This window comes from Hordeum vulgare, chromosome 5H (assembly GCF_904849725.1).
Source record: "Hordeum vulgare subsp. vulgare chromosome 5H, MorexV3_pseudomolecules_assembly, whole genome shotgun sequence".
NCBI classification, from domain to species: domain Eukaryota; kingdom Viridiplantae; phylum Streptophyta; class Magnoliopsida; order Poales; family Poaceae; genus Hordeum; species Hordeum vulgare.
The window spans coordinates 575,332,311-575,476,489 of record NC_058522.1 but is presented as its reverse complement, the minus strand read 5'-3'; the positions used below and the strand labels follow the sequence as shown (position 1 = coordinate 575,476,489).

Here is a 144,179-nt window from a genome sequence, read left to right as displayed (position 1 = left end):
GCATGTAATTACCTTGACCGATTTTCCTCATCGTAAAATTTTGTCTAGCTATCAATGAAAAATTTGTGATAATGATGAATGTCATAAGTGTGATCCTCTTGGGTTTACCACTTTACTAGCTTCATTTTACCACTTTACTATCATAGAGAAATTACTGTATATGTGTTTCTTAATGTCGCTATATAAGATCCCTCTGTTGAGAGCATCTCGCTTCAAAACCAATTGTAATGCAAATAGGAGACGAGTTCAATCTTGAGACGAGGACAATTATTGAATTGATTAAGTACATACACATTGTTATTTTCTATGATAGGACATTTAATATGTGTTAGCCATGCAGGAACAAAAATCCTATTTTTCATAGTACATAATTCCTGAATGTGTAATAGGATTTTCCTATGCCTAAACTGAGTTCCAACTACCAACTTGCCAATTTAGGACTCCAAGTTGGATTTTCCCTGTCTAAGAACTGTCACCTACATGCTATAGGTATATGCAATTATTTTTTACTGCATTTTTTCATTTTGGCATAGTAAGTTGTCTCATTTCTTCCATTGCATAGTGAAAAATAAGAAGTTATACCTGCTAGTTTTTTTGAATATTATATCACTACATCATGATGCTTTGCGAGCTGTAGATTTTATGATATCATACGATTTATATTCATGTGATATCTTTTAGCTTATAATTGTTTATTTTGAAGGTGCTATTTTAATATGACCTGACCCCGATCTCCTTTAAGTATCATATCATATCATGCATTCAAGGACTTCCTGTTTTGCGGTTTGTCGCAAATATTGTTACTTGTGTGTTTATGATTTATTTGTTCTGCTTAAGTACACTAGTAGAAAAACTACTTTACGTGATATACATTAGTCCCGGTTTGTAAACGGCCGGTTCCAACGGCTAGGGAGGCGGGCATCATTAGTCCCGGTTCGTGTTGAACCTCTAGTACTGGTTCGTGACACGAACCGGGACTAAAGGGGTGATGGCAGGCTGGTGCGAGTCTAGGGCCCCACTAGCACCTTTAGTCCGGGTTCGTGGCACGAACCAGTACTAGAAGCTCACATTTTAGTCCTGATTTGTGTCATGAACCGGGACTAAAGGTTTTCCTATATAAACCCTTCGTCCACCCCCGAACAAGCTCTCTGTTCTTCCTCTTTCCTCTCCTCTCTGTTCTTCCACAAATCTCGAGCTCATCCTTCAGTTTGCCCAAATTTGTCAAGATTTGAAGGCCCCCCATCCATTCAAGTGATCACAAAGGTTAGCAACTTTGTCCTTTTATCTCTCATTGCTAGATTAGCTCTTGCAATGCTCTATTAGTATAGTGATTTTTGGGTTTTACTTTGGGAGTAATTATATGCGGTAGTTTATTTGATTTATATGCAATCTGAGCTCAAATTAACTCTTAGTTTGCATATGTAGGTGTGGTTTGCTTAGTGCCTTCCCGTCCCCGTCCTAACCACCGTCGATTGCCCGCACCGTCTCCTTGCCGACACCACCTTGGTGAGCCTCTTGTTCTTATTATCTTTTTTATAAAAAAATCATGTGTGTGATTTATATATATATAGATACTTGTATAATTTTCTTACCCGTACGTTGTTTGTTATACATAGTGGCATGGTTTTGATATCCGTCCCCGTCGGCCCTCGTCCGGTTTATGATTCGGATGTGGTATATTCTCTTTTATAATTATTTGTTGAATTTCATGTTTATGACAAATTATGCCCATCAAGTTGACATAGATATTTTTATCTAGGAGGCATGTGAACCGGAAATGCCGACCGACCCTCTTGTCGAGAGGTTAAATTTAGTTGAAAAAGAAAACGAGTATTTGAAAGAAAAATTGAAAAGAATTGAAGAAGAGAAGATGAAACTGGAATTGTATGTTGTCAATGTCGTCGATGATCACAAGATCAAGATGGAGAAAATGCGCTTGAAGATTAGAAATATTACAAAATATGCCATTGATAGTGAAGCTTGATATCATTATGCTGTTGGATTAATTGTTACCTTAGTTGCAATCTTGATCGCATTTGTTGTTGCGTTTAAATGCTTTAGCTAGAGAGTTTGTGTGTTGTTTTATGAGAATAAGTGTGTATGAACTTTATGTATGAACTTGTATTAATTTGGTCTTTTCGGTGTTGTGTAATAAAGATGAGACGGAAATGGATGTACGATGAACGATGCTCTCCCCAGTTCATTAAAGGTGTGCATACTTTTCTGATTGTGGCTGAGGCGAACAAGCGGGCGAATGGCTTTATGTGTTGTTCATGTGTTGTCTATAAGAATGATCAGAATTACTCTAAGTCAAGAACCATTCACGTCCACCTGTTTGAGTCCGGTTTCATGCCCCCACTTTAATGTTTGGACCAAACACGGAGAAAGAGGGGTTATGATGGAAGACAATGAAGAAGAAGAGGACGACGATAGATATCCTGGCCCTATCCAGAATTACTCTAAGTCAAGAACCATTCATGTCCACCTGTTTGAGTCTGGTTTCATGTCCCACTATAATGTTTGAATCAAGCAGGGAGAAAGAGGGGTTATGATGGAAGACAATTAATGAGGAAGAAGCGGAAGACGACAGCTATCCTGGCCATGGGTTCCCTGAATACGATAGTACAAGAATGGGGGAAGAAGCTGAGCTGGCAATGCAGGAAGAAGCTGAAGAGGAGGCATAAAATGAGCCCACTGATGATCTTGGTCGGGCCATTGCCAATGCAAAGAGAAACCACACAAGTGAAAAGGAGTGGCTGAAGTTGTAGCACATGTTAGAGGATCACAAGAAATTGTTGTACCCAAATTGCAAAGCTGACAAGAAAAAGCTGGGCACCACACTGGAATTGCTGCAATGGAAGGCAGAGAATGGTGTATCTGACATGGGATTTGAGAAGTTGCTTATAATGTTAAAGAAGATGCTTCCAAAGGACATCGAATTGCCCGACAGTACGTACGAAGCAAAGAAGGTTGTCTGCTCTCTAGGATTAGAGGTGCAGAAGATACATGCATGCCCTAATGACAGCATCCCCTACCGCGCTGAGTACGAGGATTTGAATGCATGTACGGTATGCGGTGCAATGCGCTATAATATCAGCCGCGCTGATCCTGGTGATGTTGAGGGCGAGCGGCCCAGGAAGAAGATTCTTGCCAAGGTGATGTGGTATGCTCCTATAATACTTCGGTTGAAACGTTTGTTCCAAAACAAAGAGCATGCCGAGTTGATGCGATGGCACAGAGAAAACCGTAAGAAAGACGGGAAGCTGAGAGTACCCGCTGACGGGTCGCAGTGGAGAAAAATCGAGAGGAAGTTGCGAGACTTTGCAGCTGACGCAAGGAATGTATGGTTTGATCTAAGCGTAGATGACTTTAATCCTTTTGGGGAGTAGAGCAGCAATCATAGCACCTGACCTGTGACTCTATGTATGTATAACCTTCCTCCTTGGTTGTGCATGAAGCGGAAGTATATTATGATGCCAGTGCTCATCCAAGGCCCTAAGCAACCCGTCAACGACATTGATATTGTATCTAAGGTCATTAGTTGAAGAACTCTTATAGCCGTGGAATGAAAAAGGTGTACGTGTGTGGGATGAGCACGGACAGGAGAAATTTGACCTACATGCGTTGCTGTTTATGACCATCAATGATTGGGCTGCTCTCAGTAACCTTTCAGGACAGACAAACAAGGGAAATCGCGCATGCACACACTGTTTCGATGATACCGACAATATATATTTGGATAATTGTAAGAAGAATGTGTACCTGGGACATCATCGATTTCTTCCAAGTAGGCATCCCGTAAGAAAGAAAGGCAAGCATTTCAAAGGTGAGACAGATCACCGGAAGAAGCCTCGCCACCGTACTGGTGATGATGTACTCTATATGGTCAAGGATTTAGAAGTAATCTTTGGAAAGGGTCCTGGTGGACAATCTATTTCAAATGACGCTCACGGGCGCGCACCCATGTGAAAGAAGACATCTATATTTTGGGACCTGCCCTATTGGAAAGACCTAGAGGTCCGCTCTGCAATTGACGTGAAGCACATGACAAAGAATCTTTGCGTGAACCTGCTAGGCTTCTTGGGCATGTATGGGAAGACAAAAAATACACCGGAGGCACGGGAGGACTAGCAACATATGCATGGAAAATACGTCATACATTAAGGTCGTGCCAGCTACACTCTTACCAAAGAAGAGAAGGAAATCTTCTTTGAATGCCTCCTTAGTATGAAGGTCCCGTCTGGCTTCTCATTGAATATAAAGGAAATAATAAATATGGCAGAGAAAAAGTTCCAGAACCTAAAGTCTCATGACTGCCACGTGATTATGACGCAACTGCTTCAGTTACATCGAGGGGTCTTCTACCGGAAAACGTTTGATTTGCCATTGTGAAGCTATGTGCATTCCTCAATGCAATCTCTCAGAAGGTAATCGATCCTGAACTCATACCAAGGTTAGAGAATGATTTGGTGCAATGTCTTGTCAGTTTCGAGTTGGTGTTCCCACCATCCTTCTTCAATATCATGACACATGTCCTAGTTTACCTAGCCGAAGAGATTGCCATTTTGGGTCCTGTATTTATAAACAATATGTTCCCCTTTAAGAGGTTCATGAGAGTTTTAAAGAAATATGTTCATAATCGTGCTAGGCCAGAATGAAGCATCTCCAAGGGCCACGAAAATGAGGAGTTCATTGAGTTTTGTGTTGACTTTATTCCTGACCTTAAGCTCACTGTTGTTCCTGAATCGCGACTTGAGGGCAGACTGGATGGTAAAGGCACGCTAGGACCGAAAGCACTAATATGTATGGATGTGCATTCTCTCACTCAATCACACTACACAGTGCTATAAAATTCCTCCTTGGTGGCTCCGTATATCGAGGAACACGAGAATATTCTACGCTCCAAACATCTGGAGCAGTCTGACGACAGGATTACACGTGAACAAATGGGGACTTTCGCCGGTTGGTTGCAGACATGTCTCATGCATGACGACGCTGATGAAGATGAGCTATACTTACTGTCCAAGTACCACCTTTGAATATATTGACTTTCAAAGGGTACGAGATAAATGGAAATACATTTTACGCGATCACCCAAAATAAGAAGAGCACCAACCAAAACAGTGGTGTCCGCTTTGATGCAGCAAACACCAATAGGCCAAAGGACACATATTATGGTTACATAGAGGAGATATGTGAACTTGACTATGGACGACATTTGAAGGTCCCTTTGTTTTGGTGCAAATGGGTCAATTTAACACGTGGCGGGGTAACGGAAGACCCGCAGTATGGAATGACAACAGTGGATCTCAACAATCTTGCGTACAAAGATGAACCATTTTTCCTAGCCAATGATGTGGTGCAAGTTTTCCATGTGAAGGACGTGTCTACCAAAATGAGAAAATGAAAATATAAGGAAGCGAATACATCATACGATGAGCCAAAGCGCCACACAGTTCTTTCAGGAAAAAGAAACATCGTGGGAGTGGAGGACAAGACAGACATGTCAAAAGATTATGAAAAGTTTCATGAAATTGCCCCCTTCACAATGAATATTGACCTGAGCATCCAGTTAAATAATGAAGATTGTCCATGGTTACGGCGCAAAGGGACACACGCGAAGAAAAAGTTTTACACCCAAAATCCCACTTTGGGTTGTGACCGGCTTCACTTTCATCACCTTCTTCTCTAGTGAGTTTCTAGACTTATATATCTGGAAAGTCCCACTTCAGACAAACTGGAGGGAATCTTTGTAATAGTTAGGGTACTTATGTGTGATTAATTTCTCATCAATTTTCAACCCTTTCTCACATTATTTGCTATTTTTCATGCATTTACTGATTTTTTGAGCTAAATGACCCTGAAATTGAAAAGCACTACAAATTACTCTGAAAAGGTTGAAAGTTGGCATGGTATCATCAGTTCACCCACATAGCATATGCAAAAAAGTTGAGAGGGTTACGACAAAAACAGGATACACTTTGTGTACAAAATGGGCAATCTCTTCCGAAGTATCAGGGTTTTGGGCTAAAACTCTTCTGTTACAATGGCATTTCATTTTTTAAAACTTATTTCAATCCAGATTTTTTGTGCATTCAGTATGCACCATTCGAAGCCACGTCATCAGTATTCAACCATTTCTGATTTCATTTGCTATTTTCATGCATTTACTAAAAAAAATTGAGCTAAATGACTCTCAGATTGAAAAGAAATACAAATGAACTCTGAAAAGGTTGAAAGTTGGCATGGTATCATAAATTCACCCACATAGCATGTAGAAAAAAGTTGAGAGGGTTACGGCAAAAACTGGATGCACTTCGTATACAAAATGAACAATCTCTTTCGAAGTACCAGAGATTCGGACGAAAACTCATATGTTTCAAAGGTATTTCATTTTTTTAAATGACCTAAGAATTACCAAATTGAATATAATGATAAAAGACACTAATATTAAACAGAACAAAAAGAATCACTGAAAAATCTATTTTTAAAGTAAAGTTATTCACAAACTAGTGATTTACACAAATTTCAAATAATTCAAACTTAAACTATTCAAATTTGAAAACTACTGGTACTAAAAGAAAGTTTATAAATTTTTTACCTAAAGCAAAAAGATTCACAAAGAAACTCTAAATAAAGCAAAAAACAACTGAGAAACAAAAGTAAATAAATAAAGCAGAAAACAAAAAAAATAAAAATTTAAAAAAGCCAGCATACTCGGCCACAATGGCGTGCATACGACCAGAATGCATGCCCGCAATTCCGAGTAGTCCCACCAGGATAGCGCTGGTGAGGTAGGCCCAGAAGACGTGCATTAGAGAGGAGCTCGATGCAGTGCATGCGCCGGGGCTTATAAACAGGTGCTCGCTCCCCTCAACTAGCGGTGGGACTAAACATCCACCGCGCCCCTCCCCTGGCAACGCACCACCTTTAGTCGCGGTTGGTGGCTTCAACCACGACTAAAGGCCCCCGTTTAGTCCCGGTTGGAGCCATCAACTGCGACTAAAGACCTGCACTGCGACTAAAGACCTGCACTTCCTGCCGCTTCGGTTGGCCAAAAGTGACCTTTAGTCCCGGTTGGTGGCTCCAACTGGGACTAAAGGTATCTGCATATATATACTCACTCACACTTCAAAATTTTCAGTTTCTCTGCTTTCTTCGACCTCTTCGACATCGTCGCGCCGTCGCCGTCTCGCCTCCCCGACGTCGGAGTTCGTCGCCGCCTCTGACGCCGGCCGCCCGCGCCTCCTCGTGCCGATCCCCAATGCCGCCCGCGCCCGCTCCTCCTCGATCCCGGCCTGACGCCGCCCGGGACGACGCCCGCACCCGCTCCTCCGGCCCCGAGCTCCTCGCCGCGTCGCCCACGACATCGTCGCCCCGACTCGCCTCGCCTCGCCGTCGCCCCGCTGTGAGCTCCGCCCTCTCCCTTGCCCCTATGCCGCCATCCATGGCCACCCCTCCCCGAGCCCACACACAGACACACACATATGCATGAACACACACACACACACATTTTCTTAAGTTAGATAAATTATATATATTTTTTGTATGTTTTAGTACATATGTATAGCAATTTTGACATTTTTTCATATTTAGATGATTCAATATGTATAGAAATCAGTATATATATATGTAAACTACAACGTATAGAAAAATACTGATGAATTTTGATATTTGATCCAATGTATAGCAATTAGTATTTGCAAAATTTCCATATTTTAATGTTTTATTCGCAAATTTTGCTATGTATTTGCAATTAATTAGTATATGTATGTATACAATAGAGTCTCTTAGCCCTTTAATAAGAGATTTATCAAAATGCCCCCACTATGGATGTGCACAAGTTGACCAAATTTTTTTTGATCTCATCTACATACCCTAGCTAGCTTCTGTATGTCACGTTGTCTTGTGTCAAAGTATTGAAGAAATCTATGACTTCATCATTAGCCGGAAGTAACAGGGTGTAGAATAAGTTATTCTTGACCTGAGGTAATCTTACAATCGTTTCATAAATAAATTACATTTGAAATGCAAATAATTACGTTTATAATGATTCACTACGTAATGTTTAAAATAAAAAAACAAAAATATAGTTTATAAGACCAGAAAATCTCATTTTATGTATAATTTACACTATGTTTTTGTTTTTGTAATTTTACATGACATAACATATTTTTTATGATGACTATATATTTTTTTACGTTCTCTTTTTACGTATGAAATAAGACAAAATTTGTGGAACATAAATTATGGTGCATTGATATGAAAATAGAGGAAGGATGAAGAATGACTATTCCTCATCCAGGGTGATGAATAGTCCATCCCTATATATATATATGTGTGTGTGTGTGTGTGTGTGATAAACTCGATGATATATATATATGATCGGTTCTACGAGAAATTCTACTTTTATATATGCATAGCGTGTACAATATATAGTAGCATAAAACATGTTTGAAATTTAAAAAAAATAGAAAACATAAATTAAAAGAAAAAATAAATCATGACGAGCCGGCGCGCGCTGGACTAAAGGCCCCCATCCCCCCGGCGCGCGCTCGTGCCACGTGGTGGGCCTTTGGTCCCGGTTCATGACGAGCCGGCACTAAAGGGTGGCCTAGTCCCCACCCTTTAGTGCCGGTTGCAGAACTGACACTAAAGGTTCTTACGAATCGGGATTATTGTCTGATTTTGCACTAGTGATATTTTTTTCTTAGTGAGCAAATGATCTGTTCATGACTTAAATGTTAATGAAAACTGCGTTGTTCTTGGTCCTGCCGATGCAATATCTATGTTGTAGCTGCTATAAATTACCTAATAGCTGTTGTTCTTGGTCCTGCCGATGCAATTTCTATGTTGTAGCTGCTATAAATTACCTAATAGCTGCAACTCCAACGCGTGTGTTTTTTATGATCTCTTACTTTAGATATTGGTTGTCGATATTCGGATCAAACTTCAGACGTACCTGCTGTTTCTTGCATATATGTTCAATGTACCTGTGTGATACAAGTTGTGTGTTGTAAAAATTTTCACATAGAGGTTACTATAGCTTCATATGCCCTCACAAACAGAAAGAGAGTACACACTAGCCCCTCCAAAATTACACTACTTTGTTTCAATCAGATTAAATTTCGCTTTGAGTGCTAACCAATATATCGGTAGTTTATTGAAATTTATTTTAATATTTGTATGTATATTACTATTATTGTATCGAAAAAAGATGGATGGAGCAACGAGCGTCATCAGTGATCTAGTATTTATTGTGATATATCATCATGATAGCATTGCCATGCACATGACACTGTGTGCATGATTTGGGGATGACAGTGTAATCAGGCCGTCCATGCATAGAAACTCAGTGCTAAATGTGCCATCTTGCAACTTGCAAGGGCTGTGCACACCAACTTATCGTGTGCACATCATTTTTGATCTTGATATGATACTTAATTCTTAATTTTTTTTTCTTATTTAATTTCACATTATTTCATTAAAATTGTTTAGTTGACATGCAAAATACTAGCTTTCATTATGGGCAGCCTTATGAAAACAATAAAGGTTAGAAAGATGGAACAAATATTTGATAGAAATCGGCCAGTTAAAACCAGTTGCAGGTTCACAAAAAGAATGACCAATTAGTTCAACTGATGAATAGAATTATCCATCAGTTCACATGTTCTGACATAATTACAGCATATATTCATCAGAATTCAAGGTAGCGGTACAGTTTTGGACACGTCCATTCATCGGACTTTGATCAGTATATTCATCAGAAGGAGTAGAACACGTCAGCCGGTGAAGAGAGTCGACGAGCGGACGGCTGCCGTCCACTTCAGGGCGTGCTCCTCGTCGGCGTCCAGAGGTGGAGGTCAGACAGCTAAGTCGTAGAGGTCACCGTCAGACAGCTAGTCAAGTATCCGATCCGTTACGGGTGAGACCCGCAGCACACCAATTGTTTCCTTCCTCGCCGATCTTTCGAAGACATTTGCGGCTGCTGCGCTAGCTGCTTCGTTGAAGACGACGTCGTTGTATGATGTGTCCACAGGCTCTAGATATTATCGGTTTTCTTTTGTGCATTGCTCTTGAGTAAGTCAGAGGCCGAGACTTTGACAAAGCGGACAACCGGACCTTTCCACATTATGGAAAGTGGTGGCTACAATCTTATGACATCTTCAACATCGACCTGCAAACTTGCTCTCGCATTCCTTCAGGGACTTTGATAAGGGAACCGGTCATTCAACATTGTCCGTATACATTTAAAAAACTTTTTATCAAATCGGGCAAAGTTCATGCAATTCGGATGATGTTTGTAAAAATCGGAGCACATTCATTATATTTTAAACAATTTTCATTTTAAAAAGGGGACATGCCTAAACCTACACTACGGCGGCATCTTGCGTCTAAGCCCTTGTTGGGCCCGTAAGCGCCCACGATAAGACCCCAGAAGTAAAGGAACGGTCACTGACAAAAAAGAGTAGAACATAGGAGACGGTCCGACCCACATGGGACACAACGCGCTGCCGCCTCCTATGCCTACTCATCCTTGGAAGAGTGTGTGCCTAGTAGCCGGAGGATGTGAGGTCCACGATGAAAATGGAGACGCCGACATTCTTGTTGTTCCATCGGACCGCTCGAAAGTTCATCGGCGGCACGTAGGACACGCAGCTCGCGACGTTCTCGTCCGTGATTGCCAACAACGCCGCCTCCCAGACCGCCTATTCGTTGAGAGTGACGGCTTGAGCGTCGACGGCCTCATAGTTCGCATGCTGGTCAGCGATGAACTTTGGGTTCGTCGCGACCATGGCTACCACGACCTCCTCGCTCACGCCCTCGCTGTCGATTTGGCACTCCACCAACAGGTGTTGCTCGAGAAGGAACATGGTGTACCGATGTTCCTCATGCGCCTGTCGGAATGCCAACATAGGAGCCAGCGCGGGCTCCTGCTCTGCCATGGCGACGTAATGCACCTGCGCCTGCTTCATTGTCCACTAGTAGGAGAAAGGCTACCAGTAGCGCTGGTTTTACCCTTACTAGTAGCGCTGAGGCCAGGTTAGCAGTAGCGCCCGATTGAAAACGCTACTGGTATCTACGTTAGCAGTAGCGCTGGAATAAATAAAGCGCTACTGCTAAGCCAGCACTACTGTTAATATTCCAGCGCTACTGCTTGTTGGGGAACGTCGCATGGGAAACAAAAAATTTCCTACGCGCACGAAGACCTATCATGGTGATGTCCATCTACGAGAGGGGATGAGTGATCTACGTACCCTTGTAGATCGTACAGCAGAAGCGTTAGTGAACGTGGTTGATGTAGTGGAACGTCCTCACGTCCCTCGATCCACCCCGCGAACAATCCCGCGATCAGTCCCACGATCTAGTACCGAACGGACGGCACCTCCGCGTTCAGCACACGTACAGCTCGACGATGATCTCGGCCTTCATGATCCAGCAAGAGAGACGGAGAGGTAGAAGAGTTCTCCGGCAGCGTGACGGCGCTCCGGAGGTTGGTGATGACCTTGTCTCAGCAGGGCTTCGCCCGAGCTCCGCAGAACGCGATCTAGAGGAAAAAACGTGGAGGTATGTGGTCGGGCTGGCGTGGAAAAGTCGTCTCAAATCAGCCCTAAAACCTCCATATATATAGGTGGGAGGGAGGGGACCTTGCCTTGGGGCTCAAGGAGCCCCAAGGGGGTCGGCCGAGTCCAAGGGGGGAAGGCTCCCCCCCCCCCAAACCGAGATGGACTTGGTTTGGTGGGTGGGAGTCCTTCCTTCCCTTCCCACCTCCCTTTTTTTTCTTTCTCTTTGATTTTCCTTTGTATGGCGCATAGGGCCCTTTTGGGCTGTCCCACCAGCCCACTAAGGGCTGGTGCGCCACCCTCATGGCCTATGGGCTTCCCCGGGGTGGGTCCCCCCCCCCCCGGTGAACTCCCGGAACCCATTCGTCATTCCCGGTAACTCCGAAAACCTTCCGGTAATCAAATGAGGTCATCTTATATATCAATCTTCGTTTCCGGACCATTCCGGAAACCCTCGTGACGTCCGTGATCTCATCCGGGACTCCGAACAACATTCGGTAACCAACCATATAACTCAAATACGCATAAAACAACGTCGAACCTTAAGTGTGCAGACCCTGCGGGTTCGAGAACTATGTAGACATGACCCGAGAGACTCCTCGGTCAATATCCAATAGCGGGACCTGGATGCCCATATTGGATCCTACATATTCTACGAAGATCTTATCGTTTGAACCTCAGTGCCAAGGATTCATATAATCCCGTACGTCATTCCCTTTATCCTTCGGTATGTTACTTGCCCGAGATTCGATCGTCAGTATCCGCATACCTATTTCAATCTCGTTTACCGGCAAGTCTCTTTACTCGTTCCGTAATACAAGATCCCGCAACTTACACTAAGTTACATTGCTTGCAAGGTTTGTGTGTGATGTTGTATTACCGAGTGGGCCCCGAGATACCTCTCCGTCACACGGAGTGACAAATCCCAGTTTTGATCCATACTAACTCAACTAACACCTTCGGAGATACCTGTAGAGCATCTTTATAGTCACCCAGTTACGTTGCGACGTTTGATACACACAAAGCATTCCTCCGGTGTCAGTGAGTTATATGATCTCATGGTCATAGGAATAAATACTTGACACGCAGAAAACAATAGCAACAAAATGACACGATCAACATGCTACGTCTATTAGTTTGGGTCTAGTCCATCACGTGATTCTCCTAATGACGTGATTCAGTTATCAAGCAACAACACTTTGTTCATAATCAGAAGACACTGACTATCTTTGATCAACTGGCTAGCCAAACTAGAGGCTTGCTAGGGACGGTGTTTTGTCTATGTATCCACACATGTAAATGAGTCTTCATTCAATACAATTATAGCATAGATAATAAACGATTATCTTGATACAGGAATTATAATAATAACTATATTTATTATTGCCTCTAGGGCATAATTCCAACACTGCTAATATTCCTGCTTTTAATATTTAATTCGCATCGTATTTATGTCCCCCTACGTATTTGTGCATGCTTTATACAGTGGTTTCATCATATCATAATAAACATGCATAATTTGCATCACATCATACACATAAAGTGTCATGTCATATAATTCATCATCATCTTACATACTCATCTAACAACTCATCATCATCTTAATCATATACCAAGTTAAAATCTCGTAAAACAGAAAAACATCATAATAGTCATCATATGCATGCATCTTAATCGATCATGTCAAGTTAATATAAACCAGAATAACTTGTCTCTCATAAGACCTAGTCGTCGCTCCTAGGTATAATGTCATAAAACAGAATAATACCTATGTCTCCATGATGAAGCACAGAGATCCAACGGTCTCCAACTTGTGGCTTGTGATCCTTCTTTATTTCTATCCATGCTTCAATTTGCAGCCTTTTTGCTTTTGATTTGCGGTTACTCGAGTATGGAGCATCAAACTCAGCCCTCAGCGGGCTTTTAATTTTCATATGACCTTTTGGGTGCATCAACAGAGGCACTACATCATTTCGCAGTTGTTGTTGAAGAACATAATAATAACCTAGTTAGCAATGTAATCAACACCATTTATGTAATAGTAGAGTGTACATAATTAGGAAACTCTTACCAAGATATTTCGGCGAATGTCATCCGGCCTCAACCTGTGCACTAGTGGCATGTACAATGTATAGTTTTGGCCAATTCCCAAATTATACGGGAAGTTATCCCTAGAAACCAGGACACCAACAAGAAAGTAGAAAAGAACATCCTTCTCCTCCCAAGTTAGATGTGATCCATACGTGTAGTGTGTCGTGTCAATTAATTTCGTAATTCACTCGAAAAAATGAAATAAGCTGTAAATTATAATTTAAAAAATTTAGTATATGGATGAACACCAACTATTTCTAAATATAGAATGCAAATTATTTGACAAATATTGTTGAGGAACTCACATAGAGGTAAAACAGGAAGCATATCGACAACCACTAAATGTCGATGTTGCCTGGTATATTATCTTCAGGACAAAGATCGAAGGTTATTTCTATACCCCCCTGAAATCCATATGTCTTGCAAAGATCTTCCCAATTTGGGCACCCTATTTCTGTGTTAAAAACTGAATTAAATACTTTGATAAAAAATGTGTGACCATGTATAGTCCCCAGGTTAGCGCTCATCGTCTCCATTCTCTCGTGGTCTTCGAAACCGAGCCTTTCCAACACATATCTTCTTGCATGGCAAGGGAGGAACTAGCCGAATTATATAAAATAAAAATTACACGTTGAAGCTAAGAAACAGAAGTCATGCATGCCTAATTACGAAAAAAAACTTGTCATCGTTGCATACCATACAAACTTTGAAGGTCTCGTCAAGCTTTATGCTGAAGAACCTATCGTCTCGCAGGTGAGGCGTGTCACACATACCCCGATAGTTGCCGCAATATTCACACTCTCAATATTAATCGTCAGACATTTCCTGTTTTAATGTGGTAATTTAACTTATAATCCATGAAACATGTTTGTAAATGTGTAAACAACAACTGTGACACTATATCGAAAGAATTGAACATCTATATATAAACAGAAGCATGAATAATAAAAAGGGGCCTATATTTGGTCGGAATGTTGATTCATTACCCTTTCCGACAATTCCCAAGCACTCCATATGTCCTAGTTTCTAGCACTAGTTATGTGAAAATTCAAGGAAATTTTCGGCATGACATTTGCTAAAAAGTGGACATATGGAGCGCCTGAAATTTGCCGGAACGGAAAAGAAATCAACATTCCAGCAAAACATGGGCCAGTCGGACATTCCGGCAAAACTCGAATAATAATGTGCACTACATTTCAAATACAACATTTGCTAGATGTCAGCTAAGAAAAACCATGAGCTTAATTTTTGGTTTCTCACCAAATTGTCATAAGTACCTGCTTTGAAGCAATATTTTGAGAGAACTTCAACTCTTATTAAGCTTCTAGGGTCTAAAAAATAAGATTTATGTTTTAAACTTAAATTATGCAAGAGGTGTTTCTTACAAAGTCTAAGTACTTGAAATCATCAACCTTTAAGTGAACAACACCAACAATTTTAGATGATCAAGGATCATCTCACAAGGGCTATTTTCCCCAAGTTTAGATGACCAATGATCAACATGGCATAGCATGAACTAAATTCATTTATGTGGTCACAAACAACGAAGAAGTTGTCTTATCATTTTCATTCTATATAAACTAATAAACATACTACTCCATGTGTCCCTTGTAGAATAAACATGAGACTGTCGAGAAAGCATGCATTGAACTTTCTAATTATAACTACCAACCATTAAGAGTAGATTAAAACTGTTAAGGTGGAAATAGTACTATATATTTCCATGAACTTTTACTAAAATATACATAGATGCGTACAAATCTAACAATGTATCTTTTATAATGACCTTTTGCAGGGTTGTGATGCCTCCATTCTGCTGGACCCAACCACCAGGAAACAACAAACTGAGAAAACAACAATCCCTCTACGTGGGTACGAGGCCGTGAACAAGATCAAGGCCACTGTGGGGGCTTACCGGAGCAGGAGGGGGGCGACGGCGACGGCGAGGGAGGCGGCGGCGAGGGGGTGGTGGCGGCGACGAGGGGAGGGGGCGGTGGTGACGACGAGGGATGCGGCGGCGACGACAACGGCGACGGCGAGGGAGGCGAGGGAGGCGGTGACGACTTGAGATCGAGGAGAGGGGGTGGGGGAGTGAGGGAGTTAGGAAATTTCGAGACCACGGTGGGGTGTTAACTGAACATAGCAGTAGCGCTGGTTCCGGAGTAGCGCTACTGCTATTGGGCCCTTTTTAGCAGTAGCGCTGGATGCGACGCAACGCTACTGCTATAGATCTTAGCATTAGCGCTGGATTAGGACCGACGCTCCTACTATAGCTAATGCGGGTGACCTTGTTGGGCCCTGTTTATCAGTAACGCTGGAAATAGGGCCAACGCTACTGCTAAGAACATTAGCAATAGCGCGTAGTATTTCCAGCACTACTGCTAAGTAGCAGCAGCGCGTGCTATTTTTCAGCGCTGCTAATAGGCTCCTACCTATAAGGTTTTTCTTACTAGTGGTCACGCAAGCATGCACTGGCGCGGGGTCCGGTGCCGAGTCGTCACAGGAGCCCGTCACCATCATGGGGTCATCGTCGGATACCTCGGAGGAGCTGGCCAGCATGCCGGCCTCGATGCACTTGGCACGACGGCTCTACCAAGCGGTCGTGCTTCATCTCTGTCGACAGGCTCTCCCACGGTCATGGCGGATGTGGTGCAAAGGAGCAGGATGTGGAGCAACGGGTTTTGACCGGAGTTAGCTGGGTGTGGTCATCTTTAGATAGAGGATTCTGGTGTGGCCATGTGTCCGGATGTGTGAAAGTGTGCCATCGAAGTTGGTTTCTAAGACGGCGAGCCTACTCAATGAAGGTATATGGATAGACGGACATTAAACGGTTGGGATAGATATCCGTCCCATCATTTCTAGTAGTGCATCACCGGGATTGAACTCCTTGTTGGTACCAAGTAGGTAAAGTACGTATATTAGAACAGAGGAGCATTGTTCATGGAACGACATAAAACTTGGACATATATATGGAGCTCAACTCATAGACAGGTATAACCAGTTACGACCATCAGATCATTAATTTGGAAGCAGATCAAAGAAAAAACAACAGAGATATCATTCGAAACAGTGAGAACGAAGAGTATGGCTTTATTGAAACGAAGAGTGTGGCTTTATTTATAAAGCAGTGAGCAAGCCTGTTTCGAGAGATCATTCAGAACAGTAGCAATGGAGAGTGCGCATGGAACAATCATGGAGCATCACCGTTGGGATCTCCTCCATGCCAAGTTTCATGTCTTCAGACTATGTTTACATTTCCTGGAAACAATAAGCTCAATGCCCGGGGGAGTCTTGGCATTCTGATGCTTGGGATGCCTTTTATTTTCTGAGATAAGGTCCAAAAATAAACTCATTAACAAAAATATATTTTTTTTCATCCGAAGCATGTGGCCCTTTTCAAAAAAAATTCCGAACCATGTGGTGGTGATGGTACAACGACACCTCCAAAGAGAGATCCGACGCCAAGAACTGTTGGTGTCTACACTCGCCGGCTCACGCTCTTCTGCACGCTCGCCCTGTCCCCGCACGAACCAGCAAGCAAAAGAGGAAGAAGGGGGGGGGGGGGTAGACGGGGTAGACGCTAGGGTTTTCCGGCGCACGAACGCCTCCCTCTGTATTCCCTCGAGCACGAACTCGACGTCCCACGCCATTACAACGATGCCCTATGCGGCTTTATATCCGAGCCAGCGCACTGGGCACGCACCCACGCCTCCACTCGCTCGCCCAGGACACGCTCTCGCGCGCACAGTCCACGCACGAAGTCCCGGATCAGCCCGCGATCACCGCGCCCGCTCGCCAACAGCTTCCTCCTACAATCACGCCTATGGTGCGCGCGTGCCCGGTCACCCCCGTGCAACACACACGCCTACATACGCACACCTACACCGTGAACCCGATGCACCCGACGTGCCCGACGCGCGCCCACACACGAGCCCGACGCGCCAGGTTCATCGACACGGTTTATTGGGGGGGTAGACGGGGTAGACGCTAGGGTTTTCCGGCGCACGAACGCCTCCCTCTGTATTCCCTCGAGCACGAACTCGATGTCCCACGCCATTACAACGATGCCCTCTGTGGCTTTATACCCGAGCCAGCGCACTGGGCACGCACCCCCACCTCCACTCGCTCGCGCTGGATCCGTCCGTCTCGCTCGCCCAGTCCACGCACGAATTCCCGGATCAGCCCGCGATCACCGCGCCCGCTCGTCAACAGCTTCCTCCTACAATCACGCCTACGGTGCGCGCGTGCCTGGTCACCCCCGTGCAACACACACGTCTACACACGCACACCTACATTGTGAACCCGATGCACCCGACATGCCCGACGCGCGCCCACACACGAGCCCGACGCGCCAGGTTCATCGACACGGTTTATTGCCTAACAAGAACATCGCTGCCGACCGAAGTCAACACAGGGCTTTCACCCGTAGCGTCACCCCGCACCACTCCTTGATGAGCCACTTCGCTGCTGAAACTGAACCACCGCCGCACGAAGGAAACCACAGTGCGCCGGGAGGAGCCAGATCCGCACGAAGATGCAAGCAGAGGAGGCCCCTGGCCCGCCCGAAATTGTAATTAAGGACCGAAACCATCTCACCGATGAGAGACAGTGAAGTTATCAACAACTGATCCGAGTGAACTTGTTCCATGTTAGTGTACATTGCTAGTACAAACGCACCTTGTATAGACACTAAACAGTGGTGGGGATCCAAATTAAGGGGAGGCCGGTGCACTAACTAGTAGCACTACTAAAGTACCCTAAATTTCACTACAAAATCACTAGAACGGGTACTGATTCTAGTTTCGATGGACCACTCCCGTCCGCTTATAATAAACAAACAAACCCTAAATAAATTTTGGAAGAGAAAGGAGAAACGAGACAGGTTACGGTTGGGGTCAGGGTGCAGACCTGGAGCTGAGAGCGGCGTCTTCCGGCCGCCAGGGTTCGGCGCCCTGCTGCGGCTGCAGCGCTCTTCCGCGGCGACGGTGGCGGCGGCGACGTCTTCCGGCCATGGGGACAGTGGCTACGTCTTCTGGCAATGGGGACGGCGCACCACTACAAGTTAGAAAACGTTTAAAATCGGAATAATTAACGATAACCCCCTTTGTTGGTCGATCCTGCTCACAAGCCCCGTCCCCTGCCTCACCTTTTTCACCGGTGAATCGAAGCAGCAGCTGAGTGCAGAGTTGTTTTCTGGGAGACGCCGGTGTCGAGCTCTTTTTTTGAAGGAGATGTTCCAATTCCGACGAAGATGAGGCAAACTCATCGGCGCTGGAAGGCCAGCTGGAGTCGATGCAGAGGGGATGCTGTTAGAAGGGCCTGTCGCCGATGTTCCAGCGCCAGGGCCTTGGGTGAGGGTCACTGCCCATGTAAGCACGAATCAGATCAACTCACTCTCTCTCTCTCGATCAAGATCACACGAACAAGATCACAGGGGCTCGAGGGTTTTGGTGATGCGAACAACTTGCATCCTTTTCTCTGTATATCTTCTGCTCTTATTCTGTTACAAACGCACACACACGCAGAGCCAACGGCCCGAGCTATTCGCCCGCTGCAACCACCACGACCGCGCCATCCCACGATCTAGTTCATGCGGGCGTTAGACCTTGTCTACGGAAGAAAAACTAGCTACCCTAACTACCTTATCTACTCAGCTAACTAGCTGTTATTCGCTGCTTAAGTGGAGAAAAAAAACGAACACCTAACTGACAGACTCACGAAACAACGAGCACATGAGGTTTAAGCCCACAATCACTTCCTAAACCTTGTGTGCTTCGTTGAACTCCACCATCCCGATCTTTGCTCGCTGCTCGTGAAGTTTATCTCGCCCTAATGCCTTGGTTAGCACATCAGCAAGTTGCTCCTCGGATCGAACGAACTCGATCTGAATCTTTCCATTCTCCACGCACTCCCGAATGAAGTGATATCTGATTTCTATATGTTTGCTTCGATCATGGAAAACAGGGTTCTTACTCAATGATATGGCTTACTTGTTGTCGACGTTGAGCACGGCTGCCTTTTGTTCTTCATCTTTGATCTCTCCCAACAGCCGAGCCAACCAGATTCCCTGACACGCGGCATGTTGGAACTCAGCCCTCAGGATCGATTACATTAAATCACGACAAACACGTGCACATAAAATCTTGTAGCCAAGGGCCTTTGTCGTGCCCTAATTTTCCCTCTTTATTGCTTCCTTCTATCTCAACTCAATTTTTCTCACGTTGAGACTAAATTCCTTGGCCTGACTCTTACGTGTATATATATACGCACACCTAGCCAGGTCCAAAAACTACTCGGACACAGCCCTATAACCAGACCCAACTTGCACTTTGCTAATCTAGCTACGAGTACACGGACACGTGAAACTCAAGCCTAGTCTGCCTCTTAGGGAAATCCTAATCAAACTATTGTATGCACGTGGCATACAAGCCAGGAAACCTACCTAAATAGACTAACACAAGTACTGCCCTAATTTGCTAACTAGGACTAGACACAAACTCACGATTGTACCTAATATTCTCTCCCTAATCTTGACTTGCCATCTTCTTCGTGTTCCGGCTTGTCTTGACTCGTTGTTGACTCGTAACTTGTTGACACATCGACTAAACCGTCATATCCGTACATTGAGTATGACCCGTCTGAAAATATACAGAACCTCATTGCTCTACAATGTTGTGCCATCGTCATTGCTTGGCCGTTGCCTTGCACTCGGTCCACACCATACTCCCTGTACTTGCTTGTAGTAGATCCACTCTCCACTGCTTGCACATCTCCTCGCTTTACGATGGCATCGCCTACCACCGTCCGCCTTCGACATGACATTGAACCAACGCTGGCCGCAACCAGGACGCTCCACGAGGACATGGACATGACTCACGGAACACCGTGCACACCATTTCAACTTCAACGAATCATCACCCAGACGAGCACTTGGACATGACGACACCCGAACATGCGACTCGCACGACTCCTTGACTCGTCCAACTCCCCTGGACGGCGATCTTGATGGGCTCAAGCGCCGCACCTCGGCACCACCTCTCCCATCAATGATCTCCTTCCACCACCTTACCCGACGACAGCCCGCCGTCTCCCTCCATATCGCTCCGCCGAACGACGATCTCCTGAACCTCCTCATCCTCCATCGCTCAACGAACGACTATTGTCCTCTCCTCCTTGTTGGTGCACCATTCAACGACTATATAGCTCGCCCCGAGGCGCTTGTCGGGTCGCCTCCCCGGGGCAAGCGCAGCTTCTCCTCGACCTTGCTCTGATACCAATTGTTGGAACTCAGCCCTCAGGATCGATTACATTAAATCACGACAAACACGCGCACACAAAATCTTGTAGCCAAGGGCCCTTGTCGTGCCCTAATTTTCCCTCTTTATTGCTGCTGAGTTCCAACACGGCAGTGGTGGCCGCCATGTACTCTGATTTACACGAAGAGAGAGCCACCGCTCTCTACTTCTGTGACTGCCAACTTACCAGGTTGCTTCCCAGAAAGAACGCAGCTCCGGTGGTGCTTCTGCGACTGTCTACGTCGCCTTCAAGGTCGCTGTCGCTGTAGCCGGTCAGTGGAGCTCCATGGTCACCACGAGCGTAGCGCACTCCCCAGTGCATAGTCCCGGCCACATAGCGCAGGATGTGCTTCACCGCCGTCATGTGTTCTGTCATCGGATCATGCATGAACCTTGATACATACCCGACGGAGAATGCTAGGTCTGGCCTGGTGTGGACGAGGTAGCGAAGCATGCCCATGATGCTTCGGTATTCTGTGGCATCTACTGGCTTCACCGTGCTCACCTTGCTGAGCTTGAACCGCAGCTCCATGGGCATGTGACAGGGGTTACATCCTGTCATATCAGCCTTGTCGAGGATCTTGGCAGCGTACGCAGCTTGGCCGAGGTCGATGCCTCCGCCGTGCTGCCTCACCTCGATCCCAAGGTAGTAGTGGAGCCGCCCCAGGTCGCTCATGTCGAAGAGTGACTGCATCTCCTTCTTGAATCCCGCGATCTCTTCTTCGTCGGTTCCCGTGATGATCAAGTCGTCGACGTAGACGCCGACAACTAGACGGGAGCTCGCCGCGCCTCTGGCATACACGGCGTGCTTCGAGGGGCACCTGGCGAACCCTAGCGAGGCCAGACTTGCATCTAGCTTGGCCTTCCACGCGCGAGGGGCTTGTTTCAGCCCATACAGAGCCTTCTTGAGCTTGAGCACTTTGGCGTCCTCGCCGGCTGTAGTGAAGCCTGGTGGCTGAGCCACGTAGACCTCTTCCTCCAGATCGCCGTTGAGGAAAGCCGACTTCACATCCATGTGGTGCACGGTCTAGCCGGCTCGTGCAGCCAGAGCGAGCAGGAGGCGGAGAGACTCGAGCCTTGCCACCGGCGCGAAGACCTCATCATAGTCCACCCCGTGTTTCTGCACATATCCCTTCGCCACTAGCATCGCCTTGTATTTTACCACATCTCCATTGGCGTCCTTCTTGACCTTAAAGACCCACTTGAGACCGATCGAGCGATGGCCAGCAGGTGGATCGACGAGGTCCCAGGTGTGGTTCGCTTCGATGGATTTCATCTCTTCCATCATTGCATGTCGCCAGCACGCCTCAGCTTGTGCTTCCTGGAAGGAGCCAAGTTCTTCCCCAAGTGCCAGATGCAGTTCGTCTACAAGCTCGTCATCATCGATGTCGGCATCAGCGCCGCTGGGCTCCTCTAGTCCAGCCAGCAGCCCGCTCCGTGCTGCTTTCTCCGGTGTACTCATGTAGCGAGGGTTGGGGAGGAAGATGTCGTCTCTGCCTCGTGTCGTCATCGGATGCGATGGCACAAGGTTGGCCCTGGTGCGCGCAGGTGGTGCTCGTTCCTCTGCTGCGCCCGCAGCATTCCCACCTGCGGTGTCAGAGTTTGCAGCAGGTGCATCACCACCGTCTTCCTCTGAACCTGCTGATGCTGTCCCTGCCTCAGTAGAGGGTGTCGCAGCGGCGGCTGATAGCGTGGCTTCCGGCAGTGTAGACGAGGGCTATTAGTGAAAGTTGAGGTGGTCTCGATGACGAAACCGGTGTCGGTTGCTGCGGCGCCCTTCTTCTCCCACTCCCATGCTCGTGTCTCGTCGAACACGACGTCACGAGAGACATGGACGCGCTTGCCCACGGGGTCGTAGAGCCGATAGGCTTTGCTCCCGGGTTCGTATCCGAGCAGCACCGTGGCCTTGCTCCTATCTTCAAGCTTCGACAGGTGTCCCCGTGTGTCCTTGGCGTGCGCCACGCAACCGAACACGTGCAAGAAGTCGACTGAGGGCTTCCTACCGTGCCAGGCTTCGAACGGAGTCTTCCCCGCAACGCTCCTGGAGTATGCTCCGTTGAGCACGAAGACGGCCGTGGTCACGGCCTCGCCCCAGAACTGTGGTGGCACTCCCATCCCCTTGAGCATGCACCGGGCCATCCCAACGACGGTCTGATTTCGCCTCTCCACCACGCCGTTATGCTGCGGCGTATATGGTGCAGTGAGGTGCCGCTGGACGCCAAGTTCGGCTAGATGCGAGCTGAATTCTGCCGAGTTGAACTCCCCGCCACGATCGGAGCGAAAAGTTTTGAGTTTCCGCCCCGTCTCGCGCTCCGCGTGCGCCTGGAAGCCCTAGATCGCCTCGGCTGCTTCGTCCTTGCTGCGAAGTAGGTATAGCCACATGAACCTGTTGTGGTCGTCGACGAGCAGTAGGAAGTAGCGCTTGTCGCCCGGCGTGGGTGGCAAGATGGGGCCACAAAGATCACCGTGCACCAGCTCAAGGGGCTCGGCAGCACGGTACTTAGCCTGTTGTGGGAAGGGCGCTCTCCGCTGCTTGCCCACCATACAGGCGTCGCATACCTGCTCGATGTGGTGGATCAGGGGCATCCCCTTTAACATGCCCTAACGTGTCAGCCTCTCGAGGCCGTCGAAGTGCTGGTGCCCGAAGCGAGCGTGCCAGCGCCATGCCTCCTCGTCGGCGTGCGCGGCGAGGCAGGAAGGGGTGGCGAGCAGTAGTCGCGCGACGTAGAGCCGGTTGCGGGAGCGAGGTACTCTGGCCAGGAGGCGGTTCTGGCGATCGCGCACCGTCATGACGCCGGCCTTGACGTGCTCCTTAGCCGAGGAATCCAGTACACGTTGGTGAGTGCACGGTGCTCCTCCCCAGTCGTGGAGAAGTGGACGGTTCCTCACCCATGGATCGGCACGAGCGAGCCGTCCCCGAACTTGACTGAGCCGCGAATGCCCTTGTCTAGTTCGGAGAACGCCGCCTCATCCCCGGTCATGTGGTTCGACGCGCCCGTATCAAGGTACCAGGCTGCATCCACATCCTCGGGGGAGCGACGCAGTTCAGCCGGGGCGCGCGACTCATTGAGGAGGATGATCTCATGTCCCGTCGCGGTGGATGATTCAGTGGTTGCTGCCGCCAGGGAGACCTGCTCGATCATCAGCAGGCCAAGGTCGTCGTCCTCCCCCGCTTGGCCCTGGGCAAGGAGGGTCTGGTCCTCCTCGCGCTTCTTCTTGCGGCAATCACGGACCCAGTGGCTAGAGATGCCGCAATAGTGACACTTGTCACGATCTGCATCAGCACCGTTAGCGCCGCCAGACTCCGTGCCGGCGGGAGACTTGCCTCTTCCGCCGTGGCCACCGCCACGGCCGCGCCCACGGCCACGCCCTTGCCCACGCCCTGGTGAGCCTGACGAGTTGCCGCCGTTGGCGGCCAAGCCCTTTTCACGCGCGCGCCACTCCTCCATGGTCAGCAGGAGGTGGGCACCGCCTTCACCATCGCCGTCCCGATCAAAGCGATCCTCCGCCACCTTGAGACGGCCGGTGAGCTCCTCCACCGTTAGGGTGTCGAGGTCGACCAGGGTCTCGATGGAGAGTGCGACCTGGGCGTACCTGCGAGGCACAACGCGAAGGAACTTGCGCACGACGCGCCCATCTCCGACAGGATCACCATGTATCGAGAGATTGTTGACGAGCCCAGTAAGTCGCATGGCGAAGTCATCGACGTTCTCACCGGGCTTGAAGCGGATGTCCTCGAATTCCCGGCGGAGGCTCTGCGCCCTGGCCTCACGCACAGCGGCCGAGCCCATCCGCATGGTCTTGATGACGTCCCACGCTTCCCTCGTCGTCTCCTTCATGGAGAGGACGGCGAGCATCTCTGGCGGCACCGCTCGGAGGACGGCTTCCAGCGCCATGCGGTCGTCGTGGAACTCGGTTGTTCCCATGGTGACGGCGTCCCATAGCCCGCGAGTCTGTAGGATGGCTCGCATGAGGAGCGACCAGTCGCCGTAGTTGCTCCGAGTCAGGTTGGGAACACCGTCGGCACGGCCACCTCGCGCATCTGCACTACCGGCGCGGCGATCTCACGCCCGCGCCCGGTGCGTCTGTTCCTTCCAATGGGCGAGCGCGTCAGGGTGCGCCCGCGCCTCTCGGCGACGGCGTCCTGGACCCGTCGGCGGCGGCGACCCTCGTGCCCTCCTCGCTTCCTGTCATGATCCCGAGGTTGACGAGGCTCTGATGCCAATTGTAAGCATGAATCAGATCAACTCACTCTCTCTCTCGATCAAGATCACACGAACAAGATCACAGGGACTCGAGGGTTTTGGCGATGCGAACAACTTGCATCCTTTTCTCTGTATATCTTCTGCTCTTATTCTGTTACAAACACACACACACGCAGAGCCATCCATGGCCCGAGCTATTCGCCCGCTGCAACCACCACGACCGCGCCATCCCACGATCCAGTTCATGCGTGCGTTAGACCTTGTCTACGGGAGAAAAACTAGCTACCCTAACTACCTTATCTACTCAGCTCACTAGCTGTTATTCGCTGCTTAAGTGGAGAGAAAAAAACGAACACCTAACTGACAGACTGATGAAACAACGAGCACATGAGGTTTAAGCCCACAGCCCATGTGCTTCCGTGACAAGCTAGGAGATGACGGCCGCTACAAGGCCGCCCATGGACGCTGTTGCAAGGGGGCACCGACGCTGCAATAGGGTCGCGTGAAGATGCTTCAAGGGACCGGAGGTCGCGCAGCAGCACTGCAATGGAGCGCTTGCCAGCAGATCCCGGAGCTTTGATACAAAGCTCAACGTCGTCCCGGAGCTGCGATCCGACCTCGGTTCTGCAATAGACCTTCGACGGTGGCCCCTAGTGTGCAGTAATGAAGTGCTTATGGGAGTCCCGGAGCTGTCATGAAACCTCGATGCTGCACAAGAGCTTCGTCGCCGGCTTTCGATGCAACGCTCGTCGACGGGCCGTGAGCTATGATGTTGCACCCGATGTTGCAATGGAGCTTTGCCGCCGGCTCACGGTGATGCAGCACAGCTCTTGACGGTGGTGGCCGTGATGCTTGCAGCGACGACGCTTCCGGTACTGCTGGCCACGATGTGCAGACCGCTAACGGTGCTGCGGCCGAGGAGATCGAAGCGGGCGCCCTGCTGCAATGCGGAGAAATACATATGGCATACGTTAACCAAATCCAATGTCTTACAAGTGTTGGATCTAACGTCTCAAGATCAGTCGGATGATTTATAGCAACACCCTGTCTCTTGAACATGGCCGTCTTCTACATCTCTCCACAACACCAGCTCCCCACCGTTCTTCAAAGCAGCAATTCCCAACCGTCCTCCACAACATCAGCTCCACTCACTTCTTCTCTTTTCGAGTTGCAAGCACAGCCGCATTGCGACCCCACAATCGTCGTCGACCAGGGACGCTGCACTCCGAATCTTGACATGGCGGCGGAGCTGCAGCGCAGCAAGCGGCGGCACGTGACCCATGGATATGACCAGCGCCTGGGAGTTGCTGCCATGCAACATGCGTGGCGCTCCGTCTCACACACCCCGCCGGGCAGGAAGCTGCAATGCATGACGTGGTGCTGCCCGCCGGCAGGTGAAGTCTCGATGCAGTGGGCGTACTGCTGCACATCGGGGCAGCAGGGCTCTAGTGCAATAAAGGGCTCGACACCGGCCATTCGCATCACAGCGTTGCTGCATGATGAAGTCCATGTACGCGCATCGCCGTGGTGAAGTGATCTACCCCGTGAATGCAACACATAGTTTGCTACAAGCAGGGCAGCTTACGCAGCTCACCGCCAATGCTACAGAAATTGTCGTTGTTGCTGTACAAATCACCTCGCCGCGGCCGTCGTCACAACAAATCCGACGATGTTGTATGGTTGTAATGGAGCGGTCATCGGAGCTGCAACGGAGCTCTCGCCGGACGCTCCCTACCCGCATTGCAATAAAGATCTCATCGGTGCTGCAATAGAGCATGATATGAAAAATAAAAAAACTGCCACAGTACCATGATATGATCTCTAGATATTGTGGTCAAATTTAAGATGGTTTCACAAAAATTATGACGCCCAATGCTTGGAAGTCGAAAATCTCCGAGAAAGAATCGTCGTTCTGAAAATAAACGGGTCAAGTTTGAAGGTGAAGTATCTGTCAGACCCTAAACCGCTCGAGCTTGCTCTCTCTCTCTCTCTCACTCTGGTTAGAGGTAGACGAAGGAGGTTTTGTGCCGCGTGCAAGTACAGCTTTTCTGTTTCATTTCACCACTATAAGCAACGAATACAAAGCTAACTGAAAACGAGAGAATCGGGGAAGGAGCAGGTCGTGTGCGTTGCCATCCCAACGCCCCCCGCGCTTCGCCCGTGGTGCACCCATGACCCTCTTGTTCGTGCCATCCCACGATCAGGTCAAGGCCGCAGCTATAGGAAAGATCTAGCCTAGTCTACGCCCGAGTCGCAGCTCAGGTTATTTGAAATCAAACGCGTAAGATACGATGGCGCTTTCCTCTGTGACGAAACTGACGGAGAGGGGGAGCGCCTGGTGGTAGTCTGAAGAAACTGAAAGAAGAACCATTTGCAACTGTTAGCTGACAATCTCCCCCTTAATCAGTTGCTGATGTTGATCATCCCCGGTTTCTCCCGTAGCTCTTGAAACTTCATGCGAGGCAGTGCCTTGGTCATGATGTCGGCCAGCTGCTTGCTTGTGTGAATGTGATCGACGGCAATCCTCCCGTCCTGCACGCATTCCCTGATGAAGTGGAAACGTGTCTCGATGTGCTTCGTCCTGTCATGGAAGACAGGGTTCTTGTAGAGCTGGATTGCCGACTTGTTGTCGATGAGAAGTAGGGTTGCACCTCCTGGATCACCGAGCAGGTCTTCAAGCATTCTCCGCAACCAAACGCCTGTGCATGCTGCTGCAGTCGCCGCCATGTACTCGGCTTCACAGGATGAAAGAGCGACCACCTTCTGCTTCTGGGACTGCCAGCTAATCGCGCTCCCCCCGAAGGTGAACACCATACCTGATGTGCTCTTCCTATCATCGACATCCCCGGCGAAGTTAGCATCACTGAAACCGATCAGCAGCGGCTCCACTTCACCTTTCTTGTATCTGCAACCGAAGCTCAGTGTGCCTGATATGTATCGCAGCACCTGCTTCACCGCCGCCCAGTGCTCTGTCATGGGAGCCTCCATGAACCTGCTGATAAAACCTACTGCATAGGAAATATCTGGACGTGTGTGTACCAGGTAGCGGAGGCTTCCCACAATGCTGCGGTAGAGCTTCTTGTCCACCGGAGGGTTCGTGTTCTCCTTGCTCAGCTTCAGGCGAGGCTCCATGGGGATGTGTACTGGGTGACATCCTCCCATCCCAGCTTTCTCCACGATCTTGGCTGCATAGCTCGCTTGCTTGAGCGTGATCGAGTCCGTTCCCTGATGCACCTCGATGCCGAGATAATAGCTCAGCAATCCAAGGTCACTCATGGAGAACACGGACATCATCTGCTGTTTGAACTGAGCGATGGCCTGTAGACTTGATCCAGTGACAATAAGGTCATCGACGTAGACCCCTAGCAGCAGTCGCTCCCCGCCGTCATAATGCATGTAGACTGTGTGCTCGGATGCGCTTCTTTGGAAGCCGAGTGCCACCAGTGTCTCGTCTAGCTTGATATTCCAGGCCCGCGGCGCTTGACAGAGCCCGTACAGCGCCTTGGAGAGACGGAACACCTTTTCTTCTTCGTCGGCGTGTTCAAAACCTGGTGGCTGTGTGACGTATACCTCCTCCTGCAACTCTCCGTTGAGGAAATCTCATTTGACGTCGAGGTGGTGCACCTCCCACCCAGCCTGCGCGGCTATGGCTAGCAGTAGCCGCACGGACTCGAGTCGTGCCACCGGAGCAAAAACTTCCTCATAGTCCACCCCTGCATGCTGTGCATATCCCTTTGCGACGAGCCTCGCTTTGTGTTTTATGATCTCGCCCGCAGAGTTCTTCTTGAGCTTGAACACCCACTTCACCCCGATCGCCTTCTTGCCCGGCGGGAGCGTGGTGAGCGTCCATGTGTTGTTGTCGTCGATGGACTGTAGTTCATCTACCATGGCTGCCCTCCAGGCAGCGTGTGGCTCCGCTTCTTCAAAACAGTTGGGCTCCTCCCCCGCCACCAGCAGCAGCTCCCCAGGATCCAGAGTCACCGGCTCCGATTCATTGTGAACAACATCGACCATGCGGTACCGGCGTGGGGCCTCCTGGGAGCCCAGTGCCGTGTTCGGCGTGGTGCCAGACGGAGGGGATACGTACCCCTCCTTCACGCCTTTGCCTTTGTACACCCCTGGTTGCGGAGTGTGTGCGTGCTCCGGCGCCTCTCCACGCTCTTCGGGTGCAGGCGATGTGTCAGCGAGGGGAGTGACTGGGCACCGTCCCGGTTCTCCTCCAGTCCTGGGTTGCTCTGCCTGCCATGTAAGGGTTTGGGCGGACGTGAACTCGATTGTGAACGTCCCCTCCCCCGCAGTCTCCATCTCCCAGTCCCAGTGCGCCGTCTCGTCGAAGACAGCGTCCCTCGTGATGTGCACTCGCTTGCTCACTGGGTCGAAGACGCGCCACGCCTTGGTCTGTCCATGCTCATACCCGATGAACACGGTGCGCTGGCTGCGGTCATCCAGCTTCTTGAGGCCGGGCCGCGTGACCTTGGCGTGGGCTATGCACCCGAAGGTGCGGAAATAGCTCACCGCCGGCTTCTGACCATGCCAGGCTTCGTAGGGAGTCATGCCGCGCACGGACTTTGTTGGTCCGCAGTTCAATAGATGAACCGCGGTGGTCACTGCCTCTCCCCAGAACTCGTTCGGCATCCCTTTTGCCTTCAGAAGACACCGAGCTGTCCCGACCACCGTTTGGTTCCGGCGCTCTACCACACCGTTCTGCTGCGGCGAGTACGGGGCAGTGAGCTGCCGGCGTATGCCGCGATCAGCCAAGTACTCTCCAAACTCTGTTGAGGTGAACTCCCCGCCCCTGTCGGTGTGCAGTGCGGGCAGCTTGCTGGAGCTCTCCAGATCTACTCCGGCCTGCCAGCGCTTGATCGTAGTCGGTGCTTCGTCCTTTCTGCTCAGAAGCACAATCCACATGTAGCAAGACTTGTCATCAACAAGCAGCAGGAAATACCTTTTCCCTCCATGTGTGGGCGGTGAGATTGGTCCGCAGAGATCACCGTGGACAAGGTCCAGGCGATCACCGGCCCGATAGGCTGCTTCTTGTGGGAAGGAGGCGTGCCGCTGCTTCCCAACCAGGCAGCTGTCACACACCTGGTCGACGTGCTCGATCAGAGGCATGCCGCGAACCAGGTCGTCCTGGGATAGCTTCCGAAGTGTGTCAAAGTTCAGATGTCCGTAGCGGGCGTGCCACCGCCACGCATCCTCGCCAGCGGACGCTGACAGGCACACAGGACGTGTGATGTCCAGCTGGACGGTGTAGAGACGATTCCTCGTCCTGCCCACCTTGACGATGACGTTCTCCTGCCGGTCTCGCACCACCATCATGCCGCTCCGGACCAGTGCGGTGCATCCCGCCTCGTCGAGCTGTCCGACAGAGATAATCGAGGTGCGCAGCCGAGGTATATAGTATACCTTCGAGAGCACGCGGTGACGCCCTCCGTGGGCCACGAAGACCACCGTTCCGTGACCCTTGATCTCGACCACCGACCCGTCACCGAAATGCACCGTGCCGGCGACGTGGCGATCTAGCTCGGAGAAGACGGTAGCGTCTCCTGTCATGTGATTCAAAGCACCGGTGTCCAGGTGCCAAGTGGGTTCCTTGGCGTCCCCTGCCGCCCTGAGGTTCACCTCGGCGCTCTCCTCGTGGAGATGCACGAGCTGATCCCAGACGTGTCGCGGTTGGGCTCATCCGTGAGAGGAGTCACCTGTGCCATCAGTAGCGCAGGGTCTTCGTCTTCTGCAGCCGCGAGATGAGCCTCCCCCGTGCCTTCGTCCTTGATCTTCTTGCGGCACTCGCGAACCCAGTGGCCGCTAATGCCGCAATAGCGACAGTTTCCGGAGCGCCTAGGCCCGCCCTTTCCGCCGCCAGGATGAGCGGCGTTCTTGCCGCGGTCGCCTTGCCCCTTCCCTTGAGGTTTCTTCCCGGCGCTGGCCCCCCCGCTAGGGGACCCGCCTTGATCTCCTCGCTTGGCACGCGCGTTCTATTCCTCCATTGTGAGGAGGAGCTTGCTGTCACCTTCTTCCTCGGCGTCCAGCTCGAAGCGCTCCTCGGCCGCCTTGAAACGACCGATAACCTCTTCGATTGACGTGGTGTCCAAGTCGACAAGGTTGTCGATGGACAGCGCGAGCTGCGAGTACTGCTTGGGCACGATCCACAGCCACTTCTGGATGACGCGCTTGCCGCTGATCGCATCTCCAAGTTCCCCGAGGCGCGCGCACAACCCTGTGAGGCACATGGCTAGCTCGTCGATGGACTCACCGGACTTGTGACGCACCTGCTCGAACTCCCCCCGGAGGTTTTGGGCTTTGGCGTCCCGAACCCGCGCGGATCCTGCGCGCATGGCTCGGATCGCCTCCCACAACTACTGGGAAGTTTTGTGTTACCGGAGCATGGGCAGCATCTCAGCGGGGACTAATCGGAGGATGAACTCCATCGCCCCCTTGTCATTGCGGTACCCGTACTCCTCGTCGAGGTCCTCGGCGCCCTCGATCGCGCGCCACATACCTCTTGCCTGCATCCCAACCTCCATGAGAAGGCTCCACTCGGCGCACTTCGTGCATGTCAATGGTGGCACGTTGGCGTGACCCGACACGACCGGAGCGAATTGCCTCACCACCGCCAGCTCGCGCCCTTGGCCGACCGCGTATCGTGGCAAGCTCTTGCTTCCGTCGTCGTCGGCGCCCTCCGCCTTCTTCTTGCCACCATCACCCGCCATCACAGGTCGCCGGATCCTGTCAACGCGGCTCTGATGCCACTTGTCAGACCCTAAACCGCTCAAGCTTGCTCTCTCTCTCTCACTCTGGTTAGAGGTAGACGAAGGAAGTTTTGTGCCGCGTGCAAGTACAGCTTTTCTGTTTCATTTCACCACTATAAGCAACGAATACAAAGCTAACTGAAAACGAGAGAATCGGGAAAGGAGCAGGTCGTGTGCGTTGCCATCCCAACGCCCCCCGCGCTTCGCCCGTGGTGCGCCCATGACCCTCTTGTTCGTGCCATCCCACGATCAGGTCAAGGCCGCAGCTATAGGAAAGATCTAGCCTAGTCTACGCCCGAGTCGCAGCTCAGGTTATTTGAAAACAAACTCGTAAGATACGATGGTGCTTTCCTCTCTGACGAAACTGACGAAGCCGAGGGGGAGCGCCTGGTGGTAGTCTGATGAAACTGAAAGAAGAACCATCTGCAACTGTTAGCTGACAGTATCATCTGCTTCATCCTTGCAATTTGATTTATTTTTTCAGCACTCAGCATACACCATCACATACTACATTTCGTAATTTGGCAATTTTGGGGTTTGTTTTGCTAGTTTTAATTTGTTAAATTTGGCACTTTGAATGGAGTGTGCACTCAGCATACATATGGCATTGGTTTCATGTCAACTCTGTTCATTCTCTGGGCGAAAGCCTTAGATGCAGCTACTGGATCGAACCGCGGCGGCGTCCTTGACGTCGTTTTACCACCTTGGTGGCGCTTGTCTTAGGAGATACTGGTCCATGCTGCTTGCCGGGGTTTGGGATGGTGTTTGGCTGGTTTGAGGTGGGTGATCGGTGGTGGTGGAGACTGTCTGGGCTCGACGGTGGTGTGTGTGTCTCTGCTTGGCGGTGCCCTGCGGCTACACTGTTTGACAGACAGGTGTCATGGCATTGTCTCGACCTTGCATAACTGTTCGAATGCACCCCCGTCCCAGGTGCTGCCGCGGCGTCATGCAGTCTTGGTTTGTGAGGTGTCGATGTATTGCGTGAACGATGCAGTGCTACAGTTTGGTTTGCTAGGCGATGTCGATTATGCTGGTGGCACACAGGTGCCATGGCGTCGTCTCGGCCTCACGTAGTCTTCGATTGTGCCTCGCGACGCAGGTGGTCTCGCGGCATTCTGTAGTCTCAGATGCATGGAGTCTTTCGATTGCGTCGACGGTGCAGTGTCGTGGTTTGGTCTGGCTGGCCAATGTTGTTAGTTTTCTCGCTATGGTGTTCTTTGTCGTGCTTTCCTTCCTTATAGACAAAATGAATATAATTCACATAGTTGAGGGGCTTTCCCCTCCTCCCCGCTAAAAATTCAAAAAATAAACAATGTTGTGGATGAGTATTACGGTTTTTGATAACTTTTTGTTCGGTCGTGGCCATGCTTTTGCCTTGAACTATGCTCACTTGATTAAGTCATGAACTGAAACTTACACTAGTGGAAAACGGGCCTTTGGCCTGGACCTTTTAGTCCCGGCCTGCCTCTGGGCCGGGACTAAAGGCCCGGCCACGTCGACCCAATTCCCAATGCCTCCCTCGAGGCTTTAGTCCCGGCCCGTAAGGAGCCTTTAGTCCCGGTTCGTGTCCCAAACCGGGACTAAAGGGCTACGCGGTGGGCAGCCCGCATGTGCGCCACCTTTAGTCCCGGTTTGTGTCTCAAACCGGGACTAAAGTCCTCTGCCTATATATAGCACAGCCCCCCTCTCCCCTCTTCCTTGCATTTTTCTTGGATGGAGGATTGTGGGTGGGTGCTTGCACTAGAGGTGTTTGTTGAAATGTGTTAGAGCGATGCCGCTTCAGTTCACCGAACACAACTATGATATGAGATGCCTGAGCCACGCTTAAACCTCTTCCTCTTTATTTCTACTTATTCTAAAAGGTTAGCAACTATATTTCCTCCTTTAGACCGTGCGGTACTAATTTTTAGGATCGTGATTGTATTTGATATACTGTCGTATAACATAGATGAGCCATCCATGGATGTACGGTGATCGACGCACAGCCGCTTATAGAGAAGGCGTGCATTCTTTTCGAGATGCAGCCGATGCGAACAAGCATGGTGGTGGCTATATGTTTTGTCCATGTGTTGAATGTCGGAATGAGAAGGATTACACTTCCTCAAGAGTCATTCAAAGCCACCTGCTTCGGTCTGGTTTTATGTCGGGCTATAATGTTTGGACCAAGCACGGAGAAAGAGGGGTTATGATGGAAGACGACGATGAAGAAGAAGAGAACGATGATGACAACTACCGATCTATGTTCCCGGAGTATGCTGATACCGCAACGGAAGACAATGAAGAAGAAGATCAGGATGAAGAACGGGAACCAGATGAGCCCGCTGATGATCTTGGCCGGGTCATTTCTGATGCACGGCGAGGTTGCGACACAGAAAAGGAGAGGTTGCAGTTCGAGCAGATGTTACAGGACCACAACAAATTGTTGTACCCAACTTGTGAAGATGGCCAGAAGAAGCTGGGTAGCACACTGGAATTGCTGAAGTGGAAGGCAGAGACCGGTGTGACTGACTCGTCATTTGAAAAGTTGCTGGTACTGATGAAGAAGATGCTTCCAAGAAAGAACGAATTGCCCGCCAGCACGTACGAAGCAAAGAAGCTTGTCTGCCCTCTAGGATTAGACGTGCAGAAGATACATGCATGCCCTAATGACTGCATCCTCTACCGCGGTGAGAAGTACGAGAATATGGATAAATGCCCGGTATGCACTGCATTGCGGTATAAGATCAGAAAAGATGACACTGATGATATTGAGGGCGAGCCACCCAGGAAGAGGGTTCCTGCCAAGGTGATGTGGTATGCTCCTATAATACCACGGTTGAAACGTCTGTTCAGAAATAAAGATCATGCGAAGTTGTTGCGATGGCACATGGAAGATCGTATGAAAAACGATAAGTTGAGGCACACCGCTGATGATCGGCAGTGGAGAAAAATCGAGAGAGAGTTCCCGAGATTTGCAGCTGACGCAAGGAACTTATGGTTAGGTATGAGTACAGATGGCATGAATCCTTTTGGGGAGCAGAGTTGGAGTCACAGCACCTGGCCCGTTACTTTATGTATCTACAACCTTCCTCCTTGGTTGTGCATGAATCGGAAGTTCATTATGATGCCAGTGCTTATCCAAGGTCCAAAGCAACCCGACAACGATATTGATGTGTACCTAAGGCCATTAGTTGATGAACTTTTACAGCTGTGGGCCAAACCAGGTGTACGTGTGTAGGACGAGCACAAACAAGAGGAATTTGACCTTCGAGCGTTGCTTTTCGTAACCATCAATGATTGGCCTGCTCTTAGTAACATTTCAGGACAGTCAAACAAGGGATACAATGCATGCACACACTGTTTGGATCTGACAGAAAGTATATATCTGGACAAATGTAGGAAGAATGTGTATCCGTACAATTGTCGTTTTCTTCCGCCCAAGCATCCCTTAAAGAAAAAAGGCAAGCATTTCAATGGCAAGGCAGAACCCCGGGGGAAGCCTGCCATCCGTACTGGTGCTGAAGTATTTGATATGGTCAAAGATTTAAAAGTAATCTTTGGAAAGGGTCCTGGCAGCCAACCTGTTCCTAACGGCCGTGATAAGCACGTACCCATGTGGAAGAAGAAATCTATATTTTGGGAGCTACCCTACTGGGAAGTCCATGAGGTCCGCTCGGCAATCGACGTGATGCACCTGACGAAGAATCTCTGTGTGAATATTCTAGGCTTCCTTGGCTTGTATGGGAAGTCAAAAGATACACCGGAAGCACGGGAGGACCAGGAACGTCATAAAGGAAGAGATGGCATGCATCCAGGACAGTTTCAAGGGCGTGCCAGCTACGCTCTTACTAAGGAAGAGAAGGAAATCTTCTTTGAAGTCCTTTTCAGTATCAAGGTCCCGACTGGCTTCTCGTCGAATATAAAGGGAATCGTAAATATTCAAGACAAAAAATTCCAAAACCTAAAGTCTCATGACTGCCACGTGCTTATGACGCAATTGCTTCCGGTTGCATTGAGGGGAATTCTACCGGAAAATGTTCGCCTGGCAATTGTGAAGGTATGTGCATTCCTCGATGTAATTTCTCAGAAGGTAATCGATCGAGAAAGTCTATCAGGGTTACAGATTGATGTGGTCCAATGTCTGGTCAGCTTTGAGTTGTTGTTCCCGGCATCGTTCTTCAATATAATGACACACCTCCTAGTGCACCTAGTCGAAGAGATTAGAATTCTCGGTCCTGTGTTTCTACACAATATGTTCCCCTTCGAGAGGTTCATGGGAGTCTTAAAGAAATATGTTCGTAATTGTGCTAGGGCAGAAGGAAGCATGTCCAAGGGCTATGGAACAAAGGAGGTCATTGAGTTTTGTGTGGACTTTCTTCCTGACCTTAAGCCGATTGGTGTTCCTGAATCTCGGTATGAGGGTAGGCTGACAGGAAAAGGCACACTAGGAAGGAAAGCAAAAGTATGTACGGACGGGCATTCTTTCTCTCAAGCAAACTACACAGTTCTACACAATTCCACCATGGTGGCTCCGTATATCGTGAGACACAAGAATATTCTACACTCCGAAAACCCGGGGAAGGCTGACTCTTGGATTAAAGGGGAACATGAGAAGACTTTCGGCAGTCGGTTGCAGACACATCTCATGAATGACGACACCGTTGGAGATGAGCTGTACTGTTTGGCCAGGCCACCATCTTCGACTATATGTACATTCCAAGGGTACGAGATGAATGGGAATACATTTTACACGGTTGCCCAAGATAAAAAGAGCACCAACCAAAATAGTGGTGTCCGCTTTGATGCAACAGACGAGAATGGGCACTGTTTGGAAACATATTACGGGTACATAGAGGAGATATGGGAACTTGACTATGGACCTACTTTTAAGATCCCTTTGTTTCGGTGCAAATGGGTGAAGCTGACAGGAGGCGGGGTAGTTGTAGACCAAAAGTACGGCATGACAATAGTGGATCTCAACAATCTTGCGTACATGGACGAACCATTTGTCCTAGCCAATGATGTCGCTCAGGTTTTCTATGTGAAGGACATGTCTACAAAAACGAGAAAAAGAAATCAGCAAAAGAAGATATCGTCCGATGAGCCAAAACGCCACATAGTTCTTTGAGGGAAAAGAAACATCGTGGGAGTAGATGACAAAACAGACATGTCAGAAGATTATAATAAGTTTCATGAAATTCCGCCCTTCAAAGTGAAAACTGATCCAAGCATCCTACTGAATGATGAAGATTCTCCATGGCTACGACCCAGAAGAAAACAGAAATAATAGATAGGAATATTGGTGCAATAATGTAATAATGTATTAAACCTTTTATGTAATGCATGTATGGAATGTACTAAATTTCTAACACTTTTCATTTTCATAGTATCCATGTAAGAGATGAGTTCTCGTTCGAAACCCTGATACTTCGAGAGAGATTGTCCGTTTTGTACACGAAGTGCATCCAGTTTTTGTCGTAGCCCTCTCAACTTTTTAACACATGCTATGTGGGTGAAATGATGATAGCATGCCAACTTTCAACATTTTCAGAGTTCATTTGTAGTGCTTTTCAATTTCAGGGTCAACTAGCTCAAAAAAATAAGTAAATGCACGAAATATACCAAATTAAGTCAGAAATTGTTGAAATTTTGTGATGTGCCTTTGAATGGTGCATTTTGAACACACAAAAAGTATGGAGTTCAAATAAGTTTAAAAAAATGAAATCCTTTTGTAAGAGATGAGTTCTCGTTCGAAACCCTGATACTTCGAGAGAGATTGTCCGTTTTGTACACGAAGTGCATCCAGTTTTTGTCGTAGCCCTCTTAACTTTTTAACACATGCTATGTGGGTGAAATGATGATAGCATGCCAACTTTCAACATTTTCAGAGTTTATTTGTAGTGTTTTTCAATTTCAGGGTCAACTAGCTCAAAAAACCATTGCAGAACATATGACCAAATTAATACAAGTTCATCATCACATTAAAGCCAAAGAACAGTAGTGATCAAATGTTATTATTGCAAAAAATAAATACATAAAGTTCTCTCATAAAACAACATACAACTATGTAAAACATTTAAATGCAACAACAAACGCGATCAAAATCGCAACTAAGGTAACAATTGACCCAACAGCATAATGATACCAAGCCTCTTTATCAATGGCATATTTTCTAATATTCCTAATCTTCAAGCGCATTTCATCCATCTTCAAGCGCATTGCATCCATCTTCAACCGCATTGCATCGATCTTCAGCTTGCGATCATCGATGACATCGGCGACATGCAACTCGAGTTCCATATTCTTATCCTCAATTATTTTCATTTTTTTCTTCAAGTATTTGTTTTCTTTTTCAACCAAATTTAACTTCTCGACAAGAATTTTTATGTGGGTTGGAATTTCCGGTTCACATACCTCCTAGATTAAAAAAATATATGTCACATTGGTCGTCATAATTGTCATAAACACTAAATAAAACAAATAGTTATAAAAGATAATATATACCACATCCGAATCATAGACAGGACGAGGGCCGACGGAGGCGGATACCAAAACCATCGCACTATATAATAAAAATAAATAATAAAGTGAGTAATTTATACAAGTATGTATCTAAATCATACAAGTAAGATTTTTTTTCTTTTAAAAAGAAGATAAGAACAAGAGGCTCACCACGGTAGTGCTCGCGACGAGATCGGCACGGGGTGATCGACAATGGTGAGGACGGGCACGGGACGACACCCTACGCATGTGCAGACTCTAAGAAGTTAATTTGAGCATTTGAAATGAGCTATACTAGTAGTGACAAATGAAATGATGAAGTAGTTAACATTTTAAAACACTTGTGCAGTTGGTGCACGATCAAACCTAGACAAATATTTAGGAAAATGGAGCTTGGAGGTCGAGCTTGGAGAGGAGAAAGCTTAAGTAGAGTGGCTCGGGCATTTCATCGAACACGTCATGTGCATGAACTAGAGTGGCAAGAGCATGGCATGGTCACACTTCAACAACCAAAAAACGGGGGATATGGTGGGCAGGGGCGAGGGTTTATATAGGCAACACTTTAGTCCCGGTTCTTGCCACGCCCCGGGACTAAAGGCCACTGCTTCCCGCCTTCTGGTCTGCCAAAAAGGGCCTTTAGTCCCGGGTCGTGGCTCCACCCGGGACTAAAGGGGTGTCTTTAGTCCCGGTTCGAGCCACGCCCCGGGACTAAAGGCCCCTGCTTCCCGCCTTTTGGTCTGCCGAAAAAGGGCCTTTAGTCCCAGGTCGTGGCTACACCCGGGACTAAAGGGGTCTTTAGTCCCGGATCGAGCCCCGAACCGGGACTAAAGATCCACCTGTATAAGCGGGAGTTAGAAAATTTCGAACCCAAATCGTCCATTTCTCTTCTTCTTCCTCTCGTTCTCCTGCCCGGTGCGGCACAACGACGAACTCGACGACGCCGTCAGGCTGTCCGCCGTCCTGCTCGCCGCCGCCTGCCGTCCTCCTCGCCGTCGTCGTCGTCCTGCTCGCCGCCGCCGTCCTCCTCGTCGCGCGCCACCCTCCTCACCGCACGCCGTCGACACCTCCGGCCGGTAAGCCCCACTCCCCCTCCTCCCCAACACTCCGACCAGCACAAGCAAAGAAGTAAAAGGAGAAGAAAAGAAGAAAAAGGAGAAGAAAGGAAGAAAAAGGAGAAGAAAAGAATAAAAAGGAGAAGAAAGGAAGAAAAAGGAGAAGAAAGGAAGAAAAAGGAGAACAAAATAAGAAAAAGGAGAAGAAAGGAAGAAAAAGGAGAAGAAAGGAAGAAAAGGGAAGGAGAAGAAAAGAAGAAAAAGGAGAAGAAAAGAAGAAAACGGGAAGAAAGGAAGAAAAAGGAGAAGAAAGGAAGAAAAAGGAGAAGGAGAAGAAAAGAAGAAAAAGGAGAAGAAAGGAAGAAAAAGGAGAAGAAAAGAAGAAAAGGATTTTTTTGTCATTTAATTCCTATTGTTATTAGGTTTGTGCTAGATTATTAGGGTTAGTAATATGTAGATTTAGGAAAAAGGAAAATAAGAAGAGGAGGAGAAGAAAAGAAGAAAAAGAAGAATAAGAAGAGGAGGAGAGGAGAAGAAGAGAAAAAATAGAAGAAGAGGAGAGGAGAAGTAGTAGAAGAAGAGGAGAAGTAGAAGTAGAAGAAGAGGAGAAATAGAAGAAGAGGAAAAATTAGTTTAGGGTTACAAGAAGAAGAAATATTTTTTTGTCATTTAATTTTGCTATTGTATAGTGTATATGCTTAAGTGTTAATAGTGTTTCTTAGATTATTGCTTAATTTTGCTATTGAATATGCTTAAGTGTTAATAGTTTAATTTTGCTATTGTATATGCTTAAGTGTTAATAGTTTATTTTTAGCAAGAAAATTAATAGAACTAGTTTGCTTTTGCTATTGTATATGCTTAAGTGTTTGGGACTGGGCTCCGCCCGGCTGGTATTTTAGAGATTAGGTTCTCCTATATAAAACGATACTTCGACAGGCCAAACAGTCGATCCCACCCCTCAAGGTGTTAACCGAGAATGTTCCCCCTCCGGTGCAGGGGCTAGCTTTTGAAAGAGCAAAGGAGTTGGCGGCTGCATGTGGTGTCTCGGTTGAAGATTTGCTCGCTTCCCAAGACGACAGGATACCCAAGGCTGTGGTAGCCCCTAGGCCACAGTTTGTCATGGGTGAGCCTTTGGTCAGCAAAGATGATCTCCCAACAAATATGCGTTACTTGCATCAATGATACTTAAGTGAATCAAAGAATGGGAGAACGATGATCGTGTTGAGTGTCCCACAGGAGTACTACGGCCGCCCCGAACAAATCCATATCGACTTTGATGAACTCTTCCAGATGTACAATGACGACGCCCTCGACAAATCTCTTATGAGTTGCTATTGTTTGTAAGTTTTTCAATTCGTTGTCTACATATAACTTGTTTAGTTATTTCAATTCATTGTCTATATATAACTTGTACTCTATTATGCAGAATGAAGATTCTGGATTGTAAAAGTAAGAGCATCCTAAATATTGGGTTTATTGACCCAGATAAAATACATATAGCGACGCTAACTAATTATCCCAAGGAGACGGAGGAAAACCTTTTAAGGTTTCTAACAGATCAAAATTTCTGTGACCACATACTGTTTCCATACAACTTCAGGTGAGGGTCTTTACTCTGTTGTGTCCATTCACTTATAAGTGTAATTGATAAGTTACTGACACACACACATATATATATATACATGTGCAGCTTCAATTGGATTCTGTTGGACATTCAAATTGATAAGGGAAGAGTTGATGCCTTCGACCCATTATCAAGACACTTGAAACAGTTCCAAAGCCTGCAGGACATGCTCCAAGGGTAATTTCAATCATTCTTGCGCTCTATCGGTCTCTTTCGATGATTTTCTGATATATCAATTAATGAAAAACTTAGCACATCATTATCCTTGTCGGGCAGGGTTTGGAAGCGGTTCAAGTGCGTGACTCCCGGTATCGAGCATGAGAAGCTGACCTTTAGACCGGCTCAGGTAAGTAGTAGTATGATATACTTCTTTTTTCAATACATTTATGATGTTAGATTATTATTTTGATTATATATATTCTATTCTCGTAAAGTGCGACCAGCAGCCACGGGGAACGCATCTATGCGGATACTATGTTTGCGAGACCATTCGCACGTTTACCTCTGAGCACAAGGATCACAGATTCGACGTAAGCAATGAACATTCACACCTCTATTTTTACCCGTCATTCTTTGTTATCATGATTGATATTCATATTCATCTCTTCTTCTTATATAGCACACGGCCATGACGACAAAGGTCCTATCAGAGCAACGCGCGATTGCTGTTGTAGAGGAGCTTGCGACCTTTCTGAGGACGGAAGCTATAGATGACAAAGGACGATTTAGTGTAGCTAGGGGCCATTACTGATGTTCGTCCATGTAATCGAATAGACGGGCTCTAGTCCCGATAATTCAGATCTTCATATAATTGTATATATATGCTCGCTTGTAAGATAAGTTAACCTTTTATATATATATATATATATATATATATATATATATATATATAATTATATGAAAACTAATTCCCGAACACCAAACGAGGCATCACGTTAATCTCCCGAACACCTAAACCCTAAAACCCTAAAACCCAAAAATAATTTCATTAAAAAAAACCCCAAAAATAAGCAAAATCTGAAACTCTTTAGTCCTGGCCCGTGTAACGAACCGGGACTAAAAGTCCTGCCCCTGGGGCGCTACGAGGCGCCCACGTGGAGCACCTTTAGACCCGGCTTGTAACAGGGCCGGGACTAAAGGTTAGGCCTTTAGTCCCGCCCCTTTAGTCCCGGTTGGTGAACCGGGACTAAAGCCCCTGCTAAAGGCCCCGTCCCCACTAGTGTCAGTGTCAGATTTGATTTTTTTTTAGAAAAGGAGGATGACCCCCGGCCTCTGCATCTGGGAGATGCATGCGGCCATTTTATTGATTATTCTCGAGGACCTTACAAAGCAGTACAAAATATGCTTGAATCCGCCATCTAGGCAACATCTGCCGTTACTCCTATCCATATGATGAAGGGGTGCAAGCTGGACCAAATACCCAAACCTCTCACCTAAGCCTAACATCTAAAGCCGGAGACCCTGACCGAGCCACATACCGGGTCCGGGGCACAAACCGGTCCGACGCACTCACATGTCTCGTCGCCGCCATCTTCCGCTAGTCCATCTTCAGATCAAATGGAGGTACCAGCCTTGGCAGGTGCCTCCGCCATCGACGCCATCATGACGCCAAACGACGACCTCCACCTACGCGAGTCCATCTCCAAGCAACGGATGGAGATCCATGCTAGGATAGGGTCGCACCACCGCCGTCGCCCACCACCCACAAGCGCCACCCAGCCCCAAGGTTCCCAAAGCGGCGCCTTCAAGAAGGGAACGGCGCCGTGAGCGTCGCCGCCGCCCAACAAAGTTAAGGCTTTCGCCCAGGAGACCTAGGGGAAGGGGAAGTGAGGGGATCAGTCCATACCGATGCCTCCAAGGAGGGGAACGACGCCCTCAGGCGTCGCCGTCGACGCGGCCGGCCATGGCCGACCAGGGATTTCGCCCGAACTAGATCCCCACCACCAGCAGCACCTCCTGTACAAAACCGACAATCCAAGGAAGCGCGGCCCGACCAGGCTGGCCCGCACGCCGAACAGGGAAGGAGGGGAGGCGCTAGATCACGCGCACCGGCCACCGCAAAAGCCGCCGCCTGACGCCAGCGACCACTGGATCCCGCCGCCCGCGCGGCCGAGACGCCGGATCCACCTCCCGCACGGCTGCTAGCCTGCCGTGCCTCGCCAATGGAGCCGCCGCTCCAGATTCGGGACTCCGCATGCAGAGGCAGGGCAGCCTAGGCTCCACTGCCACCATCCTTGGCGCCCCGGGCTTGCCCGGTGGCTGCCTCAGGCGGCGGCAAGGAAGGGATGGGGAGGGGGAGGCGGCTAGGGTTGGGAGGGAGGGAGGGAGGGAGGGAGACGTGTCAGATTGGATTTGGTGGATACTTTTAGTGACTCATTATTGAGATGGAATAAAAATTTAAAAAAACATCACAGTTTTGCACGTGAACAGGGGTGGGTTATCGTCCTTTTGTATGTTATATGGAAATGTATATTCGTCACCTGATGTGACTTGATTTAGTGCGCGCTTGTGTTGGATCCAAAGTTGAATCAGCAAAGAGTGCCTTTCTTTTCATCAGCATATGGGTTCTTGTTCATTTGGTCTTTCTCATGGAGTCATGGCCATGGTGCGGATAAGAAAATTGCAGATAAGAAAATCATGAAATGAAAATTTTCTAGAAGAAAGAGGGCATACTATTGCGTTTTTACGTCGACAAAGTAATCGCTTATTGCTATTCATTTCGAGCATGCTCTATAAGACTATAACACACCCCCTCTGTCATGATTTGATGATATAAAACTGTACATAGCGTTGGCTGGCACACTGAAGATAGTATAGCTACACTAATGTAGAAAAAAACACAAGTCATTGCCAAGAGGCAAATTAATTCTTTAGTCACCCATTTCCAAAAGGCAATAGGTTTTACACGGACCTGTATCACAAGATCCCTTTTAGAGCTAACAACAGGTGTTATATGGGTCATAGAACATGCTCCCCCAGATTACTCCATCTTCACTAAAGAAATATTGTATCTTTAAACTTTCTTCTTTACGGTACTTTAAGCACCATTGTTGTATTCCTTAATCTGCTTTCGGAACTATAAAAGATCCGAAAATACAACTGTTTCTTTACTTTAGGGGTATCATAATGACGATATTATAATGACTGTCGTACTCCCCTTGACAATCACATTCTTCATTAATGGATCACTTTAGATGCATAATGTGCATCACATCATCTAAAGTACAAAGGAGTAATGTGCATCACATCATCTAAAGTACAGATGAGTCATGAAATACACTACAATGTATTTCATGTCTCTATCTCCCCCTCGAAATGTGGCAAGAACTTTTCTGCCACAATTTCGAAACCCATTCATAGTTCTTGTGAAATGAGGAAACTTCGATTATCTAGCTCATTCATCTTATCACTTCATATAAAATAAAGTTATAAGTTAACTAGTATGGGAGTACTTTTTTCCTCATTTCATTTCAGAAACTCAACAGAGTTCTTTATAGTTGTCACTTTTGCAAGTCATACTTGCATATCATTCTTGTCTTTAGGTTCGTCTGTTACTTTTATCCTTTCTGGATTTAGTAATTGCATAATGACCGTTACACATAAGGTGTACGGTCGATACTAGGAAAGCTTGATAGCTACTCCATACTTTTCTCCCATAGTGGGACATTAACCGCATATGAGTCATCATAACTTTTCTCCAGTCATCCAGGATAAGGCCTTTGCCAAAATTTCTCCCGCCATACATGGATTGTTGACATAATACAATGTCAACTTTACCCGGTTGAGCAGGCATTCTTCCCAGACTTTTCCCGCCATGCGGGCAATTCCTTGTAAGGGACATAAATGCCATAATTGGCTCTTTTGACTGCATCAAATCCAGAAATAAATCTGAATTATCTTTGACACACATGTTTGATCCGACGTTGGTCAAATTAAACATGCGTGTTGCTTGTTTCATTTCAATCATGTTGATTGAAAAAGGAGACTTCATCATAGAGAGTACATGAAAGACATTCGTCAACCAAGACTCTCAATGATTTATCTCTCTTCTTTTTCTTGAATTAATATCCAAGAGTTCTTTTCTTGTGAAGCCATTCTTTAGGGAGAATTTATTCCCTCAAGTTATGACCTTTCTTTTCCATCTTTCGGGTCACTAGTACCCAAAACATTCGCTTTCATGAGTGAAAGCTTGAATAACTTTTAATCTGAGAAAACTTAGCCAATAAACAACGGTAATTAGCATAAAAATAACCCTACGTTGGTCTGATTAAAATCATGCACATTAAACCTTTTAAAACTTTATGGAATATTCTAAATCACCGTAGTGGCAGAATTAGAATAAAACATCATCCTTCTACATTAATTCCATATCACCGTTGGGTGGAAATGGAAATAATGCATAAAACTCATAAACAATGTGATGATAATATTCTTATTGAACAACTTTGCTAAGAAATAATCATCATCATTAACCATATTGCAGCAGAAATGGAAATATGCATTTCTCTATCTGTGCTCCGAAAATTGATCACTTTGATACAAAATTTATAAGAGATTTAAGCTTTAAACATAAAATGACTCATACAATTATAGTATTGTTATCATCAACGTTGGTCAGAAAATAACAATACCATATTTCACTTTAAAACAAACATCATTCTATTGACATAGCGGAAACTGTTTGAATCTTATTTCACCCACAAGGGAAAAACTTTGCTAATAACAGTTCTTCCAATTAAATTTTCCCGTTGGTTCCAATTTAATTGGAGGATTAAACATTTACTTTGCAGCGGAAAAACGTGAATATAAAAATTCATACACCTTTACAGAAAAATATTCTGTTAAAATTAATAAATTCATGAACTTTATATATAATCACTTTTATAAAATTCATGAACTTTTCTTTTTCTGAAAATCTTCTTTTATTCTCAGAATCATTTATTTTTTTTTCAGAAAAATCATGTTACTATTACAGAAAAATACTCTGTCATAATTAAAAATTCATGAACTTTATAATCCTTTTACTTTTCTTTACAGAAAAATAATATAACAATTCTGTAAATATTCACAGAAACTTTGAACATTTTTAATTGCTATTTTTCTAAACATATTTCCATAGAAAAAATGTCTAGAAAACACTTTCAAATCTGTCTAAATAGACAGAAAACTTGGAAATCATTTATTAAAAAAATTGGCCGGCTGGGCCGGCCCGTGGCCTCGGCCCGCCACCAGCCACCCTGCCGGGCAGGAACCAAAGCCTCCCTGCAGCGCCCTAGTCTGGCTGCGGCCTCGAGTGGGCCGGCCTGGCGCAGCGACCTGCGGCCCGAAGGCCTGCCGTGGCCTAGGGTTCCAGATCCGGGCGAATCTCGGCCGTACGTCGGATCCGACGGTGCGCCGCCGCCCTCGGGGCAACAAAAAGCCCAACCGGCTGGCCGAAACCCTAAGCCGATTCATTCTCCCCCCTCGCGCCGCTCGAACCTGTTCTCTCGAGAGCTGCTCGTCGGGGTTGGCCGATGGGGGGCCGGGCCCTTCCCTCGCGCGGTGGCTCTAAGGCCCCGCCGAGGTGGCCTCTCGTCGCCTGCCCTGCCGCGCCTCTTGTACGGGCTGACGGCGGCCTTCCCTCGCGCGGTGGCTCTAAGGCCCCGCCGAGCTGGCCTCTCGTCGCCTGCCCCTGCCGCGCCTCGCGCATGCCCCTGCCGCGCCTCTTGTACGGGCTGACAGCGGCCGCCGGCGGTGGGTTATCCATGCCGCGCGCGTGCGTCCCTGTAGGTGGCCGCGCAGGGTGCTGCTTGCGGGAGGCCGAGCCCCCTTCCTTTCGAGCTCTCGGGCATTAGATCCTGTGGGCACCGCGGCCACCTCCTTCGCCGGTGGTGCGTTTCCCTTCGTGGAAGCGCACCGCCGTCGAATGGCGTGCCCGTGGTGCCGTTTCTTTTCGTTTTTATTTTCCTTTGTCACAGAGAAAGAAGCATGGCGCCGTGGCCTCCCCTTTCGCCGATGGCGCGTTCCCTTGCGGGGAGCAGGTCGCCGTCGAGTGGGTTGGCCGTGGTGCCTAGTTGTCATTGGATCCGCAGGGCGAACCTTAATTTGTTCTTCTTTGCATGTTCCTCTCCCCCTTTTTTCTTGCCTTTTGCGGATCGGGTCCGTATACTTTTCTTGGTTTTCTTTTGGATCTAGATCCATACTTTGCCTCTGAGGAGGTAGGTTCTTCTTCCCCACACCTCGGCTTGCCGATGCGTGTGGGGATCGAGAGGAACAGGCGCGGCCTTGCGGCGGCGATTATTTGCCGAAGATGACTCCGGTGAAAGTTTTCTCTTCTTTGAACTTTGCCCTTCTCGGGTTCATTTCGGGGATGGGGAAATCTTTTCTTGTACATGTTTCAACCGAAACTCATCTAAAGCCTCGTGGCTCATGATACCATTGATAGATCCCGTGGATCGATAAAGCTAGATGTGTTCGGTGTGAGTAGTGGTTCATTACCTTGTAGCTGTTGGAATTATGCCCTAGAGGCAATAATAAATGTATAGTTATTATTATAATTCTTGTATCAAGATAATAGTTTATTATCCATGCTATAATTGTATTGAATGAAGACTCATTTACATGTGTGGATACATAGACAAAACACCGTCCCTAGCATGCCTCTAGTTGGCTAGCCAGTTGATCGATGATAGTCAGTGTCTTCTGATTATGAACAAGGTGTTGTTGCTTGATGACTGGATCACGTCATTGGGAGAATCACGTGATGGACTAGACCCAAACTAATAGACGTAGCATGTTGATCGTGTCATTTTGATGCTACTGTTTTCTGCATGTCAAGTATTTATTCCTATGACCATGAGATCGTATAACTCACTGACACCGGAGGAATGCTTTGTGTGTATCAAACGTCGCGACGTAACTGGGTGACTATAAAGATGCTCTACAGGTATCTCCGAAGGTGTTAGTTGAGTTAGTATGGATCAAGACTGGGATTTGTCACTCCGTGTGACGGAGAGGTATCTCGGGGCCCACTCGGTAATACAACATCACACACAAGCCTTGCAAGCAATGTAACTTAGTGTAAGTTGCGGGATCTTGTATTACGGAACGAGTAAAGAGACTTGCCGGTAAACGAGATTGAAATAGGTATGCGGATACTGACGATCGAATCTCGGGCAAGTAACATACCGAAGGACAAAGGGAATGACATACGGGATTATACGAATCCTTGGCACTGAGGTTCAAACGATAAGATCTTCGTAGAATATGTAGGATCCAATATGGGCATCCAGGTCCCGCTATTGGATATTGACCGAGGAGTCTCTCGGGTCATGTCTACATAGTTCTCGAACCCGCAGGATCTGCACACTTAAGGTTCGACATTGTTTTATGTGTATTTGAGTTATATGGTTGGTTACCGAATGTTGTTCGCAGTCCCGGATGAGATCACGGACGTCACGAGGGTTTCCGGAATGGTCCGGCAACGAAGATTGATATATAGGATGACCTCATTTGATTACCGGAAGGTTTTCGGAGTTACCGGGAATGTACCGGGAATGACGAATGGGTTCCGGGAGTTCACCGGGGGGGGCAACCCACCCCGGGGAAGCCCATAGGCTTTGGGGAGACACACCAGCCCTTAGTGGGCTGGTGGGACAGCCCAAAGGGGGCCTATGCGCCAAGAAAAGGAAATCAAAGGAAAAGAAAAAAAAGAGGGAAGAAGTGGGAAGGGAGGGGGACTCCTCCCACCAAACCAAGTCCAACTCGGTTTGGGGGGGGAGTCCTCCCCCCCTTGGCTCGGCCGACCCCTTGAGGGTCCCTTGGACCCCAAGGCAAGGTCCCCCTCCCTCCTCCTATATATATGGAGCTTTTAGGGCAGATTTGAGACGACTTTCTCACGGCTGCCCGACCACATACCTCCATAGTTTTTCCTCTAGATCGCGTTTCTGCGGAGCTCGGGCGGAGCCCTGCTGAGACAAGATCATCACCAACCTCCGGAGCGCCGTCACGCTGCCGGAGAACTCTTCTACCTCTCCGTCTCTCTTGCTGGATCAAGAAGGCCGAGATCATCGTCGAGCTGTACGTGTGCTGAACGCGGAGGTGCCGTCCGTTCGGTACTAGATCGTGGGACTGATCGCGGGATTGTTCGCGGGGCGGATCGAGGGACGTGAGGACGTTCCACTACATCAACCGCGTTCTCTAACGCTTCTGCTGTACGATCTACGAGGGTACGTAGATCACTCATCCCCTCTCGTAGATGGACATCACCATGATAGGTCTTCGTGCGCGTAGGAAATTTTTTGTTTCCCATGCGACGTTCCCCAACAGTGGCATCATGAGCTAGGTTCATGCGTAGATGTCTTCTCGAGTAGAACACAAAAGGTTTTGTGGGCGGTGATGTGCGTTTTGCTGCCCTCCTTAATCTTTTCTTGATTCCGCGGTATTGTTGGATTGAAGCGGCTTGGACCGACATTACTCGTACGCTTACGAGAGACAGGTTTCATCGTTACGAGTAACCCCCTTTGCTCAAAGATGACTGGAAAGTGACGGTTTCTCCAACTTTAGTTGAATCGGATTTGACCGAGGAGGTCCTTGGATGAGGTTAAATAGCAACTCATATATCTCCGTTGTGGTGTTTGCGTAAGTAAGATCCGATCCTACTAGATACCCTAGGTCACCACGTAAAACATGCAACAACAAAATTAGAGGACGTCTAACTTGTTTTTGCAGGGTATGATTGTGATATGATATGGCCAATGATGTGATGTGATATATTGGATGTATGAGATGATCATGTTGTAATAGAAATATCGACTCGCACGTCGATGGTACGGCAACCGGCAGGAGCCATAGGGTTGTCTTTATACTAACGTTTGTGCTTGCAGATGCGTTTACTATTTTCCTAGGATGTAGCTTTAGTAGTAATAGCATAAGTAGCACGACAACCCCGATGGCAACACGTTGATGGATGATCATGGTGTGGCGCCGGTGACAAGAAGATCGTGCCGGTGCTTTGGTGATGGAGATCAAGAAGCACGTGATGATGGCAATATCATGTCACTTATGAATTGCATGTGATGTTAATCCTTTTTGCACCTTATTTTGCTTAGAACGACGGTAGCATTATGAGGTGATCTCTCACTAAAATTTCAAGACGAAATTGTGTTCTCCCCGACTGTGCACCGTTGCTACAGTTCGTCGTTTCGAGACACCACGTGATGATCGGGTGTGATAGACTCAACGTTCACATACAACGGGTGCAAAACAGTTGCGCACGCGGAACACTCGGGTTAAGCTTGACGAGCCTAGCATGTGCAGACATGGCCTCGGAACACATGAGACCGAAAGGTCGATCATGAATCATATAGTTGATATGATTAGCATAGGGATGCTTACCACTGAAACTATACTCAACTCACGTGATGATCGGACTTGGGATAGTGTAAGTGGATCATGAACCACTCAAATGACTAGAGAGATGTACTTTTTGAGTGGGAGTTTAGCATATAATTTGATTAAGTTGAACTCTAATTATCTTGAACATAGTCTAAGTCCACTTTGAATATATTTGTGTTGTAGATCATGGCTCACGCAAGTGTCATCCTGAATTTTAATACGTTCCTAGAGAAAGCTAAGTTGAAAGATGATGGAAGCAACTTTGTAGACTGGGCTCGTAATCTTAAGCTAATCTTACAAGCTGGGAAGAAGGATTATGTCCTTAATGCTGCGCTAGGAGATGAACCACCCGCTACGGCTGATCAGGATGTTAAGAACGCTTGGTTAGCACGTAAGGAGGACTACTCAATAGTTCAATGTGCAGTCTTGTATGGCTTGGAACCGGGACTTCAACGTCGCTTTGAGCGTCATGGAGCATTTGAGATGTTCCAGGAGTTGGAGTTTATCTTTCAGAAGAACGCCCGGATCGAGAGGTATGAGACCTCCGATAAATTCTATGCTTCCAAGATGGAGGAAAACTCGGCTGTTAGTGAACATGTGCTCAAAATGTCTGGGTACTCAAACCGTCTAGCTGAACTGGGGATTGAACTCCCGCAAGAAGCTATCACTGACAGAATCCTTCAATCACTGCCGCCAAGCTATAAAGGCTTTGTGTTGAACTACAACATGCAAGGGATGAACAAGTCTCTCGGCGAGTTGTTTGCGATGCTGAAAGTCGCAGAGTCTGAACTCCGTAAAGAGCATCAAGTGTTGATGGTGAGCAAGACCACTAGTTTCAAGAGAAACGACAAAGGCAAGAAGGGCAATTCGAAGAAGAGCGGCAAGCCTGTTGCCAATCCGCCGAAGAAACCCAAAGCTGGACCTAAGCCTGAAACAGAGTGCTTCTATTGCAAGGGTATGGGTCACTCAAAGCGCAATTGCCCCAAGTATCTGGCAGATAAGAAGGCGGGTAAAGAAAAATCAGGTATATTTGATATACATGTTATTGATGTGTACTTAACCGGCTCTCGTAGTAGTGCCTGGGTATTTGATACCGGTTCTGTTGCTCACATTTGCAACTCGAAGCAGGAACTGCGGAATAGACGAAGGCTGGCGAAAGACGAAGTGACGATGCGCGTAGGAAACGGTTCCAAGGTTGATGCAATCGCCGTCGGCACAGTGTCACTTCAGCTACCATCGGGATTAGTGATGAACTTAAATCATTGTTATTTAGTGCCTGCGTTGAGCATGAACATTATATCTGGATCTTGTTTATTGCGAGACGGTTACTCTTTTAAGTCTGAGAATAATGGTTGTTCTATTTCTATGAGTAACATCTTTTATGGTCATGCACCGAATGTGAGAGGATTGTTCATATTGAATCTTGATAGCGATACGCATATACATAACATTGAGACCAAAAGAGTTAGAGTTAACAATGATAGCGCCATATTTTTATGGCACTGCCGTTTAGGTCATATTGGTGTAAAGCGCATGAAGAAACTCCATGCTGATGGACTTTTGGAGTCACTTGACTTTGATTCACTTGACACGTGCGAACCATGCCTCATGGGCAAGATGACTAAGACTCCGTTCTCCGGAACAATGAAGCGTGCAAGTGACTTGTTGGAAATCATACATACCGATGTGTGTGGCCCAATGAGCGTGGAGGCACGCGGCGGATATCGTTATTTCCTCACCTTCACTGACGATTTAAGTAGATATGGTTATGTCTACTTGATGAAGCACAAGTCTGAAACATTTGAAAAGTTCAAGCAATTTCAGAGTGAAGTGGAAAATCATCGTAACAAGAAGATCAAGTTCCTACGGTCTGATCGTGGGGGTGAATATCTGAGTTTCGAGTTTGGTACTCACTTAAGACAATGTGGAATTGTTTCGCAGTTAACACCGCCTGGAACACCACAGCATAATGGTGTGTCCGAACGTCGTAATCGTACTTTGTTAGAGATGGTGCGATCTATGATGTCTCTTACTGATTTGCCGTTATCATTTTGGGGTTATGCATTAGAAACAGCTGCATTCACTTTAAATAGGGCACCATCGAAATCCGTTGAGACGACACCATACGAACTGTGGTATGGCAAAAGGCCAAAGTTGTCGTTTCTTAAAGTTTGGGGATGTGATGCTTATGTCAAAAAGCTTCAGCCTGAAAAGCTGGAACCCAAAGCGGAAAAGTGTGTCTTCATAGGTTACCCAAAAGAGACAGTTGGGTACACCTTCTATCTCAAATCCGAGGGCAAAGTGTTTGTTGCTAAAAACGGAACTTTTCTCGAGAAGGAGTTTCTCTCGAGAGAATTGAGTGGGAGGAAGATAGAACTTGACGAGGTTGTCGAACCTCTCATCCCTCTGGATGGTGGCGCAGGGCAAGGGGAAACCTCTGTCGTTGCGACGCCGGTTGAGGAGGAAGTTAATGATGATGATCATGAAACTCCAGTTCAAGTTTCTGTTGAACCACGCAGGTCGACGAGATCACGCGCTGCTCCAGAGTGGTACGGTAATCCCGTCTTATCAATCATGTTGTTAGACAACAATGAACCTGCAAATTATGAAGAAGCAATGGTGGGCCCAGATTCCAACAAATGTCTAGAAGCCATGAAATCCGAGATAGGATCCATGTATGAGAACAAAGTGTGGACTTTGGAGATACTACCTGAGGGCCGCAAGGCTATTCAGAACAAATGGATCTTTAAGAAGAAGACGGGCGCTGACGGTAATGTGACCGTTTATAAAGCTCGACTTGTGGCAAAGGGTTTTTCACAAGTTCCAGGAGTTGACTACGATGAGACCTTCTCACCCGTAGCGATGCTTAAGTCCGTCAGAATCATGTTAGCAATAGCTGCATTTTTCGATTATAAAATCTGGCAGATGGATGTCAAAACGGCGTTCCTTAACAGTTTCCTTAAGGAAGAGTTGTATATGATGCAACCCGAAGGTTTTGTCGATCCTAAAAATGCTGACAAGGTGTGCAAGCTCCAGCGATCCATTTATGGACTGGTGCAAGCATCTCGGAGTTGGAACAAATGCTTTGATGAAGTGATCAAAGCATTTGGGTTTATAAAAGTGGTTGGAGAATCTTGTATTTACAAGAAAGTGAGTGGGAGCTCTGTGGAGTTTCTAATATTATATGTGGATGACATATTACTGATTGGAAACAACGTAGAGCTTTTGGAGAGCATAAAAGGTTACTTGAATAAAAGTTTCTCTATGAAGGACCTAGGAGAAGCTGCTTACATTCTAGGCATTAAGATCTATAGGAATAGATCAAAGCGCCTGATAGGACTTTCACAAAGCACATACCTTGATAAAGTTTTGAAGAGGTTCAAAATGGAACAGTCCAAGAAAGGGTTCTTGCCAGTGTTACAAGGTACGAGATTGAGTAAGACTCAGTGCCCAGCAACTGATGAAGATAGAGAGCATATGCGCTCCGTCCCCTATGCTTCAGCCATAGGCTCTATCATGTATGCAATGCTGTGCACTAGACCGGATGTTAGCCTGGCCATAAGTATGGCAGGTAGGTTCGAGAGTAATCCAGGAGTGGATCACTGGACAGCGGTCAAGAATATCCTGAAGTACCTGAAAAGGACTAAGGAGATGTTTCTCGTGTATGGAGGTGACGAAGAGCTCGCCGTAAAAGGTTACGTCGATGCAAGCTTTGACACAGATCCGGACGACTCTAAGTCGCAAACCGGATACGTATTTATTCTTAATGGGGGTGTAGTAAGCTGGTGCAGTTCCAAGCAAAGCGTCGTAGCAGATTCTACATGTGAAGCGGAGTACATGGCTGCCTCGGAGGCGGCTAAGGAGGGTGTCTGGATGAAGCAGTTCATGACGGATCTTGGAGTGGTGCCAAGTGCACTGGATCCAATAACCTTGTTCTGGGACAACACTGGTGCCATTGCCTTAGCAAAGGAACCAAGGTTTCACAAGAAGACCAGACACATCAAACGACGCTTCAACCTCATCCGCGACTACGTCGAGGAGGAGGACGTAGATATATGCAAAGTGCACACGGATCTAAATGTAGCAGACCCGCTGACTAAACCTCTTCCACGGCCAAAACATGATCGACACCAGAACTGTATGGGTGTTAGATTTATTACAATGTAATTCACATGGTGATGTGAGGGCTAGATTATTGACTCTAGTGCAAGTGGGAGACTGTTGGAATTATGTCCTAGAGGCAATAATAAATGTATAGTTATTATTATAATTCCTGTATCAAGATAATAGTTTATTATCCATGCTATAATTGTATTGAATGAAGACTCATTTACATGTGTGGATACATAGACAAAACACCGTCCCTAGCATGCCTCTAGTTGGCTAGCCAGTTGATCGATGATAGTCAGTGTCTTCTGATTATGAACAAGGTGTTGTTGCTTGATGACTGGATCACGTCATTGGGAGAATCACGTGATGGACTAGACCCAAACTAATAGACGTAGCATGTTGATCGTGTCATTTTGTTGCTACTGTTTTCTGCATGTCAAGTATTTATTCCTATGACCATGAGATCGTATAACTCACTGACACCGGAGGAATGCTTTGTGTGTATCAAACATCGCAACGTAACTGGGTGACTATAAAGATGCTCTACAGGTATCTCCGAAGGTGTTAGTTGAGTTAGTATGGATCAAGACTGGGATTTTTCACTCCGTGTGACGGAGAGGAATCTCGGGGCCCACTCGGTAATACAACATCACACACAAGCCTTGCAAGCAATGTAACTTAGTGTAAGTTGCGGGATCTTGTATTACGGAACGAGTAAAGAGACTTGCCGGTAAACGAGATTGAAATAGGTATGCGGATACTGACGATCGAATCTCGGGCAAGTAACATACCGAAGGACAAAGGGAATGACATACGGGATTATACGAATCCTTGGCACTGAGGTTCAAACGATAAGATCTTCGTAGAATATGTAGGATCCAATATGGGCATCCAGGTCCCATTATTGGATATTGACCGAGGAGTCTCTCAGGTCATGTCTACATAGTTCTCGAACCCGCAGGGTCTGCACACTTAAGGTTCGACGTTGTTTTATGTGTATTTGAGTTATATGGTTGGTTACCGAATGTTGTTCGGAGTCCCGGATGAGATCACGGACGTCACGAGGGTTTCCGGAATGGTCCGGAAACGAAGATTGATATATAGGATGACCTCATTTGATTACCGGAAGGTTTTCGGAGTTATCGGAAATGTACCGGGAATGACGAATGGGTTCCGGGAGTTCACCGGGGGGGTGCAACCCACCCCGGGGAAGCCCATAGGCTTTGGGGAGACACACCAGCCCTTAGTGGGCTGGTGGGACAGCCCAAAGGGGGCCTATGCGCCAAGAAAAGGAAATCAAAGGAAAAGAAAAAAAAAAAGGGAAGAAGTGGGAAGGGAGGGGGACTCCTCCCACCAAACCAAGTCCAACTCGGTTTGGGGGGGGAGTCCTCCCCCCCTTGGCTTGGCCGACCCCTTGAGGGTCCCTTGGACCCCAAGGCAAGGTCCCCCTCCCTCCTCCTATATATATGGAGCTTTTAGGGCAGATTTGAGACGACTTTCTCACGGCTGCCCGACCACATACCTCCATAGTTTTTCCTCTAGATCGCGTTTCTGCGGAGCTCGGGCGGAGCCCTGCTGAGACAAGATCATCACCAACCTCCGAAGCGTCGTCACGCTGCCGGAGAACTCTTCTACCTCTCCGTCTCTCTTGCTGGATCAAGAAGGCCGAGATCATCGTCGAGCTGTACGTGTGCTGAACGCGGAGGTGCCGTCCGTTCGGTACTAGATCGTGGGACTGATCGCGGGATTGTTCGCGGGGCGGATCGAGGGACGTGAGGACGTTCCACTACATCAACCGCGTTCTCTAACGCTTCTGCTGTACGATCTACAAGGGTACGTAGATCACTCATCCCCTCTCGTAGATGGACATCACCATGATAGGTCTTCGTGCGCGTAGGAAAATTTTTGTTTCCCATGCGACGTTCCCCAACAGTAGCGTGCTCGATGAGCTCCATCTGGCTACCGTCGTGAGGTGGTGACGACGGTGGGGAAGGAGAGAGAGATGATGTAGCGGCGGTGATGGACTTCCCATCGCTTCAGTGCTACCCTCTGGATCGGATTAGGGTTAGGAGTGGGAACTAGTGGCGGCGGCAAACCTCGTAACCCGTGCCATGGTCCCCACCTCCTCTATATATAGCACTGCGCGACAGGGGCCCACTAGCCTTACTTGGACTGGACGCCTCCGATCAGGACGTGAGTCAAGGTCCGGCCCATTGGGGAAGAGATCAATCTAACAATAACTCGTAAGTGGTTCTGGACTAGCTTATTCTAATTGAAGTTTGGCTTGTCACAGTTGACACTCATGTTTGCCTTATTGTTCAGTTAAAGCGTACTTCATTTCTTGTGGTATAGTAACTCCTAAAATATTTATTTATGTTTGAATTATTTATTTTGATCCATTATTCTTGAATTTCTATGTGGCAGAGAAGTTACCGCTGTGGAGAGTCCCTGCCCTGCCTCAGCCTCTACCTCTTTGCCTTTGGCTGGACCTCATGTTTGTGCCGATCTCCTGGACAGCCTGCTTCAGGGAATTCTGCTTCACGAAATTATTGCTCGCTTTAATTCATTCCATGACTTCCTTGCTTTCATTGGCGCATGCCACTCTTGGCGCACTCCGGTGTCTACATTTCCTTCTGTGTATACATTCAGCTTCCCGCCGCTCCACTTGAAACCAGATGGTCCGTATGTTCATCCACATAGTGGCGATATCAAGCCCATCCCTTTATCTAATTGCAAATAGCAGCTCAGTGATCCTAGCAAGAAAAACCTATCCCTTGCGTGTTCAGTGCCTGAAAATTGCCCAAATACAATGCACTATTTGGGCAGCTCATATGGGTATCTTATCTTCTCCTATGAAGAGCATTGCCTTCTTGTGGATGTGTACATTGGTACCAAGGTGAAACCCCCCAAACTCCCACCCAACAACAATCTTGGATACTTTTGTGGCATAGGCATCCTTACGGCTCCATTAATTTTAGCCAGTTCTCGCCTCCTCCTTTTCTCGAGGGCTTCCATGTTTCAATGGCAGGTTGGAACAAACTCCTGGTCCGAGCACCCTCTTGATATTGGTCGTGAACGCGTCTATCAAATTGTGTCCTTGAAAGGTGATATCTTTGTCACATATGCTCTTCTAAGGCTCTACACTATACGCTTGTCACCTCAGTTCAGCATGCGAGAAGTAGCATTTGAAAGGGAGTTCAGCGTTTTCAACACATGGTTGGTGGTCTCTGGTGACATGCTTCTCATGGTTGCTCAAAGTTTAAGCTTTGGTGGATCAGATGCCTTATTTAACTCAACCTTTGCGGTACATCGCCTCACCTTTTCTGGTGAACCTGCAAAGTGGATGAAGATGGAGAAGATGGAAAATCGTGCGTTGTTTGTTAGCCTTGATAGGAGGAACCCCACATTCTGTTGCATGAGCCCGGAAAGATGGGGAGGAAAGAGTAACTGCATCTACTTTGCAAGGCTATCTGCCGATCCTGATGAAACTTGGACCGCGGTCAAGCTTGGTCAGCCAGTGCCAAAAAGAACAGTTCACCCCATGTTCTATAGTGACCTTTGGGTGTTCCCCAGTTTAATTTATGGTTCTGGCCAGTAATCCTGCCACAGAGTTGTGTCTAGTTTTGTGCAAGACCTGACCTTGCGTCTTTCTTTGCAAGCAAATGGTTCGGTAACTGCAACGTTTTCGTGACATCGGGACCAATGTTTTCTGTTAATTGATTGGCACACTGTTGTGGTGAACATCGAGATTTCATTTGTCATCTGCTTGCGACACATGGGTTTCAACCATCTGCTGATAAAAGGGACAATTCATACTGTCAAGCGTAACTTGGGGTACTACTGTGGACAAACTCGTTGTGTATTCAACTTTATCTCCCTTATTATGTACTACCGCCGTGACGGTTTAGAAGACACAGTTAAATTTACGTGCATTTTCATAATAGACAAGGTTTAAGGCGCACTGCATTTACTCATAGCAGCTAATTAGTACTCTGTTGTATTTCTTCTATATGTATGAGTAGTGTGAATGTTAGTTTTTAACCTATCTCACAGTCAATCAATAACTGCCTAGGTTTCAGAGAATTTCCAAGCACGCCTTCTAAACCGTGACGAAGGGAGTATTCATTCTGATGCTTTTAAAAAGTCGCCTTGGATCATTTATATGTTTTTTTTTGCGGGGTTGGATCATTCATTGTTGAACTGAATGAATGGACTCTTTTTTGGTGGGTGTCTTGCCATTTTTAGTTGATAATGTGTTGATGGAGTACGGGAAAGCTGGTCTGTGTAATGTGGAACTCGCTCTGCAAATGGCTTCTTGTTCTTCCCACTTACATGGGCCTTCTTTATTAAATGTGTGCCTTATGTATTGTCCATGTACAACGTGTAGGAATGTACTCCCTCTGTTCATAGACATAAGTTTTTTTTAAAGATTTCACTAGAAGACTACATACAAAGCAAAATGAGTGTATCTATGCTTTAAACTATGTCTATATGCATTCGTATGTAGTCTTCCAGTAAAACCTGTAAAAAGACTTATATTTAAGAATGGAGGAAGTATTTACCATGCAGTGGTATGAAATCATAGAAGCGCAATGTACTGTGATCCAGTTTATTATCTACAGTACATCTTGAGGCTGAATCATAAACCTAGGTAGCAAAACAGTTTTGTTCCACCACTAAAAAATGGAACCAAAAATGTGGATCACTCATTATAATCTTGACAAGATGTGTAGAATCCATATATAACAACCAGTCAAACCATAAATAAAAATAAAACACACTCCATCGTCTTCCCAACCAGTCAAACTATATATTCCATCAGTTCGCAAATATAAGGACTATTAGTTTTTTGAAAAGACAAATTTCTTTAACTTCAAGTTCAAAGCAAAAACATATTGACATCCACAATATTAAATAAAAATAGTATGAAAAATCATTTCATGATGAACCTAATCATACTGATTTGATATTATGAATTTTGATATATTTCTCTATAAATTTGATTTAAATATTTTTAAAGTAATACAACTTATATTTTTGAAACAGAGTAAGTATTTTTTTAAGAAACCAACAACACCAACAAGGCAGCAAAATGCACCCAACCTTTCTACTAAATACATTGTGCTCCCTAATTTTAGACTTCTCTCAGTTGAGGTGTTCAATTTTGGATTTGATTCATGAATTTGACCGTGTCAACGAATTTGATAGAGATTATTTCAAATTTGGTTCAAAGTTTTTATTCAGTTGAGGTGCTCAACTTCTTATATGGTTCACAATTTTGACTAGGTCAATTATTTTGATTGAGGTTTTCAATTTTGAATTGTTTCTTGATTTTGACCGAGTTAATGATTTCTCAGGCCAATCGGTGAAAATCATCCTATAAATACACATGAGTCCTGCATATCCTCTCATCAACCAACAAAGAAGAATTCTCAACAGCACGACACTGTAGCATCAATATTGTACATATGGTAGGTCAATTGTTAGAGAGACCTTTTTTTTGCCTTAAATGGCATAAAACGTGGTTAAAGCCATATTATAGGACAACTAATGGAGATGCTCTAGGAACCTAATAACGCATGGACGTCGGATAGAAGCACATGACAAATCAAACATTTTCGATGACATATTTAAGCGAGGATGTCAGTTTTAGTTGGCAAGCATGGCAACTTCGTCCTTCAGTATATTTTTGATAGAAATTACTGTGTGTGTCAACTAATTTTCCAACCCTGCGGCAATATAATTGGCATTGAAAATGTTCGATTTGCCATGTGATCGTACCTGACATCAGGCAATTATCTTTTTTTTTTGGAGGGGAGGCACTTATCATTTCTGATGTTCTAAGGGCGCCAAATAGGATTCAGGCGATGCGGGCCTTATAGGTAAACCTCTCTTGGTCTGGTGCAGCCACACAAGGAGGTGACAGCCCATTTTCTTTACGGCCCAATGTGCTATCGCAAAGACGAACTTTTAAGAAGGTGGCTATGTGGGCCGTCGATCCATCAAACGGATTCACAGTCGCATAGTGATGTTGGACCTAATTCTCTCAGCTCACCTCTTCTCTCTTGGTTGTTTCACACAACACACACAAGAACACAAGAAATTTGATTCGTGCTGCCTCACACAGCTCACAGCTTTTCTCCTCTCTATATTTTCTCTTCTTTCCAAAGCAAACAAGATAACAACTTATATGACACACGCACACAACGGCCACGATCAGCCATGAGCTAACTAACTGCCCACGTCCTGAGCGTGTGCAGCCGCTCCACTAATTTAGCTACATGCAAACTCCACTTGCTATTTTCACGTACTAACTTACTTGACCGAATCACTCGGTTCAAACATCTATGCAGACCAACGCTTTGCCCAGCTTGCATGCAGCACCGTGCATCACACACGGCATCGTCGTCCGCCTCACGCGGTACTTGGGCAACTCCTCAATACATGCCAACCGAACCACCTAATATGCATTGGCCCTATGTGACTCTAACTCATGCAGAAAATAAACATGCAGATACATAAAACATCAAGATTATATCTAACAAGTGAGTGGTAGTCGTGCGCCCCATGGTCGGAAGCCGCCGCCGCCGCGGAAGAGCGCGGCTGCCGCCGCAGAGTGCCGAGCCGCCGCCGCCGCCTCCGCCGGAGGAGGAGGAGGATGCAGCTCTCAGCTCCAGGTCTACTCCCGACCCTAACCTTGCTCATCTCTCTTTTTATCTTCCACATCTTCGTTTTCGTTAGGTTTTAAGCAGATGCGAGCCTAGAATCGGGAGAGTCAGCAATCTCGCCCTAGTGAATCCATAGTAAAATTTCGAGCATTTTGGCGAATTTGTAGGAACATATTGATGATTTGGCAGGGTGATATTTAGGGTATTTTTGTGAATTAGTGGTGCTATAATTGACTCACTGTCACTAGTCTCCCCTAAATTTGGATCTACACCACTGTCTACAAGGTGTGGCACTCGGTTCGGTTGTTGATGACTCCATTTTCTCTTATGAGGGAAATGGTTTCAGTTTTCCTTAATTTCAATGTAGACGAGTATTACAATTTTGATTTTGGTAACTTTTTGTTTGGTGGTGGTCATGTTGCTGCCATGAATTGTGATCGCTTGTTTCAGTGATTTCCTGTAACTCAATGTCCAATGCGATTTGATGGATCCTTTTATTGTGGCTTATTATTGAAAAGGAATGAACTAAAATTTCTAATCAAAGTTGTCCACGTAAACCTTGGAGGTATGAGGAAATTGGTCACCTGATGTGATTCAGTTTGGTGCGCGCTTGGGCTGGATCCAAAGCAGAATCAGCAAAGAGCGTCTCTCAGTTTATTGCGCGGTTGTGTCTCTTGTTCATTTGGTCTTTCTCATGCAGTCATGGTCATGGTTCTGCCATGAACAATGCTCACTTCAGTTTGACGACCAAGTGAGTTGAGAAAATCATCACATAAAAGTTTTCTAGCATAAGGGGAGGATACTGTTGCGTTTTTACGTCGAGCAAAATCATCACCTATTGCTATTAAAGTTTGAGGATCTCTACAACGCGCACCCTTTGTCATTATTTGCAGATATTAAATTGTACATAGCGCTGGCTGGCACACTGAAGCTATTATAGTTATGCTAACGCAGAAAAAAAAGTCGTAGGTGGTTCTGGAGTAGCTTCTTCTGATTGAAGTTTGGCATGTCCCAGTTGTCACTCTTGTTTTCCTTATTGTTCAGTTAAAGCGTACTGCATTTCTTGTAGTGTATTAACTCCTGAAATATTTATTCAATATAGTGTGTTTCAGATCTTTATATTGATGCATTGTTCTTGAATTTATATGTGCCAGAGAAGTTACCACTGTGGAGAGGCCCTCTAAGAAAACCTGCTCTGCCTCAGCCTCGACCACGTTGGCTTTGTCTGGACCTTATGTTTGTGGAGATCTGCTGGACAGCCTGCTTCCTGAAATTCTGCTTCACGGGATTATTGCTCTGTTTGACTCATTCCATGACTTCCTTGCTTTCATTAGCACCTGCCGCTCTTGGCGCACTGCTGTTTCTACCCTTCCCTTTGTGTATACATTCAGTTTCCCGCCACTTCACTTCAAACCAGATGGTCCTTATGTTCATCCACATAGCGGCCGTATCAAGCCCATCCTTTTATCTAATTGCAAATGGCAGCTCAGTGATCCTAGCAAGAAAAACTCATCCCTTGCGTGTTCAGTGCCTAAAAATAGTCCAAATAAAATTTACTATTTGGGCTGCTCATATGGGTATCTTATCTTCTCCCACAAGGAGCACTGCCTCCTTGTCGATGTGTACACTGGTACCAAGGTGATGCCCCCCAAACTCCCACCTAACAATGATCTTGGGTACTTTTGTGGCATAGGCATCCTTACGGCCCCATTGATTTCACCCAACTCTCGCCTCCTCCTTTTCTCAAGAGAGTCCATGTTTGAGTGGCAGGTTGGAACACACTCCTGGTCAGAGCATACCCTTACTCTTGATTATGAACTCATCTATCAGATTGTCTTCTTCAAAGGTGATATCATTGTCGTAGAAAATCCTCTAAGGCTCCACACTGTACACTTGACACCTCAGTTCAGCATGCAAGAATTAGAAATTAAAAAGGAGTTTGCGCCTATAAACTCATGGTTGGTGGCCTGTGATGACATGCTACTCATGGTTGACCAAACGTACTCTGGTGAATCAGCAATCTTTAGGGTCTTTCGCCTCAACTTTTCTGTCAAGCCAGCTAAGTGGGTTAAGTTGGACAAGTTGGAAAATTATGCCCTGTTTGTCAGCCTCGATAGAAGGAATCCTACATTTTGTTGCATGAGCCCGGAAAGATGGGGAGGAAAGAGTAACTGCATTTATTTTGCGAAGCTATCTAAAGATCCTGGTGAAACTTGGACTGCGGTCGAGCTTGGTCAGCCAGTGCCAAACAATGTAGTTAACTTCATTTTCTATGCTATTTCCACCCCTCCTGACTGTGGTCTACTAAGTAGCCTCTGGGTGTTCCCCAGTTTAGTTTATGGTTCTGGCTAGTACATCTTTCTAGTCTTGCACAAGACCTGCCTCTGGCGTTCTATCTTATTTCGCAACTAGTTCTGTAGCTGTAATGGTTTTCTGACTTTGGGACCAATATTTTGTGTCCAAGTACAATTAATCATCTGTATGGGCATGCTGCTGTTACTACTGGTTGTATTCTGGTGAACATCGGCATTGCATTTGTTATCCGGTTGTACCTGTAGATGCAGCAGTAGAATGGTCACATGTGTTTCAACCATGTGTTGTTAAATGAGACGTGTATTGTCAAATGTAACCTGGGTACCATTGTGGACAAACTTGTCGTGTATTCAGCTGTACCTGCCTTAAAAATGTCATCTTGGATAATCCATATGCCTTCTATTGTTTGTGGGATTGGATCATTCATTGTTGAACTGAATGAATGTTGTAGACCATGGTGGTTTACTTGCTATTTTTTTGTTGATAATGTGCTCACGGAGCAGGAGAAACCTTGTCTGTTTACTCTGCAAAATGACGTCTTGTACTCTCCTCATCTTGGGGTTTCTATCGTAAGCGCATACTCCCTCTGTTCCTAAATACAAGTATTTTTAGAATTTTCACTACGGACTACATACGAAGCAAAATAAATGAATTTACAATCTAAGGTATGTCTATATACATCCGTATGTAGTTCGTAGTGGAATATCTAAAAAGACTTATATTTAGGAACAGAGGAAGTACTATGCAGTGGTAATCAGATCATAGAAATGCACTGTCCTCTCCTCTTGGCAGGATGGTCGGCAGCTTAAATTCAGCAGCTAAATTAACGTGTCTTCTGACTGAATTTTAAACCTATACTAGATAGGGGCAGCAAAAACAGTTTTGTCCATCAACTTCAAACCTGGATATGTGTACTTGCGCGTTACAACTCACAAACGCACATTGAATTCAGGATACGGAAGGCTAATTTTCAGGAACATAAACTACATCGACACTGTTTCTGTGATAGCTGTGCAAAACCAATGTTACATACAACCAACTAAGCCACAAGGTGCCGCGCGATCAAACATCACGTCACAGTTTACGTCATCTATATCGAAACAAACAAACAAACAGGCAGAAATATGTTAAGCAGTGCAAATATAGAAGAGTCAAGTACGTTTATTTGTAATTCTCAAAACAAAAGAAAGAAAAGGTACATAACAGCTCCTGAATTCATGCAACTGTTTGACTAACACAGAAGTACACTTATTTGTACTTCTCAAAACAAAAGAAAGAGAAGGTACATAACAGCTCCTGAATTCATGCAACTGTTTGACTAACATAGAAAACGTTACAGAGGGCTCATCATCCCCAAGGGAAAAGGGTCATTCACGGAAAATCACCCGTGGTGAGGATTTTCCATCTGAGATTCGCGTCGCCACCATTGCTTGCTCATCCTCACTCTTTGGAAAGGAAGGGTATGTTGAACACCACGACTTGGCATCAAGGGCATCACAGTATTTGCATTGCTCGGCTCCTTTGAGAAGTATCGTCTGCAAGTTGGGAGCTCGGTCCAGCAAGGCTCTTATAAACACAAACTGTTGTTCCAGCGACCTAAAGCCGACAATCTGGAGCTCTTTCAGTAGCAAGTTCTTGGAGCAATGGAAGTCCATCTCCCACTGAGGATTTTTTCTTTCAGCAAATACCGACCTTTTCTCCCCAACGTTCGCAAATGCGCTGCATTCATGGTCCCATACCTATATTTGCATGAACAATATGTTACGGATGTAGCTGGATTACAGTATTAAAAAATAAACTTCTCTTATTATGTATGAGCAACGACATGCAATTTTTGCTGCGTGTTTGAGGAAAGAAGAAGGAAGGCAACGCGATTTAGGGGTAAAAGAAAGGGAACCCTCACTTCAATTTTTTACAAAGATGGAAGGTATAGATGTGTTCATAAATTGTGAAAGCGAGAAAAGCTTACAAAACATTCAAATGTAAGGGAAACAACAAAGCTGGAATGGTAGACTGAAACATCATTACCTCAATATGTAATATTTCCATGGATGGGGCTGCCTCAAGGAAGGCTGTTGTCCATATAATGTCAAATTCAACAAAGATACCACGCAAAGTCAGCTTCCTTAGCATGTTGAATGCGGTGCAGAGTTGCTTCATTTCAGGTTGGATCCAAAGCTGATCACAAAAGTAAAAGAAAATAAGAACAAAGTAGTTCAGAAGCATCTATACAAAACAGTTTAAAAGCATAGAGATGGATGTTATCAAATTATCTACAGCTATGTGTCATGTGTGTTCTCCATCATGCAAAATACACATCCATGGCATAACTAGATAGCTCTGACCATATAGAAAATACAAATGTGTGACTGTATTAGCGAATACAAAGAAATGAACTGGTACTTACATTTTCTCCTTGGAAATCCAATGTCAAAGTATGTATGCTTGTGGTTCCATGTAGAAGCTCACTTAATTTAAATACTGTACTATAAAATGTCAAAGCAGATGAGAGTTTTAGTTCCCCAAGACACGGGACATCACCAAACGACAAGGAGATATATTCAGACACCCAAGTATTCCAATAGAGCTTCTCCAGTTCTGGAAGGCAGACCAACTCAATTCTCTCGAAGCAACATGTGTCGATTTCCAGAACACTGAGTTTTGAGTTTGGTGCATCTATCTTCCACAGAGAGCGGTGGCCAGCATCACAATAATGGAGCCTTAGATGCTTCAGTTGTGTGCAGCAGTCAAACAGGAGATGGTGCACATCCAACTCGATAAAACAAACACCATGCAGAGAAAGTCTCGTGAGGCAACGGAACACACTGGGGTAGGCATTGAAGAAACCATGCATGTCTTTGGCGAGCTGTAGCATGTGCAGCTCAGAAGAGTCACCAGGTTTCAGATCATCAAGAAGGCAAAGGTCCAAATCTTTCAGCAAACCACTGTCAATCACATCACCTAATAGTGGGCCAATGTCGCTCAAGAAAGTGCTGATCAAGTAGAGGTTAAGCTGCAGTGTTGTGATGGTGGTTTCTCTCCGAGGTTTAGCAAACAAGCACTTGGCTGCTTTGGTCAGAGCAACCATAGCTTGCTGAATGTCATTTGCCACAACCGAGTCTTGGAGTGGAACAGGTAGGAAATGCCTGACATCAATGCTCAGCTCAGGCAGCAGCCAGGGCAGCTGCCTCCACCGAGTTGACAGCGAACTTGTCCTTACAGCGGTGCTTATGTCGACATTCCTCAAGATAGACAGTAAAACGTCATCCATGAGCACGCTCAACCTATCTTCCTCCTCTGGCTGCTGCATATACAGAGATACGAGATCTAGTTACTCTGTTATCGGTTAGCAAAATTCAGAGGCTTGAAACATTTATAGCGTAAAAACAAACAGTAGTACCAAGCGATATAGTGACCCGAATGACGAATATGTAATGAACCAGGAGACACAAGCTAGCACAAAGTGATCCCAAAGCACACAAAAACAATGGATTTCCACCACATTTGATTTGACTGAGCACCCCAAAAATCTCACTGCTCCGAGTTAGTGTCATTCCCCTTCCAATACACCAGTACTCGATGCTGTCCTAGCTGGGGCTGGGGGGTCGAGGAGAATGCGGCGGATAATGCGACGCCGGCAAAAACAAGTATACTGCACCCAAATCCCTCAAGAATATGTTCTACCAATAAGGGTTGATCCCTGCTTTCTGTGATTTACCCTGATGACCAATGAAGAACTACACTGTTCACATTACAAATCGGTTGTTTTCTAATCGCCGTCCACCGGATCTCCGCATCAACCAAGAGTATAGAGAAGAAGAAGAAGAAGAAGAAGAAGAACGGCGACAGTACCATGTCGATTCTCACCGTCGGTTTCTTGGCCACGGGGGGCTCCATCCCCGCGGCTCCACACGGAGTCGGGGATCAATCTCGGCGCTGTAGGCGGCTCGCAGCACGGCGGTGCGGCGCCGGCCTGCCTCACAGCCCTCGACTTGGAGGTAGGCGGCGGCTTCCGGCGGCGCTCGATGCGGAGGTCTCGGGTAGAAAAATCTCGATCTCAACAAATTTCCGGCGAAGCCCCTCCCCGATGTAGGGCCCGTTAGTGACTCCTCCATCCAGGTCCAGCTACTCCGCTGCTACATGGGCTGGCAGCCCAGCCCAGCAGCCCAGAGGTTTAGTCTCGCATATTTTTGACCGAAATAAGCGGAATGGCTCTTCCGCATGCTTGAAACGATACCACATGTGGTTTTTACAAAGCTTATCATTACTTTGCGGGCAATCTGAAGCGTCAGAAGGAAAGCAATTCATGAATCCGTCTTCCAGAGTCCGGAGGCAACCCATGGCTTCATCTTGAGATACCTAGCGGACTTGGATATCAACGCGGGCATGCCACAGGAGCAAGGTAAAAACTACGCAACGGGCACTACAGGTGCCGAAGTGGATCCCTCCGGCGGAAGGCATGGTAAAGATTAATGTCGATGGTGGGACAGCCAAGAACAGATGCAAGGGTGCGGCGGCGGCCGTGTGCCGAGACGCCCAAGAAATTTGCCTTAGCTCTTCAGCTTGCATCATTGATAACGATGATGATCTTGGAACACTTGAAGCAATGGTCTGTTTGGAGGCACTATCCCTTGCAGCTGATCTCAATCTTCATGGGTGCACTATCACATGTGATGTAAAAACGGTTGTCAATCAAATTAAGGAAGCAAAGGAATCTACAGCCATATTTTGCAAGAGATCGATATCCGCCCTCAGGAGTAAGGGGAGGTCCGAATCATTCATGAAGGTAGAATTTCAAATATGGAGACTCACAATTTTGTAAAAAGCATCTTATCTTTAGCTTATGGTTCTTATAGTTGGCTGTTTCAGCCAAATGACATTACAGTGTACCTTATATTACCATGCAATAAAAGAGACCACACTAGTAGAAAACAGGGCTATCGTTCGGCCCTGACCAGCCCATTAGTCCCTGTTTTTCAAGAACCGGGACCAATGGGGGGTATTAGACCCGGTTCGTGAGCTCAAGGGGCCGGCCGGGGCCTCGTGGGCATTGGTCCCGGCTCGTGTGGAACCATTTGTCCCGGTTCGAGCCACGAACCGGGACCAATGGTCCTCGCCGCTGGTCCACAACCATTGGTCCCGGTTCGTGGCATGAACCGGGACAGAAGGGGCGGCTTTAGTCCCGGTTCATGCCACGAATCGGGACAAATAACTTGCCTATATATACCCACCGCCGCGGCAGAGCACTCCACAGTGCTCTGCTTTTTCAATCCGGCGAGGAGAGGGCATTTCGGTGCTCTAGTTCACCTCCTATGCACATGAGGCGTTCGATGAAATGCCCGAGCCACACTAGCTAAGCTTTCTCCTCTCGAAGCTCGACCTAGGAGCTCCATTTTTTTCGAGATTTGTCTAGATTTAGGGGTCCGTCACGCCCCGTCCCCGTTTTCACCGCCGTTGATCGCCCGCGCCGATCTCGTCGCGGGCACCACCGTGGTAAGCCTCTTGTTCTTATCTTCTTTATGATACTTGTGTGATTTTCTTAATTTAGATAGATATTTGTCTGATTTTCTTAATTTAGACACACATAATTATATGTAATGCACGCAGATGAACCGGCAATGGATGTATGGTGACAGACACACCTCCGAGTACATTAAGGGCGTGCATATTTTTCTCGAAGTGGCTGAGGCAAACAAGCAGAATGGTTTTATGTGTTGTCCATGCAGTAAATGTGGGAATATGAAGTCTTACTCTGACCGGAAAATCCTTCACACCCACCTGCTTTACAAGGATTTCATGCCACACTATAATGTTTGAACGAGGCACGGAGAAATGGGGGTTATGACGGAAGACGACGAAGAAGAAGACGATGACAACTATGTGCCCTCTGAATACGGTGATGCTGCAACGGGGGGAGCTGCTGAAGATCAAGAGGAACCAGACGATGTGCCCGATGATGCTGCAACGGGGGAAGCTGCTGAAGATCAAGAGAAACCAGACGATGTGCCCGATGATGATCTCCATCGGGTCATTGTCGATGCAAGGACGCAATGCGAAAGTCAAAAGGAGAAGCTGAAGTTCGATCGCATGTTAGAGGATCACAAAAAAAGTTGTACCCCAATTGTGAAGATGGCAACACAAAGCTGGGTACCGTACTGGAATTGTTGCAGTGGAAGGCAGAGAATGATGTGCCTGACAAAGGATTTGAGAAGCTACTGAAAATATTGAAGAAGAAGCTTCCAAAGGATAATGAACTGCCCGACAGTACGTACGCAACAAAGAAGGTTATATGCCCTCTAGGATTGGAGGTGCAGAAGATACATGCATGCCCTAATGACTGCATCCTCTACCGCAGTGCGTACGAGGATTTGAACGCATGCCCGGTATGCGGTGCATTGCGGTATAAGATCAGACGAGATGACCCTGGTGATGTTGACGGCGAGCCCCGCAGGAAGAGAGTTCCTGCGAAGGTGATGTGGTATGCTCCTATAATACCACGGTTGAAACGACTGTTCAAAAACAAAGAGCATGCCAAGTTGATGCGATGGCACAGTGAGGACCGTAAGAAAGACGAGAAGTTGAGAGCACCCGCTGACGGGTCCCAGTGGAGAAAAATCGAGAGAAGTTTGCACGTGACCCAAGGAACGTATGGTTTAGTTTAAGCGCGGATGGCATTAATCCTTTCAGGGAGCAAAGCAGCAATCACATCACCTGGCCCGTGACTCTATGTATGTATAACCTTCCTCCTTGGATGTCCATGAAGCAGAAGTTCATTATGATGCCAGTTCTCATCCAAGGCCCTAAGCAACCCGACAACGACATTGATGTGTACATAAGGCCATTAGTTCAAGAACTTTTACAACTGTGGAATGGAAATGGTGTACGTGCGTGGGATGAGCACAAACAGGAGGAATTTAACCTGCACGTGTTGCTGTTTGTAACCATCAACGATTGGCCCGCTCTCAGTAACCTTTCAGGACAGACAAACAAGGGATACCACGCATGCACGCACTGTTTAGCTGACACCGAAAGTATATACCTGGGAAGCTGTAGGAAGAATGTGCACCTGGGCCATCGTCGATTTCTTCCGACCAACCATCAATGTCGAAAGAAAGGCAAGCATTTCAAAGGCGAGGCAGATCACCGGAAGAAGCCCGCCATGCGTACCGGTGATCGCGTACTTGCTATGGTCAATGATTTACACGTAATATTTGGAAAGGGTCCCGATGGACTAGTTGTTCCGAGTGACGCTGGGGGACAGGCACCCATGTGGAAGAAGAAATCTATATTTTGGGACCTACCTACTGGAAAGACCTAGAGGTCCGCTCTTCGATAGACGTGATGCACGTGATGAAGAACCTTTGCGTCAACCTGCTAGGCTTCTTGGGCGTGTATGGGAAGACAAAAGATAGAGCTGAGGCACGGGAGGACCTGCAACGTTTGCACGAAAAAATGGCAATGCCTCCAAAGAGTATGAAGGTCGTGCCAGCTACGCTCTTACCTAAGAAGAGAAGGAAATCTTCTTTGAATGCCTGCTTAGTATGAAGGTCCCGACTGGCTTCTCGTCGAATATAAAGGGAATAATAAATATGGCAGAGAAAAAGTTTCAAAACCTAAAGTCTCATGACTGCCACGTGATTATGACGCAACTGCTTCCGGTTGCATTGAGGGGGCTTCTACCAGAAAACGTCCGATTAGCCATTGTGAAGCTATGTGCATTCCTCAATGCAATCTCTCAGAAGGTGATCGATCCAGAAATCATACCAAGGCTAAGGAGTGATGTGGTGCAATGTCTTGTCAGTTTCGAGCTGGTGTTCCCATCATCCTTCTTCAATATCATGACACACGTCCTAGTTCATCTAGTTGACGAGATTGTCATTCTGGGCCCCGTATTTCTACACAATATGTACCCCTTTGAGAGGTTCATGGGAGTCCTAAAGAAATATGTCCGTAACCGCGCTAGGCCAGAAGGAAGCATCTCCATGGGCCATCAAACAGAGGATGTCATTGGGTTTTGTGTTGACTTCATTTCTGACCTTAAGAATATAGGTCTCCCTAAATCGCGTATGAGGGGAGACTGACTGGAAAAGGCACGCTTGGAGGGGAGACAATAATATGCAGGGACGGATATTCTTGGTCTGAAGCACACTGCACAGTTCTACAGAACTCTACCTTGGTGACCCCTTATGTCGATGAACACAAGAACAGTCTGCGCTCCAAACACCCGGAGCAGTGCGACGACTGGATTACATGCGAACACATCAGGACTTTCAGCAGTTGGTTGGAAACACGTCTCAGAGGTGAAAACACTGTTTGTGATGAGTTGTACTCATTGTCCAGGGGACCATCTTCGACTGTTACGATTTGGAAAGGATACGAGATAAATGGGAATACATTTTACACGACCACCCAAGATCAAAAGAGCACCAACGAAAATAACGGTGTCCGCTTTGATGCAGCCACCGAGAGGGGAAAGGACACATATTATGGTTACATAGTGGACATATGGGAACTTGACTACGGAGTAGATTTTAAGGTCTCTTTATTTAAGTGCAAATGGGTCAATCTGTCAGGAGGCGGGGTACAGGCAGACCCACAGTACGGAATGACAACACTGGATCTGAACAATCCTGGGTACACTAACGAACCGTTCGTCCTAGCCAATAATGTGGCACAGGTTATCTATGTGAAGGACATGTCTACCAAACCGAGAAAATGAAAAAATAAGGAAGCGAATACATCATACGATGAGCCAAAGCGCCACATAGTTCTTTCAGAAAAAAGGGACATCGTGGGAGTGGAGGGTAAGACAGGCATGTCCGAAGATTATGAAAAGTTTCATGAAATTCCTCCCTTCAAAATCAAGGCTGACCCAAGCATCCTGATAAATGATAAGGATTATCCATGGTTATGGCGCAATAAGGAAAGGACACAAGCGAAGAAAAAATGAAGACTTTCTCCACAACTATTATGATGATACCATGCCAACTTTCAACCTTTTTGTAGTTCATTCGAAATGCATGTTGTAACAGACAAGTTTCCGTATGAATATGCATGTTTTAACACACAAGTTTCCGTATAAAATGCCTTTGTAACAGTCTTAGAACTGGTACTAAAGGAATCAAGTAAAAAACTTTTATAAACCTCTAGTATTATTCAAACTAAAATTATATAGAATTTTGTTACAAACTTTAATAGCAAAAAGAATTATCATAAAAGAAAATAAATAAGTAATTAGAATTTTGTTCGAAACATTAAAAGCAAAAAGAATTATCATAAAAGAAAATAAATAAGTAATTAGAATTTTGTTACAAACTTTAATAGCAAAAAGAATTATCGTAAAAGAAAATAAATAAGTAATTAGAAACCACTCCGAGCCCCTCTTGGCTAGCGAGGTGGGACAAAACATAGCACCGCACCGCGCCAGCACACGCCCTTTGGTCCCGGTTGCTATTTATTTGTTAAAAAATGAACTAAAAAGAATGAATTAGAAAGAATCAAATAAAACATTAATAAAAAGAATGAACTAAAAAAATCAAAAAATATCAACTAAAAAACGTTTTCATAAAATCAAAAAAAATTGCAACAAAATAGATGCGCTTATAGAGAAAATTCAACCAAAACACCCTTCGATTTTTAGGTTGAATTTTCTTTATAAGACACTTCGAATAAGCAGCCGTAGAGGGGCTTATAAACCATTAACAGGGCGCATCGCTTGGCGAGGTGGGACTAAACTTCTTTGGAACTGCCGCGAACACACCTTTCATCCCGGTTGGTGGCACCAACCGGGACTAAATGTGTGCATTGGTCCCGGTTTGTGCCACCAACCGGGACCAAAGGTCTCTGTTTCCCGCCCTTTGGGCTGCTGAAAAGAGGCCTTGGTCCCGGTTGGTGCCACCAAACGGGACCAAAGGTCTCTGTTTCCCGCCCTTTGGGCTGCTGAAAAGAGGCCTTTGGTCCCGGTTGGTGCCATGAACCGGGACCAATGCCTTTGCTATATAAGCCAACACTTTGGAAATTTCAGATTTCACGGTGCCGCGAGCTCATCCACGCCCGACGACGCCGCGAGCTCATCCACGGCGCCGCCAGGGTGCCCCGTCGCCGTCGCCCGTTGCCCTCCGACCCCCGAGCTCGTCGCCGTCGCCCGTCGCCCTCCGCCCCCCGCTGCCGTCGCCCACCGCCGCCCCCGAGCCGTTGCCCGTCACCGTCGCCCTCGCCCTCCGCCCCCCGCCGCCCTCGCCGCCCACGCCGTCGCCCCGGCCGCCCCCGATGTGAGCCGCCGCCGCCACAGCTCTGTTTTTTTTATTTATTGTTTTTAATTTTTGATTTTTTTTGGTGATATTATTGTTGAATATGCATGTTTGTATGTCCATATATATATGCAAAGATCGAATATGTCAAATTTGTAGTCATCCAGATCTTTGTTCGAAACCTTTTTTTTTAATTAAACTAACAATGTTTTTAATTTCTTGTACCATATGTTTGTGTTCTAGTTTGCAAGATGTTATCTAGATAGTATGCATCTGTTAATAACTAAGGAAAATAAATTCTCTAATAGTTGATTAATATCAAGGAAGGAGATATTGACATTTTTCCATAACATGTACAAGTACTTATGTTAGAAATTCCATGGAATAATACCTACTGTTGAAAAAGAAGTGACAATTATAGGATAAAAATAATTATTGTAGGCACGAATGTAGAAGAAACATATAGCATTATGTTGGTAGTCCTACGAATCTGATACTGCTTGTGCATCTCGACCTATTTTGGTAGTCCTGCATATCGGATACTTGTGCAATTCGGATACTTGTGTATTTCGGATACTCTAGGAATATCATTTCCTTTGATATGCTTATCCTATGTTGTCCTGCATGAGCAATGGGATTAGATATGCAATTTTTTCTCACTAGAATAAACATTTCTGCCACTTTGGCAAAATTTATGGTAGTTGAATTAATCTAATGTTGTTACCAACCAAAAGATGGCATATATTAATTCTTGTTCATTAGATTGTTAGTTGTAGTGCAATATGAGACAGATAATTAACAACTAGTATTACCACCATAGTGAATATAACTTTGGTTTTATTTATTTATAGTAAGTGCTTAGTAGTTGAACTAGTTGATTTAATAAAACTACTTTATTTTACTATATATAGAAGTAGTTTATTTTTAGCAAGAAAATTAATAGAACTAGTTTATTTTTTAGTTCATTTTACGATGCCTATCCCGCATCCTCGTTGTCGACTCGACGGAGGACACCTGCTTGATTAGAGGGGCCCTGTCCGGGACTCGGCTCCGCCCGACTAGTATTGCGAGGTGCTACCTTCCGGGAAGCGTAGGTTGGTGAGGAGGCAACCCGTTGTTGACTGATCCTTGTTTGGTGGCGGTCGCGTGGGCCAGTGACGGTGACGAGGCTTCCGGACACCGCGGAGGTGGTGCGTCACCGTGTCAGCGAGCAGGACGAGCACGTCCGTCGCTACATGGTTGCATTGGAGGGCAGGTTCTCCAATACCTGGCAGGTTCTTCAGGGATCTCACTGGAGCTATGACCCCTGTGATGGTTCCTTCTCTTTGGGTGTCCACCGCCCGCGACGATACCCGTCGGGCGCTACGGTTCTAGTTGTATTAGTGATGCTATATGTATGACAAGAGATGATGTAGTTTTGCTTATAATTGAATGCATGCTAACTTGAATACTACTTTATTTTACGTTTTGGTTTTGCTTATTGAATGCTTAAATTGGAAAAGTACTCCTACTTTGAATGCTAAAATTGGAGAGCACTATGCAGAAAAGTCCTACCTAATACTGATGATCATGTTGCTGTAAATGTTGTATGACAATGTTGTAAAGGGTAGTAATTGGTCTCTTCAGCTACTTTTCAGAGATGGAGTTCTTCACAATTATACTTGAGAAATCCTCCAGCAGGCAAGTGCTGCCGGACAATTTTGTGAAGATGTTGGACGGCCATCGGCCACAGAACATGAAGCTGAGGCAGGCCGGCAACGGGCTTGGCAAGCTGTGGGACGTGGAGGTGGTGTTCGACACCGATGGAAGCATGTACCTAGATCGTGGCTGGAAGCAGTTCGTCCGTGCCTACGACCTGCGGCACGGGTACTTCCTTGTCTTGAGGTACGACGGCAACGCCACGTTCGCCGTGAAGGTGTTCGACACGACTATGTGTCGGAGGCGCTACCAGGACGACGACGATGCCAGTATGCTCTGTCTCTTTTTCCTCTCCATTAGGCTATGTCTCACACCCATTTAAAAAAAACTTTTTTGCATTTGGCAAGACAATGGGAGCAGGAACAGCGAGTACAGACAATGTTGTAAAGGATAGTAATTGGTCTCTTCTGCTGCTTTTCAGAGATGGAGTTCTTCACGATTATACTTGAGAAATCCTCCAGCAGGCAGGTGCTGCCGGACAATTTTGTGAAGATGTTGGACGGTCATCGGCCACAGAACATGAAGCTGAGGCAGGCCGGCAACGGGCTTCGCAAGCTGTGGGACGTGGAGGTGGCGTTCGACACCGATGGAAGCATGTACCTAGATCGTGGCTGGAAGCAGTTCGTCCGTGCCTACGACCTGCGGCACGGGTACTTCCTTGTCTTTAGGTACGACGACAACGCCACGTTCGCCGTGAAGGTGTTCGACACGACTATGTGTCGGAGGCGCTACCAGGACGACGACGATGCCAGTACGCTCTGTCTCTTCTTCCTATCCATTAGGTTATGTCTCACACCCATTTAAAAAAACTTTTTTGCATTTGGCAAGGCAATGGGAGCAGGAGCAGCGAGTACTGCGACAGGTTCTATGTCTACGGCAGCAGCAACTCTGGCTATAGCAAAAGTAGCAGCGACTCTGGCTACAGCAAAAGTAGCAGCGACGATGGCCTCGCGATGGTGATCCCACAGCTGGTCAACAGGGCCATGCCAATTCTGGTAGAGGAGTACATCCCACAGCCTGGCCTGGGGCTTCGCCGCTCTAAGCGCATCAGGATGATGAAGGAGAAGGTGAAGAAGCAGGAGTGAAGATCTTAAGAACCTGATGGAGCTTTAATCTTTATAGTGTAAACCTTTTAAGTACGATAGTGTTGAACTGCTACTGCACTTTTAAGTATGATGGTGATGTGCGTGATGAAATTTTGTGCATGCTCATGGATGCTCATTGATGAAAGATAAAATTATTTCTTTTTGTGCTTGCTCGTGGATGCTCCTTGGTTGGTGTATATAACAACCTAAATTAACCCCTAAACCAGCCCCTTTCAAAAAAAAACTCAGCTTCAGCCAGGTGCTGACGCGTGGATGCCTTTTGGTCCCGATTGGTGTCACCAACCGGGACTAAAGGCCCCCCTGCCTGGCCTGGCTGCAACGACCACGTGGAGGCCCATCTGTCCCGGTTGGTGTAAGAACCGGGACTAAAGGCCGAGGGCATTAGTAACGACCTTTTAGTCCCGGTTCCAAAACCGGGATAGAAAGCCCTTACGAACCGGGACAAAAGACCCTTTTTGTACTAGTGCCATGTTTCCCCTAAAAAAAGACCCCGGACATTTTTTTTTCTTTTTAGGGGAACCACTGCAATTTAATTAATTATCACAAAGAATTCCCCTGGAATTTAATTAATTGTCACAAAAAATACCTCCTATACTTTAATTAATTGTTATAAAAAATACATACGAAATCAACTGGAGGGAATTCAAACCACACCCATCCCTCGTCGGCTGACCAACAAGCAGACCACATGGCAACACTTTGGTTTGTGTTTAACTACCAACAAATACTTTATGTAGACAATTCCACGTATCGCTCTACAGATGTTTCTACTAGTTTTACTTTCTATTTTATGTAAGTTTCAATCTTGTTTTTATTTGAGTGAAGTTTTTGTATAGTTTTCAAGATACATAAATTTTCCCATATGAAAAAAATAAAATAAGTATCAATACTCAATTATTGTTTATTTTATATCTTTATTCTGCTTTTGTTGTCGTATACTTCGAAGAGATAAACATGAACTTTTTTCAAAAATTTAAGTGTATTTAAAAAAGTTAACCGCATATTAAAAACATGATGATCATTTTTTGAAATACACGTTCATTTTTCATTTTTGTATTATTTTAGAAAATGCTCACTGTGTTTTAGAAAATGATGAACGTGTATTTAAAACCTATTGTGTAAAATTGTTTTTACATTTTGAAAAAAATGCTAACATGTTAGTACATTCCTAAAATTTATTATTAATACATGTTGTACAATATTTAAAAAACAATATTTTAAATTTCTAATAATTTTATATTTTAAAAAATACAATGAAGACACAAAATAATTGCGCATGCCTGTGGTGCTGAATGAAAATACGTCGAGTAATATAAAACAAGATAGAATAAAGTACAATATTGTCAGTTTTTGTGTTACACCGTGTTTTTTATATACGCTCAACTTTTCAAATCCACATAAATTATAGAAATGTTCATATTTATCCTTTCAAGGTATATAAGAATGAAAACAGAATAAAGATATCAAATAGATAATAATTTCTTATTGATAAGCATTGTTTTTTCATATGAAAAAATTATGTATCATGAAAACTAAACCGAAACTTCACCGAAAAAAGCCGTACTTCAAAGTAAAATAAAATTAAACCAGTATATGGAAAACATGTACGTAGCGATACGTGGAATCGTCCATATAAATTGCCAGCTAGGATTTAAACGAAAATGAAAGCGTGGCCTGGTGGTCCGCTCGTTTGTCAGACAACAAGCAAGTTCCATGCTAACTTCTTGTTTATTTTTTGGCGATAGTTAATTCAAGTTCAGGGGTGTTTTCGTAAAAAATAGCACTTGTCCAGCGCCTGCAGTCGCTGACATGTGGCCCAGCGACACGTTGGCATGTCACACAGGCATTCGATACGGCGGCATATGCCCAGCGGCATCATATTTGAACGTCCGAACAAGTTACAGCATCATTTTTGTTTATTTTTTGAGTTTAGGAACCAAACTACCATGCCGGATAAGTTAGGGCACCTGCAGTGTATTTAGCTCTAAACTAATCTGATCTTTTGCTCCATCTCCATTCATCCAAACATCCCATATCGATGCATATGCATGTAACATTGATACTTGCACAAGAGAATTCTGTAGCTGGCTGAGAATAAACACTTATAATTCACCCCGTGATAAACAGCCCAATCAGCATAAGAACACATCACACATCACAGAGAATACAGGAGATGGAATATTCACCCCATCTGGACATCGACGATGCAAACTTGTTCATAAGAGACCATGCTTGGTTTACATCAGCTGCAAGCACCCGTTGATATTCAGGTCAGCATGTATATAAGATATTTTTAGGGAAATATTATTTAAGCAGGAATATGTTGCTATATATATTTATGAGGTTACATAACACGATTGGCCCCACCAAGTGATTGTGAGCTACACCGAACTCGGACAACAAGGTGAGCTCCGTCACGGAAGATGGACACTCCACTTACAAATCATGCATCTCCTACGACTTTGTTGCTCCCAGATACGACATGGTTGCTCCCAGATACAGTGTTGTTGGTCCCAGATACAGTATTGTGGCTTCCGGATACGGTATGGAAACTCCCAGATACATTATTGTCATTCCCGGATACGGCATTGTTGTTGTCAGTTACGATATGTTTGTCCCCAGATACGACATGGTTGCTACCAGTTACGGTATTGTCGCTCCCGGTTACGATAGTGTTGTTGCTCCCAGCCACATTGTTGTTGTTCCCGGATATGACAGTGTTGTCGTTCCCAGAAACAACATTGGTGCTCCCAGATCTGACAGTGTTGTTGCTCCCAGATATTGTATTTGGTTGTTCGTCGAGCATTCTTCTGTTAGGCTTCACATACAATGGCATGTTAGTAAAAATCATACCTGATGAACGACCAGCGATGGCGAGGCCCTTGAGCCGTATCAAACTCTTGGGTACCTCGCCAACCAATGAATTATCTGAAAGATCCAAGTAGTAAAGGTGGTCAAGCTCGCCAATCCATGACGGGATGGTGCCAACCAGTCTGTTGTTGGCAAGGTTGAGCTCCTCCAACCATGCGAGGCCTGCCAAAGATGCTCCTGGGATGGCTCCCCCAAGGTCGTGCCCAGGGAGCCGCAGGGACGTGACACGGCCGCTAGGACCGTCACAGCCCACACCTTCCCAGCCGCAGCACGAGGCACCGGACCACGCAGCACGGAGGAGGACAGCCCCGCCGCTGAGATTCCCGGCGAAGCCCCGTAGAGCACGGAGATCGTCGGGGTGGCACGACGTTGCACGTGCCACCGGCAAGAGGAACGCCAAGAACAGGAGAAGCAGCCCGCATTTTGCCATGGATTGGCAGCAAGAAAGCCTTTTGGGGTGCAAGTGATTGGCAAGTAAGTGCTCTTGGCAAAAACTGCTTGGGTGGTGCGTGTTATCTTATAGTGTGCCTGTTTGTAACCATGCGTTGCAAGTGGTTCAGTACTATTAGTCCGTGGTTACAAGGTCCAGCACTGCCTCCCTATTCAAACTTGGTTTTTGTTGTCTTCTGTCGACTGAAATGCGTGGGTGGCATGGACTCAAGCTGGCAACCTCTCCTACTCAATTCAAACGTCCTATAGTCCATTATTGCTTGTCGTCAGCTACCATAGTTCCAGTGATCCCGTGCGGCTATAGTTCCGGTGCACAGAGAGAAAGAGAGGGACACACACACACACACAAAAAATCCTAGGAAGATATTATATGCGGATGTCAAAAGAAATAACACCAATCTAGATAGTGTGGATGACATGGTATGGCTCGGAAGACATGCATTGTGACCGGCCTAATTTGGGAAATATGTTGACTTTTCTTAAGCCAAATAATTCTATCCGATTATAGAAAAATCGTGGGTGGGAAAATTCCCATTAATTACCAAATAATAGGTGGTATTTGGCTAGGCGTGAAATAAGGATTTAGAAACATAGTGTTTTCTAGCAATCTATAGTTCATTGTTTTTGGTATAGCTAACCATTCATGCCGAATGGTATGTTTTCTACCAATCGATAAAAACTGCCAAACAACATAAGGCAAATGTCATCGAGGACTTGTTCGTTGCAATATATTTGTAAAGTAATTGTAACATACTCCATTTGATCAGAAATAAGTATCATGGTTTTAGTTTAAATTTTAACTAAAACCACGACACCTATCGTATTATATGCGGATGTCAAAAGAAACAACACCCATCTTGATAGTGTGGATGACATGGTATGGCTCGGAAGACACGCATTGTGACCGGCCTAATTTGGGGAATATGTTCACTTTTCTTAAGCCGAATAATTCTACCCGATTATAGAAAAATAATGGAAAAATTCCGAAGCACCATCATTAATTACCAAATAATTTGTGGTATTTGGCTAGGCATGAAATGTGGATTTAAAAACATAGTGTTTTCTAGCAATCTATTGTTCGTTGTTTTTGGTATAGCTAACTATTCATGCCGAATGGTCTATTTTCTACCAATCGACAGAGACCGCCAAACAACATAAGGCAAATGTCATCGAGGACTTGTTCATTGCATCATAATTTTAGAGTAATTGTAACAAACTCCCTCCGATCAGAAATAAATATCGTGATTTTAGTTTAAATTTTAATTAAATTCACACACTTATTTTAGATCGGAAAGAGTATTATATTTGAAACAGAGAAAGCACAGTGCTAATCATAGAAATGCACTGTACTCTGCTGCAATTAACTCTACAACGTAAGACACCTGAATGCACTGTACTCTCGGGGGATGATCAGTAGACTGCACTTAACGATTGACGTCTTCAATTATAGCGCATCTCTGTCAACTTGGCCATGATGAAAATACTTATGTTGATTTATACATGTCGGCAAGAATGGGAAACTACTTGATGCCACCACAGGGATCACAAGCAAGACAAAATATCGAGCAACATGTTGGCTGGATGATATTTATGTCGTTGCAGCGGCAAGTCTCTCTCTTCTCTCTCACCTCAGGATCACTCTCTCGCTTCTCTGTGATAGATCGAAAGGGAGGAGACGAAGGTTTTTGTGCCGCTTAACTTCCGCAGCGTTTTCTACTCATCTTATTTATACTTCAGTTACAAACACAACCGAAAGTCTCTAGTCTACCGGAGCCACGATTGAGCTTCAGTGTCGCGCCATCCCACGACCGCTTCCTCGTCGCCCCTCATCGCCGCCATGTTCGCAGTGTCCTCGTGCCATCCCACGAGAGCGATCATCGCGGAGTCTAACTAATCTTAGCAAATCTAGCCCATGCTACGAGCACGCGCGGGAACAGACTCCACACGCACGCCTATCTTATTTCTGACGAAACTGAAGATAAAACTGACGAACTGCGACGCCAGGTTCAGAGCAGCAGGATTCCTCCACACTTCACCCCCTAATCCTGATGCCCAGATGTTATTTCCTGCACACCCAGCATCTGCCTCATCTCGACGAACTTGACGCGGCCAAGAGCCTTGGTGAGCAGGTCGGCTCGCTGCCTGCTGGTGTTGATGAAGAAGACGTCGACCTTGACTTCCTCGATGAACTGACGAATGAAATGGAAGCGAGTGTCGATGTGCTTACTCCGATCATGGTACACCGGGTTTTGACTTAGTGCGATTGCTGATTTGTTGTCTACCAGCAGCTTGAACTTCACTGGTTCCATTCCCAACATCTCGGCGAGCAGACGGCTCAGCCAGATGCCTTGACATGCAGCGCCTGCCGCCGCGATATATTCTGCCTCGCAGGATGAGAGCACTACAACTTTCTGCTTCTGCGAGATCCAGGTGATGATGCTGCCGCCGAGGAAGAAGACTATGCCTGTCGTGCTCTTGCGGTCGTCGACGTCTCCGGCGTGGTCGCTGTCACTGTATCCAACGAGGCTGGGTGTCGACGAGCCCGTCCGGTAGCAGCATCCATATCCAAGCGTCCCCTGAACATAGCGTAGGATCTGTTTCACTACGCTCCAGTGCCGTGCGCCCGAGGCCTCCATGAACCGGCTTGCGAATCCCACAGCATGGGCAATGTCGGGTCTTGTATGAACCAAGTATCGGAGACTCCCGATCACGCTCCTGTATAGGGTCGCATCAACAGCCTCTCCGCCGTTGGTCTTCCCGAGCTTCACTCGGTTCTCAATGGGCGTATGACAGGGCCTGCAGGCTTCCATTCCCGCAAGCTCGAGCACCTTCCTCGCATAACCAGCCTGGCAAAGCGTGATCTCGCCGTCGCCCTGCTTCACCTCGATCCCCAGGTAATAGCTTAGGAGACCAAGGTGGCTCATCTGAAAGAGCTCACCCATCTGCACCTTGAACTTGCTGATGTCATCGCTGCTTGTGCCCGTGATCACCAGATCATCGACATAAACCCCGACGAGGAGATAGTTCTCTGAATCACCTCGTCGGTATAGAGCATGCTCAAGCGGACATCGCCTGAACCCTAGCTTGATCAGGGTTTCATCTAGCTTAGCATTCCAGGCGCGGGGGGCCTGACGCAGCCCATACAACGCCTTCCGAAGTTTCAGCACCTTGCTCGAGCTTTCGCCGTCGATGTACCCGGCCGGCTGGTGCACATACACTTCCTCCACTAGATCGCCATTGAGGAAGGCGGACTTCACATCCATGTGATGCACCTTCTAGCCGCTGTGTGCCGCCAGCGCCAGCAACAGGCGCACTGTCTCCATCCGCGCGACCGGGGCGAACACTTCATCGAAGTCCACCCCCTGTCGCTGGGCATACCCCTTCGCCACCAATCTAGCTTTGTGTCTGATGATGGCGCCGGATGCATCCCTCTTCACCTTAAATATCCATTTGAGTCCGATCGCGCGGTGACCGGCAGGGAGCGTCGTGAGCTCCCAGGTGTTGTTGTCGGTGATGGAGCGCATCTCCTCGTCCATGGCCTCCTTCCACGCTTCGTCAGCGAGGGCCTCATCGACGCTTGCTGGTTCCTTTGCTGCCACCATGCACAGCTCGGCTTGTTGTGCTCCTTCTTCATCAAGTTCTTCCAACAGGTTTTCCATGTACATGTATCGACGTGGTCTGGAGCTTGCGTCTCTGGTTTCATCGTGTGTGGGAGGCGTCGCCCACTTGTGCTACGTCTCCACCGTCGGTGTAGCTGGCTCTGGTGGGGCGCCCGCTAGAGTGTGCGGTGGTTCAGTAGCCGGTCCAGAGGTGACTCCGGCATCGACCACCGTCTCTCTAGGCGCGGTGTTGTAGACGATGACGAAGGTGTTCGACAGAGGCACCGTGGCGACCGTCTCGGGCGTAGACTCCCAGTCCCACGGCCTTCCCTCCTCGAAGACTACATCACGCGTCACCTGCACTTTCTTCGCCGCAGGGTCGTAGACGCGATACGCCTTTGCTCCCTCCTCATACCCGATGAGCACCATGGGTGTCGAGCGGTCTGCGAGCTTGTCGACCCCTGGCCCGAGCCGCTTGACATGCGCCACGCACCCGAACATGCGGAAGAGGTGCACGCTTGCCTTCTTTCCATGTTAGGCTTCATACGGTGTGACACCGTTGAGGCTCCTGGCGGGGGATCGGTTGAGATGTAGATGGCGGTCCTCACCGTCTCGCCCCAGAAGGTGTTCGGCACGCGCATCGCCTTGAGGAGACAGCGTGCCATCTCAACAACGGTCTGGTTGCGGCGCTCCACGACTCCGTTCTGCTGTGGCGTGTACGGCGCCTTGGTCTGGTGTCGGATGCCGCTCTCCGCGCAGTACAGCTTGAAGGCGCCAGAGTTGAACTCGCCGCCCCGGTCCGACCAGTACGCGAGCAGCCGACACTCTCCTTGTGCTTCTATCGCAGCCTTCACCTTCTTGAACCTTGCGAACACCTCGTCCTTCGTCCTGAGCATCTCAACCCACATGTATCGGCTATGATCATCAACTACCAGCAAGAAGTACCTGCTTCCACCAGGAGTTGTCAGGGTGATCAGCCCGCACATATCAGTGTGCACGAGCTCCAGGGCGCGCTCCGCGCGATAAGTCGTCGTCGGGGGGAACGGCAGGCGATGTTGCTTTCCCAGTGCACAGCCATCGCAGAATTGGTCCACATGCTCGATTGTGGGAAGGCCGCGCACCATGTTCTTGGCGGCGAGGGCACGCAGTGCACGGAAATGCAGGTGCCCATATCGGGCATGCCAGAGCCACCCCGTTTCATCCGCTTTGGCCAGCAGGCATACACGCGTGGCGATGACGAGGTTGACGATGTAGAGGCGATTCCTCCGTCGAGGTACGCGCGTGATCTGCGCCTTGTGTCGATCGTAGATGTTCAGCACGCCGTTATCGATGACGATGGTGCAGCAGTTCTCGTCCATCTGCCCCAGCGAGATGATGTTGCTCTTGTTGGGGAACGTCGCATGGGAAACAAAAAATTTCCTACGCGCACGAAGACCTATCATGGTGATGTCCATCTACGAGAGGGGATGAATGATCTACGTACCCTTGTAGATCGTACAGCAGAAGCGTTAGAGAACGCGGTTGATATAGTGGAACGTCCTCACGTCCCTCGATCCGCCCCGCGAACAATCCCGCGATCAGTCCCACGATCTAGTACCGAACGGACGGCACCTCCGCGTTCAACACACGTACAACTCGACGATGATCTCGGCCTTCCTGATCCAGCAAGAGAGACGGAGAGGTAGAAGAGTTCTCCGGCAGCGTGACGGCGCTCCGGAGGTTGGTGATGACCTTGTCTCAGCAGGGCTCCGCCCGAGCTCCGCAGAAATGCGATCTAGAGGAAAAACCGTGGAGGTATGTGGTCGGGCTGCCGTGGAAAAGTCGTCTCAAATCAGCCCTAAAACCTCCGTATATATAGGTGGGAGGGAGGGGGCCTTGCCTTGGGGCTCAAGGAGCCCCAAGGGGGTCGGCCGAGTCCAAGGGGGAGGACTCTCCCCCCCCAAACCCAGTTGGACTAGGTTTGGTGGGAGGGAGTCCCCCTTCCTTCCCACCTCCTCCTTTTTTTTCTTTCTCTCTTGATTTTCTTCTTCTTGGCGCATAGGGTGAGAAAGTCTCATCGTAGTCAACTCCTGGAACTTGTGAAAAACCCTTTGCCACAAGTCGAGCTTTATAAACGGTCACATTACCGTCAGCGTCCGTCTTCTTCTTAAAGATCCATTTATTCTGAATAGCCTTGCGGCCCTCAGGTAGTATCTCCAAAGTCCATACTTTGTTGTCATACATGGATCCTATCTCGGATTTCATGGCTTCTAGCCATTTGTTGGAATCTGGGCCCACCATTGCTTCTTCATAACTTGCAGGTTCATTGTTGTCTAACAACATGATTGATAAGACGGGATTTCAGCACCACTCTGGAGCAGCACGTGATCTCGTCGACCTGCGTGGTTCAACAGAAACTTGAACTGGAGTTTCATGATCATCATCATTAACTTCCTCCTCAACCGGCGTCGCAATGACAGAGGTTTCCCCTTGTCCTGCGCCACCATCCAGAGGGATGAGAGGTTCGTCAACCTCGTCAAGTTCTATCTTCCTCCCACTCAATTCTCTCTCGAGAAACTCTTTCTCGAGAAAAGCTCCGTTCTTAGCAACAAACACTTTGCCCTCGGATTTGAGATAGAAGGTGTACCCAACTGTCTCTTTTGGGTAACCTATGAAGAGGCATTTTTCCGCTTTGGGTTCCAGCTTTTCAGGCTGAAGCTTTTTGACATAAGCATCACATCCCCAAACTTTAAGAAACGACAACTTTGGCCTCTTGCCATACCACAGTTCGTATGGTGTCGTCTCAACGGATTTTGATGGTGCCCTATTTAAAGTGAATGCAGCTGTTTCTAATGCATAACCCCAAAATGATAACGGCAAATCAGTAAGAGACATCATAGATCGCACCATCTCTAACAAAGTACGATTACGACGTTCGGACACACCATTACGCTGTGGTGTTCCAGGCGGTGTTAACTGTGAAACAATTCCACATTGTTTTAAGTGAGCACCGAACACGAAACTCAGATATTCACCCCCACGATCAGAACGTAGGAACTTGATCTTCTTGTTACGATGATTTTCCACTTCACTCTGAAATTGCTTGAACTTTTCAAATGTTTCAGACTTGTGCTTCATCAAGTAGACATAACCATATCTAATTAAATCGTCAGTGAAGGTGAGAAAATAACGATATCCGCCGCGTGCCTCCACGCTCATTGGACCACACACATCGGTATGTATGATTTCCAATAAGTCACTTGCACGCTCCATTGTTCCGGAGAACGGAGTCTTAGTCATCTTGCCCATGAGGCATGATTCGCACGTGTCAAGTGAATCAAAGTCAAGTGACTCCAAAAGTCCATCAGCATGGAGTTTCTTCATGCGCTTTACACCAATATGACCCAAGCGACAGTGCCACAAAAATATGGCGCTATCATTGTTTACTCTAACTCTTTTGGTCTCAATGTTATGTATATGCGTATCGCTATCAAGATTCAATATGAACAATCCTCTCACATTCGGTGCATGACCATAAAGAGATGTTACTCATAGAAATAGAACAACCATTATTCTCAGACTTAAAAGAGTAACCGTCTCGCAATAAACAAGATCCAGATATAATGTTCATGCTCAACGCAGGCACTAAATAACAATGATTTAAGTTCATCACTAATCCCGATGGTAGCTGAAGTGACACTGTGCCGACGGCGATTGCATCAACCTTGGAACCATTTCCTACGCGCATCGTCACTTCGTCTTTCGCCAGCCTTCGTCTATTCCGCAGTTCCTGCTTCGAGTTGCAAATATGAGCAACAGAACCGGTATCGAATACCCAGGCACTACTACAAGAGCCGGTTAAGTACACATCAATAAAATGTATATCAAATATACCTGATTTTTCTTTGCCCGCCTTCTTATCTGCCAGATACTTGGGGCAATTGCGCTTCCAGTGACCCATACCCTTGCAATAGAAACACTCCGTTTCAGGCTTAGGTCCAGCTTTGGGTTTCTTCGGCGGATTGGCAACAGGCTTGCCGCTCTTCTTCGAATTGCCCTTCTTGCCTTTGCCGTTTCTCTTCAAACTAGTGGTCTTATTCACCATCAACACTTGATGCTCTTTACGGAGTTCAGACTCTGCGACTTTCAACATCGCAAACAACTCGCCGGGAGACTTGTTCATCCCTTGCATGTTGTAGTTCACCACAAAGCCTTTGTAGCTTGGCGGCAGTGATTGAAGGATTCTGTCAGTGATAGCTTCTTGCGGGAGTTCAATCCCTAGTTCAGCTAGACGGTTTGAGTACCCAGACATTTTGAGCACATGTTCACTGACAGACGAGTTTTCCTCCATCTTGCAAGCATAGAATTTATCGGAGGTCTCATACCTCTCGATCCGGGCGTTCTTCTGAAAGATAAACTCCAACTCCTGGAACATCTCAAATGCTCCATGACGCTCAAAGCGACGTTGAAGTCCCGGTTCTAAGCCATACAAGACTGCACATTGAACTATTGAGTAGTCCTCCTTACGTGCTAACCAAGCGTTCTTAACATCCTGATCAGCCGTAGCGGGTGGTTCATCTCCTAGCGCAGCATTAAGGACATAATCCTTCTTCCCAGCTTGTAAGATTAGCTTAAGATTACGAGCCCAGCATACAAAGTTGCTTCCATCATCTTTCAACTTAGATTTCTCTAGGAACGTATTAAAATTCAGGATGACTGTCGCGTGAGCCATGATCTACAACACAAATATATTCAAAGTGGACTTAGACTATGTTCAAGATAATTAGAGTTCAACTTAATCAAATTATATGCTAAACTCCCACTCAAAAAGTACATCTCTCTAGTCATTTGAGTGGTTCATGATCCACTTACACTATCCCAAGTCCGATCATCACGTGAGTTGGGTATAGTTTCAGTGGTAAGCATCCCTATGCTAATCATATCAACTATATGATTCATGATCGACCTTTCGGTCTCATGTGTTCCGAGGCCATGTCTGCACATGCTAGGCTCGTCAAGCTTAACCCGAGTGTTCCGCGTGCGCAACTGTTTTGCACCCGTTGTATGTGAACGTTGAGTCTTTCACACCCGATCATCACGTGGTGTCTCGAAACGACGAACTGTAGCAACGGTGCACAGTCGGGGAGAACACAATTTCGTCTTGAAATTTTAGTGAGAGATCACCTTATAATGCTACCGTCGTTCTAAGCAAAATAAGGTGCATAAAAGGATTAACATCACATGCAATTCATAAGTGACATGATATGGCCATCATCACGTGCTTCTTGATCTCCATCACCAAAGCACCGGCACGATCTTCTTGTCACCGGCGCCACACCATGATCTTCCATCAACGTGTTGCCATCGAGGTTGTCATGCTACTTATTCTATTACTACTAAAGCTACATCCTAGCAAAATAGTAAACGCATCTGCAAGCACAAACGTTAGTATAAAGACAACCCTATGGCTCCTGCCGGTTGCCGTACCATCGACGTGCAAGTCGATATTTCTATTACAACATGATCATCTCATACATCCAATATATCACATCACATCGTTGGCCATATCACATCACAAGCATACCCTGCAAAAACAAGTTAGACGTCCTCTAATTTTGTTGTTGCATGTTTTACGTGGTGACCAAGGGCATCTAGTAGGATCGCATCTTACTTACGCAAACACCACAACGGAGATATATGAGTTGCTATTTAACCTCATCCAAGGACCTCCTCGGTCAAATCCGATTCAACTAAAGTTGGAGAAACCGTCACTTGCCAGTCATCTTTGAGCAAAGGGGGTTACTCGTAACAATGAAACCAGTCTCTCGTAAGCGTATGAGTAATGTCGGTCCAAGCCGCTTCAATCCAACAATACCGCGGAATCAAGAAAAGACTAAGGAGGGCAGCAAAACGCACATCACCGCCCACAAAAACTTTTGTATTCTACTCGAGAAGACATCTACGCATGAACCTAGCTCTGATACCACTGTTGGAGAACGTCGCATGGGAAACAAAAATTTTCCTACGCGCACGAAGACCTATCATGGTGATGTCCATCTACGAGAGGGGATGAATGATCTACGTACCCTTGTAGATCGTACAGCAGAAGCGTTAGAGAATGCGGTTGATGTAGTGGAACGTCCTCACGTCCCTCGATCCGCCCCGTGAACAATCCCGCGATCAGTCCCACGATCTAGTACCGAACGGACGGCACCTCCACGTTCAGCACACGTACAGCTCGACGATGATCTCGGACTTCTTGATCCAGCAAGAGAGACGGAGAGGTAGAAGAGTTCTCCGGCAGCGTGACGGCGCTCCGGAGGTTGGTGATGACCTTGTCTCAGCAGGGCTCTGCCCGAGCTCCGCAGAAACGCGATCTAGAGGAAAAACCGTGGAGGTATGTGGTCGGGCTACCGTGGAAAAGTCGTCTCAAATCAGCCCTAAAACCTCCGTATATATAGGTGGGAGGGAGGGGGCCTTGCCTTGGGGCTCAAGGAGCCCCAAGGTGGTCGGCTGAGTCCAAGGGGGAGGACTCTCCCCCCCAAACCGAGTTGGACTAGGTTTGGTGGGAGGGAGTCCCCCTTCCTTCCCACCTCCTCCTTTTTTTTCTCTCTTGATTTTCTTCTTCTTGGCACATAGGGCACTTGTGGGCTGTCCCACCAGCCCACTAAGGGCTGGTGTGTCTCCCCCAAGGCCTATGGGCTTCCCCGGGGTGGGTTGCCCCCCCGGTGAACTCCCGGAACCCATTCGTCATTCCCGGTACATTTCCGGTAACTCCGAAAACCTTCCGGTAATCAAATGAGGTCATCCTATATATCAATCTTCGTTTCCGGACCATCCCGGAAACCCTCGTGACGTCCGTGATCTCATCTGGGACTCCGAACAACATTCGGTAACCAACCATATAACTCATATACGCATAAAACAACGTCGAACCTTAAGTGTGCAGACCCTGCGGGTTCGAGAACTATATAGACATGACCCAAGAGACTCCTCGGTCAATATCCAATAGCGGGACCTGGATGCCCATATTGGATCCTACATATTCTACGAAGATCTTATCGTTTGAACCTCAGTGCCAAGGATTCGTATAATCCCGTATGTCATTCCCTTTGTCCTTCGGTATGTTACTTGCCCGAGATTCGATCGTCAGTATCCGCATACCTATTTCAATCTCGTTTACCGGCAAGTCTCTTTACTCGTTCCGTAATACAAGATCCCGCAACTTACACTAAGTCACATTGCTTGCAAGGCTTGTGTGTGATGTTGTATTACCGAGTGGGCCCCGAGATACCTCTCCGTCACACGGAGTGACAAATCCCAGTCTTGATCCATACTAACTCAACTAACACCTTCGGAGATACCTGTAGAGCATCTTTATAGTCACCCAGTTACGTTGCGACGTTTGATACACACAAAGCATTCCTCCGGTGTCAGTGAGTTATATGATCTCATGGTCATAGGAATAAATACTTGACACGTAGAAAACAGTAGCAACAAAATGACACGATCAACATGCTACGTCTATTAGTTTGGGTCTAGTCCATCACGTGATTCTCCCAATGACGTGATCCAGTTATCAAGCAACAACACCTTGTTCATAATTAGAAGACACTGACTATCATTGATCAACTGGCTAGCCAACTAGAGGCATGCTAGGGACGGTGTTTTGTCTATGTATCCACACATGTAAATAAGTCTTCATTCAATACAATCATAGCATGGATAATAAACTATTATCTTGATACAGGAATTATAATAATAACCATATTTATTATTGCCTCTAGGGCATAATTCCAACAGTCTCCCACTTGCACTAGAGTCAATAATCCAGCCCTCACATCACCATGTGAATTACATTGTAATAAATCTAACACCCATACAGTTCTGGTGTCGATCATTTTTTTGGCCGTGGAAGAGGTTTAGTCAGCGGGTCTGCTACATTCAGATCCGTGTGCACCTTGCATATATTTATGTCCTCTTCCTCGACGTAGTCGCGGATGAGGTTGAAGCGTCGTTTGATGTGTCTGGTCTTCTTGTGAAACCGTGGTTCCTTTGCTAAGGCAATGGCACCAGTGTTGTCACAGAACAAGGTTATTGGATTCAGTGCACTTGGCACCACTCCAAGATCCGTCATGAACTGCTTCATCCAGACACCCTCCTTAGCCGCCTCCGAGGCAGCCATGTACTCCGCTTCACATGTAGAATCTGCTATGACGCTTTGCTTGGAACTGCACCAGCTTACTGCACCCCCATTAAGAATAAATACGTATCCGGTTTGCGACTTAGAGTCGTCCGGATCTGTGTCAAAGCTTGCATCGACGTAACCTTTTACGGCGAGCTCTTCGTCACCTCCATATACGAGAAACATCTCCTTAGTCCTTTTCAGGTACTTCAGGATATTCTTGACCGCTGTCCAGTGATCCACTCCTGGATTACTCTGGAACCTACCTGCCATACTTATGGCCAGGCTAACATCCGGTCTAGTGCACAGCATCGCATACATGATAGAACCTATGGCTGAAGCATAGGGGACGGAGCGCATATGCTCTCTATCTTCATCAGTTGCTGGGCACTGAGTCTTACTCAATCTCATACCTTGTAAAACTGGCAAGAACCCTTTCTTGGACTGTTCCATTTTGAACCTCTTCAAAACTTTATCAAGGTATGTGCTTTGTGAAAGTCCTATCAGGTGTTTTGATCTATCCCTATAGATCTTAATGCCTAGAATGTAAGCAGCTTCTCCTAGGTCCTTCATAGAGAAACTTTTATTCAAGTAACCTTTTATGCTCTCCAAAAGCTCTACGTTGTTTCCAATCAGTAATATGTCATCCACATATAATATTAGAAACGCCACAGAGCTCCCACTCACTTTCTTGTAAATACAAGATTCTCCAACCACTTGTATAAACCCAAATGACTTGATCACCTCATCAAAGCGTTTGTTCCAACTCCGAGATGCTTGCACCAGTCCATAAATGGATCGCTGGAGCTTGCACACCTTGTTAGCATTCTTAGGATCGACAAAACCTTCGGGTTGCATCATATACAACTCTTCCTTAAGGAAACCGTTAAGGAACGCCATTTTGACATCCATCTGCCAGATTTCATAATCGAAAAATGCAGCTATTGCTAACATGATTCTGACGGACTTAAGCATCGCCACGGGTGAGAAAGTCTCATCGTAGTCAACTCCTGGAACTTGTGAAAAACCCTTTGCCACAAGTCGAGCTTTATAAACGGTCACATTACCGTCAGCGTCCGTCTTCTTCTTAAAGATCCATTTATTCTGAATAGCCTTGCGGCCCTCAGGTAGTATCTCCAAAGTCCATACTTTGTTGTCATACATGGATCCTATCTCGGATTTCATGGCTTCTAGCCATTTGTTGGAATCTGGGCCCACCATTGCTTCTTCATAACTTGCAGGTTCATTGTTGTCTAACAACATGATTGATAAGACGGGATTTCAGCACCACTCTGGAGCAGCACGTGATCTCGTCGACCTGCGTGGTTCAACAGAAACTTGAACTGGAGTTTCATGATCATCATCATTAACTTCCTCCTCAACCGGCGTCGCAATGACAGAGGTTTCCCCTTGTCCTGCGCCACCATCCAGAGGGATGAGAGGTTCGTCAACCTCGTCAAGTTCTATCTTCCTCCCACTCAATTCTCTCTCGAGAAACTCTTTCTCGAGAAAAGCTCCGTTCTTAGCAACAAACACTTTGCCCTCGGATTTGAGATAGAAGGTGTACCCAACTGTCTCTTTTGGGTAACCTATGAAGACGCATTTTTCCGCTTTGGGTTCCAGCTTTTCAGGCTGAAGCTTTTTGACATAAGCATCACATCCCCAAACTTTAAGAAACGACAACTTTGGCCTCTTGCCATACCACAGTTCGTATGGTGTCGTCTCAACGGATTTTGATGGTGCCCTATTTAAAGTGAATGCAGCTGTTTCTAATGCATAACCCCAAAATGATAACGGCAAATCAGTAAGAGACATCATAGATCGCACCATCTCTAACAAAGTACGATTACGACGTTCGGACACACCATTACGCTGTGGTGTTCCAGGCGGTGTTAACTGTGAAACAATTCCACATTGTTTTAAGTGAGCACCGAACACGAAACTCAGATATTCACCCCCACGATCAGAACGTAGGAACTTGATCTTCTTGTTACGATGATTTTCCACTTCACTCTGAAATTGCTTGAACTTTTCAAATGTTTCAGACTTGTGCTTCATCAAGTAGACATAACCATATCTAATTAAATCGTCAGTGAAGGTGAGAAAATAACGATATCCGCCGCGTGCCTCCACGCTCATTGGACCACACACATCGGTATGTATGATTTCCAATAAGTCACTTGCACGCTCCATTGTTCCGGAGAACGGAGTCTTAGTCATCTTGCCCATGAGGCATGATTCGCACGTGTCAAGTGAATCAAAGTCAAGTGACTCCAAAAGTCCATCAGCATGGAGTTTCTTCATGCGCTTTACACCAATATGACCCAAGCGACAGTGCCACAAAAATATGGCGCTATCATTGTTTACTCTAACTCTTTTGGTCTCAATGTTATGTATATGCGTATCGCTATCAAGATTCAATATGAACAATCCTCTCACATTCGGTGCATGACCATAAAGAGATGTTACTCATAGAAATAGAACAACCATTATTCTCAGACTTAAAAGAGTAACCGTCTCGCAATAAACAAGATCCAGATATAATGTTCATGCTCAACGCAGGCACTAAATAACAATGATTTAAGTTCATCACTAATCCCGATGGTAGCTGAAGTGACACTGTGCCGACGGCGATTGCATCAACCTTGGAACCATTTCCTACGCGCATCGTCACTTCGTCTTTCGCCAGCCTTCGTCTATTCCGCAGTTCCTGCTTCGAGTTGCAAATATGAGCAACAGAACCGGTATCGAATACCCAGGCACTACTACAAGAGCCGGTTAAGTACACATCAATAAAATGTATATCAAATATACCTGATTTTTCTTTGCCCGCCTTCTTATCTGCCAGATACTTGGGGCAATTGCGCTTCCAGTGACCCATACCCTTGCAATAGAAACACTCCGTTTCAGGCTTAGGTCCAGCTTTGGGTTTCTTCGGCGGATTGGCAACAGGCTTGCCGCTCTTCTTCGAATTGCCCTTCTTGCCTTTGCCGTTTCTCTTCAAACTAGTGGTCTTATTCACCATCAACACTTGATGCTCTTTACGGAGTTCAGACTCTGCGACTTTCAACATCGCAAACAACTCGCCGGGAGACTTGTTCATCCCTTGCATGTTGTAGTTCACCACAAAGCCTTTGTAGCTTGGCGGCAGTGATTGAAGGATTCTGTCAGTGATAGCTTCTTGCGGGAGTTCAATCCCTAGTTCAGCTAGACGGTTTGAGTATCCAGACATTTTGAGCACATGTTCACTGACACACGAGTTTTCCTCCATCTTGCAAGCATAGAATTTATCGGAGGTCTCATACCTCTCGATCCGGGCGTTCTTCTGAAAGATAAACTCCAACTCCTGGAACATCTCAAATGCTCCATGACGCTCAAAGCGACGTTGAAGTCCCGGTTCTAAGCCATACAAGACTGCACATTGAACTATTGAGTAGTCCTCCTTACGTGCTAACCAAGCGTTCTTAACATCCTGATCAGCCGTAGCGGGTGGTTCATCTCCTAGCGCAGCATTAAGGACATAATCCTTCTTCCCAGCTTGTAAGATTAGCTTAAGATTACGAGCCGAGTCTACAAAGTTGCTTCCATCATCTTTCAACTTAGATTTCTCTAGGAACGTATTAAAATTCAGGATGACTGTCGCGTGAGCCATGATCTACAACACAAATATATTCAAAGTGGACTTAGACTATGTTCAAGATAATTAGAGTTCAACTTAATCAAATTATATGCTAAACTCCCACTCAAAAAGTACATCTCTCTAGTCATTTGAGTGGTTCATGATCCACTTACACTATCCCAAGTCCGATCATCACGTGAGTTGGGTATAGTTTCAGTGGTAAGCATCCCTATGCTAATCATATCAACTATATGATTCATGATCGACCTTTCGGTCTCATGTGTTCCGAGGCCATGTCTGCACATGCTAGGCTCGTCAAGCTTAACCCGAGTGTTCCGCGTGCGCAACTGTTTTGCACCCGTTGTATGTGAACGTTGAGTCTTTCACACCCGATCATCACGTGGTGTCTCGAAACGACGAACTGTAGCAACGGTGCACAGTCGGGGAGAACACAATTTCGTCTTGAAATTTTAGTGAGAGATCACCTTATAATGCTACCGTCGTTCTAAGCAAAATAAGGTGCATAAAAGGATTAACATCACATGCAATTCATAAGTGACATGATATGGCCATCATCACGTGCTTCTTGATCTCCATCACCAAAGCACCGGCACGATCTTCTTGTCACCGGCGCCACACCATGATCTTCCATCAACGTGTTGCCATCGAGGTTGTCATGCTACTTATTCTATTACTACTAAAGCTACATCCTAGCAAAATAGTAAACGCATCTGCAAGCACAAACGTTAGTATAAAGACAACCCTATGGCTCCTGCCGGTTGCCGTACCATCGACGTGCAAGTCGATATTTCTATTACAACATGATCATCTCATACATCCAATATATCACATCACATCGTTGGCCATATCACATCATAAGCATACCCTGCAAAAACAAGTTAGACGTCCTCTAATTTTGTTGTTGCATGTTTTACGTGGTGACCAAGGGCATCTAGTAGGATCGCATCTTACTTACGCAAACACCACAACGGAGATATATGAGTTGCTATTTAACCTCATCCAAGGACCTCCTCGGTCAAATCCGATTCAACTAAAGTTGGAGAAACCGTCACTTGCCAGTCATCTTTGAGCAAAGGGGGTTACTCGTAACGATGAAACCAGTCTCTCGTAAGCGTATGAGTAATGTCGGTCCAAGCCGCTTCAATCCAACAATACCGCGGAATCAAGAAAAGACTAAGGAGGGCAGCAAAACGCACATCACCGCCCACAAAAACTTTTGTATTCTACTCGAGAAGACATCTACGCATGAACCTAGCTCTGATATCACTGTTGGAGAACGTCGCATGGGAAACAAAAATTTTCCTACGCGCACGAAGACCTATCATGGTGATGTCCATCTACGAGAGGGGATGAATGATCTACGTACCCTTGTAGATCGTACAGCAGAAGCGTTAGAGAACGCGGTTGATGTAGTGGAACGTCCTCACGTCCCTCGATCCGCCCCGCGAACAATCCCGCGATCAGTCCCACGATCTAGTACCGAACGGACGGCACCTCCGCGTTCAGCACACGTACAGCTCGACGATGATCTCGGACTTCTTGATCCAGCAAGAGAGACGGAGAGGTAGAAGAGTTCTCCGGCAGCGTGACGGCGCTCCGGAGGTTGGTGATGACCTTGTCTCAGCAGGGCTCTGCCCGAGCTCCGCAGAAACGCGATCTAGAGGAAAAACCGTGGAGGTATGTGGTCGGGCTGCCGTGGAAAAGTCGTCTCAAATCAGCCCTAAAACCTCCGTATATATAGGTGGGAGGGAGGGGGCCTTGCCTTGGGGCTCAAGAGTCCAAGGGGGAGGACTCTCCCCCCCAAACCGAGTTGGACTAGGTTTGGTGGGAGGGAGTCCCCCTTCCTTCCCACCTCCTCCTTTTTTTTCTCTCTTGATTTTCTTCTTCTTGGCACATAGGGCACTTGTGGGATGTCCCACCAGCCCACTAAGGGCTGGTGTGTCTCCCCCAAGTCCTATGGGCTTCCCCGGGGTGGGTTGCCCCCCCGGTGAACTCCCGGAACCCATTCGTCATTCCCGGTACATTCCCGGTAACTCCGAAAACCTTCCGGTAATCAAATGAGGTCATCCTATATATCAATCTTCGTTTCCGGACCATTCCGGAAACCCTCGTGACGTCCGTGATCTCATCCGGGACTCCGAACAACATTCGGTAACCAACCATATAACTCATATACGCATAAAACAACGTCGAACCTTAAGTTTGCAGACCCTGCGGGTTCGAGAACTATGTAGACATGACCCGAGAGACTCCTCGGTCAATATCCAATAGCGGGACCTGGATGCCCATATTGGATCCTACATATTCTACGAAGATCTTATCGTTTGAACCTCAGTGCCAAGGATTCGTATAACATGCTACGTCTATTAGTTTGGGTCTAGTCCATCACGTGATTCTCCCAATGACGTGATCCAGTTATCAAGCAACAACACCTTGTTCATAATCAGAAGACACTGACTATCATTGATCAACTGGCTAGCCAACTAGAGGCATGCTAGGGACGGTGTTTTGTCTATGTATCCACACATGTAAATGAGTCTTCATTCAATAAAATTATAGCATGGATAATAAACTATTATCTTGATACAGGAATTATAATAATAACCATATTTATTATTGCCTCTAGGGCATAATTCCAACAGCTCTTGAGAGTGGGGATGAAGTACAGTTCCGCCAGCGCACGCTGCTCCCCGCTCAGGCCTTCGAACACCACCGTGCCCTTGCCCTGGATGCTGACGGCCGAGCCATCTCCAAACTGCACGGTGCCCTGCACCGTCTCGTCGAGTGCAGCGAAGACGTCCTTCATTCCCGCCATGTGACTCGGGCCGCCCGAGTTGAGATACCAGGTGCCGTTGCCGGCATCGGCCGGCACCCCACGCTCCTCGTTGAGGAGCACAGTCTGTGGCGCGACGATGTCGACTGTGTCCGTGGCCGGGTGTTCGACGGCGTGGGCCATCAACAGTGCAGGCTTGGCATCGTCCGGGCCTTGCATGAGGTTCGCCTCCTCACCATGCTCGCGCCGTGGCTGTCGGCACTCGCGCGCGAAGTGCCCCTCCTTGTTGCAGTTGTAGCACTTCATCTTCTCTTTTCCCTTGTTCCCGCGCCCACCGGTGTCGTGGCCTCCTTGGTTGTTCCCGCATCCACCGGTACCCCGGCCACCGTTGCCGCGTCCGCCGCCACCTCGGTGGTTGCCCCTTCCGCCGTTCCAGCCGCCGGCTCCCCCGGAGGAACCTTCTTCTGGGCTCTTCTGCTTCTGCCGCGCGAGCCACTCAGCCTCTGTCAGGAGAAGCTGAGCGCCACCTGCACCGTCTGCCCCTAGCAGTGCGTACCGATCCTCGACGGCTTGAAGGCGACCCGTTACCTCCTCGATGGACATGGATTTGAGGTCCATCAGCGTCTCGATCGAGATGGCAACCTGCATGAACTTTGGTGGTACCGAGCGCAACAACTTTCTCACCGCTTTCACCTCTTCGACGGTGTCTCCGAGTGCGTGAAGATCGTTGATGAGACCGGTGAGGCGCAACGCGAAATGGTCGACGGTTTCCCCATCCTTGAATGACAGTGCCTCGAATTCGGATCGAAGGCGCTGCGCCTTCGCCTCACGAACGCGTTCCACCCCCACGCGCATGGCGGCGATGGCATCCCAGGCCTCCTTGGCAGAGTCCTTCCCGGCCAGTGCCCGCAGCATCTCCGGCGGCACCGCGCACAAGATGGCGGACAGGGCGTTGCGATCGTCACGCTCGACGTCGGTCCCCTCCTGGATGGCGCGCCACAGGCCCTGGGCCTGCAGCCTGACGCGCATGAGCAGCGCCCAATCCCCATAGTTCGTGCGCGTGAGCATGGGATACTGCTTAGGGTTTCCCATGCCCGCGGCTCCCTGCTGCACCTGGCGGACGATCACCTCCCGGCGGGCCCTGCCCCTCGACAAGTTGTGCCCCCGGTGCTCGCCTGATCGTTGCGGCGTCAGCGACCTGTCCGGCGTTCGGGCATCTCCGCAGGATCCTTTCGGATGGCTCTGATGCCAATTGTCGTTGCAGGGGCAAGTCTCTCTCTTCTCTCTCACCTCAGGATCACTCTCTCGCTTCTCTCTGATAGATCGAAAGGGAGGAGACGAATGTTTTTGTGCCGCTTAACTTCCGCAGCGTTTTCTACTCATCTTATTTATACTTCAGTTACAAACGCAACCGAAAGTCCCTAGTCTACCGGAGCCACGATCGAGCTCCAATGTCGCGCCATCCCACGACCGCTTCCTCGTCGCCCCTCATCGCCGCCATGTTCGCAGTGTCTTCGTGCCATCCCATGAGAGCGATCATCGCGAAGTCTAACTAATATTAGCAAATCTAGCCTATGCTACGAGCGCGCGCGGGAACAGACTCCACACACACGCCTATCTTATTTCTGACGAAACTGAAGATAAAACTGACGAACTGCGACGCCCGGTTCAGAGCAGCAGGATTCCTCCACAATTTAGTGAACTTTATACAAGAGTACTAGCAAGTTAGAAAGAAGCTGCGATTTTGTCTGGTGAGGTGAGGATATGGCGTACACCCGGGGCACCTACACCCACATGAACATTACCCCTGAAAAATATACAAAACCAGATTGAAAAAACTGAAATTTTGGGACATCAAACTTGATCAAAAGTTTTAGCTCCTTGTGAAATTTGTATGATTATTTCAAAATCATACAAACCGGGACTAAAGTATGGTGACATGATGGCGTTAGACTGGGGCCCGCATGAGCCCATTTAGTCCCAGTTTGCATCACAAACCGGGACAAGAGGTAGCCATCTAGTCCTGGTTTGTATAATCAACCGGGACTAAAGATGTCCCTATATAAGTCCTTCGTCCAGACCGAGCCCATTTCTCCGCTTTCTCCATCCCCCTCTCTGTTCTTCCCCTTAGCTCGAGCTGATCCTCCATTTTTTGCCAAGATTTGTCCATATTTGAGGTACCCATCTCTTCAAGTGTTCACAAAGGTTAGCAACTTTGTCCTTTCATCTCTCATTGCTAGATTAGCTTGTGCAATGCTTTATAAGTATAGTGATTTGTGGGTTTTAGTTTGGGAGTAATTTTGTGGGAGTTTATTTGATTCATATGCAATTTGAGCTCAAATTAACTTCTTAATTTGCATATGTGTAGGTGTGGTTTACTTAGTGCCTTCCCGTCCCCGTCCTAACCACCATCGATCGCCCGCACCGTCCCCTCGCCGGCACCACCTTGGTGATCCTCTTGTTCTTATGCTTTTTTATAAAAAATAATCTTATTTGTATGATTTAGATAGTTTTCTTACTTGTATGATTGGTTGTTATACATAGTGTCATAGGCTTGATATCCTTCCCCGCCGGCCCTCGTTCGGTTTATGATTCAGATGTGGTATATTCTCTTTTATAACTATTTATTGCATTTCGTGTTTATGACAATTATGCCCATCAAGTTGACATAGATATTTTTATCTAGGAGGTATGTGAATCGGAAATTGCAACCGACCCTCTTGTCGAGAAGTTAAATTGAGTTGAAAAAGAAAACGAGTATTTGAAAGAAAAAATGAAAAGTATTGAAGAAGAGAAGATGAAAGTAGAGTTGTATGTTGCCGATGTCGTCGATGATCACGAGATCAAGATGGATGCAATGCGCTTGAAGATTAGAAAGATTAGAAAATATGACGTTACTAAAGAGGCTTGGTATCACTATGTTGTTGGATCAATTGTTACCTTAGTTCTGATATTGGTCGCATTTGTTGTTGCATTTAAATACTTTAGCTAGGTACTCTTGTATGTTGTTTTATGAGGACAAGTGTGTATGAACTTTATGTATGAACTTGTATTAATTTGGTCTTTTCGGTCTTCTGTAATGAAGATGAACCAGCAATGGATCTACGATGACCGATACTCTCCCCATTTCATTAATGGCGTGCAGAGTTTTCAGCATGCGGCTGAGGCAAACCGATGGGATGGTTTTATGTGTTGTCCATGTGCTCTGTAAGAATGATAACACTTACTCTAAGTCAAGAGTCATTCACGTCCACCGGTTTCATTTCCGGCTATAACTGTTGGACCAAGCACGGAGAAAGAGGGGTTCTAATGGAAGAGAATAAAGAAGAAGAGGATGATGACAGCTATCCTGTGTTCCCTGAATACGATGGTACTATAATGGGAGAAGAAGCTGAAGAAGAGGCACCAGATGAGCCCGCTGATGATCTTGGTCGGGCCATTGCTGATGCAAAGAGAAACTACGCATGTGAAAAGGAGAAGTTGAAGTTGCAGCGCATGTTAGAGGATCACAAAAAATTGTTGTACCCAAATTGCAAAGATGACAAGAAGAAGCTGGGTATCACACTAGAATTGATACAATGGAAGGCATAGAATGGTGTATCTAACAAGGGATTTGAAAAGTTACTGAAAATATTAAAGAAGATGCTTCCAAAGTACAACGAATTGCCAGGCAGTACGTACGAAGCAAACAAGGCTATCTCCCCTCTAGGATTAGAGGTGCAGAAGATACATGCATGCCCTAATGACTGCAGCCTCTACCGCGGTGAGGAGTACGAAAATTTGAATGCATGCCTGGTATGCGGTGTGTTGCACTGCAAGATGAGTCGCGATGACCCTGGTGACGATGTTGAGCGCAGCGCCCCAGGAAGAGGATTCCTGCCAAGGTGATGTGGTATGGTCCTATAATACCACGGTTGAAACGTTTCTTCCAAAACAAAGAGCATTCCAAGTTGATGCGATGGCACAAAGCAGACAGTAAGAAAGACAAGAAGTTGAGAGTACCCACTGATGGGTAGCACTGGAGGAAAATTGAGAGTGAGTGGGAGTCTTTGCAGATGACGCAAGGAACATATGATTTGGTTTAAGTGCAGATGACATTAATCCTTTTGGGGAGTAGAGAAGCAATCATAGCACCTGGCATCTGACTCCATGCATCTATAACCTTCCTCCTTGGTTGTTCATGAAGTGGAATTTCATTATGATCCCAGTGCTCATCCAAGGCCCCAAGCAACCCAGCAACGACATTATGTGTATCTAAGACCATTAGTTGAAGAACTTTTACAACTGTGGGATAAAAAAGGTGTATGTGTGTGGGATGAGCACAATCAATAGGAATTTGACCTACGAGTGTTGCTGTTTGTAACCATCAATGATTGGCATGCTCTTAGTAACCTTTCAGGACAAACAAATAAGAGATACCACGCATGCACGCACTGTTTAGATGACACTGAAACTATATATTTGGATAAATGTAAGAAGAATGTGTACGTGGGACATCGTCGATTTCTTACGGTCAAACATCTCTTAAGAAAATAAGTCAAGCATTTCAAAGATGAGGCAGATCGCCGGAACAAGCCTGACCACCGTACTGGTAATCATATATTTCATATGGTCAAGGATTTAAAATTAATATTTGGAAAGAGTCCCAGCGAACAATCTGTTTCGAATGACGCTGACGGACACGCACCCATGTAGAAGAAGAAATATATATTTTGGGACCTACATTATTGGACAAACCTAGAGGTCCGCTCCGCAATGAACGCGATGCACGTGACGAAGAATGTTTGCGTGAACCTGCTAGGATTCTTTGGCGTTGATGGGAAGATAAAAGATAAATCAGAGGCACGGGAGGACCAGCAACGTATGCACGAAAAATACGGCATGCATCCAAAGCAGTATGAAGGTCCTGCCAGCTATGCTCTTACCAAAGAAGAGAAGGAAATCTTTTTTGAATGCCTACTCAGTATGAAGGTCCTGTTTGGCTACTAGTCAAATATAAAGGGAATAATAAATATGAGAGAAAAATTCCAGAAACTAAAGTCTCATGACTGCCACGTGATTATGACGCAATTGCTTCCGGTTGGATTGAGGGGGGCTTCTACCGGAAAACGTCCGATCATTCATTGTGAAGCTATGTGCATTCCTCAATGCGATCTCTCAGAAGGTAATCGATCCAGAAAACCTACCAAGGTTACAAAATGATTTGGTGCAATGTCTTGTCTGTTTCGAGTTGGTGTTCCCACCATTCTTCTTCAATGTCATGACGCACATCCTAATTCACCTAGTTGAAGAGATTGCCATTCTGAGCGTGTATTTCTACACAATATGTTCCCTTTTGACAGGTTCATGGGAGTCTTAGAGAAATATGTTTATAACCGTGCTAGGTCAGAAGGAAGCATCTTCAAGGGCCATGAAACAAAGGAGGTCATTGAGTTTTCTGTTGACTTTATTCCTGATCTTAAGCCGATTGGTGTTCCTGAATCGTGATATGAGGGCAAACTCGGTGGAAAAGGCACGCTAGGAAATGGTTCAGTAATATGTAGGGATGGGCATTATTGGGCGCAAGGACACTACACAGTTCTACAAAATTCCACCTTGGTGGCTCCATATATCAAGGAACACATGGATATTGTATGCTCAAGAACACAGAGCAGTCTGAGACATGGATCAAACGTACACACATGACGTCATTCGACGGTTGGTTGAAAACACGTCTCATGCATGACGACACTGTTGGAGATGACCTGTACTTGCTGGCCAAGTCACCATCTTTGACTATATTGACTTTCAAAGGGCACGAGATAAATGAGAATACATTTTACACGATCACCAAAGATAAAAAGAGCAAAACCAAAACAGTGGTGTCCGCTTTGATGCAACAAACACCAATAGGCCAAATGACACATATAACGGTTACATAGAGGAGATACGGGAACTTGACTATGGAAAATATTTGAAGGTCCCTTTGTTTCGATGCAAATGGGTCAATCTAAAAGAAGGCGGGGTAAAGGAAGACCTGTGGTACAGAATGACAATAATGGATCTCAATAATCTTGAGTACACAGATGAACCATTCGTCCTAGCCAATGATGTGGCATAGGTTTTCTATGTGAAGGACATGTCTACCAAGCCTAAAAAATGAAATGCCTTTGTAATAAATGAGTATTAATTTGCTTTTTTCAAGCATTTAATGATTTTTTGAGCCAAATGATCCTGAAACAGAAAAGAACTACAAATGAACTCTGAAAAAGGCTGAAACTTGTCATGGTATCATCATTTCACCCACATAGCATGTGCTAAATAGTTGAGAGAGTTACAACAAAAACTAGATGCACTTTGTGTACAGGACAATCTCTTTCGAAGTATTAGGGTTTCGGACGAATACTCATCTCTTACAAAGGCATTTCATTTTTAAGCTTATTTCAACTCTAGACTTTTTGTGCATTCAATATGCACCATTCAAAGCCACGTCATCAATTTTCAACCCTTTCTGAGTTCATTTGCTATTTTTCATGCATTTAACGATTTTTTGAGCCAAATGACTCGGAAATTGAAAAGCACTACAAATGAACTCTAAAAAGGCTGAAACTTGGCATGGTATCATCATTTCACCCACATAGCATGTGCTAAATAGTTGAGAGGGTTAGGACAAGAAGTGGATGCACTTCATGTACAAACTGGACAATCTCTTCGAAGTATGTGGGTTTCGGACCAAAACTCATGTGTTACGAAGGCATTTCATTTTTTAAACTTATTTGAACTCCAAACTTTTTGTGAAGTCCCTTTCCGCATGTAATTTGGGCTGCCGAAAAGGAAACCTTTAGTCCGTGACTAAAGGTATCTCATTATATATAGCCGCTCTGTCCCAGTGCCAGTTACAGCACGGGAGAACTCATCAACGCCGCCGCCAGGCCGCCTCGCTCTCATCGCTGCTCCTCATCTCCGACTGCCGACAAGAAGAGATTAATTTGTATTAGGGGATAATAATTCATATGTTTGAGCTTAATTAGTATATGATTGTGCAAGTGTGTGCGTGTGGATTTGTTGTAGCAGGATTTAATCATTTTGTGAATGTTCGTATTTAAGCAAATCTAAAGTATTAGGGGAATATTCAATATAGATGAAAATTAGCTTTCGATATTAGAGAACTAGAAGAAGAAATGTAGTGTATTTCAATGTAGTGAATTTTAAATGTGTTTCAATGTGGTGAATTTTAAATGTGTTTCATTTTAAGTGTATTTCATATTCAAGTGTATTTCAATGTAGTGTATTTCAATCTAGTGTATGTATTGTTTCACTTTTTGGAGAAAAGTTTATTAAAGTGTATTTCAATGTAGTTGACTTCATTGCAATTAATCCGGAAACAGAGGAAATGTCTGAAGATGATTATGGGAGTGTGAACTCTATGGCGACTATCAGGGTGTCTGCGACACGCGTCACCTGCGAGACAACGGGTTCTTCACTATCAAGCTTGACGAGACCTTTGATGTTTGCGCAGTATGCAACGATGACAAGTGTTTTTTCTTAGTTAAGCATGATTTCTGTTTCTTTGCTTCAACGTGTAATTTCTGTTTTATAAAATTCGACTAGTTCCTCCCCTGCCATGCAAGAAGGTATATCTTGGAGAGGTTCGGTTTTAAAGACCACGAGAGTATGGAGATGAGGAGAGCTAACCCGAGGACTAAACATGTTCACACATTTCTCATCAAAGTAATGAATGCAATTAATAACACATAATTAGGGTGCTCAAATTGGCAAGCTCTAGCCAAGGCATATGGATTTTAGGAGGATATGGAAATAAACTTCGATCTTCGTCCTGAAGATCATATCATATTGAAGGTAATATCAACATTTGGATGGATGTTGATATGTCTCCAGTTTTACCTCCATGTGAGTATGTCAACCATATTTGTCAAGTAATTTGCATTCTATATTTAAAAATAGTTGGTGTTCATCCATATAAATTTGTTAATTTATAATTTACAGCTTATTTCCTTTCTTCGAGTGAAACACGGAACATAGTTGTCATGAGACACTATACTTATAGATCACATCTAACTTGAAAGGAGAAGGATGTTCTTGTCACCTTTGTTATTTATGTCATGTTTGGTAGGGACAACTTTTCGTATAATATGGGACCTGGCATAAATTATACTTCATACATGGCATTAATGCATACACTACTAGGAAAAGGGCTATAGATGATATATATAGACACTAATGGCGCACCAGACAAGTAGTGCGCCACTACTATATAGCAGTGGCGCACCATGTGGAGGTGTGCCATTAGTGTGATGGACACTAATGGCGCACCACACACTCGGTGCGCCACTACTATTTTTTTTTGCAAAACTACTAATGGCGCACCACCAGCTGGTGCGCCATTAGTAACCAGGGTTACTAATGGCGCATTTACAGGTGATGCGCCACTACTATATTTTTTTTACAAAACTACCAATGGCGCACCACCAGCTGGTGCGCCATTAGTAACCAGGGTTACTAATGGCGCATTTGTAGGTGGTGCGCCTGTCGTGGGTATAAGTCTGACAGTAGATGTGTAGGGTACGAAAGGATGGGCAGAGCCTTAGCTACGGCGAGGTTGTATGAGTTCAGGCCCCTCTACGGTGGAGGTAAAAGCCCTACGTCTCAGTGCTCTTGGGAGCTTGTTGTCGAGTGGAATATGGATTACAGTGAATTGCTGACCCCTGCACCAGTGGGGAAGGGCGGCTTATATAGAGTGCGCTACCCTTCACAACGGTTCGGTGCACAGGGGTGGAGTAGTGGCGAATAACTGCATACGTTACAGGTAACGTATGTCTTAAATGCTAATAAAGGTATATGGAAACGTATGACCATTGCCCTCCAGGGGGGTTACGATGTACAGAGTGGAATCCAGTCGGTAAGTTTGATACACTCCGAATGCTCATCTCCGACTGGATGATGGAGGAATCGTCACCGACTGGATGATGGGAAGTCCTTAATTCAGTCGGAACTGACTAAGGGCCTTATCCCTTATGAAGGGTAGTCCTTGGGTAGGACCCATAGGGCAAGCCTATGACCCTACCCTAGGACTATGACCCCATCATTAGTCCCCGAATGGATTGGGGTTGGAACGACGAAGCGATGCTTGGAGTATGGATCCGACTCGTACGGATGCGACTTTGGCGTTGTTTGCCTCGATCCATTTTATCCTCTTGACCAGTGATCCGAGTGGATGTATTTGTGAAACGAACCGTCAGGGACGGAGTGCTTCCGTGGAATCTTTTGACGTGACCAGTCAACTGACAGCGGCGGATTTTTTGGGATCCTCAAATTTCGGTTGCCGCGCGCTCAGCGGGGATGACGACATCGTAATCGAGTAGTATGTGCCGCCTCGATTTCTGCGCCTTCATCTCCTCCACTAATATCGCAGCAACCAGTCGGGGGATAAGATTTTGGGGCCACCTGCTAGTGACCTAGTCGGAACCTTATTTAAACCTCTACAGCGAGGGTTTTTTGTTGCACTCGCCTGATAACACGCACTTGCCCCGCTTCTCTCGTGACCTGCTGCGCATCCCAAGCTCCTTCCTTCTCCTCCTCCCCTGCGGATCTGCAGACTCCACCATGACGAAGGGGCAGACGAGCATGCTCGAGGCGCGGAAGAAGAAGAAGGCGGCGGCTCCTACTCAGCGGCGGCAGCGAGCACTGCCGGCGGGTTGGATCCAGGGGGATTTCCTCCCCTCCACGGTGACGAAGGAGGACATGCTAGAGCTGGTGGAGCAAGGCATGATCGAGAACAAGAGGTGGAGGTTGCCGGCGGAGGGCGAGACGGAGCCGGCGCCCCAGGAGGGGGAGCGCGTCTTGCTACTCAGTCACGTGTACCGAGGCTTCTCTCTGCCTCCTCATCCCTTCTTCACAGGTATAATGAACCACTTCGGGGCACAGCTCCACCATTTTCCTCCCAACGCAATAGCTCATCTCTCTGCCTTCGTCGTGCTGTGCGAGTGTTTTATCGGCTGTCCTCCCCATTGGGGGCTCTTTAAGCACATCTTCTCTGCTAGATCTCAAATCATCAAAAGACTTAGCCAGCCGGACGACAAAACTCACCTCCTCCAGCTCTGCGGAGGCTTAGGCTTCCAAAAGAAAAGTAAAAGTAGCTATCCCGCTCTTCAGTTGTCTGAATCCGTTAGGAACTGGCAGTCGACTTGGTTCTACTGCCAGGACGTTGCTTGCCCGAATGCCGCAACTGGACTGCCACCTTTTAGCCTAGACCGACCGGCTCCGCCTAGGCAGCTTGCGCTCACGAAGATGGAGAAGATCCAGATCCAGCCTCTGGTCGATGCGCTGGTAGAGGTCGTCCGAAAGGGAGCCACTGGCATAGATTTGCTGGAGATTTTTCTGGGTCGGTGTATCCAGTCTTTGCAAGCTCGACACCACGCCATGCGGCACTACACGGGGCATGAGGACTCCACTCGTACTAACCCCGAGTGCGTAACCGGGGAGCTTGTGACATCGTGGGTCCGCAACATCACAGGCGCCTGCGATAACCCCAGAGGAGCCCCGCGAGTGAAGCCCTTCCGCGCGGACAACCCTCCTCCGAATGAGGTGAGTATAACTTGTCGAGTGCACACAATTGTCTTAGATTTATCGCTTTCTCTTGTATCACTGTATGACGTCTGATGTTGTCGACTGTATCTCGTGCAGGCGTGGACCAACTGGTTTCTCCTGTCTCGAACGGGAATCCGGCTGAGGAAGAGGAAGGCAGCCAGGAGGGCAGCGTGGAGAGCGTCGAGTATGTCACCGATAGTGAGGAGACGGAGGAGGAGTCCGAAGAAGAAGAGGTGGAAGATGAGGAACAGAACTCGCCACCCCCACCACCAGAGCCTCGAACTAAACGCCGTCACAAACCCGTGGCTCCGTCGGCTCCTCCAGCGGCCTCGAGTGCCCCGCCAGCTCCTCCTGAGGTTTCGAGTGCCTCGCGAGCTACTCCCGTGGTTCCGAGTGCTCGGAGCACAAAGAGGACTAGGGACTCTGCTGCTGAGCCCGCGGGCCAGCCCTCTAAGGTCGCCAAACCCAGTGGATCCAAGCCTCGGAAGGCTTTGCCGCGGATGAGGATCGCCGTTCCCGTCGCCTCAACGTAAGTGTATTGTTCTTCTATCTTCTTCCAGTATTTGATTGAATTCATGCTTATTGGTCGAGTGAATTTTACTCGACAGAGCTGCCACCTCCGCCACTTCTCTGCCACGCCAGGAAGACGATCCCATGGATACGGACAACGTTGCCACATCCCAGCAAGGTACGTCGTGGCGACTCCGAGAGCTTACATTATTGTTTCACGAATTCTGTCTTTGGTCTTGCCCTTTTCCTGTGGTCTCACGTCGTTTGGTCGGGCTTCCTTGAGAGGTGATTCATGTGGAGGAGGACGACCAGAAGAGGTCCGAGCAAGCTGCGGCGCCTGTCCTTGAGGCTGTTCCGTCTGTTACTACTCTCGCCATGGACGCGCCGCCAACCGAGACGATGCCGTCGACTGAAACGGCGCTCATCGCTGCTGAACCGACTGGAGCCGGACTTGGGATGCCCAAGGAGTCTCTTGTGGTGCCTGGTCCATCGACCGTCCAGTTCGACGCCCAGCGCCTTCCGGAAGATCAGGTGGGAGCTGCCAAGGAGGCCATGGTGCAGGCGGAGTTGATGACGGGTGATGCCAAGAGAGCGTACGACTCCATCGCGTCTGTGTACAGGCGAAGCTTGGAACTCCGGGACGATATCCGAGTAAGTGGGCTAGCAAGTATTTGCTTTCCCCTTGTAACCCACTGGGTGTTTAAGCAATATACTCGGATACAGGATGATTATTTTGCAGTGGGTTCACTCTTAGTGAACCCAGTGGGTGTAGTCCCCGAGACTTCTGTCGAGTGCTTGCACCGGAAGTTGTCATTATATACATTTTCTTTAAGTTGATCAGATCAAAACTAATCTGTTCGAATGTTACCGGTGGGGGCACTCCGAGTGCACCTACTGGATTAGTCCCCGAGAGTAATTTTACTCAGGTCGGGTAGTAGTAGCCTCATAAGCTTGTTTTTGTTATGTATCTCAATAGGTCGGACCTGTTTGAGCTTCATGCCAGTGGGGTCACTCTTAGTGAACCCACTGGGTGTAGTCCCCGAGACCGTTGTCGACTGCTTGCGTTGGCAGGGGTCTGAAGAACTTGGGGTTTTTATTGTTTCCCTTGTTGAATTTGTCTGATCTTCTCTTCGCGCTGATTTGCAGAAGACTTGCGAGATGGGATCAGCGTACAACACTCTGAAGGCTGAAAAGATTCAGCTTGCTGCGGAACTGGAGGCAGCAGTGCATGACTTGGCTGGTGTGAAGGGCGCTCTGGCTGAACGAGAGAAGTCCTTGGAGGGGTCCCGTGAGGCAAACAAGGCATTGGTGGCCGAAATGGAGAAAATGGGGAAACAAAGAACCGAGCTGATGGGACAGATGAAGGTGATGAACAGGCGGTGCATAGCACAGGAGAAGTACGTCAGTGACTGGGCAAGGAAGATGATTGCACTTCTCGGTGGTAAGTTCTGTTTTTCCGAGTGCTTGTTGACTGTGTATTTCATTCTGCGCTTACTTTCTGCTCGTCTTGTCTTTGCAGATTTTTGTATGGACGCTGAGGCTGAAGCAGCTGGCGTTGAGCGGTCGGTTATTCCGAACGTTCCACTCGGCGACGACGCCAATCGAGACATGCTCCGAGCGCACATTCGCCTGGGTAAAGTGGGGCCTTTCATCGGTCGACTGAGAGAGGTCGTCGGCCAAATCAACAAGGAGCTGTGGCCCGAAGACGAGTCCCGGCAAGAGATGGAAGGGTTGATGACTCGGCTAGAGGACGTCCCGAACCGAGTGCAGGCGTGGAAGAAGTCTGCTGCTCGCTGTGGTGCGGACGTGGCGCTGTCGCTGGTCCGAGTGCACTCCAAGGAGGCTCGCGAAGAGAAGCTGAAAGCGCTGCAGGTCGCCAACACGAAGAAGCTTCGATTCGAAGACTTCATGGAGACCTTCCTTGAGAGCGCCACTCGCATCGCAGACGGGATCGACCTCGACACTTTCGTGGAGCCTGCCAGTCCCAGTGCCAGTCCTCACGACGCATGAAAAAACTTTACCTCGGTATGCCGAGTGGTAGTTGTATCAAACTTTGGCCATTGCTGTTGGCCGTCACATTCGTGGTTCGGTGTGGATAAGCTTGATCTACACCGAACCAACTATCTTTAGACGAACTTTGAATTTGAATCGAATCTTTTGCTCTTCCTTTGCCAAAGAATTGTTGACACGATTTTGGCTCGTGGTTTTTGTTTGGCGTTTCTTGGTGAAGCCAATGGCAAACATGCGGAGCATGTAATTGTCAGTTGTCTTGACATCTGCATGAGCCTCACTGAGGGTCTGCTGAGTCTCCGAGTGGATCTGTAGGATCCACTCGAAGGCAATTGTGTACTTAGGCGATTCGTGATCGCGGCTAAGTCTTCGAGTGCGACTGTAAGGTCGTACTCGGAGCGAGTTGTTACTCATGTAACTGTCAGTTCTCCTGACATCTACATGAGCCTCAATGAGGTTCTGCTACTCATGTAATTGTCAGTTGTCTTGACATCTACATGAGCCTCAATGAGGTTCATGGTACTCATGTAATTGTCAGTTGTCTTGACATCTACATGAGCCTCAATGAGGGTCTGCTAAGCCTCCGAGTGGATCTGTAAGATACACTCGAAGGAAGCTTTCTACTTAGGCGATTCTTGGTCGCAAACAAGTCCCCGAGTGCTACGTTTAGTGCACACTCGGAGAAAGTTAGTACTTAGGCGATTCTGGATCGCGGCTAAGTCCCCGAGTGCGACGTTTAGTGTACACTCGGAGAAATTTAATACTTAGGCGATTCTTAATCGCATCTAAGTCCCCGAGTGCGACGTTTAGCGCACACTCGGAAAAAGTTTGTACTTAGGCGATTCTTGATCGCAGCTAAGTCCCCGAGTGTGACGTTTTAGTGCACACTCGGAGAAAGTTAGTACTTAGGCGATTCTGAATCGCAGCTAAGTCCCCAAGTACGACGTTTAGCGCACCCTCGGAGAAAGTTTGTACTTAGGCGATTCTTGATCGCAGCTAAGTCCCCGAGTGCGACGTTTAGTGCACACTCGGAGAAAGTTAGTACTTCTGCGATTCTGGATCGCAGCTAAGTCCCTGAGTGCGACGTTTAGCGCACACTCGGAGAAAGTTTGTACTTAGGCAATTCTTGATCGCAACTAAGTCCCTGAGTGCGACTTTTAGTGCACACTCGGAGAAAGTTAGTACTTAGGCGATTCTGGATCGCAGCTAAGTCCCCGAGTGCGACGTTAGCGCACACTCGGAGAAAGTTTGTACTTAGGCGATTCTTGATCGCAGGTAAGTCCCCGAGTGCGACGTTTAGTGCACACTCGGAGAAAGTTAGTACTTAGGCGATTCTGGATCGCAGCTAAGTCCCCGAGTGTGACGTTTAGTGCATACTCGGAGAAAGTTTGTACTTAGGCGATTCTGGTTCGCAGCTAAGTTTTTTTTAAGACCGGAGTCTGCGAACACGGAAGAAATTTGAATCTGCAAATGTCAATCTCCTTTGTATTACTTCAACGTATTTGTTCTTTACATTGCTTCAGTCGACGGTCACGTGTAGAAACGCTTCAGGAGATCTCCGTTCCACGCTCGCGGCTCGTCCGTTTCCCTGTCGAGGTTGTAGAGTCGATATGATCCGTTGTTCAACACCTTGGAGATGATGAAGGGTCCTTCCCAGGCGGGAGCCAACTTGTGAGGTCTCTGCTGATCCACTCGGAGCACCAGGTCGCCTGCTTGGAATGTACGACTCGTGACGTGTCGCGCATGAAACCGCCGCAGATCTTGTTGATAAATGGTTGAGCGAGTCAGTGCCATCTCGCGCTCCTCCTCTAGAAGATCCACTCCGTCTTTCCTTGCTTGCTCTGCTTCAGCTTCGGAGAAGAGTTCAACTCGTGGAGCGTTGTGAAGCAAGTCACTCGGAAGGACTGCCTATGCTCCGTAAACGAGGAAGAACGGGGATCGCCCTGTAGATCTATTTGGGGTTGTGCGGAGACCCCACAGCACCGAAGGCAACTCGGTGACCCATGCGCCGGCGGCATGTCCCACTTCTCGCAGGAGTCGAGGCTTCAAACCTTGCAGAATAATTCCATTCACCCTCTCTGCTTGCCCGTTTGTTTGGGGATGCGCCACAGATGCAAAATCCACTCGAATACCTTGGCCTGTACAGAAACCTTTGAATCTGTCCGAGTCAAAGTTTGTTCCATTGTCAGTAATTATGCTGTGAGGTACCCCGAATCTGGAGATGATGTCCCTGACAAACTTGATGGCCGTAAGGGCGTCAAGCTTCTTGATGGGCTTGGCTTCAATCCACTTTGTAAACTTGTCGACTGCCACCAACAGATGTGTGAATCCCCCTTGGCCTGTCCTGAATGGACCGACTGTATCTAATCCCCATACTGCAAACGGCCAAACAAGAGGGATTGTCTTCAACGCAGATGTTGGCTTGTGGGACTTGTTAGAGTAGAACTGACAGCCTTCGCATCGGTCGACCATATCCTTCGCCATTTCATTTGCCTACAGCCAGAAGAAGCCAGCTCTGAATGCTTTCGCGACGATTGCCCTTGAGGAAGCGTGATGACCGCAGGTTCCTGAGTGAATTTCTTCCAAGATTAACTGTCCCTCCTCAGGGGAGATGCATCGTTGAAGAACGCCTGAAACGCTTTCCTTGTACAACTGGCCATCAATGACAGTGAACGACTTTGACCTGCGGACGATCTGTCTGGCTCGGACTTCGTCTTCTGGTAATTCTTGCCTCAGGATGTATGCAATGAACGACACAGTCCAATCGGAGATGATAGCAAGAATCTCCATGATCAAATCAACCACAACAGGGACTTCGACTTCAGTCGGATCTGTCGAGCTCTTTGGTTGTACTGGTTCCTCTGTGAAAGGATCTTCTTTAACTGAGGGAAGGTGGAGGTGCTCGAGGCAGACGTCACTCGGGACTGGTCTCCGAGTGGATCCGAGTTTTTCCAACTCATCAGCTGCTTGGTTTTTCAGTCACGGAACATGGTGGAGTTCCAGACCTTCAAACTTTTTCTCGAGCTTCCTCACTGCATTGCAGTATGTGGTCATGGTGGGGTTCCTGACGTCCCACTCCTTCAACACTTGATTAACCACCAAATCCGAATCGCCATAGACCATCAGGCGACGGATGCCGAGTGCGATGGCCAAGTGCAGTCCGTAAAGGAGAGCTTCATACCCTGCCTCGTTGTTGGAGGAATCAAAGTGTATCTGCAACACATACTTGAGTTTGTCACCCTTTGGCGATATGATCACAACGCCAGCGCCGGAGCAATTCAACATATTGGACCCATCGAAGAACATTGTCCAATGAGCCGAGTAGATGTGGGTCGGTTGCTGTTGTTCTACCCATTCTGCTATGAAGTCAGCCAGAGATTGAGACTTTATAGCTTTCTTGGCCTCGAACTTGATGTCGCAGTATAACATCTCCATTGCCCACTTCGCCACTCGGCCCGATGCGTCCCGATTGTGTAGGATTTCCGACAACGGAGCATCAGAAACGACAAACACCGAGTGGTCTTGAAAATAATGAGTCACCTTCTTTGCAGTCATGTAAATCCCGTAGATAAGTTTTTGATAATGGGGATACCTCTGCTTGGAAGGAGTCAGGACTTCGGAGACATAATACGCTGGCCGCTGAACCTTGTATGCTTTGCCTTCTTCTTCCCGTTCGACTGTGAGAACAGTGCTGACGACTTGATTTGTAGCCGCGATGTACAGAAGAATGGGTTCTTTACTGAGCGGAGCAGTAATAACCGGTTGGGTGGAAAGTAGGACTTTGAGGTCGTCGAATGCGATTTGGGCTTCGTCTGTCCACTCGAAAGTATCTGATTTCTTCAAGAGTCGGTACAGAGGAAGTGCCTTCTCGCCGAGTCGACTCATAAACCTGCTCAAAGCCGCTAGGCAACCTGTGAGCCTTTGAACACCGTGTATTCTAACCGGCCGCTCCATTCGAACGATGGTCCCGATCTTTTCGGGGTTGACATCGATCCCTCGTTCGGAAACAAAGAAACCGAGTAACTTTCCGCTGGGAACACCGAATGAACACTTGGCTGGGTTGAGCTTGATATCGTACCTACGAAGGTTGGCGAATGTTTCTGCCAAGTCAGTCAGCAGGTTGGAACCTTTGCGTGACTTGACTACAATATCATCCATATACGCCTCCACATTCCGACCGATCTGGTCGAGGAGGCATTTTTGGATCATGCGCATAAAGGTTGCTCCTGCATTCTTCAAACCAAATGGCATAGTGATGTAGCAGAAGCACCCGAATGGGGTGATGAAGGCTGTTTTTAATTCATCGGGGCCATACAGATGGATCTGATGATAGCCCGAGTAGGCATCAAGGAATGACAAACGCTCGCAACCCGCAGTCAAATCGACAATTTGATCGATGCGGGGGAGCGGAAAATGGTCTTTCGGGCAGACCTTATTGAGATGCTTGAAGTCGATGCACATTCGGAGCGACTTGTCCTTCTTGGGCACCATGACAACGTTGGCGAGCCACTCGGAGTGGTGTACCTCGCGAATGAAGTTGGCTGCCAAAAGCTTAGCCACCTCTTCTCCGATTGCCTTCCTCTTGTGCGCGGCGGACCGACGCAGGCGTTCTCAGACAGGTCGAGCGGCGGGATCCACATGCAGTCGGTGCTCAGCCAACTCCCTGGGTACACCTGGCATGTCAGCGAGCTTCCATGCGAAGATGTCCCAGTTCTCACGGAGGAATTGGATGAGCTCGGCTTCCTATTTAGGATCGAGGGTGGTGGAGATGTTCGTCGGGGCAGCGGTGCCGTCTGTCGGGTGGATGCTGAACTTCTTCGTCTTTCCCGTCGACTGGAATGCGAACTCCGAAGCTGGCTTCTTCGAACGCATCAAGTCAGCGGGGTCGACTGTCTTCTTGTACTCGTCAAGCTCGAGGACAGCCATCTGCTGATCGGCGATCCTCGATCCCTGCTGCAGACACTCCTCGGCCCGCTACCGATTGCCTGTGATAGTGATCACACCTTTTGGGCCTGGCATCTTCAGCTTGAGGTACACGTAACATGGACGGGCCATGAAACGCGCATACGCCGGGCGGCCCAGAATTGCGTGGTACGCACTCTGGAAGTCCACCACCTCGAATGTCAGCTTTTCCTTGCGGAAGTTCATGTCGGAGCCGAAGACGACGTCCAACGCGATCTGGCCGAGTGACTTGGCCTTTCGTCCAGGGACGACTCCATGGAACTGCAGGCTGCTCTCGCTAAGTTTGGACATCGGAATGCCCATCCCCTTGAGAGTGTCAGCGTACATGATGTTCAAGCCACTGCCGCCGTCCATGAGGACTTTGCGCAGTCGGACTCCTTCCACCACCGGGTCGACGACCAGAGCCTGCCTCCCTGGGGTGGGTACGTGTGCTGGATGATCTGACTGGTCAAAGGTGATCACAGTCTGAGACCATTTGAGGAACGTGGAGTTGGTCGGCGTGGCCATGTTCACCTCCCTGTTCACCAGCTTCAGTCGACTCTTGCTCTCAACGTCAGCAAAAATCATGAGTGTTGCATGGACTTGGGGGAACGGATCCTCCTTGTCCTCCTCATCCTGTTCATTGTCCTTTTCACTCGGCTGCCCTTCGCCGAACCCCTGGATCAGGAGGCGACATTGCTGAGTGGTATGCTTCGGAAATATGGCGTTGCCCTCTTCATCCATCTTCGTGTGAATTGGACATGGCTGGTCCAGGATGTGGTTTCCGAACTACTTCTTCTTGGGGGTGAACTGAGCCTTCCCCTTGCCCTTGAACTTGGCATTGGTAACGGCTGCGGCCTCTGCCTGCGGAGTGGACGGAGCTTTCTGCTTCTGCTTCCGAGTGCCGTTCCCATCTCCATCGGCGACTGCTTTGTGCTTGCCTCTACGAACGCGGTCCTCTTCTTCGCCATTTGCATAGCGTGCCGCTATATCCATCATCTTACTCATGGAGTTGTCGCCTGTTCGACCGAACTTCAGGTACAGATCTCTGTACCGCACGCCTGCCTTGAAGGCGCAGACTGCTTGGTGCTCTGTGACGTTCTCCACGTGTGGTAGAGGGTCGTCCAACGCTGAAATAAATCGCGCAAGGGCTCATTATGCTTTTGGACACAGTGCTGGAGCTCCACGAGACCAGCAGGGCGTTTGCACGTCCCTTCGAAGGTCCTGATGAAGACTCGGGCCAGATCTGCCCAGCTGTAGATGCTTGAGGGAGCCAACTGGTTCAGCCACGCTCGTGCCGAGCCGTCGAGCATCAGGGGGAGGTGTTTCATGGCGACGTGGTCGTCCCCTCCTCCGATCTGGACTGCCACTCGGTAGTCGTCCAGCCAAGTTTCTGGCTTGGATTCCCCTATAAACTTGCTGATCCCTGTCGCCAATCGAAAGTTGGGAGAGATGTCAGCCGAACGGATGGCTCGACTGAAACACTCGGGACCAGAGACGATGGTCCTGCTTCCACTCGGACGGTCCATATCGTGACCATCGCCGTGGGCTCGGCCCCTGTCGATCCTCCTCTGGGCGATATGCCCTCTCGCGTCGGGCCTTGGATCATAAGTGTCACCGACTGAACGCCGATCATCATGATGTCGGGGCCCGTAGGGCCCACCCCACGGAGGGGTGCGTGAGCGGCGACGATCTTCAGGATTCATGGAACGGCTGCCTCCCCTGTGTCGCTGATGAGAACCGGGGCTGTGAACTGACCGATGCGTGTTCACGTGAACAGAACTATTGTGGATCCTGTTGTGCGATTGGGAGACCGGCGAATTTTGCTGCTGCGCCGTGTGCAGCAGGGCACGGATCTTCTCGATCCCTCTGCCAGCCTCTGAATCAGTCGGCTGGAGGGAATCGGCTATTTTGGCAGCGGCAGCCAGGTTGAGGACGGGTGTGCGGAACACCTCCATGTTGCTCCGACGTGTGTGCCGACTGGCAGAACGATGGGGCTGACGGCGAGCACCGGATGTTTCGCCGACCTCGTGCTCGTTCCGGCCGGTTTGGCGGGGACTTTCATGGGAGTTGGCCATGTGAACTTCGGCTGCAGGCCCGCGGCCCAAGTACTCGGAAGGAAACTCAATCGGAACTGAGTCCGAGCGTTGGGACGGCGGCGCCACTACAACCGACTCTAGGACCGCCACTTGTGAGGACGCGTTCTGGCGCGCCTGGGCGTGTTGCACCCAACGCTGGAGCCGCGGACGGCGGGACCGCTTGTGGCGGCGCGCGACGGCGGCGTAGGTCGACACCGGAGCCGACTGCTGGAGAAGAAGGATACCGCGGGCGCTGGCACGGAAGTGCGTAGCCCCGCGACTGGGAGCGCCTCGACGTCGAGAGGGGCATCCCGAAGCCATGCCAAATCGTCGACGATGAAGGAGAGAGCGCCAAAGAGGATCTCGTGACCCATGCTCAAATCTCCACCAGATGACATGATGAAAAAGATGTAGTCGCAAACTCGCCGGAAGTCGCTTAGACGCCTGCCCCACGGTGGGCGCCAACTGTCGTGGGTATAAGTCTGACAGTAGATGTGTAGGGTACGAAAGGATTGGCAGAGCCTTAGCTACAGCGAGGTTGTATGAGTTCAGGCCCCTCTACGGTGGAGGTAAAAGCCCTACGTCTCAGTGCTCTTGGGAGCTTGTTGTCGAGTGGAATACGGATTACAGTGAATTGCTGACCCCTGCACCAGTGGGGAAGGGCGGCTTATATAGAGTGCGCTACCCTTCACAACGGTTCGATGCACAGGGGTGGAGTTGTGGCGAATAACTGCATACGTTACAGGTAACATATGTCTTAAATGCTAATAAAGGTACATGGAAACGTATGACCGTTGCCCTCCAGAGGGGTTACGATGTACAGAGTGGAATCCAGTCGGTAAGTTTGATACGCTCCGAATGCTCATCTCCGACTGGATGATGGAGAAATCGTCACCGACTAGATGATGGGAAGTCCTTAATTCAGTCGGAACTGACTAAGGACCTTATCCCTTATGAAGGGTAGTCCTTGGGTAGGACCCATAGGGCAAGCCTATGACCCTACCCTAGGACTATAACCCCATCAGCGCCATTAGTAACCTGATATTTTGGACAGCCACCTACCCCCACTCCTTTGAGCTTGCGCGCTCAATGTCCACCACTCCCGCGTTCCAACTAACAAAATATCTCGAAATATTCAGATCACGCGCTCGATCTCTACTCCAACACCGCCGCCGCTCCCGATTCACCCTACCTCAGCCCCGCCGCCACCGACAAGGACGACGACCTCCTCCACCCCACCCCGGCCTGTCTCCCATCGGCCCCGGCGTCGACGCCCCCACCCTCTCCCCTTCTCGATCTTGATCCGGTCAGGCGGCATGCAGATCAGCCATTGCCTACACCTCTATCCAAACCAACCGCCGCTGACCACCCACCGTCGTCCTCGACCAGCACGATCAGTCAACCCCCTGTCCTCACCCAAATCGAACCTTCCCTCAGACGGCAATGGCAGCGCCGGCGAGCCCTGGCGAGGACATGGACGTGGAGGTGGCGGCCTTCCTGGCGTCCTGCGCAGCCTCCGAGTACGGCGCCACCAAGGCCCTGCTCGGCCGCCTCGACGCCCCCGTCTCCCGTGCAGCCGCACGACGCCTCCTCGGAGCCGTGCGCCGCCGCCTCGCGGATCCCGCCGCCGGACAGGATTGCCTCCGCCGCGCCTTCAACTTCCGCATCATCCCCGACGACCCGCGCCTACAACAACAAGGTCTTCTCCTCCCTCCCTCCCTCCCTTGGCCACTAGTCGATTTATCCCAGGGTCATTCGGTGAAATTCACAAACTGAATTATCTGGGTTTCTTTGTTTTTCTTTTGAGGGATGATTTATCCACCAAAAGTTTACCAAGTAGTAATACTACTGTATACTGTCTGTTGTGAAACTTCTTCTACTAATTTCTTTGTTTTTCGCAGAAGCAATCCCGACTAAGAATGATGAACAACATTAATATGTTGTATGTACTATGTACTATGTGGAATTGTGAATGCAGACAGTTCACAGTTGGTGATCTTTGTAAATTGTGACTTACCATATATCCTTGGGTGAAGCAATCAAGAAATTTTCTTTACAGGCTTCCATGTGTTTTGACATTCTAGACTTGTTTCAGGAGAAACAGACAAGTATTTCCCCCTGGCTATTTATAGCCTGAATTCATCTTTTTGGCTATTGAGATTCACATCTAATCAATGTCAAGTATTATCTCTGTCCCAAAAAGCTTGTGTTAGATTTGTTGATATGGATGTATTTAACACTAAAACGCTTCTAGATACATCCATATCTAGACAAATCTAAGACAAAAATTTTGGGACGGAGAGGATATATTTTACATCGTAGTGATTTGGTGTATGCAATAATCATATTATGTTAGCAATGGAACATAGTTCGTCACAATTTCTATAGTGTCATGGGACAGAGGGAGTAATGTTGAACATTTGAGCAAGAAGATGTCATCGCTGCATATGCAGTTTCCAACACTTCTATAGTTCTATTGTTCTTAATCAACAAGGTCAGGATATAACAAATTGCAATAAGTGATTATTTCAGAAGCTCGGAATATAAAGGATCTTATTTGTATTGCATACAGTGGGACCGAGTATCTCCTCTGGTGTGGCTAACTGAGTATCTGTGCTCATGGGCCACCTTCCTGTGTTCAAGGCATATCGTTCTCAGGGTGCTTGCTCAGGCTCTTCTTCATCTTCAAGAAATGCCACCAAGAGAGATAGTCCCTGGCTGGTCTAGCATTGCATAAACCTAATGAAATTCAAAACAAAGCGAATCATTAGTCCGTTGGAGTAAATTCTTACAGATGACATATTATGTTTACTCTTTGAGAGCCCAAGTCATATTAATTTACCCTAATATCAATGCTGAGTTTAGAACTTCAACTTTGCCTTATGCTACTCTCAGTCTCTCTCTGTGTGTGTGTGTGTGTGTTTGTCTTAGTGTGCTCTCTCTTCTCTTGGACAGATTCAGCTCCATGCCTGCCTGCTACTTCCTCTGCTAGTATCGTCTACTCCACTCCAGAGTAGCATGTGAACGCTAATTAAACAAAAGAAGATGAATTTGCCTGCTCCTTGTGCGGTTATGCCATTATTACTTCTCCTGAATTATTACCGAACATCAGTCTTGCCTCACCATCATTACCTAAAAAGGCTAGTTTGCCCCTGGGTCTCCTAGACCCTGCTGCTGTCCTGCTTGCTAGGTGAGCACACTGATCATAGCGGAGCACGAAGGCGGGCTCGTCAAGCCATCTTCCCTGAGCGCGTTCGCGGCTGCCGAGGCCATCGCCAAAGTAAACAAGGTGTCTCTTCTTCTCGGTGGATCCGGACCGACGCTGCACAAGGCTGCCGAGCATGCTGCGTCTAGCCACCCATTGGTCAATGAGGTATTGTTGCTTGCTGCTGGCTACCTCCTGTTCCCATACATAATACTATTAGTTGCATCTTTTTCTTTTTTGCCATGCTCTGCATTTCAGTTCAGCAAGGGTGAAAGAGAACTTGGCGAGAATGGAAGCACATGTTCATTTCTTCATCAGTTGTCTCTCTTTTGTGGCAGGTTCTTGTTGCGGATTCAGACGTGTTTGCGCATCCTTTAGCTGAGCCTTGGCCGAGCTGCTCCGCTCCGTGCAGCAGAAAGGTGGATACTCTCATGTGATAGCCTCGTCGACGTCGTTCGGGAAGAATTTGCTTCCACGTGCAGCGGCTCTTCTAGATGTCTCCCCTGTCATGGACGTCACTGCCATATGTGAACAACGGGTCTTTGTGAGGTACGGCAGTCCAATGTTTTTGCATTGTTATCGGTGATTCATGGAGAATTCGGGGTATTCATAGGGTAATCACCATCTCTTTGGTGTTTAACATAGACAACTCGATGCTATAACCCGTCAGCAATTAAACTTTTGATGATTAAGATAAGACACTCTTTTCTTCAGGCCAATTTATGCTGGAAATGCACTCTGCACTGTACAATATACCGGGGACGGGGAGTCTCCTTGTATGATGAGTATTAGATCAACATCATTTTCTCCAGCTACTGAGTCTATGTCAGAACTAAAGTTGCGCCCATAACCCAGGTTGATCTCTCTTTCCTTAGTGAAAGTTTGTGTGGTTCCCTCACCATATTCTTCTATTATCAACACTCTTCTATGCCTTGCAGAGTTTTTGTTGTTAATGTTGCATTACCTTTCTTAGACCATGGATCTGTTAAGACAATATTCTGACTTCTGCAATAGAAGTTCAAGGTCTGATTGAGTGTTAGTACTAGGTTTCCATTTCCATGGACTTGTTATGGTTTATGGTCCATGGTTCAGTCTTGAGCAGGCGCTCATGCTTGGGTGTGTGGGTGCTGATGTCACAGGTTTGTGGGTGCATATGCGGGTTGTATTTACTGTTACAAAAACATGTTAATAATAACAGTTTATAAATCATGCGACATCTTTGTAAAACTCTTTCCTTCGATCTGCAGCGAGCTCAAGGAAATCTTCATGGGTGAATCTTACATCCCAAGACACAGAATGGTCAGACCTGGCAAATGCACGTGTGGTAGTCACTGGAGGCAGAGGTTTGAAGAGTGTCGAGAATTTCAAATTGTTGGCGCAGCTAGCAGAGAAACTTGGCGCAGCAGGTTTGTGCTTTTACCTGATTGTCCATTGAACCTAGTTGACAACAAACCTGTGAAGGCCAGGCCTCGTGTGAAACCCATTCCTGTTTTACATTTTTTGTTCCTTGTGCAGTGGGTGCGACCAGAGCTGCCGTCGATGCAGGATATGTGCCGACTGAACTTCAAGTAAGATCCTCAAGTCTATTAGTCAGAATCGAACTGATTGTCATCCGGCTTATTTGCGATGGGGCAACGCAAAAGAATCACAACTCTTGAGAGACCAGAGGACGAACATGCGCTGCTTTGTATCAGGTACTTTGATCCACCTTTCCTTCTTGTTTGATATCCATTCTGCATCTGAATCCTTATCGCTGATGCAAATCACCTTTGAAAATATCAGATCTGAACCACACGACATGTCGGATGTAGGTCTGGAGCACGATGCATACCACGCGGAGGAAATGACGCCGGAGCAGCTAATCACAGAGGAGAAGCTAAGTATGATACTGAATGTTGCTGATATGAGACTATAATTAACTGAATTCTGCCGTCAAGTGATTCAAGAACAGGATGTCTAAGGGTCCAAATGCTAGACTTATTATACCTAGCAGGGTCCAAATGCTAGACTTATTATACCTGATAAGAGATGTGTGCATGTACTGTTGGCATGTCCTTTGATTCAACACAAGAAGCATAACAAAGTAAATCATATTTTTTATTGCGGACAATAGCTGAATAAATCTGCTATTGTTTATAAGTTTATTTATCAACCTGAAAGTGAAAATAAGCCCTGTTTGAACAGCACAGTTAATATGGTTTGTTGCCATTTTGAACTCCTTTGCATTTTGCTCTGACTGTATCTTCATGCACCATTCTTTGGTTGAACTTTTAAAATAGAAGCTTAGCTTTGCCATTAATGTTTTATTAGGTACTCAATATGTTGGAATAAATCTGGTTTGCATGATCGAAGTTATTTTAGGAACAACTGGGAGGAAACAAGGCACATCTTCAAAGGCAGCATCCTTACCCTCCACCGAGTCATTGCTCTGCAAGTAAGAGAGTTCCCTTTCTCATTCCTAGCATTCTGAAGTCCTGATGTAAGCCTGATAAAATATCTGTGTTTTGATGACAGGATAAGATTGGCAGAGGCCTTCATATCACTTGAACATCCATTAGCCACAAAATTTTGTCACGAGAAGATTGCTTATCGTGCAATTAAGGTATTTCATCCTATACTGTACGGTTTTTAATTAGTCAGATGGATAATGAGTTGAAGCCATAGAGCTAGATTACATTAAATGATTTCTGATTCTTTGTGAGCAATGATTGTGAATACAATAAGTGAAGGTTTAAGATGTCTCATCTCTGTTGCAGGATATGGCTTGTGAGTACCAGCAGATGCTTGAGATTCTTAGAAAGGCCCCATTTTTTGGCAGATGGCGTGCTAAGCCAGGATCCGTTGATTCGTTTACAGTTCCACGGTGATGACCAGATCTTGAGGTTCTATGCTGCATCGCAGAGGCTGGTTCTTGAAGTTTCTTGATTTCATCACAATTTTAGCAGTTTTGTGTACCAACTCTTTCAGCTTATTTGTAGCATGTGTGCTTCTGCACAATACTGAAGTTTTGAACAGTGTTAGCCTGTAACAAACCTATAAAGCCCTATGATGTTTGGCACCATGAGGTGTTTATATGGATCGGTAACTCTGTAACTCTTATTATTTTAATTGTTGGAGAGGAAAAGAAAAGTAGAAGGAATTGGCACACAATAAATATGTTAACTCTACGATGTCTGGTTATCACCGTGAGCTATACTAATGGCACACATGGGAGGCACACTAATGGCGCACCTGGGAGGCATACTAATGGCGCACCTGGGAGGCATACTAATGGCGCACCTGGAGCTATACTAATGGCACACTGCCTGGTGCGCCATTAGTAAAAAATTCTAATGGCGTGATGCTAGTGGCGCCATTAGTAGCCAAATTAGGTGTGCCACTAGCAGGCCTTTTCCTAGTAGTGATAGGTTGAGGGATGATGACATTTGCACAAATATCTTGGTAAGAGTTGTTAATTAAGTACACTACTATTGCGTAAATGGTGTTGATTACATTGCTAACTAGACTATTATTATGTTCTTCAACAGAAACTGCCAAATGATTTTGTGCCTCCGTTGATGCATGGCAAAGGTCATATGACAATTAAAAGCCCTATGAGGGTTCAGTTCGATTTTCCATACTCGTCTGAGCGCAAATCACAAGGAAGGCTCCAAATTAAAGCATGGAGAAAAATAAAGAAGGATCGCAAGCCATAAGTTGGAGACCGTTGGATCTCACTGCTTCATCACGGAGACATAGGTGTTATTTTGTTTTATGACATTTTACCTAGGAGAGAGGACTAGGTCCTATGAGAGAGAAATTTTTCTGGTTTATATTAACTTGGCATGATCAATTAGAATGATGATTATTATGATGTTTTTCTGTTTTATGAGATTTTAACTTGGTATGATTAAGACGATGACGAGTTGTTAGATGAGTAAGATGACGATGAGTTATATGACATAATAATTGGTTAAAGTGGATGAATGCAAGTGATCGATATATGAAACGACTAAACCCCTCCTTTAAAAAAAATCCAACGTCTAGCCGCTGCCGACGCGTGACTATCGTTTAGTCATGGTTGGTGTTATCAACCGGGACTAAAGGTCCCCGCCCCCCGGCGCGCGTTGTCAGCCACGTGGAAGGGCATTAGTCCCGGGTCGTGGCCAACCGAGGCTAGGGGGGCTTTAGTCCAAGTTATTAGTCCCGGTTGGTGATCCGGGACTAAAGTCCTTTATCAACCAGGACTAATGCCCGTTTCTGCAATAATGCATAGTGGTTTCGTAAAAAAAAATTATAGTGAAATCTTCAAAAAGATTTATATTTAAGAACGAAGGGAGTAGACTGCATTCACAACCGCCGTCTTCGTCGAACGCCTCTCGGTCCACTTGTTTTGATGAAAACAATACTTCTATGTACATATCGGAAGAACGAAAGTTTACTTGATGCATGCCACCAGAGGTATCACTATCACGAAACAAAATACCAAGCAATCATGGACACGGGATGATATTCAGTGAACCTACTAGCCAGTGGTCATATGTCTGTACTAGCTAGCTAGAAAGAAGCTGCAGTTTCTCTTGTGAGCTGTGGAGATGAAGTACATGAGGCGTAGATAAGGTTTCACTTGAATATCTAGATGATCGAGGTCACTACTATGAAGGAACCGGTAGTTGTCTCTCTTTTGAACAGTCCCAATGTGTTTTTTACCAAACACCATAGAAGAATCGTTCTAAGGCATTTGTGTCAATGTAATTAAGTAAGTTCTAATCAGATTGTGCTGCTGCTATTAAAACTATATCTGATGCATCCTTGGATAAATCAGCTTATGGTCATATGATCCACGAGACCAAATTTCTCTTAAGTGATAGGGTTTTTGTTCCTGTAAAAAATTTCCGTGATCAAAATATGGTTGCAGATTGTTTAGCGAACTATGGACGGTGTGGAGATAGCACATCATGTTGGCTGGGGCAAGCTCCTTCGTGTGTCAGTGATCTAGTCGTTGAGGATTGTAACTCTATTATTTTGAAATAAATTCCTATGACTTCCCGCAAAAAAATAATTAAGTAAGTTCTAAGAGGCATGCATAGTTCCTAAAACAAACAATGCTATGAGTCAACCCGGCAATCCGACCCATGAATTTAGCCGTCCATGAACACCCGATCCGAATGGATAGGGTATGGGTTGTTATCTTCATCCATGGGTCTTGCCATACCCTATGGGTGTCCGACTAGGTCGGGTTACCCAGTGGGTTTGGCATGGGTCCCTTTCTAGACCCATGGGGGGTCGTGGTTTGATGACTGATCCAATAGTAGAGTCGGGGATGGGTCTGGTAGAGGTCTACCAGACCAAACCTGCCTGATTGCCAGGTTGAGCTAAGATGCCTCCATATGACGTCACATGAGTGCATGCATATATCACTGACTATATTCCATGTATTTCCCTAAAAAGCTTGTTCACAACAAGGAAATAATCGTCTGCTTCCTTCTTATTGGGGCTTCTGTCTTAGGGTTGTGCCTCGCATACTCTTTTCTGTAAGAACATGTAGCAACCAACGTGCTCTATGCAGTTGTAATCATAGAAATGCAATGTACTCTCTGCTCCAGTTTATTGTCTACACAACTTATAAGACAGATATGCACTGATGATTTGAACGGCCATCTTTGTCCAACGACTCTCTGTCAACTTGATTCTGATGAAAACATTACTGTTGACCTTTACACATCGGCAGGAACGAAAACTACTCGATGCATGCCGCCAGGAGTATCACTATCACAAGACAAAATACCAAAAAGTCATGCACTTGTAATGATATTTAGTGGACCAACCTAGTACTAGCTATGGTTTGTTAGGATGATCTCTTTTCCGTGTGTGCCCAACGGCCCACCGGACTCTTGACTCGCGTCCTGATCGGGAGCGTCCAACCAAACTATGGTTGGTGGGCCCCTGTTGCCGCGTCATATAAATAGGTGGGGTGCCGGACGCACATGGTACGATGTTCACCGTGCGTCGCAGCGCCACCAACAACCCCTACCGATCTAGGGTTAGCGCAGGCCGACGGAAAGCACCAAACTTGATAGCATGTTTTGAGGCCACCAGACAGGTGATATGGTTAAAGAAATTTATACCCGACTTGTAAGTGATAGATTTTGTTGACAAATCACTAAAGATGTACTGTGACATCCGGCCCGCAATATTCTATGCTCACAACAACAAGTTAAATAATGCTACCAAAACAATAGATATAAAGTATTATGTTGTGAAAGATAAAATTCAGGATCACACTATAAGTCTCGAGCATATAAGGACAAAGGATATGCTTACGGATCCGCTAACGAAAGGCTTACCATCCAATGTGTTCAAGATACACTTAGCCGGCATGGGTTTAAGGAAAAGCCTATGATTCCTGGATCATGAGAGGCCCAAAAGTAACAAAATTAGTTTCAAAACAAAGAGGTACGTTGTAGCTGTCTGATTCTATCGACAATTGAGCTGTGTCGATGAAACATGCTCTATGTGCAAATCGATGATGAAACTAGTAAAGTTTAAAGTTAAAAGTAAAGGTGAGATCAAGGAAAAAAATGTTAAGATGATATTTTTCTCGTATGGGTCCAACGGCCTACCGGACCCTTGACTCGATACATGCCGCCAGGAGTATCACTATCACAAGACAAAATACCAAAAAGTCATGCACTTGTGATAATATTTAGTGAGCCAACCTAGTACTAGCTATGGTTTACATGTATGTACATGAGGGGTACCTACTAGTGACTAGCTAGAAAGAAGCTGCGGTTTCTCTTGTGAGCTGTGGAGATGAAGTACATGAGGCGCACCTACTAGTCACTAGATAAGGCATCACTGAATATCTAGATGAGGTGTACCTAGCTCTCCATACAGCCGGTGTGAGAGCTTGTAGTTTAGCTAGTAGCCTATCTTCTTTGTTCGACGAACGGTAGCTCTCCTCAACGACTCGCCTCACAGCAAGCTGTGTGCGCCGGGGCAAAAACTTCTTTGGCAACCCTCGCATATCCATATGGGCTGCATGATATTTAGCACCCCGCCACCCTAACTCAGTTTTCTGGCTCCGTCACTGACCATAGCCAAGCACTAGCTAGTTAGAAAGAAGCTGCGATTTCTCTTCTGAGATGTGGAGATGGGAGTACATGATGTGTACGTACTACTTCCTCCGTTCGTAATTTTTTTTTAAAGAATTTGCTATAAACTATATACGGATGTATATAGACATATGTTATAGTTTAGATTCATTTATTTTACTCCGTATGTACTTCTTAATGTTTTTTAAAAAAACTTATATTTAAGAACGGAGGGAGTAGTCACTAGATAAGGTCTATGTTAGGTCAGAGAAACGAGCTACAAGCCAGTGACGTCGCTAGAGGGCGGAAAGGATGATACATGGACCCTGTATAGCATACGAAAGATTATATTTTTTTGTAAATAAATAAATTCATGTGAGTATAGTTCTACTAGTGGGTCATCCGGGTCACTTCTATGAAGGAACTGGTAGTTGTTTCTCTTTTGAACTGTCCCAATGTGTTTTTTACCAAACACCATAGAAGAATCGTTCTAAGGCATTTGTGTCAATGTAATTAAGTCAGTTCTAAGAGGCATGCATAGTTCCTAAAACAAACAATGCTATGACTCAATCTGGGAATCTGACCCATGAATTTAGCTGTCCATGGGCACCGGATTTGAATGGATAGGGTATGGGTTGTCATATCCTATGGGTGTCTGACTAGATCGGGTTACCTAGTGGGTTTGGCATGGGTCCCTTTCTAGACCCATGGGTAGGGTCGTGGGTTGATGACTCATCCGATAGTGGAGTCGGGCATGGGTCTGGTAGAGGTCTACCAGACCAAACCTGTCTGATTGCCAGCTGAGCTAAGATGCCTCCATATGACGTCACATGAGTGCATGCATATATCACTGACTATATTCCATTTATTTCCCCACAAACTTGTTCACAACAAAGAAATAATCGGGTGCTTCCTTCTTATTGGTGCTTCTGTCTTAGGGTTGTGCCTCGCATACTCTTTTATGTAAGAACATGTAGCAACCAACGTGCTCTATGCAGTGGTAATCATAGAAATGCAATGTACTCTCTGCTCCAATTTATTGTCTACACAGCTTATAAGACATAAATGCACTGATGATCTGAACGGCCATCTTCGTCCAGCGGCTCTCTGTCAACTTGATTCTGATGCAAACATTAATGTTGACCTTTACATGTCGGCAGGAACGAAAACTACTCGATGCATGCCGCCAGGGGTATCACTGTCACAAGACAAAATACCAAAAAGTCATGCACTTGCGATGATATTTAGTGAACCAACCTACTAGCAATGGTTCACATGTCTGTACATGGGGCGTACATACTACTCCGACCCCTCCGTTCCTAAATACAAGTCTTTTTAAAGATTGCACTATAGACTACTCCCTCCGTTCCTAAACATAAGTCTTTTAAGCGATTTCATTATATGTCTACATACGGAGCAAAATGAATGAATCTACACTCTAAAGTATGTCTATATACATCCGTATGTAGTCCACTAGTGAAATTTCTACAAAGACTTATATTTAGGAACGGATGGAGTACATAAAAAGCAAAATAAATGAATCTACACACTAAACTATGTCTAAATACATTTGAATGTAGTCCGTGACATAATTTCTTAAAAGACTTACATTTAGAAACACAGAAAGTAGTCACTAGCTGGAAAGAAGCTGCAGTTTCCCTTCTGAGCTATGGAGACGAAGTACATGAGGCGCACCTCCTGATTATCTAGATGAGGTGTACCTAGCTCTCCATTCTTCGATGAACGGTAGCTCTCCTCAACGACTCCCCTCACAGCAAGCTGTGTGCGCCGGGGCAAAAACTTCTTTGGCAATCCTCGCATGTCCCCTTCATCATATGGCTCCTCGACCACGATTGGATTGTTCCAGACGTGTAAGTCAGCGTCCTGCACTATATGTTTCTTCGGCGATCGAGACGGCCGAGCACCTCCTCCTTCACTGCAAAGTTTGCTTGACAATTATCAGCCCACCTTAAATGTCTTCCCAAATGGAGAACTTCTCTTTATTGCAAGGTCACGAATGCAGCATCAGCTGGATGCAAATTTCGTTTACTGACGGTCATATCCTTTGGCAGGGCTGGACATGAGCCGAGCCGTGCTGGACTTTGGTGAACCGAGCTTCTGAGTAGCTCGGAAGCTGCGATGAGCCGACAAAGGCACCTCGACTCGAGCCTCGGTCCAGCTCGCGAGCCTCTAAGGCGCGGTTGTCCAGGAGCGGTCCAGAATATCTATTTTTCTCCTTTGAAAGCAAACTAAAGATGTATATTGAACATGTGCGACTACATGTAAAAATGATAATAGTAATGTAAATGATTATATTTTGAGATGAAAAACGCAGAAATCGAACATATAACAAGATAACATTCCCGTCCAAAAAAAATGAGATAAAGTTAGCAACTGTAGCCTGTTTTCATTCAAACAAAGAATTTAGAGAAGCAATAATTTGTTACTCCCTCCGTCCCAAAATTCTTGTCTTAGATTTGTTTAAATATGAATGTATCTAGTCAAATTTTAGTACTCCCTCCGTTTTATTTTATAAGTCCGACACGTGTATCTAGGTCGTCAATTTGACCAATTTAATGAGAGACATATATTACAAAAAATATATCATTACAAACTTTATATGTTTTATTTTTTAATGATAAATTTTTTATGTTAAATAATATATTTTATATAAGTCAAATTGACGACCTAGGTACACGCGCATGCCTTATAAACTGTGACGGAGGAAGTATTTAGATACATTCATTTCTAGACAAAACTAAGACAAGAATTTTGAAACGGAGGGAGTATTTCATAATGAAGGCCGGGAAAAAGATAGACATCTCACATAACTAAAATTAAAAGGACATATTTAGGTAGTTCCACAATAACCTAAACGCAAGTCTTGAATGGGCAAATGACGACAACGACACAAAGACAAAGTTTTTATACAACCAATGCAAAAATATACAAACATCCACATGCGTAGACCACATATATATGAGCGATCTCCATTCTCCATACACTAAAATAGCAGCATCCACTTTAGAGTTTACATGTATCCATAGTTGTTGCAAATGTTGTGCCTAGATGACAACTCAAAGTGGCCGTATGCATCTTCCTAATGCAGAGGCCGGAGGTGAACCTTCTTTTTTTTTCAAAAAAAGATGCCAACTGAAACATGTAAAAAGGAATAGTAGAAACTAGTGTAGTACCTCCGTCCTAGTGAAACATAAGTTATACGTAGCAAAAGTAATATAATTGAAAATTATGTTCAAATACGCCCCTAACTATATATGTTTTTGATAACATGCATTAACATTTCGTTAGCTAAATATATGATAAAAAATTGATGCAAAATACGAAGGGGGCCAATAAATGAGGACAGAGGTAGTAGTTACTAAGGCTGGTTGTAATGGGTAGTATCATATACTAGTATCATGCATATGATACTAGTGTATGATACCACATCCGTAATGTATAGTATCATATGTTAGTATCATAGGATAGTTCATTTATTGCCATGCAAGACACATAGTAGCACATCATTTAATATGATACGGTATCATGATATGATACTCAACCCTCTCTTTCTTTATTTAATTCTATGCCACCTCATCGAAATTGTCTAGTTGACATGTATGATACTACCTATGATACTATCATTACGGACAGCCTAATAGTTGATCCACACCACACTCTTGGCAACTTGATGGTCTGAACATCATCCACCTCCCTGTTTTATTATTTTGGAAGTTAGCCTTTTCTTTCAAAAAGGAGGCATCGCCCCGGCCTCTGTATCGAGTGATGCATGCAGCCATTTATTAAGTACCGGAAAGATCCAAAATAAGTACAAAGTCGAACGGAAAAGTGTGAAAAGAAATTACAAGGCGATCAACGCCAAAACCGAAGATATAAATAGGTGTAGTTAACTAACTCCCTATTCTATCAGCATGTCGCCATCCATATCGGCTGAAGATAGCCTGAGCTACCATCTCCCATCGTGCACACCCAGTAACCAAAGGCTCCCTGGTTTCCACAAGAGTGAGTAAGGACCACATGCGGATCAAGACGGTAGCCCTGAAGGTGACCTGCAAAAAATTAATACATTGTTGTCTGTTAAAAACTAGGTCATTTCTGCAGTTCCATATAGCCCACAAAAGTACAGAGGTTCCAACTCGAATTAGTTTGGCGAAAGAAACATTAATCCCGTCCAGCCACGTCCCAAATAACATGTTAATGCTAGTAGGCGGGGGAATGTTAAAAGCAATATGGATTGAGCGCCATAAGATTTTAGCCATAGGACAGTCGAGAAAGAGGTGCTTAATTGTTTCATACGTCTGACAGAAGCTACATCTTTGATTTCCTTTCCAATTTCGTTTGGCCAAGTTATCCTTAGTTAAAACAACTCCTTTGTGGACAAACCACAAAAAGATTTTTAACTTAAGGGGAACTTTAACGTTCCAAATATGCATAGATTTTGGAATAAGTGAATTATCAATAATATGGTCATACATTGATTTCACCGAGAATGTACCATTGGAGGTCAGTCTCCAAGTAATACTATCAGGATCATCAGAAAGACTAACATCCATTAGCCTTCTGACTAGATGTAGCCATCTAACCCATCTATTGCCAACTAAGGATCTGCGAAACTGAATGTTGAGAGGAGTCTCACGTAACACTGCCGCAACAGACGTCTGTCTGCGCTGGGCAATATTATACAGCTGCGGATATTGAAGAGCTAGTGGCTCGTCACCTAGCCAATTATCCTCCCAGAATCTACTAGATTCACCATTGCCTATGATGAATTTAGTCCTGTTAAAAAAAGCCGTTTTTGTCTTCAATAGACCCTTCCAAAAAGGTGAATCTCCAGGTCTCACGGTGACCTGAGCTAAGGTTTTTTGCTGTAACTACTTGTTCTTCAGAATTTGTATCCACATACCTTATGATTCCACAGATAGTCTGAAAAGCCACTTGCTGAGCAGACACCTGTTCTTAACCTCTAAGTTTTCAATCCCCAACCCTCCCTGATCTTTGGCCTACAAATAATATCCCATCTAGCCAGCCTATATTTGGTCTTGATCTCATCACTGTGCCAGAAAAATCGAGATCGGTAAAAATCCAACCTTTTTCGCACCCCAACTGGTACTTCAAAAAAGGATAGAAGGAACATTGGCATGCTTGTCAACACGGAGTTGACTAAAACCAATCGTCCTCCATAGGATAGTAGCTTGCCCTTCCAGCAACTCAATTTTTTCTCAAATCGGTCCTCGATACACTTCCAGTCCTTAATAGTTAACTTTCGGTGATGAATAGGGATCCCTAAGTACGTAAACGGTAACGTACCACCCTCACAACTAAAGAGTTGATTATAAGTGAGTTGTTCTGCTTTTGCGTCCCCAAAATAGAAGAGTTCACTTTTAAAGAAGTTAATCTTTAGCCCAGATAGCTGTTCAAATAAGCATAATATGAGCTTCATGTTTCTGGCTTTTTTGAGATCGTGTTCCATGAAAAGGATCGTGTCATCCACATTGTAGGACGGAGACCCCCGTCTACTAGGTGTGGCACTAGTCCCCCTACTAACCCTTTGTCATTATCCCTCCTGATCATTAGCGCCAACATATCCGCTATGATGTTAAATAGAATAGGTTACATAGGGTCTCCCTGCCTAAGTCCCTTAAGTGTCTGAAAGAAATGACCTACATCATCATTTACTTTAATACCGACACTGCCCTTTTGTATAAAATAATCTATATGTTTTCGCCAAATCTCGCCAAACCCCTTCATACACAGAGTTTCTTGCAAGAAAGACCATTTGACTTTATCGTAAGCCTTTTTGAGGTCTACCTTAAATAGGACTCCGTTAAGCTTCTTGGAATGCAATTCGTGAAGGTTTTCATGTAGAACGACCACCCCTTCAAGTATATTCCGACCAGGCATGAAGGCCGTCTGCGAAGATTGCACCACAGAATGTGCCATCTTAGTTAGCCTATCCGTTCCCACCTTTGTGAAAATTTTAAAGCTAACATTGAGCAGACATATGGAACGAAATTGTTCAAAACGCGAAGCACCCTCTTTCTTTGGTAACAACGTTATCGTACCAAAATTAAGATTAAAGAGTTGTAAGTGCCCGGAGAACAAATCGTGAAACATAGACATAAGATCTTTCTTAATAATATGCCAACATTTCTTATAGAACTCAGCTGGGAACTCATCTGGCCCCGGCGCTTTACCGTTTTTATACCCTGAATCGCGTGTAACACCTCTTTCTCTAGGAATGGAGCGGATAGACTCTCATTATCGGCTTGTCCGATCTGAGGAATATCCGCGATCTCATGCTCGTCCATAGACACAAAACTATGAGCCGGAGCACCAAACAACCGTTTATAATAATTTGTGATGTACAATTTTAGGTTCTCATGACCTACTATTGTACCCTCATCTTGCTCTAGTTGTATTATCCTCTTTTTCCGATGCTTGCCATTCGCAATCAAGTGGAAAAAATTTGTGTTGTCATCTCCCTGGACAATTGCCCTAACTTTAGCTCTGACAGCCCATTTCATTTCCTCTTCTCGAAGAAGGATTCGAACTCTTTGTTCAACCTCGTTCTTTAACGCCCTCTCGTGTTCATCCAGCATGCGAGTCTCTGCTTGACGATCCAGAGTGTCTATAAATTGGAGCAGTCTATCTTGCTCATCTTTATAAACCCCAGATACATTCTTAGCCCAACCTCTCAAGAATTGTCTAAGATGGCGGATTTTATTTTGCCAGATATCAACATTAGACTTCCCACCCGCATCCTTGTTCCATTCCCTAGCAATCATGTCCACAAACCCCTCACGTGTGAACCAACTTGATTCAAAAGAGAAAGCATCTTTTTGCCCTTGTGAGTGGCCTAGCCAGAATCTAGTAGGAGTGGGGTATGGTCAGATATAGCCCTTTGAAGTGCACAAACCATGACTAGCGGGAATTTCTGTTCCCAGTCAACACTAGTAAGTACCCTGTCCAATTTTTCAAAAGTTTGATTATGTAGAGAATTGGCCAAGTATATTTCCTACCTGAGAGATCAATCTCCCGTAGGTTTAGGCTCTCTGTAATTGTGTTGAACATAAAAGGCCATCTGCCATCAAAGTTATTGTTGTTCTTCTCATCAGCTCTCCTGATGATATTGAAATCACCACCTACCACTAGTGGTAAAGTGTCATCGCAAATTCGAACCAAATCAGCTAGAAAGACTGGCTTTTGCTCTGTTTGTGCTGCCCCATAAACCGCAACCAGAGCCCATTGGAACCCATCTTCCTTGGTTCTAATTCGAAATTTGACCGAGAACTCCCCTAGCACCACTTCTCGTACTTGAAGTGTATGACAACGGACACCAAGTAAGATCCCTCCGGACCTTCCTCTTGGTGGGAGACAATGCCAATCAAATTCAACACCTACCGAAAGAGAGTTTAGAAATTGCGATGTGAAATTATCCCGTCCCATCTCCATCAACGCGATGAAGTCAAGACTATGTTGTAACGTTGTTTCTGCAAGGAACCGAATTTTAGCCAAGTCTCTCAGACCTCTGCTGTTCCAAAACATTCCTTTCATATTTCATCGTGGAATGTTTTAGCAGTCTTGAATCTAGCGCTCCTACGTATTGCAGAAACTGTATAGACTCTCCTTTTATAAGTTCGTTTTGGCTTTTCAGAAGCATACTCCTGGTCCATATAAGCAGTCGTATCTTCGCCACCATCATTAAGTATAACTTTGGGTTGCTGATTAAGATGCAGAACCTCCCGTGGCTCCTCTCTATCCTCAGGTGGGACTAAATTTTCCCACAGTAAATTCAGACCTCCCATATTAGATATTGCCTCATCATTCATTGGTTTAATTGCAGCTAGGTTGCGAATAATATCCAAAGCCCTATCAACTTCTAAGTCCAATAAGTCGTTAATAGATTTGGAAACCTCTTTGCTTGTACTACCCAAGTTGACCCCCACAGAGGTAGCATTATCTATTATGTCTTGCGGAGAAAAATGAAGAATGGAATGCTCAGTATTAATGGACATACCTGTCGAATTCTGAACCTCCTTCATTTTAGCAGCCCTCATAACCCGCCCAATCTGCAAGTCATCCGCATCGGGCTGAGATTGTACCCGTCGACTAGTCCGTCTATCTGGACCCATCGGATCTGGAACTCCTCCAAATGCTATGACTTCATCAACGGAGATCACAACGGGCTGCGGTGTAGAAACTGTCAGAGAAGCAGCATCCTCACCCACCATATGCCGAACCGGTACGGGCAAAGTGCCGTCTATGGCCGTGCTCGCATCTCCCAATTTAGCAGCACCCATAGCAGCGTCCAGCTCGGCTCCAATACCCTCCGGCCGACCGATGGCCGGGCAGGCTTGTGCACTGCCATGCACTAGGCGCACAACAGCAGCCGTCAGAACAGCAACACCGTCGGCTGCATGAGCTACAGGTGCAGCCTTACTCGACGCACCTAGCTCCTGTGGGTCTCCTCCCATGCAAGCGCCGCCTCCCATCAGTGTTACAGCAGCCTTAGGTGGCTGTGCTGCCACCAGCGTCGTACCCGAAGCCGTGTTGGCGCCAGCAGTAACCGGTGCAGTAGCTAGCGCCGGCTCTGCAACACCTATTGCAGAGTTCATAGTGGGAGCATCCGCAACTCCCGACTCCATCCCAGGAAGATCCCCAACTCCACTGAAATGACGAACTGGTTCAGCCTCCATAGCCGAATGAATAGACCCAGGTTGGTTACTAACTAACTTTGCATCTGCCAAATACGCCTCCAAGGAAACTGGTTGCAACATATTAGTAGACTGCAGAATACCTATGTTGGTCCTAGGATTCTTTCTCATAAACCTCGGCAGTCTCACCCGCGAGTCAGTATCCTTGCGCGTGGACCGACAAAATTTTGCCGGCGCAGATGCAGGTTCAAAAGAACCAAACCGCAAATCTAGATCAGAGGCAGAGGCCAAGAGCTTTGTACCAGTGTTTGAGTATTGCATAGACTGAGTGGGTTGTGCTTGTGTATTCTTCTGAGAAGAAAACTTAGGCCCTGACTCAAAAGAAGTATCTGTATTATCCTTGGCACCATCCGCATCATCACCATCAGTCATATTGGTATCCTTATCCGTGTCCGGTGCATCAAAAAGAGTAGGGCTCTCTATTTCCAACTGGAGAGTTTATCGCATCCCCTCATAAGTCCAAATGACCTCATCTGGAATAATCTGAATATCTAGCACACTCACTAGCATCCTCACGATGCCTTTGGATCTAGTGAACACCATATCCACCTCCTCTGTTTTACCAATAAGCAAACCCAAACTCCATACAACTCTAGAGTCATTCATAGCCCTGGAAGGAGCTCCTGCAAAGTGTACCCAAATCTGAGGTAGAGGAACACCCTTGGGCTCCTCACACTTCCAGGCATCAAACTCAAGTACGCAGCTTGTGCTAGCCACTCTACACATACCGAACTTAAGCAAGCGAGCCAAATCCTCCTTAGTAGGAAAAACGAACTTAAAGACATTATCTCATATCAAAACCGGTTCCCACCTGAAAGTTGATGATACAAGTTCCTTGAGCTGTTGCACCACCTGCTCCACAGTCAAGATTCCCCGAGTCACCGTCACCGTGCCCGTGAATCCAGCATATGGTGTATGAAGTGTCGCCGTCGCCGCCGGCGACTCGAAGAACATTAATTTTGACTCGAGACACCATAAATGGTCACTACCGGCAAAATCCCAATCGTAAGAGGACACTTAGCTGTACCATGCGTCGGCTTAAGACAAATCACACAGAGCTCAGCCTTGCATTCAGAAACAAAGTGCCCCGCCTCACTGCAACGATAGCACACCATCTTCTCTTTCTTACATGCCCACTTGGAGGGTCTATCACCTCCATCTCCTTTTGCTACCACAAGATTCTGTTCAGCTATTGCAGGGTCAGCCGCCTCATGCATTGGCTCTCGCACAGTCGCCCTAACAGCCTCATCAATCTCTGCTGGCGCCTCTTGAGCAGGCATATGAGGCCTCGGCTTCCTACCTCCCCGTCTGCCCGCTCAATTCTGTCGGAAGCCACCTCTCTTGTGATGAGGAGGTCCCGACGTCCCCGGCACAAATTTCCCCGGTGGTGCAGTAAAACCCTAGTTGCTAGTCCCATTGTTCATTGCTGCATGCCCACGCCCACCACCATATGATGATGACCCGCGGAACTGACCGTCTCCATACCTGGCGCCGCCATCATTGCCCCAGCGTCTTCGCTACTGAGACCTATGATCCCCAGTCTCCCCCACCTGACCGGCTGCCCCTGGCGGTCTTCCTGCCTGCGCAGCGCCAGGAGGGAGACGCGTAACCTGCGCAGCAGCAGCCTTCTTTGCGGTAGAGGATCGGTCCCCCTGTCTAGTCGGTCTAGGTTGCGAGGCCGGCGGCTGCTTGGAAGCACCCCTGCCCGCCATGTCCCTTCCACCAGTTGGAGGAGGCGGCACCCGAGCAGCTCGTCCAGTTCCCAACGCCGGGAAGTCGCGATTATGTCGCCGAGGAACCCTAGGTCCAGGCAACTTCGTGCATGGGATGGCGTCTAGGGAAAGAGAAGCCGCGTGATCTATTCCGCCCAGGCCAACCGGTCGCACGGTAGAAGCTTTTGTCGAAAGAACTAAGTCCTGGGCCCTATACCCAGGACTTGTGCTGTCCGACTTGGACTTGTGAGCAACAGGGCTGATCTCTTGGGCCATATACCCATTGGTATTCACGTAGTTGGAGTCCAACACTAAGCCCGCATCCAGTGAAGCCGATTTCAAAAACGATTCCCTTTGGAATCGCATCTCAGCCTGCGTTAAACTCGGCTCCGTAACAGGCGCTAACTCTGTGATTGTACGTACCATCTTGTTCTTCTTCTTGCCCTTGACTACACACCAGGCCGCCGCCGGGAAGAAATCGGACAAGGTGATCGGTGGTAGTTTCCCTGTTGGCAAGGGACCGATCCATGGACGGACCCTCTGCTTCGCCATGTCCTTCCTCGGGACCGTAGCTTCTGCTATAACACCTTGCCTAATTGTAACAGGCTCCAAACGAATAGCATCAGCTTCCTCCGTTGAACTATCTATCGCTTCGTAATTGATCTCCTCTACCTCATATATCTGATTCCTGATCTGCGAGGACCCAAAAACGCCCTCCAAACCGAGGGGAATTAGAATGAAGATCAAAACTTACCTTGCTCTTGTGAAGATCCCCTTGATGAGCCTCACACAGCTCTCTGACGATAAGTTGAAACCCATCAATCTCCATGGTATGCCCGATCTTCGGAGTTTCCTCATCCTGCAAGTATCGACCTGCCAATATGTCGTTATCTTCATCCCGAATGGTAATCCAGCGAGATACCTGATGAAGTTTGATGACACCGAATCGCTGCACTCGATCCTCTGAGGAGGTGTCTTCGAACGACACCATCCACTTCCAATGAGATTCCCCGCAGTTCCCTTCGCCGTCGCTCTCGATCAGAGGGGATGTGCGAATCGCCCCGCCGCCCAGCTCTCCGTTCGCCCCTCCGAGCGGCCCTCCGATGGCCAGAGGGAGCGCTCCTCCGGTCGTCTCAGGGACCGCCCCAGCGATCGCCTCAGACGTCATTCCTAGGGTCTAATCTGGGAGGTTGGAAGTTAGCCATGACATGACATAACATAACATAACAAAGTGAATGTGTAACAAAAATATAGAAAGCACACCACCAAATTATGTCTTAGTGGGCACCCTTAGTATAACTTACATCACACACATATTTATTAATGATAGCGGGGTTTACAGAACTCCTAAAGCCATCTAAACCCTTCCGCCGGTGCTGAAAGTTACTTCTAACGACATGAAGCTAGCTACTCCCTCCGTTACTAAATCGAAGACCTTTTACATATTCCAATATGGAACATATACGGATGTATATCGAGGTATGTTAGAGTGTATATTCATTCATTTTGCTTCGTATGTAGTCCATAGTGCAATCTTTAAAAGGTCATATATTTTGAAACAAAGAGAGTACACTAGTGGAAAACGGGCCTTTGGCCGGGACCCTTTAGTCCCGGCCTGCCTCTGGGCCGGGACTAAAGGCCCGGCCACGTCGCCCCAAATCGCAATGCCTCCCTCGAGGCTTTAGTCCCCTCCCGTAAGGAGCCTTTAGTCCCGGTTTGTGTCTAAAGGGCTACGCGGGGAGCAGCCCGCATGTGCGCCACCTTTAGTCCCGGTTTGTGTCTCAAACCGGGACTGAAGTCCTCTGCCTATATATAGCACAACCCCCCTCTTCCTTGCATTTTTTTTGGATGGAAGAGAGTGGGTGTGTGCTAGCTCTCCATTTTTTTCATGCACTAGAGGTGTTTGTTGAAATGTGTGTCAGAGCGATGCCGCTTCAGTTCACCGAACACAACTACGATATGAGATGCCTGAGCCACGCTTAAACCTCTTCCTCTTTATTTCTACTTATTCTAAAAGGTTAGCAACTATATTTCCTCGTTTAGACCGTGCGTTACTAATTTTTAGGATCGTGATTGTATTTGATATACTGTCGTATAACGCAGATGAGCCATCCATGGATGTACGGTGATCGACGCACAACCGCTTACAGAGAAGGCGTGCATTCTTTTCGAGATGTAGCCAATGCGATCAAGCATGGTGGTGGCTTTATGTTTTGTCCATGTGTTGAATGTCGGAATGAGAAGGATTACACTTCCTCAAGAGTCATTCAGAGCCACCTGCTTCCGTCCGGTTTTATGTCGGGCTATAATGTTTGGACCAAGCACGGAGAAAGAGGGGTTATGATGGAAGACGACGATGAAGAAGAAGAGAACGATGATGACAACTATCGATCTATGTTCCCTGAGTATGCTGATACCACAATGGAAGACAATGAAGAAGAAGATCAGGATGAAGAACGGGAACTAGATGAGCCCGCTGATGATCTTGGTCGGGTCATTTCTGATGCACGGCGAGGTTGCGACACGGAAAAGGAGAGGTTGTAGTTCGAGCAGATGTTACAGGACCACAACAAATTGTTGTACCCAACTTGTGAAGATGGCCAGAAGAAGCTGGGTAGCACACTGGAATTGCTGAAGTGGAAGGCAGAGACCGGTGTGACTGACTCGTCATTCGAAAAGTTGCTGGTACTGATGAAGAAGATGCTTCCAAGAAAGAACGAATTGCCCGCCAGCACGTACGAAGCAAAGAAGCTTGTCTGCCCTCTAGGATTAGACGTGCAGAAGATACATGCATGCCCTAATGACTGCATCCTCTACCACGGTGAGAAGTACGAGAATATGGATAAATGCCCGGTATGCACTGCATTGCGGTATAAGATCAGAAAAGATGACCCTGGTGATATTGAGGGCGAGCCACCCAGGAAGAGGGTTCCTGGCAAGGTGATGTGGTATGCTCCTATAATACCACGGTTGAAACGTCTGTTCAGAAATAAAGATCATGCGAAGTTGTTGCGATGGCACATGGAAGATCGTACGAAAGACGATAAGTTGAGGCACGCCGCTGATGGTCGGCAGTGGAGAAAAATCAAGAGAGAGTTCCCGATATTTGCAGCTGACGCAAGGAACTTATGGTTAGGTCTGAGTACAGATGGCATGAATCCTTTTGGGGAGCAGAGTTGCAGTCACAGCACCTGACCCGTTACTCTATGTATCTACAACCTTCCTCCTTGGTTGTGCATGAAGCGGAAGTTCATTATGATGCCAGTGCTTATCCGAGGTTCAAAGCAACCCGGCAACGATATTGATGTGTACCTAAGGCCATTAGTTGATAAACTTTCACAGCTATGGGCCGAACCAGGTGTACGTGTGTGGGACGAGCACAAACAAGAGGAATTTGACCTTCGAGAGTTGCTTTTCGTAACCATCAATGATTGGCCTGCTCTTAGTAACATTTTAGGACAGTCAAACAAGGGATACAATGCATGCACGCACTGTTTGGATCAGACAGAAAGTATATATCTGGACAAATGTAAGAAGAATGTGTACCCGTACAATCGTCGTTTTCTTCCCCCCAAGCATCCCTTAAAGAAAAAAGGCAAGCATTTCAATGGCAAGGCAGAACCCCGGGGGAAACCTGTCATCCGTACTGGTGCTGAAGTATTTGATATGGTCAAATATTTAAAAGTAATCTTTGGAAAGGGTCCTGGCAGCCAACCTGTTCCTAACGGCCCTGATAAGCGCATACCCATGTGGAAGAAGAAATCTATATTTTGGGAGGTACCCTACTGGGAAGTCCATGAGGTCCGCTCGGCAATCGACGTGATGCACCTGACGAAGAATCTCTGCGTGAATATTCTAGGCTTCCTGGGCTTGTATGGGAAGTCAAAAGATACACCGGAAGCACGGGAGGACCAAGAACGTCATAAAGGAAGAGATGGCATGCATCCAAGGCAGTTTCAAGGGCGTCCCAGCTACGCTCTTACTAAGGAAGAGAAGGAAATCTTATTTGAAGTCCTTTTCAGTATCAAGGTCACGCTGGCTTCTCGTCGAATATAAAGGGAATCGTAAATATGAAAGACAAAAAATTCCAAAACCTAAAGTCTCATGACTGCCACGTGCTTATGACGCAATTGCTTCCGGTTGCATTGAGGGGAATTCTACGGGAAAATGTTCGCCGGGTAATTGTGAAGGTCTGTGCATTCCTCAATGCAATTTCTCAGAAGGTAATCGATCGAGAAAGTCTATCAGGGTTACAGATTGATGTGGTCCAATGTCTGGTCAGCTTTGAGTTGTTGTTCCCGCCATCCTTCTTCAATATAATGACACACCTCCTAGTTCACCTAGTCGAAGAGATTAGAATTCTTGGTCCTGTGTTTCCACACAATATGTTCCCCTTCGAGAGGTTCATGGGAGTCTTAAATAAATATGTTCTTAACCGTGCTAGGCCAGAAGGAAGCATCTCCAAGGGCTATGGAACAGAGGAGGTCATTGAGTTTTGTGTGGACTTTCCTCCTGATCTTAAGCAGATTGGTGTTCCTGAATCTCGGTATGAGAGTAGGCTGACAGGAAAAGGCACACTAGGAAGGAAAGCAAAAGTATGTATGGACGGGCATTCTTTCTCTCAAGCACACTACACAGTTCTACACAATTCCACCGTGGTGGCTCCGTATATCGTGAGACACAAGAATATACTACGCTCCGAAAACCCGGGGAAGGCTGACTCTTGGATTAAAGGGGAACACGAGAAGACTTTCGGCAGTTGGTTGCAGACACATCTCATGAATGACGACACCGTTGGAGATCAGTTGTACTATTGGCCAGGCCACCATCTTGGACTATATGTACTTTCCAAGGGTATGAGATAAATGGGAATACATTTTACACGGTTGCCCAAGATAAAAAGAGCACCAACCAAAATAGTGGTGTCCGCTTTGATGCAACAGACGAGAATGGGCACTGTTTGGAAACATATTACGGGTACATGGAGGAGATATGGGAATTTGACTATGGACCTACTTTTAAGATCCCTTTGTTTCGGTGCAAATGGGTGAAGCTGACAGGAGGCGGGGTAGTTGTAGACCAAAAGTACGGCATGACAACACTAGATCTCAACAATCTTGCGTACATGGACGAACCATTTGTCCTAGCCAATGATGTCGCTCAGGTTTTCTATGTGAAGGACATGTCTACAAAAACGAGAAAAAGAAATCAGCAAAAGAAGATATCGTCCGATGAGCCAAAACGCCACATA

General features: G+C 46.7%; 4 protein-coding genes and 2 pseudogenes across 7 annotated transcripts; 4 read left to right on the top strand and 2 right to left on the bottom strand.

The window, feature by feature from the left end:
- Positions 1-46,573: 46,573 nt before the first annotated feature.
- LOC123397386 lies at positions 46,574-58,143 on the top strand (annotated as a pseudogene).
- A 2,969-nt stretch (positions 58,144-61,112) lies between these two features.
- On the top strand, positions 61,113-63,913 carry LOC123397385. Its single transcript, XM_045091950.1, has 2 exons — positions 61,113-61,222; positions 62,368-63,913. The coding sequence occupies exons 1-2, from the start codon at positions 61,113-61,115 to the stop codon at positions 63,563-63,565; spliced, it is 1,308 nt and encodes a 435-aa protein (XP_044947885.1). The 3' UTR covers positions 63,566-63,913.
- A 754-nt stretch (positions 63,914-64,667) lies between these two features.
- LOC123395003 lies at positions 64,668-67,588 on the bottom strand. 4 transcript variants are annotated; one of them, XM_045089910.1, is made up of 4 exons: positions 67,379-67,588; positions 65,934-66,830; positions 65,555-65,704; positions 64,668-65,265 (listed from the first exon to the last, which is right to left on the bottom strand). In XM_045089910.1, exons 1-4 carry the CDS (start codon positions 67,421-67,423, stop codon positions 64,894-64,896), a joined length of 1,464 nt encoding a protein of 487 aa, XP_044945845.1. In that variant the 5' UTR covers positions 67,424-67,588; the 3' UTR covers positions 64,668-64,893. The 4 variants fall into 4 exon arrangements, with proteins under 4 accessions (XP_044945845.1, XP_044945847.1, XP_044945846.1 ...); XM_045089912.1 differs by having other exon boundaries at positions 67,394-67,585; XM_045089911.1 differs by having other exon boundaries at positions 65,934-66,827; positions 67,379-67,530.
- An 11,190-nt stretch (positions 67,589-78,778) lies between these two features.
- LOC123395001 (phytosulfokine receptor 2-like) lies at positions 78,779-79,945 on the bottom strand. Its single transcript, XM_045089908.1, has one exon. The coding sequence runs from the start codon at positions 79,879-79,881 to the stop codon at positions 79,024-79,026; it is 858 nt and encodes a 285-aa protein (XP_044945843.1). The 5' UTR covers positions 79,882-79,945; the 3' UTR covers positions 78,779-79,023.
- A 22,896-nt stretch (positions 79,946-102,841) lies between these two features.
- Positions 102,842-123,209, top strand: LOC123397384 (annotated as a pseudogene).
- Positions 123,207-124,575, top strand: LOC123397383. Its single transcript, XM_045091949.1, has 3 exons — positions 123,207-123,288; positions 123,719-123,842; positions 124,165-124,575. Exons 1-3 carry the CDS (start codon positions 123,207-123,209, stop codon positions 124,331-124,333), a joined length of 375 nt encoding a protein of 124 aa, XP_044947884.1. The 3' UTR covers positions 124,334-124,575.
- The last annotated feature ends 19,604 nt before the right edge of the window (positions 124,576-144,179 follow it).

What these genes read in the sequence shown, in the direction of transcription:
- LOC123397385 (XM_045091950.1), top strand. Translation starts at nt 61,113, where the DNA reads ATGGTCGGAAGCCGCCGCCGCCGCGGAAGAGCGCGGCTGCCGCCGCAG. An exon ending in GATGCAGCTCTCAGCTCCAG is followed by an intron (nt 61,223 to 62,367) that starts GTCTACTCCCGA and finishes TATATGTGCCAG; the next exon opens with AGAAGTTACCACTGTGGAGA.
- LOC123395003 (XM_045089910.1), bottom strand. Translation starts at nt 67,423, where the DNA reads ATGGAGCCCCCCGTGGCCAAGAAACCGACGGTGAGAATCGACATG. An exon ending in CGACGGTGAGAATCGACATG is followed by an intron (nt 66,831 to 67,378) that starts GTACTGTCGCCG and finishes CTGTATATGCAG; the next exon opens with CAGCCAGAGGAGGAAGATAG. An exon ending in TGGATTTCCAAGGAGAAAAT is followed by an intron (nt 65,705 to 65,933) that starts GTAAGTACCAGT and finishes TTTTGTGATCAG; the next exon opens with CTTTGGATCCAACCTGAAAT.
- LOC123395001 (XM_045089908.1), bottom strand. Translation starts at nt 79,881, where the DNA reads ATGGCAAAATGCGGGCTGCTTCTCCTGTTCTTGGCGTTCCTCTTGCCG.
- LOC123397383 (XM_045091949.1), top strand. Translation starts at nt 123,207, where the DNA reads ATGTCGGATGTAGGTCTGGAGCACGATGCATACCACGCGGAGGAAATG. An exon ending in AATCACAGAGGAGAAGCTAA is followed by an intron (nt 123,289 to 123,718) that starts GTATGATACTGA and finishes ATGTTTTATTAG; the next exon opens with GTACTCAATATGTTGGAATA. An exon ending in ACCGAGTCATTGCTCTGCAA is followed by an intron (nt 123,843 to 124,164) that starts GTAAGAGAGTTC and finishes TCTCTGTTGCAG; the next exon opens with GATATGGCTTGTGAGTACCA.